This window comes from Mauremys reevesii, linkage group 3, assembly GCF_016161935.1.
Source record: "Mauremys reevesii isolate NIE-2019 linkage group 3, ASM1616193v1, whole genome shotgun sequence".
In the NCBI taxonomy this organism is placed as follows: Eukaryota; Metazoa; Chordata; order Testudines; family Geoemydidae; genus Mauremys; species Mauremys reevesii.
The window spans coordinates 170909244-171053422 of NC_052625.1; the positions used below are offsets into that span (position 1 = coordinate 170909244).

A 144179-nucleotide genomic window follows, 5' to 3' on the forward strand; every position below is an offset into this window, starting at 1 on the left:
AGAGAAGGATGCTTCAGGTCCATCGCGGGGTGGTTTGGGCTGTTATTATCTCATTCCTTTGGCTCCCTCCCAGGAACTTCTCACACTTCCTCTGAAAAATTGGTAGTAACATCACTGCTTCTTTCTAGTAACATCTCTTTCCCTGTGCAACTCTTATTTCACTTTGTAAACTCTTTTAGGATAAAGATTTTTTTTTAGAAAGGACCCTGTAGAATTATTTCTTTGACTCTCATGGAGCAGTTTAACTTTGCAGAGGGTGGAAGGTGAGAGTAGCATTTTTGCTGCACTGCTGATAGTGTGGGCCATTTAACTTTATGAAAATAGTATACGTACCATTCCTGGAGAATGAAGTAACCATTTAAACTGACTTTTCATAAAATCATAGAAATGTAGGGAGAGAAGGGACCTCAAGAAGTTATCAAGTCCAGGCCTCTGTGCTGAGGCAGGACCAAAACTAGACCATCCCTGACAGGTATTTGTTCAATTTGTTCTTAAAAATCTCCAATAATCAGGATTCCACAGCTTCTCTTGGAAGCCTATTCCAGAACATAACTACCCTTATAGTTAGAAAGTTTTTCCTATATCTAACCTAAATCTCCTTTACTGCAGATTAAGCTCATTAGTTCTTGTCCTACACTCATCAGACATAGTGAGCAATTGATCATTGTCTTCTTTATAACAATCCTTAACATATTTGAAGATTGTTATCACTCTTCTTTTCCCAAGACTAACCATACACAGTTGTCAAGGCTGCATCCCCACTCTGGCACTTTGAGTACAGAAGGTGGGGGCCCGCACGGATTCTAAAAATTAATACTTGTCACTCCAGGCTTGTATTAAACTCCCAAGGTTACAGCTTTCCTCTGATCTTAGCTTGGTAAATGCTGCCACCACCCAAATGCAAAAAACAAAACAAAACAAAAAAACCCTTGAACCCAGGAAGGAGCACTTGGGAATTCCTCCCTGTGGGGTACCCTGAAGCCCCTTCATCCCTCCCACCTCTCGGGAAGAGCTGAGAAAGAAAACAAAGGAAATTAGCGGTTGCCACCAACTAATTAAACAGCATATGCACAAACCTCTTAGGACACCAAATATCCAATCCTTTACCTTAAAAGGTAAATTTTATTAAAAACAAAAAGGAAGAAAATACATTTGGAACTTAGGCTTTTGCTAGATTTTAAAAGAGCAATTCCAAAAATTAAGCATCCAAAATAGCTTCTTGGGGTTCAGCTTAAAGCTTACAAGCAAACAAAAGCATCAGGGATTAGCACAGAGGAGATCCACAAGCCAAAATAAAGAAATAACCTAATCGCGTCTACCTAAACATTCCCTACCCCAATGAGTCCTGCTAGGTATGGAAAATAATTTTTTATACCTGGTTCAAACCTTACATAGCATTGCTGCTCCATGTCCCTGCAGCCCAGAGAGACCAAAAGACAAAGGGAAAGTTTATTTCCCTAGTTAATAAAGTTCTAGCCTTCCCATTGGCTCTTTTGGTCAGGTGTCTACTTTTTTTTCCTTTACCTGGGGGACTTTTTAACCTTTTACAGGTAAAGCAAGTGGAGAACAGCTACCAAGCAGGATTTTACAGCTCACTGGCTGGGTGGGTGTCTATCAAAGGGAACTACCCTCCTTTATTTATCATACCAGTTTTTTGACCTTTCCTCATAGGCCACGTTTCTTAAACCTTTGATCATTTTAGTTGCTTTCCTCTGGACTCGCTCCAATTTGTTCACATGTTTCCTAAAGTGTGGCTCCCAGAATTGGTCACAGTACTTCATCTCAGGCCTCACCAGTGCTGAGTAGAGTGGGACAATTACCTCCCATTTCTTCCAGTTAATGCACCTCAGAATGATAGACTTTTTTTGCAACTTCATCACATTGTTGACTCATATTCAATTTGCAATCCACTATAACCCCTGGATTGTTTTCAATAGTGCTACCTTCTAGCCAGTTATTCCCCATTTTGTATTTGTTCATTTGATTTTTCCTTCTTAAGTGTAGTACTTTGCACTTATCTTTATTGAATTTCATCTTGTTGATTTCAGACCAATTCTCCAATTTGCCAAGGTCATTTTGAATTCTAATCTTGTCCGCCAAAGTACTTACAAGCCCTCCCAACTTGGTGTCAACCACAAATTTAACTTTCCACTCCAAGACATTAATGAAAATATTGAATAGTACAAGACCCAGAACTGATTCCTACTGGACCTGTTTAGATACACCCTTCCAGTTTGACAGTGAACCACAGATAACTCCTCACTAAGTATGGTATTTCAACCAGTTGTGCACCCACCTGATAGTAATTTCACCTAGACCACATTTTCCAAGTTAGCTTATGAGAATGTCATGTGGGACTGTGTCAAAAACCTTACCAAACTCAAGATATATCATGTCTACTGCTTCCCCTTTATCTACTTGGCCAGTAGCCCTGTCAAAACAGGAAATGAGGTTGGGTTGGCATGACTTATTCTTTATAAATCCATGCTGTCTATTCCTTATAATTTTATTATCTTTTAGGTGCTTATAAATTGTCTGTTTAATAATTTGTTCCAGTATCTTTCCTGGCATTGAAGTTAGGCTAACAGGTCTGTAATTCCTTGGGTCCTCTTTGTTCCCCTTATGAAAGTTAGGTAATATGTTTGTCACATCCCCAGTCCCCTGGGACCTCATCCGTCCTCCATGAAGTCTCAAACATAATTGCTAATGATTTCAAGATTGGTTCAGCTAGCTCTTTAAGTATCCTAAACTGAATTTCATTACACCCTGCCGACTAACTTATCCAAATCTAACTTATCCAAATATTCTTTAACCTGTTCTTTCCCTATTTTGGCTTGCATTCCTTTCCCCTGGTTGATATAAATTGTGTTAAGCATCTGGCCACCATCAACCTTTTTAGTGAAGATTGTTGCAAAATAGGCATTAAACAACTCAGGTTTATTGATGTCATCAGCTATTAACTCTCCTTCCCTGCTAAGTAGAGGACCTACACTTTCCTTCATCTTGATTGGGAAAGCTACCAGACTTTTGGTAGGCCATATGTCCAACTTAAAAATGATTTTGACTATAAGCCACTTCATGGACCACATGTATCAGTAAGCAACTCTTTGGCTACTCCTGTGTTAAATCAATGATTGTTTCCTGCAGGGTCTTCTCTGTGTGCTGAAGACAGTTGTCCTAGTTTTAATCTTTCCATTTTTTAATTTATTTTTTGTTTTTTCACCTTAGAGTTGATGCACAATTGCTTGAAACATATTAAATGTACCATGTCCCTCCTTTCCAGAGGAACATATGGGGTTAAGTAAATGTGCAGATTACTTAGGTGCAGGGAATGCAAAAAAGGCCCACCAACTGTAGGGCTGAGATCGAGCACAGGGTTCTAGAACTCAAAACCTGGCCTGACCTGGTTATTACATTATTTAAATGAGCTGTTTTGCAAACCACTGCAAAGGAAGTAAAAAATTATCCTAAGAACTTTTTTTCTGTCCTTGTGCCATATCATATAAGAGAGTGCGGCAGTACTGGTAATATTTTATCTATATTATAGAATATAAATATGCTATCATTTTGGCATACCAATTTTAATGGTGTTTATTTAGGTATGCCATCTAGTCCTTTCTAGGAAGTAGCATAGATATAAATATGTTTCAACACTCAGCATAATTGTATTCATTTCTGATTTGCTTGAAGGAAAATGATGGCATTGATATGCGTGTCTGCTCTGTAATTAACTTGAGGAACCTCAAGTATGTACCTTAAATAAATCTCACTTTTTCATATAATTAGGACTGACCTCGTTGCAGGTTTGAATTATTCATAGGATGAAGCTGAATTATTCATTGGATGAAGCTAAATTATTTATGAGCTCAAGTTGAAATACCTTTGACCTATGACTATGCTCCAAATACTAAAGGGTATATAATCAGATAGCTTACATGAGTTGGTATTTAAACAAATGAAGCTTTGATATTCAAGACTTAAATTCTACCCTCAGACAAGTGCTTGTGCTTCGGAAGAGTATTATTAACCCGTCGGTAACCAGCACCAAGTGCAGAGAGGACAGCTGGAAGAAGAGGAAGGCAGTGAGAAGTCAAATTAGTTTTGATTTACACTGGGATCTGATTCTGGCCCTTAACTATGGTTCATAGACTTTCCCAAATGGAGTCTCTTCCATTGTCCCTCGTCTGCACATAGAGCAGGTGGTAACAGATCCTAATGTTTAGCTTGCACCTGGCACTTACATGCCTCATTTTGTAGTTCCCAGAATATCTGTATTAAGCAGATATTTCCCTTTTCTCTTTTTAGGGTCAGAAGGCTGAAGGAGTCTTACATGCTGATTGTGCCTGTTTTCAATTACACTTATGTAAATCAGGAGTCATTCCATTGAAACTAATGGAATTACACCAGTGTGAGTGAGATCAGAATTAGTCATGCATGTATGTGTGGGTATGTTTACCCTACAATTCGACACATGTGGCTGGCCCATACCAGCTGACTCAGGCTAAGCAGCTGTTTAATTGCAATGTAGACATTCTCAGCCCAAGCTCTGGGACCCTTGCACCTCTCAGGGTCCTAGAGCCCAGGCTCCAGCGTGAGCCCAAACCAATTACACAGCCCCTTCGCCCAAGTCCTGCAAACCCAAGTCAGTGGCACAGGCCAGCCACAGGTTTTTAATTGCAGTGCAGATATAACTTGTAAGAGCAGTTTGCTATTCTTGCACACTGATTCCCTACTTAGCCTCATCTCCGGCTGTAAGAGAGAATAGGTGTAGTATTTACCACATTACATTTATAAGAAAAGCAACTTTCACAAGGCAAAGTTTGCCAGTCTGTTTCAGTGCCTCCAGTAGCACTAAAGGCAAATTCTGAGTATTTACTACATTGTGAATAGCTCAGAAGAGATTAATAACTTTTACTAAAGTGAACAACAACAAACTTCTCTGTCTTCAAGGCAAAAAGGTAAATCCACTTTCTACTGATCAGGATATGTATGCAGTTTGCTTGGCTGATCCTATACACATAACACTATGCTAATCTTTAGTGCAACACACTATTAATCTCTAGACTATTATTTCTAGCATATTTGATAAGATACTGTCCACCCTGATTTACCTATTTATTTATTTGTCTTTTTGCAAGATACCAATTTCCCCCAGAGCCTCCTGAAATCCATTAACCACCACTGCCGGACTATTAGAACCAGACCTTTGCACTGACATGGGACAAAGGGCAACAATCTATCCATATACTCAGCAGTACTTATGCACAGTGCAGGCAATTCTACATTTGTTGATGCTACAGTTGGGTATTACTGTGGTTATTACTATTGTCTGTAAGAGAAGTCCAGAAATGGTGAAGCAGGTGCGAGTCCTGTGGAAGATTATGGGCCAAAATTCTTCACAGGTAAAAACGATGGTGTAGGTTACAAGTCAGGCGTCAGCTTGTCAGACAAGTAGGTGTAAGAAAAGGAGCATGATTTACCCTTCAGTGGGTATGCAAAATGTATTTTATTTACCTGGATTATATGTATTACAGTTTATGTGGGACAAAAGGGTGTAGAACAAGTTAAACATTTAACAGGAAAGTGTAATGTAATGTAAGCCATGCCTGCTTGATGGGGCATGTTGTCCCCCTCTAGTGGTGGCTAGGCCAGCTAGACGGGGACAAAGGGCTGCACCGAGCAGGCTTGGCTTACAGTAATACACCTCTACCTCGATATAACACGACCTGATGTAACACAAATTCGGATATAACGCGGTAAAGCAGTGCTCCGTGTGGACAGGGCTGTGCACTCCAGTGGATCAAAGCAAGTTCGATATAACACGGTTTCACCTATAACGCAGTAAGATTTTTTGGCTCCCGAGGACAGTGTTATATCAAGGTAGAGGTGTATTAAGCAACCCTCCCTGTCCTTATTGTACATCCTTTTATTAGTTAATTTCCTGGTACATCACCCCACTCCCTTGATATATAGATTGCTCTGATTTTGCATGCCCTCTGACTGACTGATTGGTGCCAATTATACTGTTGGACGACTTACACATGTTTTCTGATCACTGAACTCTAATATCATCCCCGAATCTGGCTCATTTTATTTAATGAGATTTATTTGGAATGCATCTGAGAGCTTGGGAGAAGAAGAAAAATGCTGATCTGGGCTCTTGCTCTGTGTTTATGTGGACGTTCTTCTAGTGATCTTTGTCTGCATTAAGGATGTCACCTCTAGCAATGGGCTTGATTTTGATCACGCTTACACCACAGTAAATCCGGAGTAGTTCCACTGAAGTCACGCTACGTAAAGCTGGTGTTAGTGAGATCAGAATCAGGCCCACAGTATCAACAATCTAGTTATTCTGCAAAGGAAACATAAGATGTATGCAAAGTGTATAAGCTGTGCATGGTGGATATAGACAGCTTCCCTTAGTGCAAAACGGTCTTAGGCACCTTAAGTGAGACTGCAGTTAATTGCGTGTGGTGATGATGATGATGTGTGGAATTATTAATTGCTGCCTTCTGGAATGAGAGAATACATGCACACTACTGCTTACGCACTCATGTGTTATGTGTTATGTGGTCCTGTATATACTCACAGTCACAATATGTGGCTTATTCAGAGATAAGAGATTTAGTCAGAAAAGTTCACTGATGCTAGAAGTCTGAAAGCCAAAAATCCCCTCCAAAGCCAGAGGTTTTCCACATTTTTGGTGTTGCTTAATTTTTCTTTGCATTGTTTTCTTCTTCTTCACTTAAAACCAAACTTTCTCCCATAGATACAGTATCAGTGTGAAAATTCCCATTGGCTTTAAGATTTCAGCTACACATGCACCACACCAAGCAAACATAATATTCCAGGGCTCGATTCAACACTGCACTACTCGGTGGAGTTACACAGTATAAAGCTGGTATAATGCAGAAGTGAATCAGGTCCCATAGGTTTATTCATTTCAGCTGCATGAAATCCTCCAGTCAGAGCCTCACATGGTAACTCTGAAAAGTGCCTTAAGGCAGGTCTATTGTGGGCTTCTACTATAACTGTATCAGACACATGAAACTAAACCAGAATGTCAGGACTTGTGCACATCCCTAAACTGAGGTAAAATGTCTAGTATGATAGAATTTATTTTATGTATGCTTTCCTTAAGGAAAAGGCCTGTTAATGTGCTGCCTTTATTAGCTTAAGCAAGGGCATTGCAGTATATGATGGTTGGTCTGCAGTACACAGAAGGGGCTTTTATTCTACATGAGGTCAGACTAGATCATCTATGGTCCCTTCTGGCCTTAAAAATCTCTGAATTTATTAATTTAATAACTTGATGCTAACTTTAATGCCACACTCAATTTTTGGTCTTTTTTGGTCTTCTGTCCAAACCTTCCTAGCAGACCACTGTCTGTGTTCTACTGCATCTCTGTTCCTACCTAACTGCTTTTTCGGAGACCCTCAAATCTCCACATTTCTGAAAGGCTGCAAAGCTCCCAAGACTGTAACTGCATCTCAGGAAGTCCCTGTGGACTCAGACCTGGCCACAAGAATCCATGCATTCCTGAGCTCCGCTCTTGATTATTGCATTGCATTCTAGGCTCAACCATTGTTTTGCCACAAACTCAGAGTAAGGGGAAGTGCAATGTTGTGCTGCCCCAAAAGCAGCCTGGGAGGGTGACTGTGACTCCCTGAATCACAAATTTCCCTCCTGGCCTCCTGACTGCTCTGGGGAGGAAGGTAACTGTGCCAGGTCTATACCTGGCATAGAGTCCCTCTGCCAACACGCTGGTACAGCTGCATTCCCTGGCATGCTGGCACAAGGATTGCAGAATTTGGCCCCGTTAGCAAAATAACATCCTTGCCTAGATGGCAGAAACAAAGCATTAAAACAAGACTTTAGCAGAGCAGAGTTTTAAAACAAGACTTTATGTACATGCACCATACTGTGAGCTTTTATTATCTGACTGTGTCTAATGGTTGAGCTGCCAAAACTAGCAGCTAGGCTAGAATAAGTTATGAACAGTTGAAGAATTCTCTGTTCCTTGTATGGCAACTCAAATTTTTCTGTCTATAAATGATGGTCCCAGGAGATAGCAATTGAAGATGAGGAACACAAAGATGATGAGAAAAAACAGCATGAAGTTCATGGCCTTTTGTTGGAATGATTTTTGTAGTCACAACAAAATAAAATCTGTAGTTTTTCAGATTACTGACCTACTCCAGACCAGATGGCTACATTGTGCATTAAATATCCATGGCACGCTATATATATATAAAACTAGTGCTATATATATAGAAACTAACATATCTGAGGACTATATATATATATATATATATATATGCTTGGTGTATGGCATGAGTCCTCAGATATGTTAGTTTCTACTTGTATGCAGCTTTACAGTGTATAATGTCCATAAGAGGTACTTCTTGTATCCAAATTGTGTAGAAACATTCTATTTCCAATACAGATCTTCTTGACTATAGATGTGAGATTTGCAAATACCTTCTTTTTTAAAAAACACAAAGGTACTGTACATCCACATAGAAGATTTCTATTATCGCCCAGAAAACGGTAGTTTTCTCAAGGTGGTTGAAATCAAGATAGGTTTGTTTGTTTTTTCAAAATCACTGTTTTTCCACACTGTTGTGTATACAGACTATTGGAAGTTTTAAAGCAAATGTTTCCTTACTGAAATTTGTTATCTTCCATCATGCACATGTGATACTGTTTAGTTTTTGTAGGTTGCTCTTGAGTACATCAATTGTGCAGGTTGCAACTATATTTTGGCAAAAGAGAGATAACTGAGTGAGTAGCAGAATAATCATCTTGAGAGATTTGTGCTGTTTAATTTTTCCTTAAACAAAAATAGCATTGGAGCATCTGCCACAGGCCTACCACAATAGACAAGTTTGTTTGTTATTGCTGTTTGTTAAGTAAAGGGTCCAGTCCTGCTCCCAGTGGCAAAACAACCTTTGACTTCAATGGGAGTGGGGGTTGGCCCTAAATTAGTACCTTGGGTTAAGTAAGAGTAGTAATAGGATGAAAGAATGAGAAATATAGTAGAGGAGCAGAGAAAGATGGAGACAGATAGAGCAGGTAGAAAAGAGGAAAATTGACAAAATAGAGAGAAGTAGAGACCTGATATAATTAGACCTTGGTAATTGAACGTTATGGGCTATGGTACCTTATAGAAGCTCGCAAGAGAAAAAGAATTGATCTAGCTGATCATTTTTGAGAAGTGGAATTTTGCCATGATAAGTGCTGAGGTCTCCTGTCCTCTTCAGTGTCCCTTTAGAAAATTTGTTAACTAAGGCCTGCTTCAGACACCTTCATGAACTCAGTCAAGCAATACATTTGTTTAATCACATATTGAAAACCACCACTTACAGTAAATCATGCCTGGCACCTGCCTTCATTGAGTAATGTAGAGTAGCCTATAGGCTACTTTAAATTATGGAGGCTGCAATGATTTCATAACAACTGCAGTGCCAGCCAAGGCTCAGGAAGAGGGCTGTGCACGCCTTCTGGGAAGGCCACCCTTGTCATGGCATATTCCCTGCCAGGGGGAGATCCTTGGATACTCCTTCTAAGCTGTTTTCTAGCCAATTTGTGCTGCTGAGGCAGCCAGATCAAGAGCCTAGGATTGGACTCATAGTAATGCCTTCAGTGACATTAGATGTCTGCTACTGCCAAAAAGGAAAACACCATTTTGGAATCATGAGCAGTAGCTGTGGCGTTTCCTTGGAACAACAACCAGGGGTGGCTCTAGGTATTTTGCCGCCCCAAGCATGGCAGGCAGGCTGCCTTCGGCGGCTTGCCTGCGGGAGGTCCCTGGTCCCGCGGATTCGGCGGCACGCCTGCGGGAGGTTCACTGAAGCCACGGGACCAGCACCTCGAGGCGACCAGCAGAGCGCCCCCCGTGGCTTGCCGCTCCAGGCACGCGCTTGGCGTGCTGGTGCGTGGAGCGGCCCCTGACAACAACCCAAGAAACTGCCTTCTTCCTGCAGAGGGTCCTTAATCAAGCATAATTTTACTGAAGTCAATGAAAGGTTTTTCTCCATAAGATTTGAATGAGGATTTGGTGCAAGGAGAATAGTCATCATGTTGTAACCTTACAGTGGCAGCTACAAGCAGAGACTTCATTAGTGTGCACCAGATAGTCCTACTTTATTGAATGCTTTTCTGTCATCCAACTGCCTAAATGTCTGAAAGAAATAACATTTGAAGGGGAAATACTTCGAAAGATTTCCAGAAATTCATGATTGCCCCTGCTTATCGAAGTGATGTACAGGCTTGGTGACAGATGACTCAGCCCTAGACCTGGATAGCTGGGTCGCAGAAGTAGACACAAATGCCTTTCTCTGTTTTGGAGTGGCAAGAAGATGGTGCCCACAGTCATTGTCACTTCAGGACTGGAATACTATGATGCACTCTACCTCTACTCTACTAAGGAGTTTACCAGCCTTGGAGGAGGACCAGTGCCCGGAGTTGCTCTCAGACGACACCTGAGTTTGTGTCTCAGCAGGTGAAAAGAGATACCATACCGTTGGCCTCTTACCCTCACCTTGATGAACTCCTGGAGGAGCAGCAATGGCCAGAGCCACTTTGCAAGACACGTAGGGATACCTTGGCTTTGCTAATATAAACACAAAGCATAGCGTACAAATACATCTCTACCTTGATATAACGCTGTCCTTGGGAGCCAAAAAATCATACCGTGCTATAGGTGAAACCGTGTTATATTGAACTTGCTTTGATCCACTGGAGTGCGCAGCCCTGCCCCCACGGAGCACTGCTTTATCGCGTTATATCCAAATTTGTGTTATATCGGGTGGCGTAATATCGAGATAGCAGTGTAGTTTCTTACAAGAACAGCAACACCACCAAAATAAAACACTACTTGATACTCACAATATTCCCCCTTGGGGAGAATGAGTTAAAGGAATGAACCATATGTGACAGAGGTTAGTCACATCACTTAATTCACTACAAGAAGGTGCTCAGATTACTAAAATCATGAGAGTGATATAAGAACCTGTATAGAATAGAATAGACCGTATGGCCCTCAGACACTGGTACTTTGAAGGTATATGTAAAAGCAGCAAGGAGTCTTGTGGCACCTTATAGACTAACAGATGTTTTGGAGCATGAGCTTTTGTGGGTGAATACCCACTTCGTCAGATGCATGTAGTGGAAATTTCCAGGGGCAGGTATATATAAGCAAGCAAGAAGCAGACTAGAGATAATGAGGTTAGTTCAATCAGGGAGGAGGTTGATAGATTTCCACTCCATACGGCTAAATGCAGTCTAAATGTTAGTCTATAAGGTGCCACAAGACTCTTTGCTGCTTTTACAGATCCAGACTAACACAGCTACCCCTCTGATACTTGAAGGTATATGCTGGTTTCTTTTAACTGTTTCACAGCCACAAGAGAGAATCCTGGGTGAAGGATGAGAGTGAAGGGGCACAGTTCAGGGCCCCAGGTTGGGCAAAGAGAGGAAGAAACAAAGGAGTAGAACTAAAGTTTTAAACCTGTTTTTGAGAAGGTTGAGAAGAGTTAGTAATTACACTCCCCCCTCCAAAAATAATTATGGAAGAATTAATAAAAAATAGAAAACAGGGAAGGGCAATGAAACACTCATGGAAATGGAACTTTAACACATTTAAGTACTTTTCTGAATAGGGGTGGACTTAGGTACCTACTTAGGCATATCCTTAGATCGTTAAAATCCTTACGGAATTATGGTCAGCAGCACTTATGTTAGCGGTCCTCTCAATGAGGCTACCTGTCTGAATAAGTACTACTGAATATGTGTTGCAGAATCAGACCCTAAGTAGTTATCAAAGCTACCAATTATTATTCAACATAAATATCCTATTAACTACGAATGCAAGGGTTACACTCCCTCATTTGTACACACTACATTTCTTAAAGTGTGTTTAGACTACTGAAAGGGGGAGCTTTTAAAAATAAATCACAGTTACATAAATAGGCAGTTTAGTGGCATGTCCTTTGCAGAGGCCCTGGGACTTTACTAACTTGACCTTCATGAGGTTTTATGTGGAATGAAAGCTTGCATTTTGTATATTTTTACGTTAAAATGGGGATTGTTCATTTTCTTCCAGCTGATTTGTATTAGAGTTTCACTCTTAAGAAATATAATGACCTGCATAAGCTGTTTTCTGAACAAGTGCACTGGATGTACAGTATTTCCTGGGTAAAGCAGGAACAGCTGGCAAATGTATACACCTCATGAGACCCATTCCTTGCTATCTTAGAGGCAGTCTGTTGCTTTTCCATAAATTATCTAGCAATAAAAGCTATAATGCATTGTTTTATTCTTTGTAAAGAAAAATGCCTTTTAGACTGGCTGGATTATCTTGATGTCCTTTGAAATTTGCCACAGTAATTTTCTTTGTGCTTTGGGAACTCACAGCAAGAATGAGCATAGTTAATGAACTGCTTTCAAAGAGTCTGAAACTTAGCTTAGCTATTTTCTGTAAAGTCTCTTCATGAATCCCTTAAATAATCAAGAGCATCAGTGGAAGAACAAGGTTGCACAGACAAAAGCCTATAGCTTGATTTAAATTTTACACTTTATACAAGTTAGGAAACTGACCCTTACATTTGATCTTTTAAGTAAAAGGATGGAGAAGAGTAGTTAGACTTACATTTTCTTTGTCTCTTGCCATTTCACCTGCGTACAAGAAAGAAGTGGTGGCCACTCTGCCAACATTTTATAAATGAGTGAAACTGACTTACATGTTTCTTTTTGTGCTGCCATTGCTGTGTCTAGTCTTTGGTTTGAAGCTTCTGTGATTTGGCCTAGAGGGCCTCTATGTCTATTTCTGTGCATAGCCCAGCGGATAGTCTCTCCACTTAATACTGAATGAGGAACATTATTGGCTCCATTCACAGAGGATTAAGCACCTATGTTTAATTGCTGTTAAGGGACTGCTCATCCGGTTCTATCTTCATGTGCTTGATTCTGCAAGGCACTGAGCCCCATTGATTTAAATAGAAATTGAGGATCTATGGTACTTCACAGGATCTAGACGTATAGGCCAATAACGATTACTTCTGAGATGAGCTTCAAAAATATACAAGGACTCTACTTAATGAGAAACAAGACTCTGGAGCAGGCTGTTGAATATGGATTTTCTTATGCACTGGACATGACTCTACTTTTTGTTGTTTGAGTTTTTTGGAGGGAGGACAGTGAGGTCCCTTCTCTCTGCACTGCTGCCTACAATACTACCAAAAATTGTCCATTCATTAGCTCACCTAAATTGTCCTTCCATTTTCCAGGCATTTTGAAAGGTAACTATAACAGTGCAGATTCTTTTACATGGATTGGTTAATTTCATGATGATCAACAAGGTTAATCACATGTATTTTTAGTAAAAGTCATGGACAGGTCACAGGTAATAAACAAAACTTCACGGCCTGTGACCTGTCCATGACTTTCACTATATATATATACACATATATATATATATCCCTGACTAAAACTTAGCAGCTCCTGGGGCACTGCTGCTCTGGGGGGCTCCAGGACATCACTGCTCTGGGGGGCCCTGGGGGCCAGCAGCTAGCCCCTGCACTGGCGGTGGGGCCTGAGTGCCCCCAGCCACCCGCTGATCGAAGGCCCCTGGGACCACTGCTGCTCCTGCAGCCCTGAGGCTGCTCCAGTGGCCCATGGAGAGCCGCCTGGGGCCGCTCCGGCAGTGACTGGTGTGGCTGGCCCTGGGGCAGCCCCCAGGACCATGGCTTAGGTGCTCCCCAGGGCCAGCTGCCCTGGGGCCACTGCTGGGGCACTTCCCGGGGCCAGCTGCTCTGGGACCGCCTGAGCAGTGGCTCATCTGCCTGCTCAGGCGCTCCCCACGGCTGCTTCAGGGACTGCTGCTTGGGCGCACCCCAGGCCCCCCCAAGCAGTGGCCGGTGTGGCTGGCTCCAGGGACTGCCTGAGCAGCTGGCTCTGGGGCCGCTCCAGCAATGGCCGGTGTAGCTGACTGCAGGGAGCCCGAGCAGCTGGTCCCAGAGCCAGCTGCTTGGACAGCCCTGGAGTCAGCTGCACTGGCCCCGCAGCTGAAAAAGTCCTGGAGGTTGCAGAAAGTCACGAAATCCATGACTTCTGTGACAGAATCGCAGCCTTACTGATAAAGCTAGATAGTAATCTAATTATTATACATAGCTGGAATCCAAGTAGGACTTTTGGTTTGCTTATGTCAGTTATCAGAATGCCCTTTTCCATTTGACAGCTATTTCATTACTGCTGGTCTCTGAGTTCCCTGAATTAAATGGAAGGTTTCAATTTCCCTGTAGGTGCACTGGGGGCCAGAACCTGAGAGATTTATCTTGATTTTAATGGGAAGCACAGCTGCTGAGCGTCTCTCCATATCAGGCCCTGTGTTTGCTTCTGTAGACGTGTATTACAAGCCAGAAATACAGAAGGGTTTCCACACTTTAGCCTGCAGACCATTGTTGTATTCAGTCACTTCCACAGACATTTGAAGAGCCCTTCTAAGTACCAAAAGCTGAAGGGATCAAATCTTTTTCTCTATGATATGCTGTATAGAATGGGAAATAATCTTATACCGTATTAGTGTCAAATATATTGCTCTTTTCATTGTTATGTAGGGATTCCGTGTAAAGGAATATATCTCCTTCATTGACCTTACTTTAGAAGATAATTGTTTTTTACCTGTCAATGAACCTTAGACAGTCCAAGTAACACGAAGCTATAGCTCTGATGAAACAGCAAACAAAAATGCCATTCCCATAGGCCGTCTCAGCTCTTTCTTCCCAAGGTAGGCTGGAGAGAAATGAAGTCAGCTTTTATTTGGTGCTGATTCATATAACTCACCAATTCTTCTCTCTCTTAGGATTCCCTAGTTAGTAGGGTTAACTTTGATTTTTTCAGTTCATAGATTGACATTTTATTCACAAATTCCATTTACAACTGATAGAAATATGACAAATACAACATACAAAATCAGGAGGAAACCCCCACATACCTTTATATTTGTAAATCCACAACTATTTATATGCAAAATATAGTGCCTAAAAACTAAACAATGGAGGTACTTAAGTACAGTGCTTCTCAAGTAGCAAGAAGACACCCTTACTGACAAATAGTTGAAGATGTATTTGAATGTCTTTTTTCAGCATTGGGACCATTCAGAACAGTCATTACTAAAGAACCAGTCTCCAACTTCAGTCAAAATATATCTTGTTTAGTACCTATTGCAAATTCTGGCAGGTTTGACAATTCAATATTTAAATTTAGTTACAGGTTTAATGTATCCCAAAATCCCAATTCCCAAACCATTTTAACACTCAACAGAATGGAAGTCTATAAATATTATCTGACAAGCTGTTTTGTCTGCATTTTCTTTTTCTTCCCTCCCCCTCCCCGACCTGAACCAAGCCTTGAGCGAAGGGCAGCCTGTCAGCCTTCACTCTGAAAGCTTATACTCAAATAAATTTGCTAGTATCTAAGGTGCCACAAGTACTCCTCGTTCTTTTTGCGGATACAGACTAACACGGCTGCCACTCTGAAACCTCCTTTTGTTGATTTCTGCCCCAGCCTCAGGGTTGTCCAAATAAATGGGATATTTTTGCCTTTTAATTTCCTTTCAAACAAACCCAATAAAGAAGGAAATACTCAATGAAAAGCTAGAAATATTTACTTGGAAAATGTAGACTGACCACAAATGGGTAAATATGTATTTAGATAGTTTGTTGTAACATAGATTGTGATATCTGAACCCCAGAAATCTACATTTTATATGTGTATAATATTTTTAAAAAAGAAAGTTAACTAGCCCCATATTGAGACCATACATGCCAACTCTCAGGGTAAAATTCTGTAGATCCCTGATGATGCGTTGGAGGGGTTTGAGCTGGGGACACAGGGATCTACAACCCATCCTGGACAATGATCCCACACTTTCACAGGCCTTGGGTGGCAGGCCAGTCCTCGCCCACAGACAACCTGCCAACCTGAAGCATATTCTCACCAGCAACTGCACACCGCACCATAGTAACTCTAGCTCAGGAACCAACCCATGCAACAAACCTCGATGCCAACTCTGCCCACATATCTACACCAGCAACACCATCACAGGACCTAACCAGATCAGCCACACCATCACCGGTTCATTCACCTGCACGTCCACCAATGTAATATATGCCATCATATGCCAGCAATGCCCCTCTGCTGTACATTAGACAGTCTCTAAGGAAAAGGATAAATGGACACAAATCAGACATTAGGAATGGCAATATACAAAAACCTGTAGGAGAACACTTCAACCTTCCTGGCCACACAATAGCAGATTTTAAGGTGGCCATCCTACAGCAAAAAAACTTTAGGACCAGACTTCAAAGAGAAACTGCTGAGCTCCAGTTCATCTGTAAATTTAACACCATCAGCTCAGGACTAAACAAAGACTGTGAATGGCTTGCCAATTACAAAACCAGTTTCTCCTCCCTTGGTTTTCACACCCCAGCTGCTGGAACAGGGCCTCATCCTCCCTGATTGATCTAACCTCGTTATTTCTAGCTTGCTTCTTGCTTGCTTATATATACACCTGCCCCTGGAAATTTCCACTGCTTGCATCCGAAGAAGTGGGTATTCACCCACGAAAGCTCATGCTGCAAAACGTCTGTTAGTCTATAAGGTGCCACAGGATTCTTTGCTGATCCTACATACCGAACTCCTCATCCCCAGAGTCTGCACCCTCAGCCAGATTCCTCACCCCCCTCCCACATCCCTGCCCCATCCCGGAGCTCCCTACCAAACTGCAAACTCCTTGGATCCACCCGCCAGACTGGAGCCACCTCCTGCACCCCAAACCCCTCATCCCTGGCCCCACCCCAGAGCCCACAACCCAACTCTGTGAAAATGAGCGAGTCAGTGAAGGTGGGGAGAGTGAGCGACAGAGGGAGTGGGGGACAGAGTGAGTGAGGTGGGCCTCAGGGAAGGGGCAGGACCTCAGAAGAGGGGTGGTGCAGGGCAAGGGTGTTCAGTTTTGTGAGAGAAGAAAGTTGGCAACCCTATCTGTCTCTCTCACATTCACACTCCCTCCCACTCTCTCTGATTCCACCCCCCCATGCTCCCTGTCACAGTCTCACTCCCACATACTTCAGTTGAAAAGCAGCTGCCAATCTAGCAGGATGCCCATGGAACAATGGTATTGAAAAACCTGCATCATGTGAAGCTGTACCTGTCCCATGAGGCATTGCAAAGCCTTCCCAAAGCACCCTGTGGCCAGTTTCACAATGGGTTAGCTACCAATAGTGCACTGCTTTCTGTGTCGATGCAAGAGCTGCTAGTGTGGATGCACTCTGCCGACATGTGGACATGCAACAGCGGTTTAATTAAAGTGCTTTAATTATAGCAACATAACTTTTGGTGACTGTCGCAGGGCAAGTGCACCCTGTCCCCTCTTGGGTGGGCTGAGGTAATTACTTCCATGAGGTCGCATCCTTATGATCAGCCTTTGTCTTGGGGTGGTGAAGACTAATAGTAAAAGTCAATATGGCTGCTCTCCTCTCAAGGTTGTGTGGCTCAATGGACAGAGTCAGTTACAGCAGCCCTTCAGTTCAGGTCAGTGTGGCCTAGCGTCCAGAGTCAATTTCAGCAGTCCTTGAGTTCAGAGTCAATAGCACAGCCTCCAGACCCAGGGCAATGCGGCCTAGCAGCCAGTACCCGGGGGCCACCTCCAGGTGGGGGCGGTGGCCTGGGTAGGGGCTTCCAGGCCCACCCAACTCCACCAGGCTCCAACCCAGAGCCCTACAGGGTCAGCAGGGAATCCCACAGAAACATGCTGACCTGACTCGGGTGGGAGTAGGGTGTGACCAGACAGCAAATGTGAAAAATTGGGACAGGGGTGGGAAGTAATAGGAGCCTAGATAAGAAAAAGACCCCAAAATTGGCACTGTGCCTATAAAATCGGGACATCTGGTCACCCTAGGTGGGAGATCCCATTCGCTTACCCTTCCTGGGTCACTTCCCACCATGTTTCCCAAAGACACAGTCCATGGGGTATCGGGATCTCTAGGTTCCTCAGTGCAGATGATTCCCTGGGACTCTGCTGGCCACAAGCCTCCAATCTGACTCTCAGGATCTCCAGCTCCCACAGGCAAGGGCTGTGACGGCTCTTCAGCTAGAGCCTTCGCCCAAGGTCCTTCCCCTCCAGCAGCCAGCCCTGAATGAGCTGAGCTGCTCTCATTTACACATAGTCTCCAGCTGGAGCATGCCCAGCTGGGCTGTCGGGGGTTGGCCCCCTCAGCCCAGAGAGTGGCATTAACCCTCGCAGTACCAGTGTGTAGCAAGTGCGACAAAACTCTGCAATGTAGACATAGTCTTAGTTTGTAACTTGAAGCAGCAGTTGTGAAAAAATATAAAGCCTTAACAAGGAGGAACGGCATTTCTGTGCTGTTTGGACTCTTGAGGGCAAGTTTTTCTAGGTATAAACAAAAGATCCTTAGTGTTTAGCCTGGGTTAGCCCTAAGGGACATAGAAAGCTTGCTCATTACAGAAGCTTTTGAAACTGAAGACTGTAACTCTTTTTTGTGTGTATATGTTTACCTGCTGTAACCTTGTAAATAACTCTCATTTCCCTTTCTTGTATAATACATCTCTTGATAGTTTATGATAGTATTGGCTGTAAGCATTGTCTTTGGTGTGAGATCTAAAGTGCAATTGGCCTGGAGAAAGTGACTGGTCTTTTGGGACTGGGAGTAACCTGAATATTGCAGTGATTTTTGGTGTAAGAGACCATTTACCCCAAAGGCAAGCTTGTCTAGGTGACAAGATAGATCAGAGAACCCAAGGGGACTGTCTGTAACTCCATGGTTAGGCAGTTATAGTGCCTGAGGAGTTTACACTTGATTGGTAAAATTGAAGTATAGAACTTACAGCCAACTGGGCCCTGCTTCTTAGCAGTCTGCCCTGAGATTGGTATTCATTCTCTTGAACCACTGCAAGACAGGTTGACACCTACACGCCTTATTTGTGTGAAGCCCATAGTCTTCCATTGGACTGCTCATGTGTAAGGGTTGCTCATGTATGCAAAGGCTGCAGAAATGTGGTCTGATGTTTCAAGTCATTTATACAAATGATCTAGCTTAGTGTACCATCTTCATTTTGCATTTAGGTATATTCGACAGATTAATAATCACTGGGTTTGTTGGGAGGGGTAGTGTAGCCTGATTTGGGGTGGGTTAGTAGGGTTGATGTAATTTATCCACTTAATTTAATTTTATTTGATTAATTATTTTAATTAATTAATAATATTAATAATTATTATTGGATATTAATTAGTATGGGTTTGGCTCGCCAATATGTTTGATCAGAAGATAAAGTTCATCCCAAATCAGGCTACAGCAGGTATCCCTACTAGTCACCAGGGTATAAATTGTTTCTGAGAACTCCTGTAATCTGTACATACCTAATATTTCTAGTGTTTCTGCATCAGTCTGGATACTTACCCATGCAATCTACAGTTTTGGGATTATTATTCAGAAAGGCAAAAGAATCAAAATGCTTAAAAGCAAGAAGGAACTGGCAAAGAAACGTCATCTTTTGACTTTAGCAAAGCTTTTGATATGGTCTCCCACAGTATTCTTGCCAGCAAGTTAATGAAGTATGGGCTGGATGAAATGACTATAAGGTGAATAGAAAGCTGGCTAGATTGTCGGGCTCAATGGCTCCATGTCTAGTTGGCAGCCAATATCAAGCAGAGTGCCCCAAGGGTTGGTCCTGGGGCCGGTTTTGTTCAATATCTTCATTAATGATCTGGAGGATGGTGTGGACTGAACCCTCAGCAAGTTTGCAGATGACACTAAACTGGGAGGTGTGGTAGGTACACTGGAGGGTAGGCATAGGATACAGAGGGACTAGACAAATTAGAGGATTGGGCCAAAAGAAATCTGATGAGGTTCAACGAGGACAAGTGCAGAGTCCTGCACTTAGGATGGAAGAATCCCATGCACTGCTACAGACTAGGGACCGAATGGTTAGGCAGCAGTTCTGCAGAAAAGGACCTAGGGGTTACAGTGGACAAGAAGCTGGATATGAGTCAACAGTGTGCCCTTGTTGCCAAGAAGGCTAACAGCATTTTGGGCTATATTAGGGGCATTGCCAGCAGATCGAGGGATGTGATCATTCCCCTCTATTCGACATTGGTGAGGCCTCATGTGGAGTACTGTGTCCAGTTTTGGGCCCCACACTACAAGAAGGATGTGGAAAAATTGGAAAGAGTCCAGCGGAGGGCAACAAAAATGATTAGGGGGCTGGAGCACATGACTTATGAGGAGAGGCTGAGGGAACTGGGATTGTTTAGTCTGCAGAAGAGAAGAATGAGGGAGGATTTGATAGCTGCTTTCAACTACCTGAAAGGGGGTTCCAAAGAGGATGGATCTAGATTGTTGTCAGTGGTACCTGATTACAGAACAAGGAGTAATGGTCTCAAGTTGCAGTGGGGGAGGTTTAGGTTGGATATTAGGAAAAACTTTTTCACTAGGAGGGTGGTGAAGCACTGGAATGGGTTACCTAGGGAGGTGTTGGAATTTCCTTCCTTAGAGGTTTTTAAGGTCAAGCTTGACAAAGTCCTGGCTGGGATGATTTAGCTGGGGATTGGTCCTGCTTTGAGCAGGGGTTTGGACTAGAGGACCTCCGGAGGTCCCTTCCATCCCTGATATTCTATGTTTCTATGATCTTCAAACTACAGGGCTGGGTCTTCCAGCCAATGCTATTAACAGCCCAAACAATCCTTTATCTCCTTAGAAATAATTAACACTAAGATTGACAAGCTAGTAAACACTGATCCTGGTAACCATACTTATGCAAGTGTTTCTTGAGATATATTGTGAGCTAATACACAAGATGGTACATCAAAGTAATGAACTGTATCATGACTAGCTTTCCTTTAAACAAACAGATTAAGGGTGAAATCCTGGCTCCACTGAAGTCAATGGCTAAACTCTCATTGAATTAAATAGAACCTAAATGTCACACTAAAAATTTCACTATTGAACAGGGCCTATGACCACTTACACCAGCTGAGGATCTGCTCCTGGGGCCTCAAGTCAGCTAAACGTTCAAGCATATGTTTAACTCACATAGACTTGAAAGGGACTTAGGCACATGCTTAAAGTTAGGGACCACTGACATGCTTTGCTGAAAATAGGCCTCATTCAATATTGTAGAAAGGTTGTTAGCATGTACCAATTATGTTAAAATGTTCTAGAAAGGTAATTTATTTGGCAGTAATATGTTGGTACTCAGCAACTTTAATTAAGCATTTCCACAATTTTAAACAATATATAAAGTGAAAGAGTTTTTAAACTTTTGAATGAGGAGAAGAAACATTTTTCTTAAGCTTGACTGTTGCTGATATATTTTTGGCTTTTATATTAGTGCTCTAGCTATCACATTATGAGTTTCTTTTGGATTAACATTTTAAACACCACAGTCTACCTGAAGCTGGTAAGCAAAGATAAAGTGAAGAGTACTGAAAAAATTAAAATACAGGCATGCACACACACGCACGCACACACACACAAACACAAAACAGTGAGGCACTTTGGTTTCTTAAGGCTTTAAAAAAGAATACAAACAACCTTTATTTATGGTTGTCTTTGAAAATGTTTTATCTACTTCTCCCACTTACCTATTATGGAAACAGATAGAAACAATTTAAAGGATTCCAATAAAAATGGTTTGGCTCTGATTTATTGCCCCATATTAGCCATTCAGTCTCCTGTGTCAAAACCTGCGTTCTCTAGAGCAACATAATAAAAAATTCTGTTGCAGTTTTTATTCTTGACTTCTCAACAGTCATATGATTCTTCAGGAGAAGCAGCAATTCTGAGAGAAAACATCAGCTCAGATGAGTTAGTTTCAATCACAGAGCCATGAAAAGGGATTGTATATGGCAGCCCATGTACCAGACCCTAACCAAAGCTATATGCAGTGTAATGGTGGTGCAGTTTGGAGGCTTTTATGAATGTATATGCTTTCAAGGCCTTTCCTTCTCTGAATCCCATGATTTTTTCTCCTCCATCACAAATCTTATATTTCTTTCTACTCCCAGGCAAATCCTCCCCCTTCTGCCACTTCTCCTGGGCCTCTTGCAGGTCCCCTACCATGCTGATATCCACAGGGGTCTGAGGATGTTTTTATCTATATACCCCCATCACTGTAGTGCGTGAGTGACTCACAGTCTTGGAGTTATTTATCCTCACAACACTTCTGTGAGATAAAGAACTACTATCCCCATTGTACAGATGAGGAAGTGAGGCACATAGAGACTCAGTGATTTGCCCAAAGTCACATACAACGTCTGTGGCAGAGCAGGGAATGTCCCAGGCTAGCGTGCTAGCCAGTGGGCCAAACTTCCTCTCTCTGTGAGCTAAAATCTGGCATTTTGTAAATCCTGGCCCAGAAATTTTGTGTGCTCTACCAAGTTTCTCCAGTTCTGAAAAACGCCAAAGGGCTTTCCTCCTAGTAGTGCTGGGGAAGCCCTGGAGCTTGCAAGATGTGATGACAGGATATGCTAGTGTAGCAAAAATTGCCAGCTCTGCAGAGATCCCAGAATGGATTTGAACACAGATAGGAGGGCTCCTGTGGTCCTTTTAACAGAGGTGAGGGAGAGGGTGTGACCTTTTAACCTTTTCAAATCTAGAAGACTTTCTGGTTCAGTTCCGTTTGAAATTTGAGCTAATCTATAAAATAAGGGTAATAAACACATCCTTTATCTGGCTTTTCTCTTTGGATTGTGAGAGCCACTTTTCTCATTTGAGCTTGCATGTGTAGGTTTCAGAATCCTGGGTGACTTCAGACCTGAAGTGAACAGTATTGTAAATTAAACATCGGTAATTCACTGTAAGATTTGTTAAGCCTCTGGGCATGCTGTAAGGCCCATATCCTCTGTCAGACACTTGAGGAGGAGGCAGGTTGATTTCCTGGGATTGTTTGTCATTGACATTGTTCTTTTGTGGCGGATGAACACACTCAAATGTTATTATGTTTATATTTTTTTGCAAGAGTGTAACTTCTAAGTACCTGAGCCTGGGATGGCCACTTATTAGTTGAATAATTCAGATCTTTACTAATCAAAATAAATATTATTTATTTATGTATTTATTATTAATTGTACTGTGGTTGTTTCTTGGAACCCCAGTCATAGGCCAGGGCCCTTTGTGCTAGGTGTTGTACAAACACAGAACCAAAAGGCAGTCCCTGCTCCAAGGAGCTGACAATCTTAAATACAAGACAAAGCAATGGATACAGACAAACGTACAGGAGAGAACACAGGAACAGTGCGACAACATTGGACATCCTGGTAGGCAAATAAATAGGATAATTAAATGGATGCAAATTGGCATAGTCTATATGCTGAAGGGGTGAAAGGGTTTAGTTGTAGTGGGAAAAGCAAACAATGGGAGGGTGTATGATATCAAAGAACAAGACAAAATGTGTCGGTAGGCAGCTTCATCTTATACTGTCAAGTATCAGAGGGGTAGCCGTGTTAGTCTGGATCTGTAAAAGCAGCAAAGAATCCTGTGGCACCTTATAGACTAACAGACGTTTTGCAGCATGAGCTTTCGTGGGTGAATACCCACTTCGTCGGATGCAAGACATATACTGTTTCTGATGGCCTGCTTTCTCTTACTCCTACTTACACATCTTTTTGATTCTGCTACCAGTCTTTCCATCCCATACACTGCCTTTTGCTTACAAAGCCAAATCCACAGTTGGTGTACTGCAGGGCACCTCCAGGGCTGAGCTGGAGCCGGTTCGCACCGTTTCCGCGAACCCGTTGTTAAATTTAGAAGCGGTTTTAGAACCGCTTGTTAACTAGCTTCCCTGCGAGGGAAGCTTTGATGGGCTCTGCCTGGGAAGCCTGTAATTCCTCCTCCCGGCCGCCGGGGGGCGCTGCGCTGTGCTGCGAGAGCCATGTGAGCTGCCTCCTGGCCCTGTTGCTGCTCCTGCTCTTTGGACCTCTGGCCTGGGACTCCTGCTGCATCCTGCTGCTCCCAGCCCCCCCGCCCCGTGTGAGTGTTTGCGCCCCTCCCCCGCCTTCCCTGCCACAGCCACCCCCCTGCGCACAGCTGCCCCCTGCCGCCCAATGCCCACCCCTGCCCCCAGCTACCCCCAGCCAGCCGCAGCCACCCCCAGCCAGCCCCTGCCCCACCCTCTGCCCGCAGCCACCCTCTGCCCCCAGCCAGCCCCTGCCCCAGCCGCCCCAGCCACCCTCTGCCCTCAGCCACCCCCAGCCACCCCCTGCCCGCAGCCACCCCAGCCAGCCCCTGCCCCACCTCTGCCCGCAGCCACCCTCTGCCCCAGCCAGCCCCTGCCCCCAGCCGCCCCAGCCAGCCTCTGCCCCAGCCACCCCAGCCACCCCTGCCCGCAGCCACCCCCAGCCAGCCCCTGCCCCACCCTCTGCCCGCAGCCACCCCCGGCCCCCAGCCACCCCCTGCCCCCAGCCCCCCACAGCCCGCCCCGGCCCCCAGCCACCCCAGCCACCCCCTGCCTCCAGCCCGCCCCTGCCCACAGCCGCCTCTGCCCCACCCCTGCCCACAGCCACCCGCAGCCAGTCCCTGCCCACAGCCGCCCTCTGCCCGCAGCCAGCCCTTGCCACAGCCGCCCGCAGCCAGCCTCTGCCCGCAGCCCCTGCCACAGCCACCCCCTGCCTGCAGCCACCCCCTGTCCATAGCCGCCCGCAGCCACCCCCTGCTCACAGCTGCCCGCAGCCCGCCCGTCTGCATCACCTGCCCACAGCCAGCCCGTGTCACTCCCTGCCTCCAGCTAGCCCTGACCCACACCCCTATCTGCAGCCAGCCCCACATCCACTGGTGCCCTGCAGTTCCCAGGGCAGAAACCCTGCACACCTGCTTCAATGAGGGGGCAGGAGCAGCTGGGACCCACACATGTGCACACCCTAGAGTGACCAGACAGCAAGTGTGAAAAATCGGGACGGGGGTGAGGGGTAATAGGAGCCTATATAAGAAAAAGACCCAAAAATTGAGACTGTCTCTGATCACCACCCACACATGTGAAACGGAGCTCATTTCTAGTTCAGCCCCATCTTTTTAAAAAAGAACTTTAGGTAGGGTTAAAATACATCTGTATTTTCCTGGACATGTCAGGCTTTTCGGTTCTTAATCACCTCCTGGGAAAATATGGACGTATGGTAACCCTATTGGTACAAAAAATACATGCTGTCGCACATCCCTTAAATCAGAACTTTTTATAGGGAACCTGTTGTTAAGATTTTGGCAGCTCATCACTGGGCACCTCCATTCACTTCTGTGGAGCTATGCACAGTTAGGCCAGATGAGGATCTGGCCAGCAGCGGTGGGTTAGTGATGTATTACTTACATCAATTAAACTTCTCTACAAGTCATCTCTGTGATTAACTTTTACCCTGCCTTGTTTTAAAAGATGATTTAAATACTCCCCTATTATTAATATGGCTGTTTACATAGGTAACATGTTTTATATGACCTGAACTCTTTTAGTTCTTATGTAGTTTTTTTTTAATTTAATTTAATTTAATTTTGGTATGTCAGTGAAATGTGTTGCATCAGATAAGTCTTACAGCTACTTCTGCAAAATCATCTGACTTAGTTGTCAGGTGCTGAAAGGGGATATTTAATTAAATAGCAACTTCACCTGGGTTATACCTTTACATTCATAGATTCTAAGGTCAGAAGGGACCATCATGATCACAGACCATTGAACTTCCCCAGAATAATTTCTAGATAGATCTTTTAGAAAAACATCCAGTCTTGATTTAAAAATTTTCAGTGATGGAAAATCCATCACAACCTTGGTAAATTGTTCCCGTGGTTAATTACCCTCACTGTTAAAAACATACCCCTTATTTCCAGACTGAATTTGTCTAGCTTCAATTTCCAGCCATTGGATCATGTTATACTTTCTATGCTAGATAGAAGAGCCCATTATTAAATGTTTGATCCCTGCGTAGATACTTGTAGACTGTAATTAAGTTACCCATTACCTTCTCTGTGTTAAGATAATTGATTGAGCTCTTTGGGTCTATCACTATAAGTCATGATCCTTTTTTTTAATATCAGGTTGGAAAGAACCTTAGGAGGTCATCTAGTCCAACCCATTGCTCAAAGCAGGACCAATTCCCAGACAGATTTTTGCCCCAGATCCCTAAATGGCCCCCTCAAGGATTGAACTCACATCCCTGGGTTTAGCAGGCCAATGCTCTCATGGCTTTGAATATACTTTAAAGTCATAAGGGACCAATATGATCATTTAGTCTGACCCCCTGCAGGCTGCAGAATCTCACCCACCCCCGCAACATACCTCTAACCTATGTCTGAGTCACTGAAGTCCTCAAATCATGATTTAAAGACTTCTTCTCTGAACCCTCTCCAATTTATCAATAGCCTTATGCAGCCCCAATTCTGCCCCCTGACTCAGGATTGTAAACAGGGAAGAGGCGATTTGGTCCCATTGATCTCAGGCCCTTAAGCAGCTGGTGCAGTTTAGAGCCACCTCTGAACTGCTCTAAGCTGTGTTGAGGGACCAGTCTGGCACTCAGCTATCACAGCTAGACCTGCCGTGCAAGAATCTGGGGACCAAAGGTTTCTTAAAGTCCATTTTTGTTCTAAAAAAAAAACAGGAAAAGGTTTCAGACAGGATAGGGAGTGGTACTTTTTGTTATCAAAATGATTACAGCCCTTTAATGTTTTAGAGCACCTTTTTATCTAGATTTTAAGTTTTGCTGCTTAAGAAAGTTATTTAACAAAAGATACTAAATCAGCGGTTCTCAACTGTGGGTTAGGACCCCAAAGTGGGTCACGACTCTGTTTTAATGGGGTCATCACGGTCCAAGCCCAAACCCCACCTCCCAGGGCTGAAGCCTGAGGTTATAGGCCCCCCGCCCGGGGCTAAAGCCCTTGGGTTTCGGCTTTGGCCCACCAGCATGGGGCGGTGGGACTTAGGCTTTGGCCTCCCCCTGCCCTCCCCTGCTTGGGGCAGTTGGTCTTGGGCAGGCTCAGGCTTCAGTCCCCACTCCTGGGGCCATGTAATCATTTTTGTTGTCAGAAGGGGGTAGGTAACAGTGCAATGAAGTTTCAGAACCACTAAATCATCCAGAAACATTGCAAAAGTGATATGGGATATCGCAGGTTTCTCACTTTTCAAAACTTTATCTCTCAAATGAGAAACTAGCAGTGAGTAGCTTTCTTTACATTTCATTTAGTTTTTGTCAAGTGAGTATAGCTGTGATATGCTCTATGGTAGCTTTCTGGGCACATAACCTGTATTAAACATGGAAACAGGGCAGTCCTTAGGCATACGTGGCTGCGTAGGGCACCGCTACATTTGGGGTACCACCGCTGGGACGGGACAACAAGCAGATAAGAGTGGGGTCGGGTTATAGAGCCAAACGAGCAGGTGCAGCGCATTCTGAGGGAGGGGACTGCTAGGGTCTCTGGGAAGGGGCAGGGGAACTCACCTGTGTGACTCTCTACCCGCCACCGTGAGGTGAGGCGGGTTGGGCAGCACCGGCTCTGGTGGTATCCTTTTGCTGCCTGCGTAATGCATTCTTCTTCTCCCCTCCCCAAGCGCTGAGCACAGCCCCCCAGTGGAGCGGCCAGCCCCCTCAGCAGGGCTGGGTGGGGTACAAATGCTCAGGCCGGCTGGCTGCGTGCCGAGGAAGTGACTCACTTCCTCGGCAGCCAGCCCGAGTGCCTCCACTCCAAGTGACCACATAGGCTGGAGTGCACACAGCTGGCTGGGCTGGGCAGCGTGTCTATCACCCAGTGGGCGCGGCACCCTCGCAGTGATCCATCTGATCCAGGGCGAGCCACGTGGGGCAGGAGGAGCTTCCCTGGCCCCCCGGGTCCCCCAGCCCTGAGATGCTGCACTTCACCGTGGTGCCAGCAGCAGTTCCCAGTGGTGTGACCTGACCTGGGGGTTTGCTGCTCCTGTTGCCACTCTGCACCCCAAGAGGTGGATTTTGGGGCCCTGCAACTTTCCACCTATCTCCTCTACTGCAGCTGTTGGACCAGTAGGCCGGGGGTAACCCAAGCATGAAAGCAGCACTGTGTTGCCATTGATCAGCTTTGAGCATGAACATGTTGTTAGCAATAGAATGTTATTATCAGACCAGAGCTATTTTTTAAAAAAAATATTTATTACTGATTATTTTTGTGTTGCTAAGAGCAAGTTGGGTATAGGGGCTTCAGTTTAAGAATATTGCATAGGGCACCGTAAATCCTAAGGATGGCCCTGCATGGAAAGACAGATTCTACCATTTACATTGATGTGATATAATGTGCTTGTGAAAACAAGGTAAAATTTTACCATCCTGTTGAAATGCTCTTTGTGGGCTTGATGTTGCTCTCACTGCATTCAATGAGAGCACAGTTGGAATCTGAGCCACTGAAGTATTAAAGGCTTACTCAAATGTTTCCTCAGCCAGTCTATACACATCACTGGTTCAAAATTACACTCTCAGTTATGCTGCTCTACAAATTAAATAACTCCACTGAAGTCAATGGAGTTACGCTGGGTTTATACCAGTGTAATAGCAGCATCCAACATCTGGAAAAACAATTGCTGAGGCTAAAAAGTAGAGGGCTCTATTATTTTGTCTAAGTAATAACTTGTTATCACATTGTTATCTGAAAATTGCTGCAAAACTTGCTATTTCTTGACTCTACCACAGCACCTGCAGGGCTGACATATGTGCAGTGGGTGAGACATCTGGTTTGGAACAAAGCCATCTTTCAGCCAGGAATAAACTTCACTTGTTCTTCAACCACAAATAACAGACTGAGGGTAGGGATGAAAGCTAAGAAAATGTTTAATAATGCAATATCAAACTGATTACAATGGTAATAGCTTACAGGGCATATGGTTTCATTACTTCTCCAGAACACATTGAGTTTGACAGCTTTTAATTTTTGTAGCCACCGGGTTGTGGTTAACTAGGCATGATTTACTATCTTGGGACCAGATTGTGGCCTCTTACAAACCTATACAGGATAGTAAGGGGGCATAAAGTACCTCCTTATTCCCCTGTACCACCTACCTGCATTAGGTTAGTATGAAGCAACCTCCACAGAGCCGCTTCTCACCCTCCTATGCAAATGGGCAGGGAATGGGTGGTGCATGGACTCTGTCACCATAATGTGCACTAGAGTGCTGGGGGATGTACACTGTGGCAGGTGTAGGGTTCAGGGTAAGTTCCCTCCACCCCCTTCCGAGTAGGGGGGACCCAGAAGACAGAACTCTGATTTTCTGGTTGGGGCTGCCCTGGGGGCAGTGCAGTCAATGCACTGTCCCCATACATTAGACTTGTGCGAAAGCCAGGATTGAGCCCTGAGCCTGCCAGATGCCTTCATGTCCCTTGAACAGTGTGATGGGCTTTGACAGTGTCAAAATAGGTGATTGGTCCAACTGGTTGAAATATTTTTGGATACTTAGAAAATTAGAGATGTTTGGGAGACTACTCATCAGTAAATATGTGGTTGCTGCCATTGTGAATTATATCTTTTCTGATAGTACATTTGAGAAATATTATATATCCTGGATGAGTGGTGTTAAAATAATTTGTTTTTGGAGTTTGGCAACGTGGCCACCCGTAAGATGGGTATTTGGGGTGTGTAACAGTATACTGACCCTTTAAGACTGAGCAAGGAAGACTCCATGGCCACACTACTCTGCTCCAGGAGTTATGTCTCAGAGGCCTTTAGACTCCTAACTTCCAGTGGTTTAAATAGAAGTTAGGAGCCTAAATACCTTTGAGGATCTGGGCCAAAGAAAATAATAATTGAGAAAGAAGAATTGGTCCTGGGGTGACGATTTATGGGTTGGAAGAGAAGGCAGGCTTCTGACTCTGTCCAGAGCTTGGGATGAGAACCTTGAAGTGTGGTGGGGGAAGGGACCTCTCTTTCTCAGCCAAAAGGACTTTTGGGAAATGTAGTCCCAGGGGCTGCTGGGATTTGCAGACTTCCACAACAAATCATGCTGGGAAAGAAGAGCAGGATATAAGCAGCTTCCTTGCTGACAGCAGGAGAGAATGAAAAGAGAGGGGGTTGGCAGTTGTTCTGAGAACCAAGGTGCAAGCTGTAGGTTTATGGTTTTCCTGTTGCAGGTAGAACTCTGAGGAGAGAAACAGGAAGACTGGCAGGATTACTTGGGAGGGAAAAGCCCTGGAGTAGAGTGGTTTTTGTTTTGTTCCTTAAACTTTATTACAAGGCTCTTCAGTTTGTTTGTGTGTACTTCAGGATCAGTGCCTTGAGTCTGGGTTCTTCAGAGGAGGAAAGCCCCAGGGAGCAGCTGCATAGTTTGTTCTAAAAGAGTTCAGTGGGTGTAGCCTTTGGGGTGTGTTGGCCTGCAACAGGAGGCATTTGTGAGCAGCCAGGTAGGGCTGATAATACTGTTTAATCTGATCTCCAGTAAAAGTGTATTTGACTGTCTTCTGGTATTCTGAAGTTGAGTACAAAAGCCGACCTTTCCATTATACTAGCCCACGTGCTCTCAACTGTACAATTCAGAGGCTGTTGCTCACCTGCATCATGTGACTTACAAAGCAAAATGATAAAATGAAGACAGGTGTCACAAAATAGCCTCTTTTGGCTTAGCCTTTCCCACTGCCTATTTGACCTATTTTGTTTTTGGTGTATGAAGGTATATGACCTTCACTAACTGTAAAAGGACACTCTTAAATGGTGTAGTCACCAGCAATTTTCACTTATAATACCTTAATTGGGGCAAAGCTGCTCTCTTTCAGCAGTGCAAGTAGAATCTGAAAGTGCTTGTGGTTGTTTACTGAACAAAAAAAAGTTACTTTTAACTTCTGTATTCCACACCACTATTTATTTATCAATTGTATTATTGTAGCACCGAGGAGCTCTCACTCTCAATTTTTCTTGCTGAAACTCAGAGACGTTAAGGTCAGAAGGGACCACCGTGATCAGCTAGTGCCAATGGTTCTCAAGCAGGAATACACGTATCCCTAGGGGTACACTGAGGTCTTCCAGGGGGTACATGAACTCATCTATGTATTTGCTTAGTTTTACAACAGGCTATATAAAAAGCACTAGCGCAGTCAGTACAAACTAAAATTTCATACAGCCAGTGACTTGTTTATACTGCTCTAGATACTATACACCAAAATATAAGTACAATATTTATATTCCAATTGATTTATTTTATAATTATATGGTAAGAATGAGAAAATAAGCCATTTTTCAGTAATAATGTGCTGTGAGAGTTTTGTATTTTTATGTCTGGTTTTGTAAGCAAGTAGTTTTTAAGTTAGGTGAAACTTAGGGTGTGCAAGATAAATCAGATGCCTGAAAGGGGACCAGTAGTCTGGAAAGCTTGAGAGCCACTGATCTAGTCTGACTTTCTGCAGATGGCAGGCCACAGAAACCCATTCACTCTCTGTTTTATTCTGGGTAAATAAAGAGTCATGGCCGGGGGATGGAAAACAAAAGTAAGAATGGTTCAATAGCCTGGTGGCTAGAGCACTCACCCAGTATGTAGTTAACCCAAGATCTAGTCCCACTGTTGTAATGACTCTTTAATTATTTATCCAAAGTGGAAAAATTTCCACAGACAAGATTGAGGCAGCCCGACATCAGAATATCCCAGAACCTAGTAGATAAGGAACTGAGGTGGGGGGGGTCCCTGTTCAAATCCCTGCCCATCCCTTCATCACAACTGAGTATCTTAACCATTGAGCTAAATGTTAAAAGGAGTTAGGCATACTCTGAGCACATCTATTGGATCAGGCTGTGCAGCCAGGCAAACAAAATCACATCTTCCCCTGCTTTGTGAATTCCTTGGGGGCTTTGACAGCCAAATGCCTAGAGGGAGGCCCCACTGTGCATGCTCAGAGGCAGAAACATAGAGAAATAGGGAACTTTTACATATGTTTTTGTAGTAAGATTTGGCACCTAGAGGGCTCAATGGCAGCTGAACGGAGGTTTTGTGAATAGCTGTGGTACCTAAAACTAAAATGCAGCTAGGCACCTGTTAAGGCTGAATCCCCACTCTGTCACTCCGAGTGCAGAAGGTAGGGGCCTGCAAGGATTCTAAAAATTAATACTTGCCACTCCCAAGGTTACAGCTTTTCTTTGACCTTGGCTTGGTAAGTGCTGCCACCAGGGGCGGCTCCAGGCCCCAGCATGCCAAGCGCATGCTTGGGGCGGCATGCCGCGGGGGGCACTCTGTCGGTTGCCAGGAGGGCGGCAGGAGGCTCCGATGGACCTCCCGCAGACATGCCTGTGGAGGGTCCGCTGGTCCCGCGGCTTTGGGAGCATCTGCAGGCACGCCTGCGGGAGGTCCACCAGAGTCGCGGGACTGGCGACCGGCAGAGCGCCCCCCCGCGGCGTGCTGCCGTGCTTGGGGCGGCGAAATTACTAGAGCCGCCCCTGGCTGCCACCACCCAAATGCAAAAAAACAAACAAACAAACAAACAAAAAAAACCCCACACCCTTGGACCCAGGAAGGAACACTTGGGAATTCCTCCCTGTGGGGTACCCTCAAGCCCTTTCACACACATCCCTCAGGGGAAGAGCTGAGAAAGAAAACAAAGGAAATTAGCTGTGGCTATCAGCTAATCAAACAACATACACAAACCTCTTAGGACACCAACAATCCAATCCTGTTCTTAAAAAAGGTAAATTTTATTAAAAACAAAAAGAAAGAAAATACATCTGGAATTTAGGCTTTTGCTAGATTTTAAAAGAGCAATTCCAAAAATTAAGCACCCAAACTAGCTTTCTTGGGGGTTCAGCTTAAAGGTTACAAGCAAACAAAAGCATCATGGGTTAGCACAGAGGAGATTCACAAGCCAAAATAAGAAACAAACCTGACAGGGTGCTTACTCTGGCAAACCATGTGCCAAAGGTTGTCGATCCCTGCCATACAGTTTAAAATAATCAAATTTTGGTGTAGACCCATTTATAAGCCGATCCCCGCTCTTTGATGCGTCACTTTTTTACCAAAAATCTTTGGCTTATGAACGAGTACATATGGTAGATATTTTAATCCCCAAAGTGGCTACTCTGCAGCAGTAGGCAATATAAATCCTATATAATAGGGTGATTCCTGTGTGGCAGAGTTTGTACAAAATCAGCAAGGTTAATTGTGTTGGATTCATTCGGATAAAAGGTGCAGCAAAAACTTATTTAAAATGCAACCAACCATCTACTCGCTACTATAAATCTTCTTAATACTATGACATCTCTACGTTTTTCTCTTGAATGAAAATTAAATTGTTTAAAATTCAGTTTAAATATGGTTACAACTAGAATGGCCTAAACATGATCAAACTGGGCATGTTCATGTTTGTAAGGAGATTTGGCCCTGTTAGTAGTGGCCAACTAAATGTGTTGGAACACTTTTATTTGGAACTGTATTTAAACCTCAGATAAAACAAACTGGGTTTTCCAGACATACTTGCTGACAGGCAGTTTGAAATAAATTACCATGAAACTGACATGACTATATTGTATTTTAACAAATAAAATTTGCAGAATTTTAAAATATTGGGCACAGAATTTTTAATTTTTTGGTGCAGAATTCCCCCAGGAGTAACTGTAATAGTATCCTATTGAGTCAGTTGCAGAGTGGTTATTGCATAAACCTTGTTATCCCTTGAAGATCTCCCTACCAAAACAGAGTCTATTAGATTCCTTGGCTGGACTGGGAAAACAGACTTGTAGCCCTGAGAGAAGAAGTGATTTCATCTTAGAAGAGGGGATGACCTGATATGACAAAAAGTGTTAAATTCACACCTCTGGTATCCAGTCCAATCCCAAATATCAGATGTGAAGGGGGTCCCCCAGTATCAGATGACTCTGAAACCACCTGGGATAATTCCCTGGCTGCAGGGGCATGTGCAAGGGGAAGCAACAAGGGGAGAGCTAGAGAGCTCCTCTCCTCCCAGGGCTGCGGTGGGGAGAGTTCTGCTCTGCCCGCCACAGCCCTGGGGGAGAGCAGCTCTCTTGCTCTCCCTGCTACAGCCTCGGGGCAGAAGGAGTTCTGCATCCCCCATCAGGGCCCTGGTGCAGGGGGAGCTCACTCTCCTCGCTGCAGCCTGGGGGTAGGAGGAGATCTCTCCCCACCCCCTTTTTTTCTACTATGGTATTTCCTCCTCATATACAGTGTGCAAACTCAGTGAAATCATACACATATCCCCATAACGTGAGGTGGATGCATGTGTACCTACGTGGTTTGCACATGTTTCCCCCATAACATTAAGGAGCCCATATTCGAGGTGGATTAAAGGTACAGTTTGTGGAAATGGTGAATATCCTGATGTTTATGTCTTTGCATATGATGTATGTGCATGTGTTGATATGGTTTAATGTGTATAATATGTGTGTTTAATGTGCTCCCGCCCCCAAGTGGTAAAATTTAAATTCCTGCCCATGCCCCTGCCTGGTTGTTCTGAAGGCCATGAGATCCAGAGACTATGCAAAAGCTAAGTAATAAGAAGGAATTACAAACAAAGTAAACACAAACTCCTTAAACCAGACTGTTATCTAAAGGTGTAGTAGACAGTCACGGTCCTGTAGTGGTGACCCTGTGTCACAGTAGGTCACGTGATGTTTATGTTTAGACGTGTATCTAAAAGTGGGTAGCTGTTGTTCTTTTGAGGGTGAACAAGAAAAGCCCACCTTGGACAGCTGCATATCTTCTTTCATAATATTTTGGGCAGCATGATATGGATCTTGATAATCTTCTGCGGTCCCCATGGTCAAAGGAAACTCTAGGCGCTGTGCAGTGGCATAGGCTATGTCTACACCATCACTTTATTGGTAAAACTTTCGTTGGTCGGGGTGTGAAAACCCCCTCCCCTCCTCGACTGACAAAAGTTTCACCGACAAAAGCACCAGTGCAGAGAGCGCAATGTCGGTGGAAGACACTCTCCTGTTGACATAGCTACCACCGTTCATTTCGGGGTGGTTTAATTATGTGGGCAGGAGAGCTCTCTCCTGCTCGCATAGAGCGGCTACATAGGAGACCTTACAGGGGCACAGCTGCAGCAGTACAGCTGTGTCCCTGTAAAGTCTGTAGTGTAGACATAGCCATAGTGAACGTAACAGACTTATCTGGAGTGGTGTTAGTCTACTAGTCAGATTTGATTCTGGGAGCAGCACTTGACGTATTTTTTACCTGAGGTCCCAGGCAGGGACACAACAGTCAATGCAGACTGTGTCCTTGGTAAACACGCATAACCTGTAAAGTTACCATTAGCATTGTTACACTGAGTAAAACATTTCATCTTCCTTTCCTTTATTTTCCAGGCACCTGACAGGAAGAGTTCCTGAGGCTAAGAAGTGAGTCATGCGGAAGCCAGTTTAACTATAGTAAATAAAGGCCTTATAATAGGTCCATTGAACTGTGATGACAGCTGCTGCTGGGAGGCAGTAAAACGTGTGGTAAGTGCTGTGCGATGGAACAGGAAGAAAACAAGAAAAAACATGTTTAAGTTTGCAGGGAGTCAAGTCAGGTGAGGACTCCAACATTACAGGAAAGAAATGAGGCAGAGGAGAAGGTATGTCACAATGTATGGCATAACGTAGATGGTTTCTGCGGCCTAGATGTACATGTAGAACCACTCTACATGTAAAGAAGGTTTGAAGCAGAAGCAGTAGCTGAATCCCTACTATATTCAACTGGCAAATTTAAGGTGTAGCACTACACTGGCACGCAAAGCTGTGGGTTTAAGAACTGAATATTCCAGCATCTGAATCAGCTTGTTTGTTTTTGTAGTTCTCGTTTCAGCATTTAGAAAGAATGCTTCAGCCATTGGCAGGATGTGACAGCGCAGCCATATCTGAAATGGGTGAGCTAGATAAATGCTCAAATCAAACAAGTGACAATTAAAGTCAAATGGTTTGCCTCTGTGCCAGAGTGGTTAGATTGTTAGTTGGGTTGGATTAGACTCACTGAGATTTTGGGCCAGAGCCTGTGGCTGAAGACAGTGGAGCTACACTGACTTGCACTAGCTGAGGGTCTGGCCCTTTATTTTGATTTCAAGTCAGTGCATAGTATTGTATGACACTTCAATGCCTATTGATAGATGCCTTACAAGCATATTCAGTAGTTGTAAAAAAAATAAACATGTAAGATCCTGATTTACTTATTATTTCTTTCTTTCAGCAATTATGAACAGTTTAATGAAAACATTTCATACATACAGTGCTCATTACTGAAATATTTGAGAACCACACAGAGCAACAGAGAAGGCTTTTAAAAAGTGGAAACGGACAGGCTTGATTTTTTTTTTTGAAGACAAAGGCAGTGTTAAAAACAATTAAAAACAGGTGGCAAAACCAGGAATCATGCAGCATTTTAAAATAAAGCTAGAAAAAAGCAACAGAGAGTAAACAATTTTGAGAATTTTGAAAATGTAAAAAAATGCCCTCCCCCAAATTTTAAAAATTTGATCAGCTCTGCAGCTGGTTGTAAAAAACAGTAACAATTTCATCACCTTTTGAAATTCTTACTAAATTTTTACTAACTTAAATTCTTAATTTAAAACATTCAATTTTTTTCATTAAAACATTTCAACAGCTGGAGTTAAAAACTAAATTAAAAATTTAGTTCTGAGTTTAAAAAAGAACTGGGAAAATCTGGAGTTCATAGATTAATAGGTTTTTGGTTTGGTTTGGTTTGGTTTCTGGGCCAGAAGGGACTGTAAAATCATCCAATCTGGGTTCTTTTTTGCTTTTTGCTTGGTTCTCATTTTTTAAGCTTTTCTCCACCATCATGAGGGCATGTGTGTGCATGCCTGTAATATATGTGATTTCTTTCAGCTAAGTCTTCTACATAATCACTTGACTCCAGAATCTGGGGCTTAAGAAAAACACCAAATATCATAAGAGTGGTGATTAAAATCACAATAGCTAGCAACACCAGATCCTTTGGCAGAATTCAATTTTATTTTTTTGTAATTTCTACAATTAATATTGATTTTGGTTTTTAAGCATATTTATTTGTAACTATGTTAATTTTCACAGTTGTGGGAAATTAAGGGGGGTTATAATTGGGATTAATGTTAGTGTTATGGCAATGCTGACAGTGGGGCTGCAGGGGGATTCCAGTGCAGCTGAGGGATTCGAGACACCGCAGCACAAGATGAGAGGGAGGCTGAGGTCCTGGCCTGACGCAGTGAAGATGCCAGGCCAGAGCCATGAGGAGGTGGCAGAGTCCCCAGCTGTGGATGAGACCTCCCTGCTGAACAGTTCTGGGACATCCATCCTCTATATTCCTGGCTAGTGAGTCAGTGGGACTGTGACAGCAGGGCTGCAGAGGGCTCCCGTCACAGCTGTGAGGGCACTGTGGGGAAGGTAGCAGTCCTGGCAGGGCAGAACAAAGACCCTCAGTCAGGGCTGCAAGGAGGAGGAGGCTGCTGAACGGGTCCTGCCCGGGGATGACCGTTCCTCCTGGCCGTTAGCAAGCAGGGCCGTGACAGCAGGGCTGCAGAGGGCTCCCTGCCTGGCCATGGGGCCGGTGACATCACCCCTGTGGGCACTAGGTTTGGGGGAGGCTGTGGTTGCTGATGGATTGTTTTTTGTTGATTTTTGGGTCAGATGAAATAGACGTTTCCAGGTGACTAATGATTTAAATTGAATCCTGCTTAGTCTACTTATGAGGCCTGACAGCCAGCAGTAACTTATGGCTACTAGCGTATGCTGTAGAATGGGAAGCTCAGTGACCTCTGCAACTAAGGTGCTTAACTAGAAAAGAAGGAAATTAATTTTAAAAAAAGAGCTGTAAAGCAATTCTCCTTTTCCCAGAGTGTCCTGCCCAAAGCATATCGGTATCGTAACAGGAAAGACAAACCCATTGACTGGATGGTTTTATCTCATTTAGAAAAGCCCTTTAGACTTGAAGAGAGAGTTAGGGTAATAGCTTTTTCCAAACAGGAAAAGCTGCCAAATTAATTGGCCTGGTTTGTTTGGCTTCAGGAAATACAATTCCCCTCTTATGCTGGTGCAACAGCTAAGTGACTTAGATAATAAGCTGTTTTTCATTCACTTCCTATCAGTCCAACACTCCTGTGAGAGAAAACAGAGCCAACCTCCTCTCTGGAAATTCCTAAAGAACTGGGGGGACAATTCTATGAGGGGTCTGGCATGGTACCTACTATCTGCCAGATCCCAGTTACCACTTGATAAATCCTGCCTTTACTAATAGAGGAATTAATGCAGCTTACACAAGGGTATTTCGTTTACAGTGCTGACAAATAAAAAAGGATTAGTTGAAAAAACATTGTGCTTAGTGGCGTCTGATTAACCTTCTGACCTAGCATACTGCAGATGTCGCCATTCCCATCTGTGTGATGGAGAGGGGTACAGTTTTACCTTGAAGATGTGGCTTTTACTAGTCCTAGTAAAAGCCACAATAGTCATTATTCGTGGGGTATCATAACGGTGAATATCAGGATTTTTAACTCCACACTTGAGCTATTTCTTCCTCTCAATTGATCTGAATCCAGGGTGCTCATCTCAGAACAGCGGAAGAATCACTTCTTCTTCAAACGGTCATGCAGAAAAGGGTTAAAAATGGCACAAACTTACTACAAAAGTTAGAATGATAAGTTAAGAAATGTTTAATATAAAATATTATCAAGTGGTTATTCTAATCAATAAAATGCAGAACTTCAGCTGGTTGGCACCTGAGGTAAGGGAGCACATCTGCTTTTATATTTAAGAAAGTCGACCTTATGGAGGATTATGATTAAACAGAAATAACCTTCAAGAGGATCAGTTGTCATAAGTATAAAAATGGAAGTGTACTGTATAGGTTGAACACACCGTGCAGGGCAAGGAATGTTATTGTGTGTCTGTGTCTTTGTGTTAAATGACTAGTTTTTACAACTAGAAGTACCACATCATTGTTACTGGGCCATACACAATACTTTACTCAAATGTGAAAGTGCTTTTGGACATTATGTGAATATATTAAATGTGGCACCTATAGCCATGGCACCTTGCTCCCTTCCAACAGTTAAAACAAAATTCATGCTAATATAGTCTGTCAGAGGTGACTGGATTGAATGAATAAACTAGACTTTGTGATGGTAAAGACAAGGTTAATATAAACCACTATGTCTTTTTATGCTCTGAAGCTAGCCAAACTCAGGTTCAGTCTGGAGGACTGCCAGAAAGTAAGTTGTGTAGTGGGGGGATCTCTACTTAGAATATTCTGCCATTGCCCTGGAAAATTAAACTACAAGAACCAATAGCAAGAGCAGGAAAATAAATCTTAATTGCCATTGAGTCTTGGACCATTCAATTCTTTAAAGATCACAATCAACAAATCCCAGATGAGATGACTCAAAGGGGACCATGATATGTCACAGACTTTGACTAATCAGTTTCCAGAGGCTGGCAGAACAGAGCATATGATAGACTATTCTATAGTACAGTACACGATAGAAATTAATGAATAAATGGCACTTTTCACCTTAATGGTGACTACATTAGACTACTCCTGCAGAGGAACAATGTTTTATCTGTGGCTAAACCTGTGGTCTGGATTCATGAAAAGAATGAGTGCATGCCTTTCATCTGGAGTGAAATTTGCTCCTGTGTAGAGGGCCATCAAAAAGTCTAAGCACCATTTAAGTTATCCTTGAGCCATGTTTTGAGGATTTAAGTAGGATGGAGATGGCTGGCATGCCTCTTGCAGTGCTTCTGCATAGGGGTGAATTTCATCTTTCCAGAGCTTTAGCAAATAATATAATCCTTGTTTAATATTTAGCCACTTTCCAAAGTGTTGCTGCAATTATTTCTGATGTGCTATTTTGTATAAAGAATGGATGCACCATAGACTTTGGGTTATTGATGGGTACACTTTCAGTATTCTGCGTGGGGATTTTGCTATACAACTTCCATTAATTTTAAGTGTCCCCCGTCGTACTGAACACTTACAACATGTGTAGTCTTTAAGTATGATATTTGTTGTTTGTATATCGTGCCAGAGACCAGTATATAGAGTAAATAAGGGACCTGGTCCCCAGTCTCAAAGCATTTGCTTGCAATTATATCTTGAATATAATCTTATATGACACAGGCTGAGATGCCGTTTACAAAGTGGGAGGGAAGGAGACATGCCCAAGCCATTTATGAGGTTGTTTGTTTCATACTGGGGAGGAGGGATAGCTCTGTGGTTTGAGCATTGGCCTACTAAATTTAGGGTTGTGAGTTCAATCCTTGAGGGGACCATTTAGGGAACAGGGGTGTAAAAAAAATTGTCTGGGGATTTGTCTTGCTTTGAGCAGCGGGTTGGACTAGATGATCTCCTGAGGTCCCTTCCAACCCTGCTATTTTATGCTAGCACCACTCTTTTTATGATTGATTTATATTTTATTTCACTGATATGGGCCTATTGATCAACATAAAGAGATTGTCCCGAGAAGTGTGTTCTGAGGAAGGTCCTGAAAGAGAAGCAAGGTTTCAGGATCAGAAAGAACAAAATGAAAGTTATTGTTTGAGCTCTGTGTCTGAATTCTGAGTGAGTGATATGGCAAACAGGAATGTCCCTGCTGTAAACCAACCACTGACTGACAGCTCCCAAATTATTCATAGTTTATTCTGATCACATTAAATCCTGGTCCCACTGAAATCAACGAGTGATTTGCGATTAACTTCAGTGAGGCCAAGATTTGACCTTACACCCATCTGAAGGAGTGTTACATTTCAGTTCCATCCTTCCGATGAGATATTGGAGCCACAGTATATTTAGGGTTGCCAACTTCCTAATTGCACAAAACCAAACACCCCTGCCCTGAGCCTTCCCTGAGGCCTGCCTCACTCACTCCAGACCCTCGTCCCTCCGTCACTCACTCTCCCACAGCCTCACTTTCACTGGGCTGGGGCAGGGGCTTGGGATGTGGGAGAGGGTGCAGGCTCCGGCTGAGGGTGTGAGCTCTGGGGTGGGGCTGCAGGGGTGTGGGAGGAGGTTCTGACCTGGGGAAGGGGATTCAGGGTGCAGGCTCCAGCCGGCTGGCGCTTACCTCAGGTGGCTCCTGGTCGGTGGAGCAGCGGGGCTAAGGCAGGCTCCCTGCCTGCCCTGGCTCTGTGCTGCTCCCAGAAGCGGCTAGGAAGAGGCACACTCGCTCTCACAGCGCCCATTGGCCGCTGTTCCTGCCCAATGGGAGCTGCAGAGCTGGGGGCGGGGGCAGCACCCAGAACTTTCCTGATTGCCCCTCCTAGGGGCTGGACATGCCGGCCGCTTCCAGGGAGCTGCGCGAAGCCAGGGCAGGGAGCCTACCTTAGCCCCGCTGCACTGCCAACCGGACTCTGACTGGAGCCACCAGAGTCCCTTTTTGACTGGGTGCCTGGCAACCCTAAGTATATTCCTAGTGACTGCCTATCTAGATAGAAATGAAAAATCCCAAATACTTTCTAAAAGGGAAGACAGTTTAGGGCAAAATCCTCCACTTCCTTACTCTGTCCTGTTTGCAGAAGTCTTTGCCTGACTGTGCACTGAATAAGGACTGAGTCATCCTGCCTAACTGAGTTTTAAAAAAAAATCTTAATGTTCAAGGCTGTGTGAGCTAGTTGAGTATTGCATGGCAGTTTCATTTGTCCATGCAGTCATTACAACATGACCATCTAACTCGTTTTTGTAAAATGCTTTTGAGATACCATTGACCTGAAAAGTGTCATAAAAATGCTAATGTCTAGCCTAGTCAGTTATTCAGAACTGAGATCCTCAAAGTCAAGACAACTGTCATTGAAACCAGGTAGAGGTGGTTAGGAATTTTTCACAAAATTTTAATTTTCTGTCAGGAAAATTGAAATCATAGCACTCTAGCTGCCAAGTTGGAAGGGTCTTATTAATTTCACATTCTACTGAGCGGGCGGGGGCGGGAAGGTGTGGCAGGAAAGTGAAAGTGACAAGAGCTTATAGGCAGGCAGTTGGCAAGCCAATAAATTCCATTACACTTCTCCCAAAGCAGAATTTTTCTGCCTCCCTGCCCTTCCCACAAAAAAAAAATTGTATTTTTTACTTTGTCCCAATTCAGGATGGAAAAACTTTCAGAAATGCAAACTGCCTCATAAGAATGGCTTTTCATTTTCTGGCTGGCTCTAAAGAGAGACAGTGTTGCCTAGTGAACAGAGCACTAGACTGGAACTCAGGGAATCTGGCTCAGTCACTGGCCTGCTGCATGAACTTGGACAAGTCACATCACTGCTCTGTGTCTCAGTTTCCCCCATCTTAAAATGGGGATGATGATACCAAGCTCTTTTGTTAAATGCTTTGAGATCTACTGGTAAGTGCTATATAAGAACTAGGTGGTATTATTAATGCTAAGACGTTTTGACATAGTGAGCATCCAATGAAGAAAATCAAATGTAATCTGTTATTAGAAACAAAGTCCAGAAAAGAGTTGCTACATTAAAGAAAACTTCTGCTGAACGCCAGGCCTGAGCTTTTCATTAAAACAGCTGGAATGTGTCAGTTATTTATACTTACAAACACCAGAGATTTGTTGGAATAGTGCTTTTTTTTTAAAATTAATTTCTGGCTAATTATTTTAAAGCTAAATATATTAGTTTCAGCTCATTTTCCATAGCTGAGTATAACAGGGATGGGAAGAGAGCACAAAGGACAAGTGGTTGGGTGGAAAAAAGGAAAACAATTAAAAATTTGGTACAGCAATAGAAATTTGGCATGTACAGTGCTGTCAGCTACCAGAAGGAAATTAAAAACTTTGTCCCTTCTGCCCCCTCCCACTCCCTTCTGGAAAAAACAAATCAGATGGAGCCATCAAGAAGATGTGTGTGTATATGTAAGACTCCTGCAAAGACCTTGTGGAACTTGCAGGAAAGTATCCCTGTTTCAGACAGCATTTAAGTACTTGCTTAAGTCCCACTGAAACCTGAATAGGGATGGAATTAAGCATGAGCATAAATGCTTTGCTAAACTGAGTCCGCCCTGTGGTGAATTAATCACATACATAAGTCTTTGCAGGACTGGGACCTTACTGACATCTGGGTGTTATTATTGTAAGTCTTGTTTTTCCTCTTTTTCGCTGTGTGAGACCCTCACTTGTTGCTCCATGGCTGAATTTAGGCTGTCAGCTATTTGAAAGCTACCCTCCTCAGCACCAGCCTGATATCTGGTTGTCAGGGGAATTTTACCCCAAGGGAGGTGGCACTACCATTGCATCCCCCTGGAGCTTTCATCCAGCAAGGCATCATTAAGGCCATGTCTCCACTACAAAATTATGTCGCCTTAACTTACGTTGGTATACAGCCACTGCAGTTATTAAATCACTTGTGTGTGCACACACTTGGCTCCTTGTGTCCGCGGTGCACATTCTCACCAGGAGCGCTTGTATTGATTCTATTGTCTGCTTGGGGCATTGTGCAATGGCTCCTGAAAGCTAGTAACAGTCAACGTAAGCAACACAGTGTCTACAGTGACACTGTGTCAACCTAATTAGGTCAATCGTGACTCTACGCTGGTCAGGGAGGTGGTGTTATAAATCGGCATAGAGAGGCACTTATGTTGGCGGGAGCCAAATTTAAGTGAAGACATTTCCACAGCTAAGTCAACATATAGTAGCTTACGTCAACCTAACCCTATAGTATAGACCAGGCCTGAGTTACAGTCAGACCTCTGCCAAGATTTATGATGGTGGAAATTGATCTAGACTCTGGGCTGTCTGAGATTCTGTGTTATCACTCTGTAAAAAGGAGACATAAATATTTGCTAATCTACCACCTGGAGTGTTGTAAATGTTATTTAGCTAGTGTTTGCATGGCAATTGGAAAATATTAAGCACTATATGTGCTGAGCATTAATGTTGTTTTGCTATGAAGTCCATACTACTATTCTAAAGGGGTGAGATAGCTCAGAACATTTCTTGGACAGTTCCCAGTTAGCAAATTAAACAATCAACATTAAAAACAAGCCCTCTTTTCCATTTGTTTTGGCATGCGTTGGCAAACAAAGGACTAAGCAGCACCCAGCAATAAAAAGTTGTCACAATAATCTTTTTCTGTTTGTTTGCTGTAAAGCAGTGTGAGACAAGGTCTAACCCACACAGAAATATCTGAAAGGAACTGTTATTATTTACATTTCATTAAGGGCGGCCAGGATATTATACATGGTAGCTTTTACATTAAGTGTTATAATGCTACTATTTGCTGTGTGGCTGCTTTTGATCTTGGACCAGTGCAGGCTGGAATGAGTGCTGAAAACACTGTAGAAGTGATGCCACAGATCTGCCAATGCAGCCAACCTACTCAGAGCTCAGATCATGGGACTGGGGTGCAAAGGTAGCATAAAGCTCACCTTTAAGCCTTCTTGATCCTGTGCAGAATGCCTTATGAAGCAATAGCTATGAGAGATCTAAAGCAGATCCTTGTACTCTGGGCTATGGACTGTGGAAAGAATTTAGCCCTCTGTGCATTTGATTTATGTGAGATTCATGTAAGTGCACCACAATGTGTAATATAAATGCAGTTATTTCCATATGTAGGAGTTCCAGACACACACACACACACACAGCTGGAGTGCCACACCTTGGTTCATTGTTAAAAATGTAATAGTAAACCACATTTCCTCAGACAAGCCACGGGCACATGTCCTGATCTGTGGTCTTAAAAGTAGGTCATGAATGAGTTATACAGTCTTAAAAAACAAACTCCAAAACAACCCCTCCCCTTTTATTCACACCCTGGGAAATGGCTAATTGACAGCAATCAATGTCTTCCCCACACAACCACCTTTAAGCTCAGAACAAACATAAGAAATTTCAGCTCTTTTAAAAAAGCTGATAAAAAAGTGCTTACTTTCAGAAATTGTTATCTCAAACATCACTACATCATCAATGCGACACAGCTGTACTGTTCAAAATAGACTCTGGTGAGGGCCTGAATACTTCCTTGAGAAGGGTGTGCTAGCTTTAGCCCCCTTTTCTATTGTATAGCATGGTACAGAGAATGGGAGGTGTAGGTTACCCTAGTGAGTACAGTAAACAAAGTAAATAAGCCCAGTTCCACATACTTAGACTAGGACTTCAGTAAATGAGATATTCTTCATAGTTGTGGATAGTATATGTGCTTTGAAGCCTAGAACACCCATGGCTCAGGGAGACTGTATGTCCTTCCTAGATTTATACAAGCAACCTGTGAATCAATAGCACCTTCAGCTTTCATCCAAACCTAAAATAATTTCCTAGTAGTCTGGGAAATGTACTTTTTTCTTAATCACATGCATGTATTACAGGTATAGAGATAGATTTCAGTAGTCATGGGCCAAACTCCACTCTCACAAATTGATATAAATCTGGAATGACTCCACTATGAAGGAAGTTATTTTGCATTTACATCTGTATAAGTGGGACCAGAATTTGGCACTATGTGGTAAGGTTTACCTAGAGTAAATAGATCAAAATTGAGATTTTTTTATATGAGAAAAAAGTATGTTCCATTTTTTGTTCACCTTTTCATTAAATGCAAAGGGAAATGACCCAGATATTTGAGTTTTATTAAGAGGTTTTTAGTTGTGTAGCTGACCACCTCCCCGCACTCTGTAATTGGCTCCATTTTAGTGGTGATTCCTGTATGTATAGGGAGCCTCCTAGGTAGGACTCTACCAAATTCACGGTCCATTTTGGCCAATTTCAGTCATAGGTTTTTTTAAATCATAAATTTCATTATTTCAGCTATTTAAATCTGAAATTTCACAGTGTTGTAATTTTAGGGGTCCTGACCCATAAAGAAGTTGTGTGGGGGTTGCAAGATTATTGTGGGTGGGGAGTTGCTGTACTGCTACCCTTACTTCTGGGCAGCTGGAGAGTGGTGGCTGCTGGCTGGGAGCCCAGCTCTGAAGGCAAAGCTGCCACCAGCAGCAGTACAGAAGTAAGGATGGCATGGTATGGTATTGCCACCCTTACTTCTGCACAGCTGCCTGCAGGACTGGCCCTCAGTCAGCAGCTGCCACTCTCCAGCCACCCAGCTCTGAAGGCAGCAGCGCAGAAGTAAGGGTGGCACAGTATGGTATTGCCACTCTTCTGTGCTGCTGCTGGTGGGGCGCTGCCTTCAGAGCTGGGTGCCCAGCTAACAGCCTCTGTTCTCCAGACGGCCAGATGTGAAGGCAGCACAGAAGTAAAGGTGGCAATACTGCGACCCCCTCCCCCAAATAACCTTGTGACCCCCCCGCCCACAACTGCCTTTTGGGTCAGGGCCCTCAATTTGCAAAATGCTGGTCTCCCCTGTGAAATCTGTATAGTACAGGGTAAAAGCACAAAAAGACCAATTTTCCGAGAGGGAGATCAGATTTCACAGTCCAGGATGTGTTTTTCATGGCTGTAAATTTGGTAGGGCTCTACTCATAGGATTCTTGTTGCTGTCAGCAGGGGTTCTGTGAATGGGCTGAGAGAAGAATATGCCCAATAAGTTGTAAGGCACTTTGGAGGTGAAAGGTACTCACAGTTCCAATCTGGCAAAGCACTTATGTGCATGCTTAACTTTAGTGCTCCCTTAATTTTAAGCAAGCGAATAGCCCCAGTGACTTTGGTGGGAAAACTCATATGCTGAAAGTTAAGTTTGAGGGTAAGTGCTTTGCTGGATCAGGGCCTGAAGATAAGATAATAATTAATAGTTTTTATCTATTGTAAAGCCTGTAGGCATGAAGAAAAGGGAAGCCCATTCAGCCTTCTACCCCTAACATGACTGCTACTTAACTTGTTTGGGGGAAACAGGTCATTACTGTTCAAGATAGAAAATTACCCTCTGTTGTCAGTAAAAGCATGTTCCCCTGTTTTGTTTTCCTCACTCACTTTAGGACATTCTATGCTACTGTTTTGTATTTGTCTTACCTACCTTCAGGGCTCTCCCATTTGTTTTTATTCTCTTGTCGCGCCGTTCTGGGAGTTGGAGTTGAAAGGAAAGCAGAAGCTCTTTGAGGTCACAGCAAGTTGCATTAGTGGGACATGCAGCTCCCCTCCCCACCCCTTTCTGAGATGAGTGATAACATCAACAGGGCCCTTGTTCCTTGATGTGTTCCATGTGTTCTCTCATCTTCTCTCTGCCTGTCACTAGTTTAATTCCACATGCACCAGTGAACAGCAGCCACTGATGCTTGATCTAACCACTACACAAAAATAAAGGCTGTAACTTGAGCTTCCTGCAAACACGCATTTTAAACTTTCCAGCTAGTCCAGCACACCTCCTCACATTTCCCATTATCAGTGAGCTGTGTGAGGTACTGAACCTAGCAGGGTGTTTGCTCTAATCTTTGTGCAGCCTGCTGCCCTGTGTTATCAATAGCAAAGGTTTATATTGGAAGTTACTGCCCAGTAACTAAACATGAGGTACTGGCACCTTGTGTAAGAAATATCATGTCTGTATGAGGTATTCAGTGTTAATATGGGCTTGTATGAGCTCTCCTGTGCACAAATGTGCAGACAAGACCCAGTTAATGGAAGAACTCCAACCTCTATCGGATCCTGCAGTCCACAGCTCTCCCTCTGCTCAGGGCAAATCTACACTACAGTACTACATGGGTGCAGCTGCATGGTTGTAGCGCATCTGGGAAAGATGTGCTATGCCGATAGGAGAGCGCTCTCCCATCAGCATAATTACTCCAGCTCAGTGAGAAGCTAAAGCTATGCTGGCAGGAAAGGGTCTCTGGACAACATAGCGCTGGTGTGGACAGCGCAAAACTTGTGTCACTTGGGGTGGGAGGATGGCTTTTTCATACCCCTCAGTGACGTAAATTATAGTGACTTAGGCTATAGTGTAGATTTGTCCTACTTGAGCAACACTGCTGGATGGGGGCTAGCAGGGACAGAGCCAGAGAAAGGAGACAGGTTTCAGAGTGGTAGCCATGTTAGTCTGTATCAGCAAAAACAACTAGGAGTCCTTGTGGCACCTGAGAGACTAACACATTTAGCTGGGCATAAGCTTTTGTGAGCTAGAACCCACTTCATCAGATGCATAAAGTGGAAAATACAGGAGCAGGTATAAATACATGAAAGGTTGGGGGTTGCCTTACCAAGTGTGAGGTCAGTCTAACGAGATAAATCAATTAAGAGCAGGATACCAAGGGAGGAAAAATAACGTTTGAAGTGGTAAGAGAGTAGGGTGACCAGATGAGAGGAAGAAAATATCGGGACACATGGGGGGTGGGGTCGCTGGCGGAGCAAAAAATAAAAAGGAGTACTGCGAAATATCGGGACAAATTGCGTCACGACCAAAGATTGGTCAGGACGTGGGACAAAAGCCTAAATATCAGGATGGTCCCAATTTTATTGGGACGTTTGGTCACCCTATAAGAGAGTGGCCTATTACAGACAGTTGACAAGAAGATGTGAGTAACAGTAGGGAGAAATTAGTATTGGGGAAATTAAGTTTAGGTTTTGTAATGACCCAGCCACAGAGAGCCAGGATGCTCAGCTTCCCAGAGGGACTTCCTTGCCTAGTCACACTCTGTTACAGCCTACACCATAGTAGCAAGGTATGGCTGGTAGCCAGGATGCCCTGGAGTGGTAACTGCCTCATTGCCCAGTGTTGTGCTTTTCTGTGGAAAGGAGTCAGATTACTCAGCAGGAGTTAACACCTGCCTCGTTAACTCCCCCCCCACCCCCACACTATCCAGAGAGGGGGAGGAAAGAAGAAACACTATGAAAAGGAAGGTAGGAGGAGAAGGAAGGAAAATACACACACACACACACACAGAAGGAAAGAAAACACACAAGCTGCACTGGGGAGGCTGTGAGAATTCTGTTCTTTTGGATACATGCTCAATATTGTCTTTAATAGCCTAACACGGAGACCCCATGGTGCCAAGTACCTTAAAGCTAAGATAGACAGACTCTGCATATTGGAGGCGGCACATGCCCATTACAGTGGCACTTTCCATACTCTTTGCCCTGTCCATTTTTTCCATGTAGTCCCTGGACTACCTGGATATTTGGTGAAGGGACAGAAGTGGCTTTGTGAATGGGCAACATCACATATTTCCCCTCGTCAGGGCCTTACCATGGTTTTCTCATCCAGTTTCCCCCGCCCCCCCCTCTGCACTGCACAGCTAAGAGGGAAAATGTGGACCTGTATGTAAAAGTGATCATATTATACAAAGTGACTGAATATGTTGCAGTCTGACAAAATGCACTGGCTTCTGTGCAAGCTGAAATGGAACTGTGAATATTCCTATTGGAAGATTCAGCTGCCTTATCAATTTCCTCATTCCAAGAGCCTTAGTCAGATGCCTCAGGTAAGGCAATGGCCTATTTAAAATACCACATTAAAAATGGATGAATTTCATCTCTCTCCGACTTTTGAAAGAAAAAAAATGTCACAAGCAAAATGCAAATTTCATAAAGGGTTGATCCAGCTTCTGCAGAAGGGGCTTTGGCAAAGGACTGAGAAATCAGTCCTTATTTTAAACAAATAAGGGCACCCAGAGCAGGACTTTGATGTTTGATCTTCAGCATATATAGAAACCCACTTAACTGGAAGGTAAAAGTTTTACAATTTAGTTCTTGGGACAAAACTCTATTTAATTAGGCCACCTGGGGGATCCCTTAGGGTTTCCTTCAAATATTCTCCTTACCAGCAGGGATTCTGAAACCAGTGGGGCTCAGTTTCCCCATCTTCCCAGCAGAGGAGCACTACCTCCTGAAACGCTTGCTGCCTTTTTCATGCGAAGTGGCACAGACAATCAGTCATCCTGTGCGGTGATGAAATTGTTGGCAGCATTGCTTATAACGGGAGGGCCTGAGGTACTAATGACTGACTTTATGTGGATGTCCACTATTGTCATTGCACAGAGAACTAAGGAATCCAAAGCCCAACGAAGGACCCTAAACACAAAATTCATCTTTATGACTCCCTCTTAAGCTTTTTCTTTCTTATGTACACACACATAGACACACACAAAATAGCCCCCTAAACAAACAACAAACTCTCATAAATAAATCACGCTATTCTTCCTGTTGGCTGAAAGGGAAGGAAGAAAGAGAAAACAGTATTATTTCTGTTTTTTAACTACTTGTGAGGCAATCAGGCCCAGCTGCTTATAGGGTAATTAGGTTCCAAGCTCTCACTGATTTCAATGGGAGTTCATCTGCCTAAACAACTTTAAGGAACTGGGCCTCAGAGGCTATGGTGATTCTGGCCATATAAGAACCTAGCTAGATGGTGAGATAAATAATTTCTTTGTACCTATGCACTGTGCCCACATGTACTGGAATAGATCGAGCATCTTCTAGCTATATCCAATACTGCTAGCACTCAGCTAGCACTTTTATCGTGTAAAAGCAGCAAAGAGTCCTGGGGCATCTATAGACTAACAGACATATTGGAGCATGAGCTTTCGTGGGTGAATACCCACTTCGTTGGATGCATGTCTTTTATCTTGAAAGCAGATGAAGCCATTCAGACTCTACCAGGATGCAGAGATCTGTCCATGCAGAACTGTTTGTAGGATCATAAGAGCATAAAAATGGCAATATGGGGTCAGACCAAAGGTCCATCTAACCCAGTATCCTGTCTTCTGACAGAGGCCAATGCACAATGCTTCAGAGGAAATGAACAGAACAGGTAATTATCAAGTGATCCATCCCCTGTCTCCCATTCCTAGCTTCTGGCAAACAGAAGCTAGGGATACTTCAGCATGGTTTTGCATCCCAGCCCATCCTGGCTAATAGCCATTGATGGACCTATCCTCCATGAACTTATCTAGTTCCTTTTTGAATACTGTAAAAGCAACAAAGAATCCTGTGGCACCTTATAGACTAACAGACGTTTTGCATCTGAAGAGAAGGGTATTCACACCATCTCATGCTGCAAAAACATCTCTTGCCTATAAGTGCCACAGTGCTTTTTTGTTGCTACAGATCCAACCTACCCCTCTGATTTTTGAATACTGTTATAGACTTGGCCTTCACAACATCCTGTGACAAGGAGTTCCACAGGTTGACTGTGTGTTGTGTGAAGAAATACAATCGGGCAGCAAGGTATATATTTGTATTATGATGATGGCCCATAGATCCCTTATTCCCAAGACCCCAGCAGGTTCCAGAGGAAGAGATGTGATTGTTCATCGACGTTGCTACCAAGATAGGGAAAAATACTGGGAGCAATGAAGGAGAAACGCTGATGATTTTCAGGCAAGTAATAAAAATCATCCAAGATCTGGCAAGAGGAAAATGCACCAAAGAGATGAACCACCAAGACAATAGAACAGAGTTTAGAGGAGAAGTAATGATCCAGATACAGAAGAACATGATTAGAGTATAGTTAGGGCATTATATTTTGTAGGGTTATAATAATAAAAGATTATAGTTAAATAGAAACAGTGAGGGGAAACTGAACAACAGGATTTTCAATATAAATTTAGTAAACTGAATTTTTTTTTACCTCAAAGATTTAGATCAGGGGTTCTCAAACTGGGGGTCGCGAGGTTATTATATGGGGGGTCGTGAGCTGTCAGCCTCCACTCCAAACTCTGCTTTGCCTCCAGTATTTATAGTGGTGTGAAATATATTTTAAAAGTGTTTTTTAATTTATAAGGGGGAGAGGTCACATTCAGAGGCTTGCTCCATGAAAGGGGTCACCAGTACAAAAGTTTGAGAACCACTGATTTAGCTCAACATAAAAATATCAGAATGACACTTCAGATATGGAATTTGATACAGAAAATGAGTCTAGAAACATTATTTAAGGGAAAGGCCTGATCTCCTCATGGTATAATCAATTGTTACTGATGAATCTAGAAGATAAGACTACTTTTATGCAAAAAGAGAAAAAGCTCTAAAAGGAGAAGACATTTTGGAAGAATGGGAAAATATCTGGAGGAAGACCAAAACCCTATCTATATGTGTAATCAGTAAGGAAAATTATTGCAAAATCCTGTATCAATGTACCTTGCTCTGATTAAACAAAGAAAAATATATAAAAAGGAAGCTATATATTCTAGAATGGATGGTGGGATTGCCCTAAGATAATCATATTTTGGAGGAAAACAGCAAACAGAATTTTCAAGATAACTAAAGACAGGCTACTCAGAGAAAATATTGGTTCTATTAGATTACAGTTCAAAGGAGGTTGCTGACTCAGGGAAAAACCCCACTGATAACACAGTTACTACCAGCAGCCAGATGCATGATAGCTCATTTTTAGAAAAGGACAAATCTAGAATGGATACTGTTATAAATAGCAAAAATATTTACAATTACTAAAGAGCAACATCTTTCCCTTTCTGTAACTCACCATTTTTGTTTGTCATTTCCCTTTAAGCTACAATTTTGCTCCATATTTTCTAGCTTTTCTTCAAAGGGCTCAGCATAGAACTTCTATTCCAGGGGAAGGAGATTCTAAGGTGGTTTTAAGCCATTTTTGCGCCCTCCATATCTGGGGCTGCTATAGCACACCCAGCATAACTTAGCCATGGGGGCTTGGCTAAATTTTGGTAGCCTCCCAGAACTACGCCTTGAGCTGCAGCACTGCCCAGAATCTCTGTAGCAGTGTGTACTGCAGCCTAGCCCCTAGCATACCCTTTCCCCAACCCGACCTTTGGTATATGGCCAGTGCAAAGACTTGTGAGAGGGTCCTTAGGAGGCAGCCTTATGGCAGCGTGCACAGTGTCCCCAACCCCACCCCAGAGCCTGCACCCCAGCTGGAGCTGGAGGCTCCCTGCACCCCAATCTCCTGCCCCAGCCCGGAGGCCACTCCTGAACCCCAAACCCCTCATCCCTGGCCCCACCCCAGAGCTCATACACCCAGCCAGAGCCCTTACCCCCTCCTGCATCCCAAAGCCCTCATCTCTGACCCCTCCCCAGAGCCCACCTCCCCAGCCGGAGCCCACCCACCCTCCCACACCCCAACCCCCTGCACCAGCCCAGCACCACCTCTTGCACCCTGAACCTCTCATTTCTGGCCCCACCCCAGAGTCCTTACCCCCTCCCGTACCCTAACCCCCTGCCCCAGCCTGGTGAAAATGAGTGAGTGAGGGTGAGGGAGAGCGAGCAACAGAGGGAGGGGGGATGGAGTGATTGGGGGCAGGGCCTTGGAGAAGGGGTGGGTATAGGCGGGGCCTCAGGGAAGGGGTGGAGCAAGGGTGTTCCGTTTTCTGCGATTAGGAAGTTGGCAACCCTAAGTGGAGGTGAGGATCTCACTCACCCTCTATATTTTGGTGTTTTAATGTTGGTTTATTCTTCATTTGTACCTTAACTATAGTGCTGAAGTGGCATTTTGAAGACAGCTTTTGGATTGGCTTTCAGCAGCTATAGCTTTGTGTCAGGAATCCCTAGTAGATATATGGGTATAATTTTTGTACCTTTATGTCTATTTTACATCAGAAATAAGAGATGCTTGGCCATGCATTTCCCAGGTATTACTGCACTTCACAGGTGGTTTAAGGCATTCAGTCTTTGGTCCCTTACAGTGCAATGCACCCAGGACATTCAGTAATTCCCTTGTAATGCCTTGCCAAGGGGGTTTGATTGCTTAATTATTTTACATGCCACCCATTAATTAGATGAATCTAGTCTGTACATGCTATAGCACTGTTTGCAATGGAATCTGCAAATGCCTGAGTATTTTAGCTCATGATTAAAGATAAGTTCTTCTTAAATGCTAATTGTGCATGTAGAAAGTTTGAGACAGAGGTAGACAGGTGACCAAAATTGCCTTGTGGTTGGTGGCTGCTGGGAATAATTAACTAAACGTTAGCATTTCTAAATCACCTTTTCTCTTGGGTAGAAGTGAGTTAAAGCCGAGTCTTGCCAATTCATACAGAATCTAACTTTGCTTCAGGGTGTGGCAATCTGTGCATTTGCTGTTTCCCACAGGAGAGTAATAAACGGCCCCTCCTTCATCTGAGCTGAGTTTGAAATAATAATAAATGGATTGGGCAACTTCCTCATGCTCAGGCAGGTGAGAACACTCATTAGTTGAGTCTGAGTTTGGATTCTGCCATGGGAAGTTTTCTCAACCTAGCTGCATATTAAAGACTTCATAGTAGCTGCTACTACCCATACTTGGTACATCCCGGGAGAATGTACCAGTTGTGCTGCTCATTGTGTTTGGTATGTTCTCTGGGTGGGATTTTCAAAAGTGCCTAAGAGAGTTAGGTGCCTAAGTCCCACTGAATGTCAATAGGATTTAGGGTCTCAGGAGTCCCCAACATATTTAAAAAATTTCTAGCCAGCTTTCCTGCAAAATCCTACTGAATCAGAATGGCAGCAATTTACACCCCCTCAACTCTCGCTTGTCCCCGATTGACATGACTGCACAGTGTGCAAAGCAGTGGAGAAAGAGGCCCAATATATTATTTATTAATATTATCAGACACTTGTTTGTGAAATTTTAAGAATTATCGGTACAAAGTTGCTGCCTACCTGCGGCAGGATGTCTCCATGCTATTCACCATCACAAACTAGGGTGGCTCACCAACAATTTAGAGTGACAGAAAGTCTGTGTAGCTGAGAAACCTTCCTGTTAATTTTTCCATGATATTTATGAACAGTGAAAATAAGCTAAGAATGGACAATGCACATGAGGACATTCATAGTCGGATGGCCCTGTGATGTCTGCTTCCTATTTCCACCAGCAACACAGACAAGACGGGTGAGGTAATGTCTTTTACTGGACCAACTTCTGAGATGGTGAGTCCTCTGGTGGTGATGTATGTTTTGTTTCTTGGGGTATGTCTACACTACGAAATTAATTTGATTTAATAGAAGTTGATTTTTAGCATTAAGACGGTGGTGTGTGTCCACAGTACTGAGGCTAGCTTCGACTTCCGGAGTGTTGCACTGTGGTAGCTATCCCACAATTCCCGCAGTCTCAGCCCACCGCATTGGAATTCTGGGTTGAGATCCCAATGCCTGATGGGGCAAAAACATTGTTGTGGGTGGTTCTGGGTACATGTTGTCAGGCCCCCTGCCTCCCTCCATGAAAGGAACGGGAAAAAATCGTTTCTCACCTTTTTTCCTGGGTTACCCGTGCAGACGACATACCATGGCAAGCATGGAGGCCATTCAGCTCACTGTCACCATACGTCTCCTGGGTGCTGCTGACAGACGTGGTACTGCAGTGCTACACAGCAGCAGCTCCTTGCCTTTGCAAGTTGGCAAAGATGGTTACTAGTCATACTGTACCATCTGCTGCTTTGCAAGTTGGCAAAGACAGTTACCAGTCATAATGTACCACCTGCTGCTGTCATGGGTGCTCCAGGCCAGCCTTGGTGAGGTCGGTCAGGGGCACCTGGACAAAAATGGGAATGACTCCCCAGGTCACTCTCTTCTTTAAGTTTTGTCTAATGCTGCTTGCTGTGTGCTCCACAATCTCTGTGAGAGTAAGGGGGAGACGTTTTTGGTGGGGTGGGAGGTTGAGGCAAATCGCCTGGCCACTGATTACGCACAGCCAGACACCAAGGCGGTTAGAAGAGCACATCAGGAAGCGCTGCACATCAGAGAAGCTTTGAAAACCAGTTTCATGAATGGCCAGGGTACCGTGTGACAGTTCTATTTGTTTCTCCTTGATGAAAACCCTCCCCCTTGGTTGACTCTAATTCCCTGTAAGCCAACTGCCCTCCCGCCTTCGATCACAGCTTGGAAATAAAGTTACTATCATTTAAAAACCATGTATTCTTTATTAATTGATTATAAAAATAGGGAGACAACTGACAAGGTATCCCGTGTGGGAGAAGGGGAGGAGGGAAGGAAAAGGCCACTTCAATACTTGTTGAATGACAGCCTTCTATCCACTGGGGTGGAGTGGTTGGGTGCCCCGAGGGGTCTCTCCCCGCGTTCTTGGGTGTCTGGGTGAGGAGGTGGCTATGGAACTGTGGTTAAACAGGGGCTGCAGCAACAGTCTCTCCAGCTGATGTTCCTGAACCTCCACCAGACGCCGGATCATGTCCGTTTGTTCCTGCAGTAGCCCCAGCGTTGCATCCTGCCTCCTCTGATCTTCCTGCCGTCACGTCTCCTCACATTCACTGCCTGCTTTCCTGTCCTGTGCTATTGTGTCCCTCCATACTTTCTGCTGAGCTCTTTCAGTGCAGGACTCCTGCATGAGCTCAGAGAACATTTCATCGCATGTGCGTCTTTTTTGCCGCCTTATCTGAGATAGCTTTTGAAACATTTGCAGCTGCAGGAGATAAAAAGGGAGAAAAGTATTTAAAAAGATACATTTTACAGAACAATGGGTATACTCGGTCCATGCCGGGCAACAGAATTCCGCCTGCAGGTGGCCAGGGTAAGCCATAGTCCTTCGGCTTCTGCACCCTTCATAACAGCAGCACCCTCCTTTCCCACACCAAGCAAAGCCCGTTGAGTTGTCCATTTAGGGCTTCGGGTTTCATGTTAACGTGCATCAGCAGAAACCAAACTACCCCCCCTCATCCTTTTCTCTGGGATGATCGCTTTAACCCTCCCCCCACCGCACCGTGTGGCTGATATCAGGGGAGATCCCTGCTAGCCAAACGCGAACAGCTCAGTGCCAATGCCCCCCGCCCCACTTGGCTAACTGTGGGGAGGATTTCTTTTCAGCCACGGGCAAACAGCCCAGTAGGAATGGCTACTTATGAATGTCCCCTTAATTAAATTCCCTTATTTCAACCAGGTTACCATGAACGATATCACTCTCCTGAGGAGATAAAGAACAGATGTTGCTTGAATGCCAGCATTGGGACCATATGCTGCCAGGCTTTATCATGCAATGATACCAGATTACTTGCTACTAGCATGGTGTGGTCAAGTGTCCTACCATGGAGGACGGAATAAGGCTGCTCTCCCCAGAAACCTTCTGCAAAGGCTTTTGGAGTACCTCCAGGAGAGCTTCATGGAGATGTCCCTGGAGGATTTCCGCTCCATCCCCAGACACGTTAACAGACTTTTCCAGTAGCTGTACTGACCACGAATGCATCCCAAGTCTGCAGGGAAAATTAATCATTAAAAATGCTTGTTTTTAAACTATGTTTTATAATTACAAAGATGCACTCACCAGAGGTCCCTTCTATGGCTTCATGATCCGGGATACGGCCTTGGGAGGGTTGGGAGGGTATTTCAGTCAGGGTGAGAAAAAGATCCTGGCTGTCAGGGAGAACAGTGTGCGGTGTGCTCTCCTCAACCTCCTCCTCCTCCTCATCTTCCCCGTCCGCAAAATCCTCAGGCATGGTGACTGAGAGTACCCCATCATCGGAGTCCACGGACAGGGCTGGGGTAGCGGTGGTGGCCCCCCCTAGAATTGCCTGCAGCTCAGCATAGAAGTGGCATGTCTGCAGCTCTGTCCTGGAGCGTCTGTTTGATTCTTTGGCTTTCTGGTACTCTTGTCTCAGCTCCTTAAGTTTCATGCGACACTGTGTTGAGTCCCTGTTGTGGCCTCTGTCCATCATGGCCTTGGAGATTTTTTCAAATGTTTTGGCATTCTGGGTTTTGGAACGGAGTTCTGATAGCACAGATTTGTCTCCCCATACAGCGATCAGATCCAGTACCTCCCATACGGTCCATGCTGGAGCTCTTTTTCGATTCTGGGACAGCATGGTCACCTGTGCTGATGTGCTCTGCATGGTCACCTGTGATGATCAGCTCTCCACGCTGGGCAAACAGGAAATGAAATTCAAAAGTTCGTGGGGCTTTTCCTGTCTACCTGGCCAGTGCATCCAAGTTCAGATTGCTGTCCAGAGTGGTCACAATGGTGCACTGTGGGATAAGTCCCGGACGCCAATACTGTCAAATTGCATCCACACTAACCCTAATTTGAACCGGCAATGTCGATTTCAGTGCTACTCCCCTCGTTGGGGAGGAGTACAGAAATCAATTTTAAGAGCCTTTTATGTCGACAAAAATGGCTTCATTGTGTGGATGGGTGCAGGGTTAATTCGATTTAACGCTGCTAAATTCAACCTAAACTCATAGTGTAGGCCAGGCCTTGTATTTCCTCAGGAAGTAGAAGTTCTGTTAAGTTTTGCTTTCTTTTCCTTCATGTTGTGGAGTTTCCATTTCAGATGGCAACATTTGATATCTTCCATAGTTGTTTGCAGTGTGGTAGCCTCGTGGACCAGAGGATATTAGAAAGGCAAGGTCAGATGATGACTTGTGCAGCGGGGACCAACATGGATACAAAAACACTGCATTCACCCACGAGAGTAACATTGGAACAGGAAAATAGGCCACGCAGAATGGAGCCAAGTTGAGTGGCTTATTTATTTGCCCTGTGATCGTTTTTAATTAAGATGAATACATCCACCATTAGTGTATCAAGCCACCCTTTCTCTTGGCTTGCTGCCTAATTAGGAACATGTATTTCTGAATATCATCCACATCAGTGAGTTTTGGTATTGCTGTTATGTAAAAACCTACATCGAAGTGACTACACAGATCCCAGTGATTAATGAACTCATTAGATACCTGAGAGCTCCAGAACTGGCTGTATTTGCAATATTCATTTTAGTTAGAAAATGTTAATGCGGGGAAAACCCATGATAATGTAACAGGCTTGTGGACCTATGGCAGCTTACCTTGCTAGTGAAATCCACTCATGAATGTCACCAAAGAGCTCTGAGGGGAAATTGCTCACATCTGTGCTAAACAAATAACTGACTGGCTGAGAAAACTGTCATGTGTCTCTTTGGTGCTGCTAAGCACTGGAATAAATTGTTCAGGGAGGTTGTGGAATCTCCATCATTGGAGGTTTTTAAGAGCAGGTTAGACAAATACTTATCAGGAATGGGCTAAAAAATATTTAGTCCTGCCATGAGTGCAGGGATTGGACTAGATGACCTCTCGAGGTCCCTTCCAGTCCTATGATTCTATTCATACTCTACTTTTGGAACTACAGCAGACAGGATCTGCTTGGACCTTGAGGACTGGGAATCAACAATACAGATTCCATCTGCAAAGAGATGTGATCTCTGCCCCTTTATGGGAGGACACTAGTACAGTGTATGATTTCCAGGAGTCCCCAACATATTTCACAGAGTGCTACATAATATTGGTAATGTTGCACTGCACAGTGAGTGTAGAGAATTGTTGTGTGTGTGTGTGTGTGTGTGTATGAAAGAGAGAGAGAAAATTAACTCTGCAATTTAAGAGCAAAGAATGAATGGATTATTAATCCTTTTTGTAATTGTAATACGGGGAGGAATTTCGGAAATGTCAGCAAAAGACATCATTTACCATCAAGGCTTATCCTTATGACCTGATATATGGCATAATTTAAATCCACCAAAGCTACCTTGGGGTCATCCTCTGTTCTCCCTTCCCTTTTAAAACTGTTTTTATGTACTTAGTTCCATTATTTTTTGCGGCATTTGTTCTTCAGTCCAGCCTTTCTTTATTTAACAAAATTCTATCTATCTGTCTATCTATCTATCTATCTATCTGTCTATCTATCTCAATCACTGAGGTATCTCAGCTAATAGTTGCTTTTCCCCTTACGCATTAATATGCGATATCTTCTTTTTAAACTGGCTATATGAAAAATAATTTTAAAAAATCTCTTTGCCTGAGTTTCCCCTTCTGGAAAATAAGGATAGTAATGTTTACTTACCTCAGAAGGCTGTGGTGAGGCTTAATCCATTAATATTTGCAAGGTGCTTTGAGATCCTTGCATGGCAAATTACTATAGAAGTACAGAATATTATTATTATAAAGATATTTTTACTGATAACAGCAGTTACTACACATTAAATCTGTTGGGAAAAGGTATAAACTACAGCTAATTCACCTTGCCTCTACCTCACTGTTTGCTGATAACTGTGTATTTAACATGAGTTACCACTGCATGTACAAACCTCAAGACCTTGCTTTGCTGTTGCCAACCATAGGAGAGGCGGATCAGCCTCAAACAAACCCAGATTCGTGTTCCAAAGTGTATTCCGTTTAGTTATATATTAACAACCACAGTAGTTGTACATTCACATATTCAGTCACCATCTGGCTTTTAAGTTAATATGAAAACTGAGGGGGTTTTCTGCTGTGAATTTCGATACAAATATATTTATTTTTATTGAAATATTTTTATCAAAAATATAGATTTTTCACCAAAATATTAAACTGAAAAATTTTCAGTGGAAACTGTCAGGTGAAAAAACAAACAAACAAACAAAAAAAACCCCAAAACCAAACCAAAACAAATGATTTGGAAGTGCTTCATGGGAGCTGTAATTCAATTGCCTCATGTCCTCATTGTCATCTATGGGCAGGGTTCTCTGGCCAGATTACATCTTCTGTGATGCACCATCATCTTCTTTCTTGCTGAGCCACTGCAGTGCATCATGGGAGTTCCTGACTATGGGGCTTTATGAGAAAAATCTTTTTGGTTTGGGTTTTAAAAAAAAAGTTAAAAATTTCCATCGAATACATTTTTTATGAAAAATTCTGTTGAGTCAAAAACTCAGTTTTCCATCGTAAAATAATTTTAATTGAAAATAATTGACCACCCCTAGTGTTAAAGTGGCTAGATTTATGCACAATAATTCCTCATGTATCCTATTAATTGCTGATTTTCAACACCTCTGCTAATGCATCTCAGCAATTTCTTTCCCCCTTTCAGTCTGATAAAGGCAAAGGAATCTTTCTTGCTTGCTTTCTTTCATTAACATTTGCTTCATTTTTGGTCTCCAAACCAGTTCTTTTTGCTTTCCAATATTTCATTTCTTTACCCTGCAGATTTGTCTTTTGTGTTGTGCTCTGTCAAAGAGATATAATAAGTATCAGTATGTCTCAGTTAATACTGCACTGAATAATGGACCCAGAGTTTAAAATAACCTCAAAAAAGTCACTGCACATATCAGATAATGAAGAGCTTGTCTGAGCAGCTGGCCTCTCCGGAGTTAGATTAATATTCCATAGGTCTGTTTATTTTTATCAACATGTGTATTCCTAAAAGTCAATGCACATTTTATAACCGTCACTGCACATTTGTGTGTCACTGTCACTGCACATTTTTTAAGCCCCGTCTGCCCCACATGTCTTAGGGTTCCAATCCCGCCTCTCCTCAAACCCTTGACAATGCTGATATTACAGTGCTCTTTTAGGTGTATGTTCACTTTAGAGTTGGCATACTCCATACAGAGCTGCCATATTTCACACCCAACTGAAGCTTCTTCTACTCATCTCAGCTAGCTTTTTAGCTGAGACCTTTCAGAAACAGTAGACGTCCTGGTCAAAATACTTCACCTCAATAAGGGCCTGAGCGAAGGCACATTGAAAGTCATTGGGAGTTAGGTGCCTAAATCATGTAGATGCTTTTGAAAATCCCACTAGGTACCGTACCTATCTGCATCTTTAGGTGTCTAAATGCCTTTGTAAACCTGGCCCTAACTCATTTTTGAAAATGGAGTTTAGACTCCTAAGCCATATAGGTGCTTTTGAAAATGTTACCCTGAAGCTATGTATGAGTGTCTTAGAACTGCTCCTTTTGTCTTCACAATCACACAGCTCCTTTAATATAAGAACATAAGAAAGGCCATACTGGGTCAGACCAATGGTCCGTCTACCCCAGTATCCTGTCTTCTGACAGTGGCCAATGCCAGGTGCCCCAGAGGGAATGAACAGAACAGGTGATCATCAAGTGATCCATCCTGTCTTGCCCATTCCCAGACTCTGACAAAGAGGCTAGACACTTCAGAGCATGGTTTTGCATCCCTGCACATCCTGGCTAATAGCCATCGAGGGACCTATCCTCCATGAACTTATCTAGCTCTTTTTTGAACCCTGTTATAGTCTTGGCTTTCACAACATCTTTTGGCAAAGAGTTCCACAGGTTGACTATACCCTGTGTGAAGAAATACTTCCTTTTGTTTGTTTTAAACTTGCTGACTATTAATTTCATTTGATGACCCATAGTTCTTGTGTAAAGAGAAGGATAAATAACACTTCCTTATTTACTTTCTCCACATGAGTCAGGATTTTATACACATCTATCATATGCCCCCTTAGTTATTTCTTTTTCAAGCTGAAAAGTCCCAGTCTTATTAATCTCTCCTCATAATCCAAAAGTATTTCCTTTATCGTTACTTGGTAGAGCACTTTGAGAGAGCTTGCACTACATAATATAAACCCAATTTCCATGCTCTGTGATTACATTCATACTTTCCCCAAGAACTCTGTTTTATTTCAAAAACTTGTCAAATTTGTAAAGCATAGTAAATCCATGCTGAGGCCCTAGCAGCCCAGGTGACCTCTCAATTTATCCCTGATGAATTTTTCTTATATCTTCCACACAGTTGAAAATCTTATCACTATGTTTATACACATTGTTTTTTTCACAGTCTGGGAACTCTCTGTTTCATCTCTGTCTCCTGTTTTTTTGTTCTAATGGATCCTTCTTGAACTTTTGATTACATTTGTGACTTCCTTGTTAATCTACACTGGCTTTGTTTTCTCTCCTTGTGGCACACCTTACCCATGGGATACACTCGTTTATCTTTGAACACTTTCTATTTCCACTCTGTCTTCTTGCTTTCCATTGCATTGTCTCATTTGATTTCATTTAAAACTGTCTGGTTTACATCCTAATTTCAGTGTCTTTATTTGTCCTCTAGATGCTGTCACTGTTAGTCATAGCTCAAGGATAACTAATTTAAACATGGTCATTTATTGTTCAGAAATTCTTTGTCTTTAACTATGTCCTCTGTGTTACTCAGAACAAACCCTGAAATTTTGGAATGGCTGTTGAACTTGCTTCAAAAAGTAAACAATTTGGGAACCTCTCTCAGACTTTATAAACAAACAAACAAACCAATAAATAAAATATTAAATTTGTTGTAGTTCAGTAGCACCTGGGAACCCCAGTAATAGACCAGGACCCTTTTGTGCTAGCTGCTGCACAAACATAGAACAAAAAGACAGTCCCTGCCCCCCAAAGAACTCATTATCTACTCAAGACTCATCTTCTGACAACAAAACCCTCAAAAATTGGACATGGCTTAGCCCAAAGCCCTGAATGGGAACACCCTGAATCAAAGTCCAACCTTTATGACAGGTTCTTCCTCTGTGGTGCCAAAATCTGAGATCTGCACTTTCCTGAGTTTGGCTGGTTTAGATCTGGATCAGAAATTTGCAGCTAGAGCTCATCCATACCTTAACCAACATCCAGCGAAAACTCTTCTTGGAAAGATCAAAGGTGGGGTTTTGTCAACAGATGCATAGGTGGGGCTCTCAATGAAAGCAGTGAGGGACACACGCACACACAGGGATCCAAGTGTGACTTTAAGTGAGGGGAAGGATTAAATAAGCAAATTTAAGTTGCCCACCTAGTTAACTATTTTTTTTTTCAGTCAGTACACAAGGGTAAACACAGGGCTATTTGAAACAACAGACTGTTCACTTGCACAAAAAGGAATCCCAGTTCTAGCTCCACCACTGATATCTCCTTTTAACTTACTCAGTGGCATGTGTGTTTTTTATTAAAGAATAGGGCAAGGCACAAACTGACCCTAAAACTGCTGAGGGAGAATTATGCCAGTGTAAGGGGATGAGCAAGTAGTTTAGTGCTGTCACAGCAGCTCCGACAAACCATCCTTCCTTTCTGTTAGGGTAGGGGGCATGGTGAAAGGAAAGATGCATAGCTCTAAGTCCTTATCTACACACAAGATTGTGCCATTTTACTTAAACAGGTGCAAACCCTTGAGTAGACACTCTTATTTCAGGTTGAAAGTGGTTTATTTTTGTTCAGCTTAACCTTGTCAACTGACTGAGCAAAACCAAAATAAGCCACTCTTCAGCTGCAGTCAGAGCATGCACATGGGGGTTTGCACTGGTTTAACTAAACTGGTTTAAATTCAGACCCTTAGTTAAACCGGTATAACTGTGTGCATACAAACCTTAAGTGGGGCTTTCTTTATGCAGTGGGAGGGGACCATTCTTTTGCAACTTGCTCCCCCAGATCCTGCCAGATCCCAGAAAGAAAGAAAGAAAGATTGTTGGGCTCAACAGGTAGTGATCAACAGCTCGATGTCTAGTTGTCAGCCGGTATCAAGTGGAGTGCCCCAGGGATCGGTCCTGGGGCCAGTTTTGTTCAACATCTTTATATGGATGACAGGATGGATTGCACCCTCAGCAAGTTCGCAGATGACACTAAGCTGGGGGGAGAGGTAGATACTCTGAAGGGTAGGGATAGGGTCCAGAGTGACCTAGGCAAATTGGAGGATTGGGCCAAAAGAAATCTGATGAGGTTCAACAAGGACAAGTGCAGAGTCCTGCACTTAGGACAAAAGAATCCCATGCACTGCTGCAGGCTGGGGACCGACTGGCTAAGCAGCAGTTCTGTAGAAAAGGACCTGGGGATTACAGTGGATGAGAAGCTGGATATGAGTCAGGAGTGTTCCCTTGTTGCCAAGAAGGCTAATGGCATATTGGGCTGCATTAGTAGGAGCATTGCCAGCAGATCGAGGGAAGTGATTATTTTTGTCTATTCGGCACTGGTGAGGCCACATCTGGAATATTGCATCCAGTTTTGGGCCCTCCCCTACAGAAAGGATGTGGACAAATTGGAGAGAGTCCAGCGGAGGGCAACGAAAATGATTACGGGGCTGGGGCATATGACTTATGAGGAGAGGCTGAGGGAACTGGGCTTGTTTAGTCTGCAGAAGAGAAGAGGGAGAGGGGATTTGATAGCAGACTTCAACTACTTGAAGGGAGGTTCCAAAAAGGATGGCGCTTGGCTGTTCTCAGTGGTGGCAGATGACAGAACAAGGAGCAATGGTTTCAAGTTGCTGTGGGGGAGGTCTAGGTTGGATATTAGGAAACACTATTTCACTAGGGAGGTGGTGGAATCTCCATCCTTAGAGGTTTTTAAGGCCCACCTTGACAAAGCCCTGGCTGGGATCATTTAGTCCTGGTCTACACTACAAGTTTAGGTCGAATTTAGCAGTGTTACATCGATTTAACCCTGCACCTGTCCACACGACAAATCCATTTTTTTTTACTTAAATGGCTCTTAAAATCGATTTCTGTACTCCTCCCCAATGAGGGGATTAGCGCTGAAATTGACCTTGCCGGGTTGAATTTGGGGTAGTGTGGGGTAGTGTGGTCGCAATTTGATGGTATTGGGATCTCAACCCAGAATTCCAATGGGCGGCAGAGACTGTGGGAACTGTGGGATAGCTGCCACAGTGCAACGCTCCGGAAGTCGACGCTAGCCTCGGTACTGTGGATGCACTCCGCCAAGTTAATGGTCTTAAGTGGGGACACACACAATTGACTGTATAAAATCAATTTCTAAAAATCAGCTTCTATAAATTTGACCTAATTTTGTAGTGTAGACATACCCTTAGTTGGCGTTGGTCCTGCTTTGAGAATGGTGTTGGACTGGATGACCTCCTGAGGTCTCTTCTAATCCTAATATTCTATGATTCAAAGAAAGAAAGAAAGAAAGAAAGAAAGAAAGAAAGAAAAGAAAAGGTTAAAATTCTATGGAAATGAATTAGCGTTCTAGGGCAATTAATCGAAAAACCTATAGAATGCAATAGAGATGATCCTGTTCCTTTATGTTTCTGTGAATTCCATAGGAGAAATACAATTCCCTATTAAATTCTATAAGGCAATCTGCCAGCTTCATAGCCAGGTTTTCCTATAAATTGTGCACTATCCCGATTATTTTTGGGGCTATAATAATGACAGTTCTTTGAATTGGCTTAGGCGTGAGCAGCTTTGGCCACTACCAAGTAAACCAAAAAATTTCACAACATGATGATGATACACTTTGGCTTATATTGATGAGTGTGGCACACTACAGGGCAGCCTAAATCCTGACAGGCTGATTTTAGTGACTTATTATGGAAAAGACAAGAATTTTAATCCCCCAAAATTACTTTTCTTCTTTGGAAATTATATTTAAAAATCTCAGAAATCACAAGTATCTTTCTGGTGTGAGAAAGCCAAATCTAGAGCTGGGATAAGTGGGTGAAATTCCTATTGACTTCAGTGAAAATTGCACCACTTCAGTGAAATTTGCAACTCTTTGCAATTATGAGACTCCAACAGAGTTTGGCAGAGGTCAGGTGGAAACCCTCTCCCAGAGCAGGAAAGAGAGAATGGGTGCCTGTTCACACTGCAGAGACTCTAGTGGAACCTCGCCAAAGGGGAATGGGAAGGGGTGTGGCAGGGATGATTTCCCCACTCAGATCCTAACTGGATTATAAGGAGAGTGCCACTGCTTGCATCCGAAGAAGTGGGTATTCACCCACGAAAGCTCATGCTGCAAAACATCTGTTAGTCTATAAGGTGCCACAGGATTCTTTGCTGCTTCTACAGAACCAGACTAACACGGCTACCCCTCTGAAGGAGAGTGTTGGGGCCATATACTTGATCTGAGAGCTCGAAAGGAGCGAGAACAAATGGTCCCTGGAGACAAATGGAGAAGAATAGGAAGACTTAAAAAGTCAGATGGAGTTGACCCCTCGTTGGCTAAGAAGCACTACTGCTTCATGGGAGAGTTGTTAACTGACAACCCCACCTTTCTGAGAACTCTTTGGCTGGAGAAAATTACTTTATTTTGCATTTGCAGGGCGACACACTGCATTATTGTTTCTCTCATGTTAAACTCGGGCAGTGAGACGTGTTGGCTTTGAATATGATTCTGAACACAAGAGGCCTTACTTTGCTGAAGAAGCTGGTTGCTGAGCAGGGGTCAGTCCCCAAGGAGTAAGAGAGGCAGGCTATTCACTTCCAACAAATTTATGAAAAATTATGATACACTGGACCTGATCCGCAATACCCCAGGACTCTTCCCCCTCCATGCTATGCAAGGCTTGTATTTTAGTACACAGGCAACACATTGTTATTTTCACTGGCCAGCCATTCACTCTTACACTTCTGTGTTGCAACCTTCTTAAATCCTTTGGAAGATATTTCAGCTTTAAACGATTTTTGTGATTTATTATTTATTTAGCTCCCAAGGTGCCCATGGCCTTTCCAGATACATAAAGTGACAGGCCCCAGACCCAGGGAACTTACTATCTAGACTAACTACAACCTAACAAGGGATAACATGAAACAAAGGGAGGGACGGTGGCAGGAAAATCGCTGAAATAGTGAAAGTTCATGTGATACACTTTTGATTAACTATGCAACTTGCAGCTCCTGGGCTCTTTGCTTGTTTTGTTTTCATATAGTTGAGGCAGTGTCTAGAGCAGTGATGAGCAACCTGCAGCCTGCGGGCTGCACGCAGCCTGTGAGGGGAATCTGCTGGTGGGCTGCCAGACAGTTTGTTTACATTTGCACAGCTCCCAGTTGCCGTTCCCGGCCAATGGGAGCTGCGGGAAGTGGCAGCCAGCACGTCCCTGTGGCCCACGCCACTTTCTGCAGTTCCCATTGGCTGTTAACGGTGAATTGAGGCCACTGGGAGCAGTGGACGGCCGTGCAAATATAAACAAACTGTCTGGCGGCCTGCCAGCGGATTACCCGGATGGGCTGCATGTGGCCCATGGGCTGCATGTGGCCCACCACTGCTCTAGAGTTAAGGCAGGGAAGGAGGATTTTTTGTCTCTCTGGAAAATGTCATTCACAAGAAAATAACATGCAACACTTACCATACGATAGTACCTCAGGTTGTGTATTCACTGTCTGGATGAATTTGCTTGAAATGTAAACACAAAATGGGACTGTCCCAGCCAGCATAAGCTGAGCAGTTAAAGCTCACAGATAACTCCGGAACAGTGAAGGGGAAATGGTTAGACTTTCAATGATCTAGGTTTCCAGTGAAAAAGTAATCAAAGAGGCTAAGTTAACAGGAAGAAATGAGCAACACCAGCTAAGCCCTGTCAATATCCTTGCATTTGTTTTTACAGTTTAACTCGTTAGTGGAGGAAGATCTGTTCAGCACTGATTTACAGTCATCACAGTTATGTGACAAACAATCAGATGTTTTAGTGGTTTAGTGTCAGTAATTACTATACCCATCTTTTTGCTACAGGTGATCCTCCCAAAAGGTGGTTGATTTTTGAAGCATTCCCCAAAATCCACACAGGGATCTTAGCGCCCTTAATCACACTCCTCGCTAAAACAACCCAATGCTTCTCAAATTGTCCAGACTAGTTTTACAAGTTTTCATGTCCTTTCTTGCTGAACTACTGGATGGGAATAGGGATGTCTGAAATCATTGAAACTCATTTTGGTGTTGGTGATGCTGTGGCCTTTTGTCTTTTTTCTTGTTTATTTTTGGCAAAGTTTTGACAGGTGTAAATGGGCAAAACCCCACTGAAGTCAATTAACTTGGCCCACAATATGTTTGGTAATAAATAGCAAATCAAAACACATGCAGCAGAGTCCAATAACAGAGCTAATCAATGGTGCAATTATATGCTTAACTTAAACATCACCCAAATGTATAAAAGTCAGTGTCCATGAGTGGCACACACAAAACTCCTGATACATGCACATAAGTCAGTGTTATGTGTGAACAAAGGTATTTACACATAATAATCCCCAGTTTGCACATATGTACTGAGGATCTGATCCTCACTTGGTGTATAACAGAGAAGTTCCATTAACTTCAGTAAAGTTCTGTTAATTTATACCAGTTGAGGCTCTGGCCAATAGTGTTTTGCATGTAAAATCTAGCCCATGCAAATGAGTGGCCTTAACTGTGGGTGCAGACTTGTAACCCAATTTGTAACCATTTGGACCCATGCATGTAATGCATACACAGTGTTCGTGACCCAGTTTGGTGTATGTGATTGAAAATAAGTCGTGTTTCCCAACTGAGATCTCAATAAGAAAAATTGGTGACAACTGAATAGTATTTCCTCTACATGCAACAGCAGGGAAAAGCACAATAGAGTGACCAAAGAGAAACAGAAATTGTGACTTTGCTCATCTGCCAGTGCTGCCTGAAAAGCACCACTGCCTAATTGTGTGTAGTGTAGGAGATGGTATGAACTAAGGATAAGTGAACCTCTAGGAGGGGGAGCTTTTTCAAATCTATTTTTTGGGGCTGCAAAATTAGTTTGAAGTAGCCAAGCTTTAATAACCTTGTAATTTAAAAATGTATTCATTTTCTTTCAAGGATGAGCTTTAATGAAACTAAGAAGAAGGATGGTCCAGTGGTTGCAGCACTCGTCCAGGGCTTTGGGGACCTGCATCCAAGTCCATGCTGTGCCACAGACTTCCTGTATGACCTTGGGCAAGCTACTTAGTCTCAGTGCCTCAGTTCCCATCTGTAAAATGGGAACAATAGCAATTCCCTACCTCAGGGCAGGGAATGGTGGTTGTGAGGATAACTGTATTAAAGAATGTGCTCAAATACTAAAGTAAGGAGGGGAACATAAATGTACCTTATTGCACCATTTTTTAAACAAGAGAAAAACTGTGTTAGGAGGCTTGTCTTTGCAGGGTTGTGTAAGTCACTTATGTGGTAGGGCGTCTGTCAGTGGCAATTGCACAGAGCTACAGAGAATGCTTTGTGAAAAGCCCTTCAAGATATTATACACTCTGATGTTCAGTAGACACCAGTCTGTGTAAAGCTGCGGCAAAGGGTCTTGTTCTCAGCTGTAAAATCACCACAGGCTCTCTTTTCAACAGCTGTGCTTGGTAAGCTGTTCACAGATGAGCAGAAAGAAGATGAGTAATTTGTGAAATTTAAATGGACTGTTTATTCACACTGGGCAATCTGTGAACCTGAGCCTGCAAATCCTTATTTGTTGAGAGTAGTCTAGCTGACTTCACAGGTGTGCATGAGGAAGGCCTACTTAGGTGGAAAAGGACTGCAGGGTTGGGTTCTAATATAATAAAGATGTACTTAACTGCTTTGCTGGACTGGGACCTCAGGAAGTACAGCGACTGCTGTTTCAGCCCTGAGACTAGAATACCAGCTGCAGACTGCTAAGGCGGCTTGTCCTACCCATAAATTAAAAGCATGAATTCCGTACCCTGCCCAGGATTTGTGAAAGGGGTTGCATTTCAATGATCTCAAAATTGCTCTCTGAACCCTAGAGTATATATCCTACACTGCTCTCTGTATGCCCAAACAATGCCTCCCATGTCTACACTTCTGTTTCTAGCAGTGTAGTGTCCTGCTGCTTCCCTGCTGCTGGAGTCTTTCCTTGCCTCAGTAAAAGACTCCAGCTGCAGAGAAAGGCTCTGGTAGGGGAGGCAGCAGGGGAAGGCCCTGGCAGGTTCCTGCTGCTTCACCTTGCCAGAGCCTTTCACTGTTGCATGTAACCACACGTACGGTACACCCTGTCACAAGTGTAGGCCAGGTCTAAGAAGTTTAGACTATAGAATCATAGACTCATGGGACTGGAAGGGACCTCGAGAGGTCATCTAGTCTAGTCCCCTGCACTCATGGCTGGACTAAGCATTATCTAGACCATCCCTGACAGGTGTTTGTCTAATAGTTTGAAGGGCAGATGATGTTGAGGCCCTAGGTTGAGTGTGTATCAGTTTCAGCAAAAACTCCCTTTACAAACCATTATTTCACTTCTTCCCACAAAACACACATTTAATAAAGCTAGTTTGTCTCTCTGAATCCATTAAAACAAAATTATCTCAGTAAGATTCCTCAGACAGAGCTTTTTCTGATGGACCCAAACACACAATGTTCTGGCCAGTAGTTGGGTGTGAGGGTAATGGCTGTAAAATATTGCCTGAGGAACATCATTGTTTTTGAGACTGAACAAAACCAAATGTAGAAAAATGAGGGTTGCCAGATGTCCAGTTTTCAACTGAACACCTGGTCGAAAAAGGACCCTCCCCAGCCCTGTGAAAATGAGCGAGCGAGTGAGGGTGGGGAGAGCATGCAACGGGGGAAAGGGGGGAAGATGGAGTGTGTGAGGAGGGGCCTCAGAGAAGAGGCGGGGCAAAGGTATTTGGTTTTGTTCGGTCAGAAAGTTGGCAACCCTAATTAGTTTGAAAAACTTTTGATTGCTTTTAAAAATAAATGTTACGCCACTTGAACCATTTTACACCACTTGAACCATTGCCCTGAAATGGGAATGCTAAAATTATTATGAGAAAGATTAGCTTTGTAGATATCAAACTTACTAATACCAGAACCCACTAGCCATTTTATGAGAGAGATCTTCTTAAGAGATTTCCTGCCTGGTTCTTTACGCAGGGATTGGGATATGTTTCAGAGAATCAGCTGCACCTTTGAATGTTTATTCAAACCAAAGCTTTGCTCACCACCACAAGAAGCTGGTGTCCCAGAGCAATTAAACATGTAACAAGGAGTCTGAGTTTTTAAAAAAAACTATAGTAACAGTAAACAGCAAACCAAATAAAACTACAAACTGCCAAGAATGAATTACAAACTTTCAGTCATGTATTTTTTTTTATTTGTATGCAATGAAATAAAACACAGGTTTGTTTTTATTAAGAATATAAACATAGGAACCTAGGAAATTCCATACTAGGTCAGTATCCAGGACCAGATGCTCCAGACAAAGGTGCAAGAAACCCCATAACAGACGATGGTGGAATAACCATCAATTAGTGGTTGATTTATGCCCTGAAGCATGAAGATTTATTTATATATAAAAAACAATCTGCACTCTTGTTACATAGATTCCTGTACATGGCTATGTACAATATACTGAAGGGATCATAGTCTACACCTGATATCTTAATTGTAAACACCAGGCTGTAGCCATAAAAGCAGACTTTGTACCTTTTTTCCTGTTAAATTAAAACTATGGACATTGTCCCTTTTCACAGTGATAATATTAGCTTTAAAAACCTGGTTATGAAGAGCACTGGACCATTAAAATTAAGCTGTACAATAGGGTTGCATCCAGTGTGGCTGTCTTGGTTTGCATGGTTCCAGTCAAACAAAACTAGTGGTTTAATTTGTGACCTTCTCCCCTCAATCCTAGTTTTACGTTTGCATGAAAATAAAGGGTAAGCTCTGGCCCCACTAAAGACAATGGAAAAATCCAATTGACTTCAGTGGGGCTGGGATTTCACCCAAAAGCGCTAAACAAAACTTGAGCAACCTCTTACAAAACACACCAGTTTCGTAATGAAATAGATGAGTTTCCCAGTGCATCCCTTCCTTATTTTAAGGGGTTTTGTTGAAGGATAAGGAGAGTCAATGGCCAACAGTAGGCATTGGGTTTCCTATCATCATGGGGCAGGTCAGCACCAGAATGCGGCAAAAGGCTTTATAAGTAACAGCAGCATTAGAACCTGAGCAGAATGTGCTAATCCCCACTGTTCAGAATGAGCATGGTAAGATGTCCACTCCCAAGAGATGTGGGGATAAAGGGACTGTCAGCTGTCCTCTTTCCTGGTAAGGTGGAAAAGGGTAGATCACTGATCTTCCCAGAAGACACTTAGAGGTAAGGGGAATTCATAGCTTATTAGGTGTAAGGAAAGGTCTTGGGCAAATCTTCTTTGAGGTTTATGGTACCTTGGAGAGTTTGGTTCTCACATGCAAAGTTTGAACAAAGCCAGGTGCATTTGTTCTGGTGTTGGTGTGAAAGGTCAGCACAACTCCATTAAGCAGCTCAAAAAGGCCAAAGGTGGGATTTTCAAAAATGCTCAGTGTTGGAATAATTGATCCCACTGACATCTATGGTAAAACTCCCATTGACTTCAATAGGGACAGAATCAAATGATTCTCTGTGCTTTTGAGAATCCCACCTAAGTCCTTTATATATCTCTTTCTATTATTTAAAGTCCATGGACAATTTATCTCACTACCATCTCTGATACAGACCCAATGGAAACTTGAAAGTGAAACCAGAAACCTTTGTAAAAACCTGCTCTCCCCCAACCTCCATTGTGTTGTTGCACTGGTTTGTAGCTGTGGGATTTCTCATGAGTTCTGAGCTGCCTACAGTGGTTCATCCATATTTCCAAGAAAAAGTATTCAACAGCTTTTGACAAAACATGTAAATAATTCCATGTACAGTAATTTGCAAACTGAGCATAAGACTATAGTGGGTCACATTTCTGACTTATCAGTCTTTACAGTCTCCCTTTAAACAACTGCGCATCAGTGGATAACTCTTACCAGATTAGCACTGATGGTGTAGTCCATGGTGAATCAAAATGGAAACTTAGCTTATTTGTTTTGAAGGTGTTAATCTCTAAGTACACAGTAGCTCACTGGTGCCCCTTGATCCTTCCCATTCTCTGCCTGTGGCACATAATAGTCTATTTTCAGTAAAATTTTGGTTTTTGGGTTTGGTGTATGGGTGCTGGGAGGTGTTGGTGGCTTGTGATAAAAAAGTGGTCAGAGTTGATGATCTGGTGGTCTCTTCTAACCTTAAACTCTGTGTCTCACTAATACAAACATTTCAGTTTCCCCTGTGTAGAGCAGCTTCAATAAATACTTTATTTGGAAATGTTATTATATATATATATATAGAGAGAGAGAGAGAGAGAGAGAGAGAGAGAGAGAGAGAGAGAACTTAAGATATGTGTATGTGAAGTAACACTAAACCAATATAGACAAATGCCCTGCATTCTCAAATGGCTACTGGGGGTGAGAAATAGAGACAAGTATGTTTTTCTTAATTAAATAAGGTTAACCTGACTCATAAGTCTATTGTGAATTTAAAGTCAACTAAAAACTATTAAATAGCATTTAAAGTGAAGTGTTTTGGCTCACAATGTTCGAATAAATTAAAAGAGGAAATATTTGATTTTTATGGTTAGAGTGAATGCTCTGTAAAAATGCCATCACTCAGTCCTTCTCCTCTCTCTCTCATAGTTATGTTACAAGACTAAGTCTTTTATAAGGTGTAAAAAGTGCTGATTAGGTGCTCATTCCATCTTCTCCCTTATGTCTGTGTCTGGTTCACTTTGTTGGGTGGGGGCATGGCAGGTAATCGTTGAAAGGGGCTGATTGACTGCTTACCGTGTATAACCCTAATGGAATGTTGAGAATGGAATCTGATTTTCCTGTACTTGTTACAGTACAGGTCTGACAGTCCAGTGCTGTAAACAGAACATTATAGCCATGGTAACCTGTGGTTCAACTTTTAACCTTTCAGCACACCGAAATATAGGGCCAGATTCTGATCTCTTTTTATCAGTTCAGTTATTCCAGATTGACACTGCTATAGCTAAGATGAGAATCTGTTCCCTACTTCATTTTTTCCCCGTCTTTGTGATTTATGGTATCAGGAATAAATAACTCAGGGAAAGACATTTTCTGATAACTAATGACTGACTGGGCTAAGGATCTGAGGCATAGCCAAGGGCCATAAATTCACATCTACATTCACAATCAAACTGAGTGACACAAATTATTTTTAAACAGTGTTTAACCACAGTTTAAATAAAGTTTGCTTGGCCAGTGCAAAGTAGGTGGAGTTGTTATAACAATTATTATGAGCCTGGTGCTGTCTATACTACAAGTCGAATAATCTCAGCACATTTGTCTGGTATGTTGCAGTTGTGTCCTAACATGCCTTCTTGTTTACAGTGCAGATAGGACAATGCTATTATACATTCATGCTAATCAGCCATAACATTACATATGCTGTGACACTATTCCCTAACATGAGTCAATAAACATGTTGCCCATCCTCAGTACAAAAATAAATGTGTTAGATTACAGACAACAATGTGCTGGCAGGGTCTGAGATGTAGTATAAAAAGAGTCTAAGGGCCTACCTAGACTACACATTTTACTATGCTGGAGCACTGTTATAGCAAAGAAGAGTCCTGTCTAATATGGAACGTGGATTTACTTTCCCTGTGTCATACTAGGCTTTGGGACTATGCCCAAGACCATATGTGAAACATGAGTTTAGCCTTCCATCCCCACTGGCTTATCAGCCTGGTCTAGTTGGAGAACATGGTTCTCTAGTTTGCCTTAAACCTCAATCTAGACAACCCTAAGAAGGAATCTGGTGTACTGCTAGCTTCAAATACTGTTTATAAAACTGTCATGTTTGGTCCACTGTCACCAGCCAGGCAGAGTGTGCTGAAATCACGTCAGTGTGAGCCAGGTTTAAAGTCCTGTTAACACACTTTCTTTGGAAGTGTAGGTGGAGCCTCCCTGCCAAGAAATGCCTGACCTAGAGGTCATTGCCACTTAGTTCCCACTTTCTTCTTCCCTGGTCTTGCTGATAGATTCACCATCAGTCAGAGCCAGACATGCCACACCAACCTTCCCTCACATTTAGGATGACATCCTAGTGCACTGACCTCTTTCTGGTTTTACCAGATATTTTAGCACCTAAACCTGCCTCTGCTCTTCTAGAAGCTTTAATTTCCCTCCGTCTCAGTTTGTAACTGCCTCTTGCTGTTGTACTTCTGTACACACATGTGCTTGTGACAAAGAGTGAGCCTTCAGACGGGTCGGAGGGCAACAGGAAGTTGATAAATTTGCACAGATTTGTCATAAGCCAGATGATAGAAGAGTTTGCTGTGGGTCTATCTGTCTGTGTCCTGTTTAGTGAGCCGCCATCTCAGGGAATGTTTTCATTCTAAGGGGGGGAAAAAAGTGCTACTTAAAACACTTAATGCATCATACTGGTACAGAGTAAGCTTTAAAACTTCATTCCAACTGCTTACAACTACTACCAACATAATCAATTCATTTCCTGAGAAACCCACACTAAAAATGAGCATTTTTTAAAAACGCTTTTGAAGCCCAGGTCTGATATGAACTGCGTAATGTTGATTACAATCAGAGACAAGGATGTTCAATTCACCCCCTTTTTAAAGCCATATCCATCATTAAAGTAATGAGGAGCAAAACTCCCTGAAAGCCAATAGAGTTGTGCTCCTCCTAACGCCATTGGTGAATTTGGCCTTTAAGACTTTGTAACTTTATAATGCTGCTTATCTAGGCAAAATCTAGTCAATTACCTTTGGGTTTTTTGAGGCTAACTATAGATAACATGGCATCTTAATTATCATCCTGCTAAAATAAATGTGTTAGTTCACTTCATGTCTCGAGTAGCTGTTTTATTTATGCAATGTTTTACCAGTCATAACAGAATTCATGAAAAATTAAGCTAGGAACATGAAATATTAATAGGAGCATCTGACCCATTAAAAACCTGCAGTTTAAAAAACCTGTTCTACTCAGAATGAACATTAGAATCTAGGACACATGAACAGAGGGTTTTGTTGGTTTTTGTCTTTTTTAAAATATGGTGCAACAATTTCAATATGCCAGGCCATGCCAGGTGCTTTAAGGAATATGTCCAAAAGTTCCAAACAGCAGGCTGTTGAAAGGCAAAGAAAGCACATAGTTTTCATGCAGCAGGTTTGCTGGGTCTAGTCCATCAGCCTCCGTGTGCCCACAGCTGATAAATTCTGAGCACTTCGTCTACACAAAGGCTGAAGGGCTAGCTTCTATTTTTAGCTTGTCTGTCTGATCTCTGTGTGGTGTGATCCTCCCCCCCTCGGGTTCCCAGAATTTGAGGTGCAGTCCAAGCTCGAATGCCCTCCCCCCCACAATTTTACAGCCCCACAGCCTGACCCCACGAGTCCAAGTCACTTGCGGATGTTTAATTGCAGTGTAAAAATATCCTGTGAGCACTGCATTTTTTGCAACAAACATGATGGCCTCTGGTCAAGATAACTGTAGCACTGAAAAGAAGCTAGCTTGTGGATTTGTAGGAAACACAAGTCTCAGAACCAGTGAGTCAACTCCACCGATTGTCTGGTGATAACTATTTAATTCAGCCTTATTTATTATTAAATATTTATATTATGGTCGCTCCAAAAGGCCCGAATCCTCGTTGTGCTGGGCGCTGTACATTGATTTTTGTAGGTAAGTTTTCAAACAGTTAATGGGTTTGTTAAAAGTAGTGGCCTAAAATCAGCATTGTTGGGTTTTCCTTGATTTTTCATTAATTGTGGGTCAGCTCCTCTGCTGGTGGAAATCAGCATAGCTCCATTACTGATATACACCAGCTGAAAATCTGTCCCTACATATTTAAAGTCAGGTTTACAGTACAAACCTGATAGACTAGAGTTTCCTAAACTGCACAAACAGAGTGTACCAAAATATTTGCCTGGGATGGAAAACATAATGGAGTGTGCCCCTCTGAATATCATTTCAAATTAAACTCAAGATGGCATCATTTCTGGGAAAACAGCTGAGGGAAACGCTACTCTCAGCCACATGGTCCCTAGATTGTTAGAGTTAGAATGGCCATACCTAGCCTATGAATTTAGTTTTTAACCAATAGATACCCGAGATACCCAGTTCATACAGGTCTTTCTCCTACTCTGTTAAACCATGGGCTGTAAATGGCATCAGTTTTGAACTGTTTATTTGCCACATTCATTGGGTAATTAAATACAATTAAATGACATGTGACTGAGCAGATGTCAGGCTCAGCAGTTAAAATCTCTTTCTACTCCCTGTCTAAAAATAAGCAAATTTTATGACTGGAGTTGCACACACACTCACACACTCTATACTCAAGTAATCTGTTACCAATTCTAGGTTTGTACTATACGTCTCTGCATATTATTTCCAAGAAAGTTAGAGTACTCGTGTCCCAGTCACACTCATTCCCATGCGAATTAGTTTTGCCTTTGTAAAATTCAAGGGATCAGTAATTCTTGTAATGAATGTCTCTGTATGCTTTGTGGATCACATCCAATATTTGCAGAAAGCCAGGATGCATTGCTTCACTTCAGGAAGTTCCCTGCATTGCTTCACAGGGCCTAGGCTTAAGGCTTAGTAGGTGAGTGGGTAATTTGTCTCTCTGCTGGCTCATCTTCTGATTAACCAATTATGTAAACACATGATGAGTTATAAGCAGAGATTTTGTGGTTTAAATTAATACAGAAGATCATCCTACTAAGGGTTTCTTTTGTACAGAAACCTTAGTACCCCCCCCCAAAAAAAGAGCCAGTTCTTAAATATTAATGAAAGTGTTAAGGGTTTATATGTATTCTTGGGGACCAGTGAACCAATCTTATTTCCTGTCAGTCATGGAAGGGCTTGACACTGTAGATGACATTTGCTAGCACGAATGTTCACATGGTACCCACATATTTCAGCATCCTCTGAACTGCTAGTTGGAACAGAAAGCAATACCAATAAGCATTTCAAATGTGTCTTCCATCCACTCTAAAAACATGATTAAAATCTCACAATGCCCTAGGGAGGTAGGGAAGTATTGTTTCTCCGGGACATAAGCCAGGCTCAAAGAGGTTAAACCACTTGCCCAAGATCAGACAATAGGTCAGTGACAGAGTCAATAACAAAAGCCCTATCTCCTAAATTCCTGTCCTGTCCCAATACAAAGCTCTGTTTTGAAAACACACAAAAAGACATGTACAATTATGTTTAAGCAACATTAAAATTGTGACACAAACTCAAAGATAAAGCAATTAAGGAATTTTAAATGTGTTTGACACCATGTCCCCAAAAAAACAAAACAAAACAAAAAACAACCCTGTGCCTACATGGATAAGAGAAAATATGTTATACAAAAATATGTTATCAAAGGCACAATGGGGTGTCAGTCAATACTTTGAATGTCTTTGTCTTTACTATTAATGATATTACTTCAAAATTTCTAGCGTATGCTTCCTATGTATTCCCTCTTCCCCAGACCATTATCAAAAGACATTAAGGAAACAAAGTTTAAAGGTAAATCTTCCATCTTAAAATGAGAAAAATTGTGGGCTACAATTTTTAAAGACAGAAGCATGAAAACATTTTGCACACATGTATGGGTCTATATTTATGTGAAGTTGCCCTAGCTGTCATGGGCGGCTCTAAACATTTCGCCGCCCCAAGCAGGGCGGCATGCCGCGGGGGGCGCTCTACCTGTCGCCGGGAGGGCGGCAGGCAGCTCCAGTGGACCTCCTGCAGGCGTGCCTGCGGAGGGTCCGCTGGTCCTGCAGTCCGCTGGTCCCGCGGCTTTGGTGGTCCACCGGAGCCGCGGGACCAGCGGACCCTCCGCAGGCACGCCTGCGGGAGGTCCACCGGAGACACCTGCCGCCCTCCCGGTGACCGGCAGAGCGCCCCCCCGCGGCATGCCACCCCAAGCACGCGCTTGGCGTGGTGGGGCCTGGAGCCGCCCCTGCTAGCTGTATGTGCAAATTGGGCCATTGCATGTGCAAATGGCTATTTAGGTAGCTACCTGCCCAATTCTCCTTTTGTACAAACCAGGTCTATGCAAGTTTAATGCCATTAACTTAATAAAATTAGCACTGATTTACACTGTTGTAAATGAGAAAAAAAATCAAGCTGAAAAAGTCCACCTGGGCATGCAACTACACCATCTGCAAAAGCAATTGAGATAATTATGTTAACAAATGTAGGCACAGAAATGCACTCACATGTTTGGGCAAGGTCCTTTAAAGATCTGACCCTGGAAAGCTTGAAAATAAATTAGTATGCCATTGTAAAATCAGAATATTATTTTTTTTAAATCCATCTTAAATCTGCTATGCTACATTTTAGAACCCAGTACTTTCATGTACATAAAAAACTACTGTCTTTGAAAAACCTCTCACAGCTTTGGCCCTGCGTCTGTCTGTCCTTTGCGTGCCCCTTTAAAATGCAACAGAAGTATAAATTATCTAAAGTCCTGCTCTGTGGATTATTAACATGACAAATATTAAGGGTCCAGTCAAGAAGAAAGTCTCTTTGGCTGCAAAAGCACCTAAGGCCTCAGATGCTGACTGCGTGATGGGTCAGTCAAAGGGCAGAAAGAGAAAAAGGCAACACCTGACTCTGCACCAGGGAGTTGCAGAGCTTCTGCGAAGGTGGGGAGCACATGTGAATGAACTTCCTGCTTTCCGTACTTTACAGCACCCTTTGGCAGACATCTTTCTATGATGTGTGCCTAGCTGCTTTGTAGGCTCTTTGGAGTAGGGACCATCTGTCTCCTGTGTAATCTGCAACACTGAACACACTGTTAGCATGCAACAAATAAATAATAAGAGGCCCAACAGCCTTCTCCCATTTGACAAGGTCCACATGGCCCAGGAGAATTACCACAGTTCTAGTAGGAGAGCAACCTCACAGCTGGCCCCAAGAGCAGTGGCAAAGAGATGCTAGAGCCAGACGTCTCTTGTTTCCCTTTATACAGTTGCTTTTGTTTCCAGACTCCTGCACCCAGTAGCAGGAAGTGGGCAAAGGCCCCCACCTCCATAATTGTGTAAGGCTCACAGCTGCAGAAACTTTTACGAGCCCCCACATCCACCATCTGTTTTATGTGCCTCCCTCTCCCATCAGCTCTGGAGGGTGAGGGAGGGGAATTCTTCAGCTCAATGAAACCCTCTCATCTCTGTGACTGAATTCAGGCATGGAGCTCTCACTCAGTGACATACCTGTGGGTTGACAGCATTACACATTCTGGAGGCACACGCTAGAGCTGGTCAAAAATATTGTGGAAATTATTTTGACAAAAAATCTAATTTTTTGAGTTTTCAATATTTCAATGAAAAAACGAATTCTATGAAAAATATAAATGAAAATGCATTTTTTTATTTTTCTTAAAAAAATTTACAACCAGAATTTTTTTTTATCCACCTCTAAAAAAGGCCCTATTTTTCAAACAGAATCTGTATCAAGTTTCCATCTTGTGCCTTCTAGAATGCTGTCTCAGCCCAATATATTTCAATGGTGTTAAACGGTATATTCCTCGTTAGGAACTGTCAGAAGTTAGTAGGTACTGTATGCTGCATCTTTAAGGCTCTTTACTGCCCTACATTGTCAGACAACCAAGTTAGAATCCACCACCCTGTTAGCATGTCAGGAGATGCAGTGAGTATGTTTAATGCATATCCCAACATCTTCATAACCCTGAGCCCCCAGGCAACTGGGTAGGATGGAGTCACAGGGCCTTACTCACTTCCTACATACACTACTGTAATTTGGGATTAATTTCTTTGAAGACAGTGGATTTATACCACTGTAAAATTGGTGCACCACAAGAAATCTTGATCCATTCTTGATCCACTAGGAAATTGACTCAGGCATTATATATCCATGTTCTTTTGGATAAGGCATGGACTCATTTCAAACAACTGTGCCAAGGGCTAATTAGTGTCCTCTTAATACACAGATTCTGAACATGATACATTCACAAAGGGCACATGTAGTCTATCAGTTACCAGGATCAGTTAGCACAATTCAAAATAATACCATGTAAGAGGTCCCAGGCCTAAGGGATGTATGTGCTTGGGTCAGTACAATTTTCATATAATGGATACTTTGGGCAATTTGCATGTAATGAATCACTACTAAAATCCTAGGAAAATGGTTCTTGCCAATAGACAAGACTCACCCCAGGCATGGGTGCAGCTCTTATTAAAAGTCAATAGGAAGTGTGCCCACTTACACTAGGGCTGCATTTGGCCCATTTCTCTATGTGATGTAATAGTTTTCAAAGCCTCTCACGTTTTTATTTATTGTTTTAGTTTTTAAATATTGGAGCAGTCCCACTCACCAAACAAACCACACCACTGACTTCCAAAATCTGCTGCTTGAATTGCAGTAGCACAGTCATGTGGGCAAAGCCATCAAAGTTCTCCATTGTCAAAAGAACCAAACTGATTACAATCAACATAAGTAGAAAGAGCAGTCCCATGTCCCAGCAGAGCTCATGAAAAGCCAGGCGTGAGCTGGAGCAAACTCCTATTGCCAAGGCAGAAAGCTCTGTGAGAATGGGATCTCTAGAAGAAGCATGGATATAACCTTATTTTACTGGCTGCTTACATGTACTTAAGTGCAGGCAAGGGAGTGGGAAAGAGAGATACAGAAAGAGAGCGGGGGAGGGGAAAATTGTACTACTACAGAGTAAATACAGACTACCCCTAAACATTGAGTGGTTCAGTTCAGTTTGTTTGATCTTACCTGCTACAGTTAAGGGCTGAATAATTTTTCTGGGGTTTGTCTTGAGTTTAAACATAGCAGAAACTGGTGAAAACAAGTCATTTACAAAGCAGGAGACTGCAAAGGGCAGACATTCCTTGTAAACCCTGACTGTTTACTATCATTCAGGGGTCTGATCCAACCTTGCAAATTACAGTATGTTTCTGTCTCTTTTTTTGTTGTAATACCCCAGACTCCTGTTTTACAAGAACTCCATTCCCCCAAACTAGGCTCATAGGTGCTACTGTAATACAAATAATAAATAATAATAATAACAATGTTACGTGCAGAAAGCAGCTTGTTCCTGCCATTCATAGAACAGACATAAACTCAGATAAATCAACAGTGTTTTAATAAAAAGATAAATATAAATGGGCATGGCTGGGCTTTGCACACACCTTGAGTTTACCAGGCTGTAATGCATGCTGAAAGGAGAAGCCTTCACGCAAGCTCTCGTAGCATGTTGTTAGTCTCCTTGGCTTTCTTACAAGTATACAGCCATTTGATTATCCGAGCATTGCGCTCAATCACTGAAGTGGTGCTGGGGACCTGCTCAGTCAGTTCTTCCTCCAACAGCCCATCGTCCCCACTGTGCCTTGTGAAGTCACTCTCGGATGTTGCCACGCTGATGCTGCGGATCCTGAAGGAGACGTTGTCAGAAATCACAGAGAAGTTCTCTCTGCCCAGATCCTCAACGACCTCGGGTTCAAGGCCACAGTAATTAAAGAAAGTGTCAAACTCAGAGAAAGACTTGGAATAGCGAGAGCTGATATCAGACTGGGAGCGATGCAGCCCTTTCCTCCTGATGTCCTTGACCTCATCAGGTGCAACAGTCAGTTGTGAGGAGTCCTCACGCTCAGGAATAGCTGGCGCTTCTGTGTTTGCAGGGGCAGCATGCTCACCTACACGGCTGTTTGGCCCATTGGCGGCATGTTTGGTGGATACTGTCTCTTCACTTTCTGGTGTGAGGCCCTCCCCAATTATGCTGGACATCTCAGGGGAAGTCGACAGCTTCTCCTTCATGGACCCCTGGAACAGCCGCCTCACCAGGCCTCCTCGTGACCTCTCATTGCTTTGACCTTTCACAAGCTCACATTTCTGGCGGTAGATCACTAGGGAGTCTGGCCGTACCTGCCTCTTGGAGCTGCTACGCCTCGCTATGGGTGGATCAGGTTCCAGGGGAGCACTGCACGAATACATTGCTTTAGTTGGTTCCAAGTTTTTTGTGCCTTTCCCTCCACCAAAGTCCCTGTTGATTTTTTTGTTTTCCACTGAACAGCTCTCACTGCTGCTCTCTGAGGCTGAGCTGAGCACGATGACGGGTTCCTGCTTAGTGCTGATTACATGCTGACTTTTTACATACTTGGCCTTATCAGCTGCCAGTCTTTCCACAGCACTTTTCCTGCCTGGGGTGCCTGCCTCCATCTGTCTGCGAAGGTACTCTGGCCCCTTGCTGAGGAGTCGCACTGTCAAAGGGAAGTCCGAGATGGCATGCATTCTTACGGCATGAGAGATTTCAGTTGGCATATCAGTTTCAGGTACACTTATTCCACTTACGGTTCTGGAAAGAAAAAAAAGCCACTCTATGGAATCTGCAGCTTGCACTCTTCCTGCATAAGTGCCCAGTGAGCCTTTCCAAATTCCAAAGTCTGCTGCTGGTTTGTTTATTTACCTAGGAGAGATTAAAACAACCCCTCAGCCTCAGTAAAGCCCCACTGTCTGACTGTGTCTGCTGCTAACACTCTCTGACTACACACCTCCACACAGCTGCTTCCTTGCATATTCACCTTACAGCTAAGCCGGCCCCTGCAATCCAAACATAGCCAATCAGGTCTGAGTGCAGAAGGCCTGGCTGACATCACCAGTGAGCTGGTTCATTGACGTTAGAGGAGTGGCTCAGACCATCAACACTCCATTGCCTCCAGCAAGGACAAGCACTAATTAAAATATTGTTTATGAGCATATGCTTTCAGTAGTCTCCTCCTCCAGCAATCTGACTGAGTCAAAACACTAGAGGAGTCTTCCTAAGACGAATGTGGCCACTACAGACATTTGGATTTTATGGGGGCAAAGCTTCAGAGATGTTTCTTCCAGGAAGGCATCTCTAGGACTATGTGGAGCCTGTTCTGTACATGCACCTAGAACTATAAGCTCCAAACCCTTGTTTTTCAAAATATTTCCCTTAGCTACCTCAGGCATTTTCTTTGGTGCTTGCTCTCTGAGATAAGCAAGAAGATACAGGGCCTGATCCTGCAAAGTGTAGCATGTCCCTGAGAAGAACTGAGGACCCTCAGCTCCTCACTCAACACCTCTGATGGGATACTCGGTGCCTTGCACAATCAAGCCTTTAAACCTGGACTTTCTGGGTCCCATATTAAAGGTTGGGTTTTTTTGTTTGTTGGGGTTTTTTTTAGTAAAGAGCGCATTTGGCTTCAAAAATGCAGAAATTTAATTCAGCATCTTGCTGTTTGAGATTTCAACCGAAAGGCTTGTAAAAGTCACGTAGTAAACTCTGCAGGCACATGCAGGTAAATGCACTTGCTGCATTGCTGAATGTACCAGGAACATCCCAACATTCCATTGATATCAATAAGATGCTTGTTCGTGGATGGCACTAGCAGATTGGAGGGTGGGTGGTGAAATGGTTTGAGATACTATGGAATTACATCAGCTCTAATTTCATCTTACATCATTTTTCTGCCATTAAATGTGGGCCAGATTTTCAAAGGAGCTGAACTCTAAAGTGGAGCCAGAAGTACTAGTCCAGGAATTTTAGAGAAGTAGCTCCCTAATTTGGAAGCACAAGCCATTTGCCCCTACAGATCTGCCTGTTGTCTAAAATCAAATAGTGCCTACAAAAAGTATATACACCTGTTTCTAACAAGGTTCTTTCTGTGAATCATTTCATTGGGGATTAGAGTGCAGAAATGTTTTTGGAAAGACTGACTCAGACCATCATTTTTGCCATCACTAGAAGTGTGATGGATACACCATCAGTTACAAAAAAGGGAGAAGGTAGATGGTTGCTCTCTGCCCCAAACTTTAGAAATTGCAACATTACTTTTAGAGGCAATCCTGTCCTAGCCTGTGTGTAGAGGGTCCCCAGGCACTTGTGCCAGTACAGTTTGCTACACAAAGAATGTTTGTTGGGGAGTCAGAATATGGGGCACACTGTGCAGCATGAAGATGAGCTCTTTGGAGGCTCCTTGCATGCATTGGGCAGGCTGGAGCCACAGGTTCTGTCCATTGCTACAGGAATCCCTGCCAAAAGGATGTGTTAGAACTGCATGAGCAGCCCTGCAGCTGCTGTACGGATTGAACTGGAGGATATTTTCTCTCCCTTCCCCTCAGCCCTCACCCAAGCTGCTCAGCATGAACAATGGCCTGAGGATTTTCCTCTTAGGGTACATCTTCTCCACAGAGTTAGCCCAGCTGATCAGCACCTGGGTTAGCCTATCCCAGGTGTGAGCAGCCACACTGCAAAGCCAGACCTGAGTTATTCTGTCCACACTGATGCTGTGTTCCCCTGTATATGTCACTAGGACTCCTAGGGTATGTCCACAGTGTAATATCAAACACCTGGTTGGCTGTGTCAGCTTATTCAGGCTTGCAGGGCTTGGGCTGCAGGGCTATATAATTGCAGTGTAGTCGTTTGGGCTTGGGCTGGAGCCTGGGCTCTGAGACCCTGTAAAGGGGGAGGGTCCCAGAACCCAGGCTCCAGCCTGAGCCCAAATTTCTACACTGCAATTTTATAGCCCCACAGCCTGAGCCCTACAGGCCCGAGTCAGCTGACACTGCTACCCATAGGTGTTTTATTGCAGTGTAGACATGCCCCTAGTGTCATATCCCATGGTTCTTAGTGCTGCAGTAAGCTGAGCAGAGCCACTCTGTTTTCCCCAGTGAATTGTGAGAGAACTTGTCTGTCCTTCCAAGCGCAGGGGGGAAATTGTGGGAAAGCACTGGAGGATTATTGGAACTGGAGTGGTTTAGCCTGCATCTTCACTGCAAAGTGGGTGGGTTACCAACTCAAGTGAAAGCCTGACTTGGTCTTTAGCCTATGACCTCAGAAAAGCCAGCTAGCCCAGGTTGGAGAAGGCATTGGAGGTAACAGTCGGGAAGAGCTCGGGCTAACTCTGCAGTGAAGACATATTCTTAGCAGCAAAAGACTCAAACATAGTGACATCAAGCAGACATGTTCTCCTGACACAGTTATGCACTGTCTTTTCCCACACTAAAGGTGGCTACACATATAGGTCCTGACTCAAGAAAACACTTAAACACATGCTTAAGTCCATCTCTATTCAGCAAAGCATTTAAGCAGCTTAACTATAAGCAAATGCTGAAGTGCTTTTCTGAAAAGGATGCTTTTCTGAACAGGGGCCATGGATTGTAAGGTGCTTTGAGATACTTTCCACCAAAGTCTTTGCAAATATGTAAGTCATTTTTTTTTACAAAGACATTCTTTTCTAGAAACATAGATATAGCTGACTCCTATAACTGCTAGGCTAAAAAAAGAATGCCCTCACAAATAAAAAACCATGGCCATAAAAACATAAACACCATTAGTGACCATGTAAGTCGGATTATTAAAGCTCTTTATCTACAAAAGTATCACTGTCCAGTTACAATGATTATTCAGCTGCGCCATGGAAGGTTAGACTTATAGGGAAGGTTAATTTCTTCTCACAATTAAGCTTGACAATAAACCACTTAGATTTGCTGAACTAATACTGATGAGATCCAGGTTTCATTCTGGCCCATACATTGACTTAGATTTTTATTTCCTTGATAGTTTGAGGCTCTAGGACACTGTGAAACAGACACATTTTAACAACAAAGACAAAATTCATATATACTGATGTTAAGATGAGTGAGGTGATTAAGCAATTCCTGACAGAGCAATTATAAAGTTTTAGAGACTCTCTTCTCCCCTTGCTTTATGCAAGAACTACTAGTAGAAATAACCATTATGTTGCAGATCCTCAGTGCCTAGCTCCCATGGATTTCAAATACCTTTGAATGAGTAGAGAATACATGTAAATCTATAGAGTTAATAAAAAAAATTAAAACTTTTTTAGGTTAAAAAGATGGTTGATATTTTCTGGGATTTGATAAAAATACTGAAAGGATGCCCCAGGCATTTTTACTGAAAATGGAACATTTTTTCAGTTAAATTTTTAGCCAAAAACATTGTTTTCAAAATCCAAAAATGTCTCATGTTTCAATTTTTCACTGAGAAACTGAAAATTTGTCCTGGAAAATGTCCCTTGAAAATCAATTGTAATTTTTCAACCAGCCCTGCTGATGTGTCAGATTCTGCTCCCAATTACACTGCTGTAAATACCGCTGATGAAAATGGATAGCATCACATGAGCCAACTGTCACACTGTCTGGTAAGGGACACAGCTAAGAGTGCCAATCTCAGGTCAGACTACCAGAATACAGGGCATATAGCCCAGACTGGTGGTATACTCTATCATAAGACTCAGAGGCGGATTAGGAGTTTGTGAGGCCCTGGGCCTCCAACCCCTCCTGACCTCTTCTGCCTGCAGTACCCTCCCCTCTGCTGCGCTCCTGCCACGGAAATGGGGTTGGTGCATGGGGACTTGCCCCACTCGGCCCCTCCCCTCCTCGCCCAGCATTTCTTCCAGGGAGATGGGTCGAGGTGCAGGGGGCTTCCTGTACCTGCCTGGGAAGTGGGGTCGGGGCATGGGGGCTTCCCCCTCTGCCCCGCAGGAGTGCTGGGCAGGCGGGCGGAGTGGGTTGGAGTGCGGGGCCACCCATTTTTCCAGGGGCCCCCAATTGGCCAAGGCCCCTGGGCATGGGCCCGTTGGCCCAGTGGCTAATCTGCCACTGATAAGATTTCACCAAACCAGTAACAAATGTGTGCTCCCAAAATACTGTACTAATTATTATGGAGCCACGACCGCCCCCGTCACACCCTCTAGCCTCTCATGCACCACGCAGACAAACCAGACTTCTGTGATAAATGATTATTAAAACCAGAAATGACATCTATTAGGTTCCTTCAGTTTCAAAGAACCAGACACCCTCCCCCTGCCCCAGATCAATATGTACTTCTGGATCTCACGCAAAAACCACACTGGTAGCCAGTCCTTTTGTAACTCAAACTAAAGATTATAAGAAGAGAGTTATTAAACAGGTAAAGTGAATCATATACATTACAGCTGATTTCAGAGTTTGTTAGAAATCTCTGTTAGAAGTTTTCCCATTGACATAGCACTGTGCGCATGAACGCTTATGTCAGTGTAATTTATGTTGCACATGGAGGTGGAATATTCACACCTCCGAGTGACATAAATTTTGCCGACATAGGCTGCAGAGTAGACAGAGCCTTTGAGACCTCACAGGATCACCACACAAGGTAATATTGGCATAGTCAGGAAATCAAGATGTGGGGAATGATCACATATTCAGACAATTACTCCTACCTTTTTTCTTGTTTGCATAATGCCTGCAGCCCATGAATGGGAATGGGAGTCCTCATTTCTTTGCAGTCAGTGAGGCTGTATGATTTATGGCCAGAGCTTCGATCTTTATTTCACTCCCATTTTGCAATGATGACCAGAACTTTATATTTTAAACAAAAAATGTAACCACATCTGTACCCTTGGAGTGAGACCATGGGGACTGAGGGGCCCAAGCACCTTGCCCACCAACTGATCATGTGGGACTGAGTCCTCTGCTTTCCTGGGAGTGGTCTAGAAAAGGCCCCACGTAGGAGAGTAGAAAGAAGCTGGACAGTAGAAAGGAACTGGACAACAGCAGGGGGTGACCCTTTCAGCGTCTCCTGAGTCCCACTGATGTCACCTACATTAACTATATCCTTTTTGTTAGGGGGACCTGGCTGGCTGTGGGGTAGATGGCATGACACACAACAAATAACATATAGTCATAGTGCTCAATTCATAGGTAACCCGGAAGCTCTCCTTCGTTCTACCATAGTATTTGACCAACAGTTAAAAGGGAGGTGGTCAAAAAATGGGAACAACTTTTCCAGAAGAAGTTTTGAAAAAAAAATTCTGAAAAAAAAAATATTCAAAATTTCAGAACTGTTTGGCCAGGTACAAATCACAAACAAATCTTGGGGAAATCGTGATTGGCTTATAAATAACTCATGCATGTAAAAGAAGGGATAAATAAAATAAATTGAATACATTGTGGTTAGTGAACAAGCTCACCCAGCCACCCAGCATGGTCCTCAGGCTAAACCAGAGGGGAATGTGGAGCTACATTCCATCAGCTCCATATCCAGCAGCTATTTTGTAACAACGATGTTTACAAATATCAAATGCAGAGCACAATGCTTAATAAAGCTGAAATGTGTGAAGCCCTTTCACTCATGACTAAGTTTTCCAGAGCTTCCTGTAACAATAACAATTTGGATGAAATCACAAAACATTAATTAATTAGCCTTTGTAAAGATCTGTAGGGATTGACTAATGCTTAATTCAGCTTTATTTTCAAGCCATTCCTAGCATGTGTTAAAAATGTGTAACACCTCTCACTATCTTTACAGTGTTTTCATTTCATGGCTAGCATATAGTTATTTCTTTGTCTAATCTATAAAGATTGAATTGAAACTGACCTTCTTATGTTTTTCATGTAAATTAAGATGGCTTTGCAAAATAGCTTACAAACTCTGTATTATCACTTGAAAATGCCTTCTTGATGAACATTTTTACCTACTGTTGCCACAAGTAACACTTAACATTATTAGAAGTGAGAGAATTTTGAGAAAAAGGAGTATATATTTTTTCAGTGTTTATTTTGTGCCTCTAACTGCATTTTGTACTGTTGTCTCTGTGCAGTCAGTTCCTTTGTCAGTTTCCCTTGCTGTGTGTTGGGGTCATTCACATAGCAGCAGCTGAGAGAAAATATTTTTTTTAAATAAGAAAATGTGATTGTTTAACCCAGAAATTGGAAGGGGGACTCAGCGACAGGCATAAATGATCTGAAATGAATATTGGACAAAGTAGGCATGGTAATATCTTTAATCGGACCAACTTCTGTTCCATTGGTGAAAGAGAGAAGCTTTCACAGAGCTCTTCCTCATATCCTGAACTCTACTCAAGATACCTAGTGGAGCAGGCCATGATCTTATGCTAATAATAACTCCGGGTCTGACTCAAAGCCCAATGAAGTCCAGACGTTAGATCAGTTTGGGAACACACTTAAGTTCCTGCTTACACACTTCTACCCCGGTATAACATGAATTCAGATATAACGCGGTAAGACAGCGGGGGGCAGGGCCACACGCTCCGGCGGATCAAAGCAAGTTCGATATAACGCAGTTTCACCTATAATGCGGTAAGACAGCATTATATCGGGGTAGAGGTGTACTACAAAGTGGAGCATGCTTTAACCACGTCAGGGCTGGGCACAACTGTGTTATACCTGGATGCCTTGACATAGAGTGCTATGTAGTATAAATAGACCCTGTCTAACAAAACTAGTTAAAGCCCTTCCCTCCCAACTTGTGAGTGCTTTGAAAATGGACCCCAACGTCCCCTCAACTTTGTGGAGCTGGAGAAGAAATGACTTGAAAAGACCTGTTTTCTATTGCCTCCAGAAGGACAGTCTATTTTTCTTCCTCCATTATAAGAATTCATCTGGCAAATGATAACAGACTTCCCCTAATCAGATTGACTCGGAAGATTAAATAATGTTTTGGATAACAAGTGTAAAATGGCTCATCTCTTCTATTATATAATGATATAAATTCCAAAGTAATACAAAACAAATAAGCTTAAGCCTGAGTATTCAAGCCTCGTTAGGTTTATGTTGCAACCATTACACTAAACAAAAGCACAGATGTAGGCAGATCTTATCCTACTGGTGTAACAGCAACTGCTCTGGATAGGATCAAAAAGCTGTTCCATATTAGGAGTTGTCAAGTTTCTCAGAGGCATTGTGGTCCAGATTTGTTTTAAAGAAATAGACCCCTATCCTGCAATCACTTATGCAGGAGGTATCTGTTAAGATGTTTTGCCTTTACCTCACTTGAGATAGGTACAATTCAAGCATCTGACAAAATAATAGGAGCGCAACCTTCCAAGTTAGTAAGGTAAACATCTGACTAGTACAACCTAGGATCCCTCTATTGTGCTGCTCTGCTAGAAAGAATGAGAAAAGATTAAAGTTCACAGAAAGTACAACTCCAAGGTGCTCCGAGCTGCCCAGCCAATCCTTGAATGTTACATTGTAAGAATTCACATGCAAATCCCATTTGCTTGATTGCAAAAGAGGAGGCCATCAGTGGGAGAGCTCTGGGAGCTCTAAAGATATTAATAGTTCACGTCCGTTCCAGTATTCAGTATCAAATCAGGGCTTTACCTGTCGGCAAACAACCACCACACCTACTTATTTCTCAGCATTGTGCATGTTGTGGCTAGATGGTGATCCTGAGTCACTTGTTACCTTACACAAGAGAAACCTACATTTTAAAGAATTATTTTGAGTGGGACAATAAAACAGGAGTAACAAACTTTCTGCTTTTCTGAGGTAATAGCCCCAAAGTTCTTTACTATTTAACAGAGAGCCTGAGCTGAATGCTGGAACAGGAGGCAATATGATGTTGAAGGGCTTCTGTGGAGGAAGAGGAAGAAGTGGCTCTTGGAGCCTCTGGGCCTGATCTAAAACCCATTGAAATCAGTGGGAATTTTTCCACTGACTTCAAGGTCTGGGAATTGGTCCTTCTTTGAGCAGGGGGTTGGACTAGATGACCTCCTGAGGTCCCTTCCAACCCTGATATTCTATGATTCTATGAAGGTGGATCAAGGCCTCTGATAACAAGAGTAACTTTTGTAAACTTCTCATTTCTGGGCAATGAAAATACATACTGAAATAAGGACATGATTGCTGGGGATGGAAGAGATACAGAGATATCAGAGGATGAGAGGCTTACAGACACCCTGGGTTGGGGATCTGGGCTAAGGGTGGTTGGTGGTGAAGTAAAATAGGGAATACGTGTAAACGAGCTTTTAAGCTAAGAAGTGGCGGCTTAGTAGGTTTTAACACATGCAGTAGTTTAAAACAACACACAAGGGTGTATGGATTGTTTGTAAGGGGTCTGTTTAGTAATGAAACAGAAAATCACTTCAAGTTTAGAAAATGTGGGAACAGTTTAGATACGAACAGGAAAGGGAATATAAAAAAACTATAGATTTTGCATCGGGAGGGCACATGGGATGAACCCCAGCAGCCAGATCGGGTGGGGAGTGGAAGGGCGGGACCAGAGCCAGAGCGGATGGGGTGGGACCAGAGCCTCTTCCAGCCGCTAGGACGCTGCCCGCTGCAGCACAGCAGCTGCCTGGGAGAGCGCCTGGCTGTGGCAATGGGCTACCCTCCCCCACCCCCGCTGCCTCCCAGGCTCGACTTCCAGGGACATCGGCTGAAAGAGCTGGAGCCCCTCCTTTCCCCCCCCCCCCCAGCATGCTTGGCCCCTGTTCACGGAAGCTGAGCCCGGGCAGGGAGCGAGCTGTCGCCCCTTCCCAGCCAGGCTCTCTCCCAGGCAGCTGGCTACGTTGCACAGAGCAGCCACCGGGAATGGCTCCATCCTGCTCCCTGCCAGGGCCTGGCTGTCAGGGAGAGCAGCCGAATGTGCCAAGGGGAGTGGGGATTTGGTGCAGTGGGAGAACGGAGCCCCTCCCTGCAGGTAATGTGGGGCAGGGAGGTGGTGGGAATAGTGAGGAGGCCCCAGGCTGGGGCTGGGATGGGGAGGAGACACGTGAGGCGGTCACGTGTCATGTCCTCCCCTTTAGCTGGTATGAGAAGGCACCAGTTGACATTGCCATGAAACGCCACAAGATTCTGAACTGGTCATTCTAGTGCCTATACTTTGTGCACCTTTAGCAAGTGTTTTTTCCAGAAGACCTGGACTTTAAGGAGCAATTTCGATAGCTTCACTATCAGCAGGGTGGTGCCATCATTTCCAGATGGAAATATGACACTCTGCTGAAGGAAGCTGGAAAGGCAGTGGATAAATGAACACAATGTGCCTGATATGTCAATATGCTGAGAATCCTCCATCTCTCTTGCTGTCGGTGGGAGTTAAAGGCAGTCAGCTCCTTGCATGGTCAGGTCCTTTGTCGTTATTGGTGCAGAGATGCAGGTAGCTATTGTTTTTAATACCAGTCCCTCTCTAATTCTTCACCATGCTAATCCCAAAGGCTAAGGCCCTGCAAGGCTCAAGAAGCGCACAGTAAATCATTACAAATGTTTCCCTTCAACTGCTTGAAGCTGCTCTCTCATCTGGTTCAACAATGCCGGCATTTGCTGAGCCATTTGTGACTCATCTGACACTTGCACAGACTTGTTAAACAGCAGAGTAACCTGAAAGACCAAAATGATCTACAGCGGTTTTTTCCATCCTATCCCTTCTGGTTCACTAAATTAATCTATATGAGCATGCCAGGGGTGAGAAGAGAGGGGATAGTGGGTGAAATTGCAGTGTGTTCTCTTCCTAGCTTTTCATCTGAGAATTAAACTCTGCTGTGTGATCTATGGCTCAATGCTGGAAGGTGATAAGTACCTTCCATCTCACTGGCTTCCATGGGAGATGAGGGCACTCAGCACCACACAAGTTTGGTCATTTAATAGATATATCCAGTTCAAAACAGAAAACAAAACCCATCAGTGATCTAGCTATGCTGTGGGTGGGAATATGCAAGCAGTCAAGCAATACAAACACATTGGTGCATTGTGGTGCCTTTTACAAAGACACTTAGCAGGTATTTAATAATTTAAATAGATTTCTAATTAACTTTTCCTTTAAATAACCCCTTACATACTTAAAACTGTCCGTCCCCACAGTGTGTACAAACTAGTCTATCATGGGATTGCCTGGGAGTGCTTTTTGTCTGGAAAATACTGTATTATTTAAACATTTCTATTTTTGACTTTGCAAACAGCTACATTAAACCAAAGAGGTGTGTTCCATTTCTGACTTACTAATGTCAGCTGTGTTCCTTCTATAGTGTTCTTTTGACAGGCTGAGATTGCATGTGCTGTAATATGTTGCTCTTATATCTTTTTAATGCATTGCGTGATTGAATTAGGGCTATCAATGCTATTGAACGATTGTTAAAATCAACTTTTAATTTTTCACACAGTAGCATATGGCAAATAAGAATTTTATCTCTTCTTCCCCAGATGAAACACAGCAGGGAGCAGATAACATTATTTTATGAACATTTACATCATCTTATATTTAATTTCCCCTGAAATTGGTAAAATGGCCTCCCCCTCTCCCATGATCCATATGGTATAGTGGCAGCTGCTAAGCTTGTGATCAGTTTTTGTCCTCCTATTTCTGGTAGCAACGGATTTCACTGTGTAGGTGAAATTCACCCCTGTGGCAAGGACTAGGACAAGGTCTATGAATCACATAAATCTCATTTATCTTTCCAAATGGGGTTTAAGTGGTACCTAAGCCCGTGCAAGCCTCTCATTTTCTCTTAAACCAGGTGCCATTTTAATCTTTATAATCAAACCAAATTTCTTTCCTGATGACTGGTATTGATGATCTAATTGAAATATGTGCTAGAAGCTGATTCCTAATCTGGCGTGCACGGTATGTTTTCGGAATCTGCCACATGACCACTGTTTATCATTGCAATTTTTTTGTCATTCAGCATAGAAAAAGGAGGCAAATTAAACCAAGTGGGAAGGGAGAATGGGCCCGCTAGCATTGTGGCTGACACCACTTTCTTCCCACACTGCAAGACATGTATATTATTCCTATTTTCATACTTGTGTGTGTTGAGGTAATAATCTCCAGGACACCTGTAGTTTGATTCCAGTGGGGAAATTGGGTAATTGCCAATGAAACCATGCGACAGCACCAAGGGGGAGACAATGAGGGCGTGTCTACATGGGGAAATTGACCAGTATAGTTACAGCGGAATATACAGGGAAATAAACTATTCTGCTGTAGCTCTATCAGAATAACTCTCTATGTGGAAACTCTATTCTGGAACGAAGATGACTTTAAGTCAGGAGAGTAACTTATTCCGCTGTACTATGCTGGTCAGTTTTCTCATGTAGACAAGCCCTGAGATTGTAGGATCTGTGATGATTTCATCAGCACCCAGTGATTTTATCCCAGGGCTGGTCTACACTAAGGGGAAAAATCGATATAATATAAACTTCAGCTCGTGAAATACGTACGGCTGAAGTCGGTATCTTATATATCGAATTACCGATCCTCACGGGGCGGATCGGATGTCCGGGCTCTCCATGCGACGCCGCGCCACGCGCGTTCGGCGGTGGAGTTCGAGAATCGAAAGAAGCGCGGATCGATATATATATATCGATAGATGAGAATATCTCCTATCGATCCCTGAAAAATCGCGCGCACCCGGGGGTAGTGTAGACGTAGTGCCAGTCAGATCACATTCCTTCATTGTCCTTCTTTTCCATTCACTTCCTTTTTCTGCCTCCTACCTCTCACACTCAACTATTATTTCCCCTCTTATTCAGCTGTCTCTCTCCCTTGTTTCTTTTGACAGGACCTTAATGGAATGAAAAGACGCACCCTCCCCTATCCCACCTATGCTAATCGTGGCCTGATGAGAGCCATTTGTCAGCTCCTTTCCACTCTCCTGCCACCCCAGGCCTCCCAGCTGGGATTCTGTCAGTGCTTTTTGTGCCTCTCAGCTGTTTTCAGCAGGGCAACAGATGTCACTTCTGCTCACCCACTGAGAACAGCTGGCAGCTGCCACTGCACTGTAATGCAGTCACTTGTGTTCTGTGCCACCCCGCCTGGCCACCACCTCTGAGTCTCAACTCCAGGACTGTGGACAGTTCTCTTTCTCCTTGGAGAGTCTTGTGCTCTAGTAGAAAATATTATTTTCTGTTGAAGCTAGAACAGGGATGGGCAAATTACGGCCCACAGGCTGGATCCAGCCCCTCAGGGCTTTGGGCAAGGGCAGCCCACAGGCAAGGGCAGCATGTGGAGCCCTCTGCCCCCCTTTCCCCAGGGGCTGCAGGGACGTGGTGCCAGCCGCTTCCTATAGCGGCGCAGGGCCAGGGCCGGGGCAGGGGGCAGGCAGGAAGCCTGCCTGGCCCCGGTGCACGCTGATGCCACCCTAGAGCTGCTCCAGGTAAGCGTTGCTGGGCTGGAGCCTGCACCCTGAACCCCTCCTGCACCCAGCACCCCAACTCCCTGCCCTGAGCCCCCTGCTGCACCTTGCACCCTCCTACACCCAACCCCCCTACCCTGAGCCCCCCTGCACTCTGCACCCCTCCCTGCACCACTGCCCAGAGCTCCCTTCCACACTGTGCACCCCCTCCTGCACCCCAACCCCCTTCCCTGAGCCCCCTCACCCTTCCTCTGCCCCAACCCCTTGCCCTGAGCCCCTTCCTGCACACCGCACCCCCTCCCACACCCCACGCTCCCTCCCACACCCCAACCCCCTGCCCTGGCCCTGCATACAATTTCCCCACCCAGAGGTGGCCCTCAGGCCAAAAAGTTTGCCTGCTCCATAGCTAGAATATCCAGTTTTACCTCCAGTGAGATTTCAGACTTTAATGACAGCTAAAAGCAGACACTCTAAATATAATTCCTAATAATTGTGCTGCTGAAGATCTACCTGCCACATAACAGAGATCCAAGATTTGGGCTAAAACTGACTTTTTTTTCATTTTGTAATAAGCACAACCAATAGTACGGATTCTGAAGAAAAATGTGTATATATCATTTGGGCAAGACTGTGACTGGGGAAGACAGGCACAGAAAACTTCCCCTTCCCGTCGTACTCCCTAAAGAGAGGCCTCTTAAATGACAATCTTTGCACTGCAAGGAGCAAGAACTGCTTCTGATCAGCACTGCTGTTGGCTCAAACCTCCTAGAGATGACAGGGAGGAACTGGAGGGATAGGACCAGGGCTCCAATCTCAAATTCCATGGTGTGTGTGTGTGTGTGTGTGTGTGTGTGTGTGTGTGTGTGTGTGTGTGTGTGTGTGTGTGTGTGTGTGTGTGTGTGTGTGTGTGTGTGTGTGTGTGTGTGTGTGTGTGTGTGTGTGTGTACAATGGAGGCCCTGGAACAGCCTTCCGGTGGGTGGTGGTGTGGGAAGGTGGGGTGGAATGGGAGGGTGGGACAATCTAACTGGATTTAAGATGGATCTTGTTGAGTTTATGAATGGGATTATGTGACAGGGTTGCTTGCAATGGGAGGGGACTGGACTTCATGACCCAGGAGTTCATCCAGTCTGATGTGTGCTACTGCACGTATCTCAAGGGTAGCATAGCAGCTGTGCTATATCTCTGTTCCTAGAAGGACAAAGCCTTCAGGAGCTTCTGCTGGGGCAATACACCTGCAATATCCTTTATCCATATACCCGTTTGTTTGTATTTTTAGCACTATTTTGTAATGTCCTTCGATTATCCACTCCTGAGGACATATCTAGTTTAAATACTTATGATTTTGGAAAGCTAATCTTAACTGTAGGAAGGCTCAAATATTTCCTTGCAATATTGTGAGGTTTAAAATCCAGCATCTTCAGCCTTTCTCCTGCTTGTCAAGCAGACTGTGGCCATAGGATCTATGATCAATAAACACAAGTACATCAGGCTCTATGGCACCCATGGGGCCAATAGTGTCATCAACTCAACTTCCCACCAAATCTAAAGAAGTGACAAGCTTCTGTCAAGAAGAATTAGGCTTTCCAGGGATGCAATTTGGAAGGAGATCAGGGTGAAAGGGAGAAAACCCGGATATAGTTCAGTTTCAAATGTAAAATATATCACCCAGGTTTAATTGGTTAATAGCTGAACTATATTAAAGCAATACACTTTAGCAGAACATGCTGACCACAAGTTTCAAACAATGCTTGCTTTGAGTTAATCCTGCAGCGCTTACTGGAACACAACCAGTAAAAATAATATCTCATGGATTTGTACAATGGCCACTTAAGGATATTATGATGTCAAGCACAAAGCCTAAACTACATCTTTCTTAATAGGGGCTGTGCACTTAATCTTAAATCTCCCAAACCTGGCATTTAAACCAAAAGGAGAAAATGTTAGGTTTGTGCCTCAGTCACAGGTCTGTAACGTACACCAAAGAGCTTTAAAGTAGCATGGTTTGAACCCCTTTGATAAATGCATCTTAAGTGGTCAGTTATTTATTTATTTATTTATTTATACACATTGACTTAATGTGACCTTGTCTTTATCATAAAGGGATTATGAAAACTAAAGAGATATATCCAGCTGTAATTAGTGCCAGATTGTGTCCTGCCTGTGCACCTGCTCAGGGAATACTCCATTACCACTCTGCACACCCATTACTGCAGATAGCTGTGCAAAAGGGGAGTACATGGCCCCTGTGGAGGTTGTTCATGTGGACTGGGACTGTGCAGGAAAGGATAAGAAGTAGGTGTAGCCTTGGTGGGACATTGCTGGCACAGGGGTACATTCCCTTTCAGAAGGGGAAACCAGGAAGGAGATTTTGTCTCTATCATTTTATGCTCCCCAGTCTTTGCCTGGGGCAGTGTAACTACCCAATGGCCCATGGCTAGGGCTTGTGGCAAGCTCACAATCTATCCCATAATGACCTTACCATCAGCTAGGAAAAAGTGTGGTGGAGAAATTGCTGGCATGTCTATAGAATGTCAAGCAGCTATGAATGTCTATAGAACATCACTAAACACCACAAAAGTCAACTCAACCACTGCCTAGGTTCTTCCAAGGTAGCCCAGTTCTGAAGCCTGCTCCCTTCTCTTTCACTCCATCTAGGTAAAAGTTCTCCAGTCTTGGTATTGCTGGTAGGTGTTGCAGAACGGATCCTGATTCAGTACGTGTCCAGGACTATTAACTCCTTCCTAACCTGCTGCAAAAGTTGTCCATCCCATCATACCCACCAAGCAGTAGATAATATAATAATTTTTATTGGACTACCTAGGAAAAAAAGTGAGGTGGAGAAGCTTTTAAGGATCTCACACTTTTCACAAGACTATTGGATAACTACGGCCATTTGAAGAGACCCTGGTAGCTTGGAGAAAAGAGCATGATTCTTGAAAGGTCAGCTCCTATTTTATTATCTTTGTGATGATGATGTGCTATGTTGTCCCACGAATAAAGAACAGCACTCTCAGTCTGAATGCCCTGTACTGTATTTTAGATTAAGAGAAGAACAACAAAAGACAACAATCATCTCTATGAGAAAACAGAGTATGTGTGGGTGTCTCTTTTGACAGTCTTCACTGAACTCCGAGAACCCACCGAACATCTGTTGTTTCAGATAACAGAGTCCTTAGAGGTTCCCAGTGGAATTATTCAGAGAAGACCACATCTTCATTCTTTGTCAGTTTCAAGCAAAAATGTGTGCGCACACACACGCACACACACTAGGGGCCTGATCACTGAAATCAATGGGGCTATTCATAAGAGTAAGGGCTTGACTGGTTGGGCCATTGATTTGCATGCTAGACACCACACCAATAGCAGACACTACACCTGAGCAATTTGTTTTGTAGTTACTTGGTTTGCAGCTGCATAGGTATGACAATCAGTGTTTTATTGCTAGTTATATTTTTTTATCCTTACATTCACACTATTGACATTAAATATAACAGTCTCTTCCCTCTGACAATTCTGTCTCCATCAGTCATCGCGAACGCTGCACCTCTTCCTCCCTGCTTGCAGAAAGGCCTTTTCCCCAGCTATTTATTAGCCACCTCATGAGATAAATTCAAGAGGGGGAACACCTGTAATCCAGCTGGCCTTGGGGCCTTAGTTCACTCTCAGAAATTAATGCTTGGAATGCCACAGTATCTGGCCTTCCCCTTCCCTGCTGCAGCCAGAGAGTGAAGAATAGTTTTCTTGGATGTCAGTTTGTATGTGGTGCTTATATCCGTATAGTTTATTTCTGTCCATATTTCTGGTTATTTCTATCCATATTTCTTTCAATTCAGTATAGCTGTGTTCACACTTGGGCATTGTAGTGCTTTAATTATATCTGTTTTTAAACCCATATATTTAAAGTTGTATAAAACATGTGAGTATAGAAGCCCTGAGAGTCAAGGGACTATGGTTCTTGACAGTGCCATGAACTAGTTGTGTGAGCATGAGATGTTCTACATTTCGAGGTGCACAGTTTCACAAGCTGGGCTCCCAAAGTTGAGGCACTCAAAATGAGTGGATGCTTTTGAAAATTTTGGCCTGAATATCTCTGAGCCTCAGTTTCTGCATCTGTCTAATGAAGATAACAACTCTTACCATGATTGTAAAGTGCTTTGAGATCTATGATAGAAAACACTATGGGACAGATTCCAATAGCCTTCCTAAATGAATAGTACCTTACTCCACCAGTAGCCCCACTGAAGTCAATAGAAGTATTCATGGAATAATGTGCTGCTGAACCAGAATAAGAGCATTAGAATCAATGAAAAGTCTTATTGTTGTAGCTATTTAGCTAATGTAGAAATGTGTTAAATAATCTTGTTTCATCAGTATTTTTCTTTTCGACTTACTATTTTAGACTTATTCCTCACACATCTGTTTAAGAGGATTCTGCACTTTAATGCACTGCATGTTAGTCTGATACAGTGAATATAAATCAATGTAGTTATCCATGCAGTCTATTTTCTATTGCATTTTACCCTTAGCTCAATGACAGCCTTTTCCTTTAACAAATTTAGAGTCTGATCTGGATTGCATGCATACCCAAAATTATCATTTAGGTGATCATATAGACTATATAATTTATACTATATTATATAACAGAGATATAGTCTATAGTATATATTGTTCTAGCTGGTATTTAAAATGGTTTCACAATACTTATGTGTATAGTTTGGGTTCTCTTAGAAAATGTACTCTTTAAAAACACTACTAATCCTTTTAGTATAGCTATTGGTTTAGCTGGCCTTTGTGGTGAAGTGTTAATGGTATTAGAGCAGTGCTGTCAGTTTGCTGTTCTTTTTTCACATGCCAATCAATTTTCAGCTCTTTATAATTCTTTGAACTTAGATCGACTAAATGAGAAAATCCGATCACAAACAAAAGATCCTTGGGTGGTGCAGCTACAGGAAATTATAATCTTTAAGGATATTTGGAGTAAGTAAATACTGCAACAAACACAAATAGGCAGAGTGGTAAGAATTGTCAAACGTTTCCTAATCCTGGCTTTGTTTGGTCAGTTTCTTAAAACCTTTGTAGTAGATAGTTTCATTGACATTCACTTGGTAATTACTTGTCTCCAGTTGAGATTTAAAGTGAAGATAAGACCAGACAGGGCTTTGCACAGCCATGGGCAATGCACAGTTCGAAATCAGGTACAATATTAGATAAATAGTTACATAATGCCATAACTTGCCATCAGATATTTAAGTAGAACTCCCCACTGAAACAAAATCAATGAGGAATTCTGCCTAAATTTGACGGTATAATACAGCCTGTAGAGAAGTAAGATGAGAAAGAGCTTTTCCCAGCCAAATTCAGAAGTGACATAAATGATGATGTAAGTCGGGGAATCTCAACCTTTTTCTTTCGGAGTCCCCCCCCCCATGGTATAAAACCTCCGTGGCCTGCCTGTGCCACAACAACTGTTTTTCTGCATATCCAGTAGATTAAAAGCCAGGGCTGGAGTTATGGGGAGGCCGCAGGGGGCCCCACGAGGCTAAGTTGTTTGGGATTTGGCTTCAGCCCCATGCGGCTTCAGCTTCAGCCCCCACAGTGGGGCTTGGGGTCTAGCTTTCTTTCTTGGGCTCCAGCCTTGCCCCCACTCCCCTGAGGACTCCAGAAGCGGTCGGGTCTGCACTCACTGGTAAGTAGAGCGACCTGGCCCCAGCCTGCTCTGCTCCCCTGGCTCCCAGCCACACCGCTGGCGATTGCTGGGGGGCAGTTCTCCCCTCCCCCCAAACCTGGGAGCCAGGGGAGCAGAGCAGGCTGGGGCCGGGTCACTCCACTTCCCACCGGAAGTGGTCAGCCCCCCCTCCACCCTGTTCCCCGTGGAGGCCTGGGGCCAGCCCCCGGGAACCCCCCGCCCGTGTAGGGCACCAAAATAGCTAGGGATTGCCCTACCTGGGCCCCAGTGACTCTTAATGCTGGCCCTGCTCTCTAGTTTATTTTGGCGGCCCCCTGAATCTTGCTTGTGGCCCCCCAGGGGGCCTCGGACCCTGGTTGAGAACCTTTGGTGTAAATTATGCATCCAGGATCAGGTATGGGAACCATTGAAGTTTACATACTGTGAAGACAGGATTGTAACAGCAAATGTAGCCAACCAATGGGTGTAACAAGATGTAACTGCTTTCTGTTCAGTGCTTTTCCTGATATAACCTCATCCATACACGCCTTTGGCATGTCAATTATACTTGTTGTCACACCCACTTATGATGATTTACTGATGTGTAGCTTGCACAATGATACCCCTGAATTTAGTCATCCCTTGCTGACCACTCAGCCATCTCTAGCATACATAATGAACCTCCCCCCCCTTTTTTTTTAAATTAAACTTTTAAAAACTCTTTGGAACTTTATCACTTTGTGCAGAGAAGGGAACTCCCATATGTAAAACCAAACGTATAACTGTAGGAAAAAAATCACTATCAACAAAATATTAAGGAGAGTTTTTAGAGAGAGTCTTTATCTACTGCCATCTAGATAACATGGAGGAATGGTATTCAATAGATGAATGTTGACTGTAGCATGGCAGTGTTTTGACATTCTTAACAAATTCAACCATAATTTGGCACTTACGACACAAACTAGTACCTTTGAATTTTAATGAACCAGCTACTGATTCAGTATCAAATTCATATAGCAAGAGTAAAGGCAGAATAGCTCATCTTGCCTGCAGTTTTGTTTACTGACAGATGTCTGCTGCTAATGCCTTCTGTGTTATAGTAATGCTTACACAGCTCAGTGCTAACTATTTTCTGGAATGGGGTTATGAATTTGACAGGGTTTTCACTAAGTTTAAAATCCTATCATATGAAAGGATCAACACAAGAAAACTGACAGAAAAAGGACCATCTAACTGCTGTTTATTTCATACAACTAGAAATGACACACAATAGAAAATATCGGTCTCTTGCTTTAACACTGACAGTGGGGTCATAACACTTGTGATAGATATAAAACTGGAAATGATTTTGTAGATGGTAAATGGAGCATTAACATTACCTGGCAGATAGGCCGTCATTCTTTTAGAATCAGTTTGAAAAATGCCCACAATATTATATTTCTGCATCCTTTAGCTGAAGAACCAAAACAGATTCCCCAACAAACTCTGTTTACATGCATATAAAACATATGGGCAAATGTGTGTTAGTGAAAATCCCCTGTGTTTGCCTACTCCAACATAGTTCTCATGCAGATTCATAGGCCCAGATTTGTAAAGGTATTTAGATATTGCTGCGCTCAGCATTACAACACCTAACTGATTTAGGAACCTAAATCTCATTTTCAACTGGAAATGGAACTCAGGTGTCCTGCTGCTCCATCCACTGTCCCCTGAACTACAAGAAGATGTTTCCCTCCTACTTGTCTTGCACAGGTGATGGGTACAATTGCAGTCTATGCACTTGTCTGAGCATAGAGAATGATCCCTGCTTGCACCTTGTGGGGTGGAGACAGTGGAGGAAGGGCTGTGACCAGCTTCCTGGGCCTTTCTTTGGAGTGGGATGGCTCTGCACTACTGCCAGTGTGGACCTTTGCCTTAATAGTGCAATCAGAGCCACAGAGATGTTGAAAATATACCCTACAAAAGGCATCATGTGCCTATCTTGGCACACCAAGCACATTGCTACAAAGTACAAATGGATTTTTCTCTCTCATCATGCTCTGAATGAGAATGTACATTCAAACTTAGACCCTGATCCCGCAAAGATACACGTGCTTAAAATTATTGTATGTGCATTTAAAATTAAGCACTCAATTTAATAAAATCACCATAAATAACACAACTTGGGGAGTGTAAAGAGACTTACTCTGCAATATGATGACACCTGTTAAATAGAGAGATCTGACGGTTATACCCAGGGGTGAAAGTAGGAACAGGGACTTAGCGGTATGGGGTTGGGTTTGGGCTGGCTCTGGCCCCTGGAAGGGGCGGGGCCTCAGGTGGAAGGGGTGGGGATGGGGGGTCAGAGCCAGCCCCGGCCCGCCCTGTACTGGTAAGTGGCCTCCCACTCCCCTGCCAGGGTAGCAGTGGCAGCTGGGGGCTCTGGCAGCAGTTTAAAGGGCCCAGGGCTCGGCTGCTGCTACCACCCTGGGCCCTTTAAACCGCTGCTGGAGCCTCCAGCTGCTGCTGCTACCTCGGGGCTCCAGTAGCGGGGTTCCGGGGGCTATTTAAAGGGCTAGGGCCACAGAGTCAGTGGGAGCCCCGCCGCTACTCCAGGGCTCTGGGGGCTATTTAAAGGGCCGGGGCCATAGAGTCAGCGGGAGCTCCGCCGCTACTCCAGGGCTCTGGGGGCTATTTAAAGGGCCCAGGACTCCCCTGCTGCTACCTCCCCAGCCCTTTAAATAGCCCACGGAGCCCTGGGATAGCGGCGGCAGGGCTACGGCGGCTATTTAAAGGGCCCAGGGCAGTAGAGGCAGCGGGACCCCTGGACCTTTAAATAACCCCCGGAGCCCCGCCGCTCCAGGTCTCCAGCAGCAGGGCTCTGGCTGCAATTTAGAGGGCCTGGAGCTCCGGCTGCTGGTGGGAGCCCCAGGCCCTTTAAATTGCTGCCTGGGGAAGCCGGGCCACCCCAGTACGGCGCACTGGCTCTTGCCGGTGGGACGTACCGGCTTACTTTCACCTCTGGTTATATCACTGTATGTTTTTCTAAACAAAAGTTCAGTGTTGTAATGATCAGCATTTTGTCTCTGATATTTACATGGAAATTATTTGTAAACTTGTTAAAACTTCCTAAATACATACATAGATTTTTTTTTTAAATTAAGACATGTGGAAGAGTTTGCAGAATTGGGTCCTTAGTCTCCAGCTGTCCTATGTACCTAGTATCTCCACAATTGAACTCACTCAGCTACTTTATACAAAAATAAAATCTTTAGAATTCAAATAAAATGATTTTATTGAAGAAAACAATGTTGCTGTAAATTAAGAGTAATATGAAAGGAAACAAAACTGCAGAGACTTCACTCAATTTACTAAAGTCATCAGAAACACTTTGTACTATAACACCCTGTTAGATCCAGCTGACGTTTATATTACTGTATGTTTCTCTAAACAAAATCTCATTGCTGTAATGATTGTTTTGTCTCTGCTATTTACATGGCAGCGATTTGCAAACTTGTTAAAACTTTCTAAATAAATAAATTGTTTAAAAAGAAAACATTTATCCCTACAGATGCTGGAAAATATACAGGTGCTCATGTGAAATCCAGTCATGTAAATTTCCTTTGTCATGATGCTCTATTTGTGAATCAAAGGTATTGCAGACCTTTATTTATACCCCCGTTCATTGGTACGATACATGCCACACTGCTGCGAGCTGCTACAAGGCTACTGCTATTTCTCGTGCACCCTTCTTTGCTAAAGATTTTTGAGATTGACTCTGCTCTCTCATCTCTGGAAGAATGACAAATACTTTACCTTCCTCTACCCTTTGGATTGTGTATCCCTTGGGTGCATAGCAGTGGCAAAGTGAACTCAACAAACTAAAACAAACAAACAAACAAACCTCAGAAAACCTGATGCTGGCACAGAGCTCATTTCTGACCTAAAATAGAGCAGCCTCAGGCCAACTCTGCTTTGCCCGGGCTGGCAATTGCCCCCATAGGTTGTGCTAGTAGCAGAGGATTGCTGCTGCACAGGGGGTCTTAACACTCTCTCCCAGACACATCCTGTGCATCATGGGTCTGGAGGAGGGCTGGCACAAGATCTGCAATGTGATGGTTCTACACCACTTGGAGATTCCCCAGGCATGGGGAGTACTCAGGGATCAGTGCCACCAGCTTTCTGGCAACTTTGCACCAACAACAGGATCTGGTGCAGTGGAATTACACTGGTGTAAAAGAGAAGAGACGTAGGAGAAAAGATTTAGCTGAAATTACACATACAGCTGTTGCCAGTCAGCACACCTTTAGCTCTTGCACAGAGTTTTTACTGGATGCCTATGAGGATCAGTAAAATGAAAAAAACATCTTCAGATCAGAACTGGAAACGCAGGGCTATCAGAGGTACTTGGGTTCATATACAGTGGGAAGTATGTGCCCCAAATTATGCATGTTCTAGGATGGGTCAAGGACATAATTCATTCTGTTCATTGATCAGAAGTTTTATCACATGAACATTAGGCTTCATTTTCTAACTCACAGACACCTCAAAGATAATCATCACCAGCAATGCAATGTGCAGCCATCCCCAAGCCAACTCAGTGGAACAACTGGTGGGCTATTACATGTGTGGGGCCAGTTTGTTTGGCCATTTGTTCTAACTATAATGGTAAACTCAAGGCCTATGTAAACCTCTGCAAATGACGCAAAGGAAAGAAGCCAAGTTATTATTGTGAAAGTTGTTTCAGCAAAACCCTTTGATCTTAAGAGTGTAAAGGAAAAAGAATTAAGTGGACTTGCAATAGCTGTAAAATATGTCAATCAAATCCACTACCTCTAGTTCTGTGTTTCTCTATGCTGATGTTTGCAACTCTCTTTCTGTGCATCTAAAATAATACCCTGAAACTGGTACTATCAGATAATGTGTTAAAATGGGGAACTATGTTATCCAAAGGAAAAGAATAAATTAGAGTTAGCATTTCGAACAGTGTACAAAATAAAGTGTAGCAATGGTTATGAACAAGACCCAGGGTTAGGGAATGAAACTTCTCAATACATCCCTTTGAAAGTTTATCCCTCGGAATCTCCAGCAGTGTAAAAACTTCTGCAGAGAAGTGTTGGAAGTGGTAGGGGGGAGAGAAGAATTGTTCTTCACTCTATCCACTTCCTCAGATATTGCCTTATGGGAAAAACAGAGCTGTCTTATAATAGTGACCAGAGAACTCAAGTCAAAATAGTAAATTCTATTTACTGAGACACATTCTGGATCTTAATGTTACCCATTTGATTCTGTGTTAACTCGTAGAGTTTGTAAAGGGGAGGAGGAAAACTCATAGAAAAACAAATTTGTGATTGGCAATATGTATCTTCTTTTAAAGGGAGAAAATGGCGGGTGGGAGGAAGAAACCAGCTAACAGCAGAGGTGTTAAGTACTGAAGAAGGGGAATTGCACCTTCTAGTAATAAACATATCCTGACTTCTACAATCACCTCCATTTATCTCTGTTGTAGATTAGGATTTGGAGATTATATCCTCTTCCTTTCATGAAACATGACTTAGAAAAAATGCACTTTAAAATACTGATTGTGTTAAACAGTGAAAAAAGTAATTATATATAAAGCCTATTATAAAGGTTCCATTTAGGTAACTAAATTTCTCACTCGGGATCAGCACCACCATGTTGCGCAACAGATACTTGACAAAATTACCGTACTTAGTGACGGACATGGGCGGGGGGAGGGGTCATGTCATTCAGTCATTCAATTTTTTTGAAAAATTACCACAGACCTCAAAATTGTTACCACAGACACATTGCTGATCCCTGTTCTCAACATGTATTGTCCACAGTTCATCAAAGAAAACCCTTTTTGCCATTAGTAAATAATAATTCAGTACCAAGTATTACATGTAGCTCAAGAGTGTCCCTTGAACAGAAGAAAAAGAAACATAATAGTTAAAATACAATACACTTAGAAATAACACAGTGAGTGCATCTGCTTCAGTGCTACTTTGCTTAAAGACAACAGTGTTGGGGTTAGTCAGGTAAGAGAGTCTTCAGAAATATTTTCTTATTCTGTGGCTATTTCATAGCTATATACATATTTACCATTATTATTTTTAAATTTGTGAATGTGGTGATGATGAAAGAGTACCAGGTTGGCAGACTGGGGTGGTAGTCACCTCTATTTATACAGAAAAGGGGATACTACATGAGAAACAGCAGTGTAAACCTTCTCTCACTGTTCCATCAACATACCTCAGTCAGCGAGAGCACATTTTAGGATGAGGCTTCTTCACTCTTGTAGGTTATTCAGAGCTTGGCCTCACTGCTGAGCCTGCTACCCTCAGAGTTTGTGATTCTGGGAGCTGGATGCAGCCAGGTCTTACCAACTTGCAGTCACTATTGACCGGGCCTAGATTGGAAATGAAAACCTTGAAGTGGAAGGTTCCATATTTTGTTCTGGCCTCCAGACTGCTGTTAATTGATAACAACAGAACAGTAAATCATACCTTTAGCCCAACTGTACAGGATGCAGAGCCTGAAGAAAGGACTGCCCTATTTAGCATAAGGGCTAACGAGCGTTAAGACTGCTAAACCACTGCTTTGTAATTGGCCCTGTGCTGAAGAACTGTGATTATCACTAATAAAAGGTCTGGAGATAAGAAAACAGCCTTTGCTTTTTGAGTGTGAAGGGGGAAATGACGAAAGCAGCAGATGTCTACGACTGTTAACATGTGAGCTCTCAAAGTGTTGTGGTACAGGAGGCCTAATGTTAATTGCTCTCTTATGACAGATACCCTTTAATATGGGGAACTGATCACACTATTATGTGTACAGTACAACCAGATTTATGTGAATAGGTGACATGCATGTTTTCTTATTTTTACGATTCCCTTAGGGAAGACTATCGGAAAGACTTTCTTTTAAAATTACCACTATTTGTGTTAAGGTGTTGCCTAGAGGCACCAGCTGATACTATTGGCCCCATTTTGTTAGGTACTGTAGAAACACATGGTAATAGACCATCTGAAGAGTTTACAGCCTAAATAGATAAGGCAGAGAAGGGGCTGATTTACTCCAGGTGACACAGGTCAGTAGCAGAGCCGGGAATAGAATTCACGTCTCTTGTGTTCCTGTCCAGTGTCCAATCTATTAGAGCCTGCTGCCTCCTGAAGAGCTGGACTCACTAATTAATGCATGGATGGGCTATTCAGGGACCAAGGTACTAGTAAAATGGACAGTTCCAGCCAAAACAACAATATTTGGGGCACGGCTGCAGCTTTCAGGTTCACGTTCTTTTGACTGATTCAAACTTGGCAATAATTTACATCACCCAGCAGCTTCACCTTTCATCTGGGAAATGAAAGACTGTCTTCAAGTTATGCATATAAAACTCTCCTCCCTCCCTTTATATGTTGTCTTAGCTTGAAATTTTTCAGGGTAAGGATCATGTTATATGTGTTTGTATAGCATTTAGCACAATCAGGCCTTGATTCTGAGTGGGGTTTTTGAATGCTTTATATTAAATAAAAATAATAAGGTAGAACTAAATACAAATTCTTGCTCATTTGCCTAGTCCAAAATAAGGGGCTTGTTCAGGAAAAAAACAACAACAGTTAATATCTTGTTTAATCTACTTCAAGTTCTGTTTATAAATTATGTTTATAAATAATGCAATACAACCTTCTATCTATGCTGTTTTGGATAAAAGTATTGACTCTATAAATGTAGATGAATAGAACTAAGCTTAAATTAATTAATTAATGGGTCATCCTCAGAACTATTTGACTCTAGGTAGAAAGGAAAAAGTAGAATTGAAGTACTGAATGCATGTTAGAACCCTAAGAAGGCAGGGAAGTCTTTTTATTTATTTATTTATTTGTAGTATTGCCTTTACAATAAAAAAGTTCTGAGAAGGATTAAAAGAGTAAATGTTGTTTGAAACAGTGATATCCCTAGAGACTCAAAGACCTTTGAACCACATAACCCTTGATCTTTGTCAGAGGTCTGCATACTTCTCACAAACAGCTTTTGTTGTGACCCATTCCCATCTTAATGTAAGCCTTTCCCCCCTCCAGGGGAATTAATCAAAAAACAAGTTTACAGCTCAATAGGAACATGTGTTATGCAAACAGTTCTTTTTGTTTGAAAGAAATTCCTGCCTTGCTTTTAGGGCAATACAGTAAACACACATTCAGCAACCTGGGAGTCATGGTTTGCTAGGATCAAACCAAGCTCAAAGGTTCAAGACCAGTTCTAAATCTAAAATCTAGCACTTTTGAATCAACTCCAGATTGGTGAAACAGATTATTACCTCATTGTGACTGAGCAGTTTTGCAGGTGCCAGGTGGCTCATGGTAAATTGCAAATCTGAAGATCACAGAATGATCCAAAGGTATGAGTCACTTAGCATATCTGTTCAATGACATATTACAAGAAAACACACTGAATATGCACAACATAATTACTGTAATAATGATTCAGTTTTATATATCTAGTAGTTTTTATTTTGTAATTTTTTTCTCATTTCATTACTTCTTGATTTTTATGTATATTGCTTTTTTGCTCTATTTGCTTCAGGGATGATGCTGCTCTGAGCCTTCCAAAAGCAAACTGATCCAGGATTGTCTTTCAGAATCAGCAAAGAGTGTTAGACACTAGCTCCAAAAGATGTGAACTTCCCCATTCATTGAAGTGGAGTGTTGCCTGTGAAACCTGATGATAAATGCTTAAATGTCAACATCATTAACTTTTTCCTGTAGTGATCATTCTAGCAGAAATGTCCATCCAATTGTGAGCTGCTCAGGGTGGGAACCGTCTCTTTGTATATGTTGGTATAATAATAGTACAATGGGGCCTTGATTCTGGATGGGAACATGGGAATGGAGAGCCGTATAAATCTTAACTCTGTCCTGTAGTGACACCAAGAGGAGAAAAACATGAAAAATGAATGTCTGTAAAAATGAGATCACAAGCAAGCTGTAGCCCACGAAAGCTTATGCTCAAATAAATTTGTTAGTCTCTAAGGTGCCAAAAGTACTCCTGTTCTTTTTGCGGATACAGACTAACACGGCTGCTACTCTGAAGCACTTTATTGTACTGATTGCATAGTATCACTGCAGGGCAGAGTTAAGGTTGCTTGTGTGCCTTAACGGTGCATTTCTGCCCCTGATCATGTCTAGATTTCTTTTAAGTATAACCTTAACTCTGAATTTCCTGGGTTTGTAATGCATGAATCTGGGATAATTAGAGCATCCAGGCAAGATGTTTTACCCTCAATTACTGATATGTACTGTTCTCTGTACCGTAACTCCATGTTCAGCTAGTTTTTTGTTTGGAAGTAAACAAAGCTTGTGATTATCCACTCTTGTTGGCTGCAGTGGCAGATATTGCAGGAGTGAGGATATAGAGCAAATAAGGAGCAGTCCACTCCCTTCATTTGAGTTCCCTGCCTCCTACCCAGAAGGGGGTATAGGTAGGGAAAGAAAGATTCCCCCCCCCCCCCGTGGTTTGGCCCTTCAGTCAGTACGGATACTATCATGAGCATCAGCTACCTCTTGTTCTTTCACACTGCTTCCCCTCTTGTTGTTGGCTTCCGTACTCAATGTATGGTGCAGTGAGGGGATGTAGATGACAGAGAAGGGAGTCAGAAGAGAAGTTCAAACAAAGGCCAGGGAAATGGGAAATAAGAACCTGAAGAGGGGAGGTTCTGCAGCAGCAACTCTTTCTCCCATTTCCTTGGGCCGGTGGATAATTCTAACTATTATAGTCAGCCTAACTTCAACACTGGAAAGATACTGGAGCAAAGTATTAAACAATCTATTTGTAAGCACCCTGAGGATACCGAGACAATAAGTAATAGCCAACATGGATTTGTCAAGAACAAGTCACGCCATACCAGTCTAGCTTCCTTGTTTGACAGGGTACTTGGCTTAATGGATGGGAGGAAGCAATAGATATGATAGATAGGGACTTTAGTAAGGCACGATACAGTCCCACATGACATTCTTATTAGCAAACTAGGGAAATGTGATCTAGATGGAATTACTATAAGGTGAGTGCCCAGCTGGTTGAAAGACCGCACCCAATGAATACATGCATCCGACGAAGTGGGTATTCACCCACGAAAGCTCATGCTCCAAAACGTCTGTTAGTCTATAAGGTGCCACAAGACTCTTTGCTGCTTTTACAGATCCAGACTAACACGGCTACCCCTCTGATACTTGACCCAATGAATAGTTATCAATGGTTCACTGTTGATCTGGGAGGACATATCAAGTGGGGTCCTCCATGGGGCTATCTTGGGTACAATACTATTCAATATTTTCATTTAAGACTCAGATGATGGAGTGGAGACTTTGCTTGTAAAATTTGCACTTGAAACCTGGCTGGGAGGGGTTGCAAGCACTTTGGAGGACAAGATTAGAACTCAAAATGGTCTTGTTATTCTGGAGAATAAGTCTGAAATCAACAAAGTTTTTCAGTTGTCTCATAATCAGCTGTGATACATTTGAATCTGTAAGTAACATACTTATCACACACACACAAAAGCAGAGGGTAAAAGGAGAGAAGATAGGAGGACTCGTTTAGAACAAAATCAAGATGTTGAGAACAAAATTAATAAAGGAATCAAAGGCCATGAAGAGAAGAAATTCTTTAATCACCTACACACCAATATTAGGAGCCTAGGGGCTAGTCTACACTGAACACTTACATCAGCACAGTTATGTCTCTCAGGGGAGTGAAAAATCTACCCCCCTGAGAGATGTAGTTAAACTGACCTAATTCCCAGTGTAGACAGTGCTATGTCAACAGAAGAATTCTTCCATCAGCCTAGCTACTGACACTTGGGGAGGTTTAATACAAGCAAGAAGTAGTACTTTTTCCACACAGTAAACAATTATCCTGTGGAACTCATTGCCATGGGATGTTATGATGGCCTGAAGTATAATTGAACTATATAAAGAACTATATAAGTTCATAGAGGATAGGTCCATCAATAGCTATTAGCCAAAATGCTCAGGGTTACAACCCCAAGCTCAAGGCAACCTTAAACTTCTGAAGACAGGTGGATCACTTCATAACTGCTCTTTTCTGTACACTTCCCCTGAAGCTCTGGTACTGACCACTGTCTGAGATAGGATACTGGATTAGATGGTCTGACCCAGTGTGGCAGGTCTTATGTTCCAATGATTAATTGAATAGAAAACATGCCTTGTAGTGATAGACTCAAGGAGTTCAATCTATTTAGCTTAACAAAGATTAGGTGGGAGAGAGGGGGACGTGATATCAGTCTGTAAAAACCTACATGGGAAGCAAATATTTGATAATGAACCCTTCAGTCTAACAGAAGAGGGCATAACACAATCCAGTGTCTGGAAGTTGAACCTAGACAAATTCAGATTGGAACTAAGGCATACATTAATTAACCATTGGAACAATTTACCAAGTTTTGGGATGGATTCTCTATCACTGGCAATTTTTACATCAGGATTGGATGTTTTTCTAAAAGATCCCTCTAGGATTTTTTTGTGGGGGGGCAGTAGTGCAAGTAGGGTGATACTCTCCAGTACACAGTACCAGCAAGAGATTTTTAGGGGGTACGGGGTACCGGAAAGACTTGGGGCCAACCCCTCCATGAGTGGGGGTGGGGGTGGGGCTCCTTAAAAGAACAGAACATGGCTAGGGAGGCCATTCTTTCTTTATATGGCTTTAACAGCACAATGCATATGCTAACAAACTTAAAGGCTTAATTTAAGATTGTTAGCATATGTGCTGTTAAATTGGTTAGGAGTCCTTGGGGGAGGCAGGTGGCAGAAGGTGTTTAAACAGTGTTTTTGATTCTGTTTCTCCCAACTGATCTGAATTATCCATGACATTCATACTGCATCACATCAAGTCCAAATCATTAGAGGAATGCCTCTGCTTGCATTGACCAGAGGATGTTTGGATTCTGATATCAGCCCAGTTCTGCAGCCTGACAGGTATCAGGTGTTGTCCCCAATGTACAGCGAATTTTTCTTTGCAGCCAAACTAGTCTAACATGCATTTTGCTAACTGGAACTGGAGCAGCAAAACAAAGAAAACAAATGCCTCATTTTCCAGATTTGTGGGTGAGAGGACTATAAGTGAAGATTATAATGCCGAACACTGATGACCTTAAACCAGCTGCCTCAGGAATCTGCCAAGAACTTTGCTGAAAATATGTTCCTCATCTTAGTAACGGAGCTAAGACTTATCACACAACTGCCCACTTTTATTTGAATGACGCTCCTTCTGATCTGACAGCTCAGGCATTGTCAGTTTCATCTAGAACAATTTACAAACTTGGAACCTAATCCTGTAAACCCTTTATCATTCAATCACTCCCACTGAAGACAATAGGACTACTTGCATGTCTATGGACCGCTTTTGTGGTAAGAGTTTCAGGAGTTTCCTGGGTGCTGGCTGGTGAGTCTTGCCCACATGCTCAGGGTTTAACTGATCGCCATATTTGGGGTCAGGAAGGAATTTTCCTCCAGGGCAGATTGGCAGAGGCCCTGAGGTTTTTCGCCTTCCTTTGCAGCATGGGGCACGGGTCACTTGCTGGAGGATTCTCTGCAGCTTGAGGTCTTCAAATCACAATTTGAGGACTTCAGTAATTCAGACATAGGTTAGGGGTTTGATACAGGAGTGGGTGGGTGAGATTCTGTGGCCTGCATTGTGCAGGAGGTCAGACTAGATGATCATAATGGTCCCTTCTGACCTTAAAGTCTATGAGTCTATGAGTCTGTTCTGTTGAATCTCCCAATGAAACTGCAATATTTGGGTAGAATACCATAATGCAGTTTAGGATAAAGTTCTACTTAAAATTTGTCTTTTAATAAGTCATACATATGCTGAAATGGCTCCTCACCCAACTCCCATATTCCATATAAACAGACTGAAATACTTCATATTTGGGGGGGAGTGAGTAGTTAAGCATGTTGATGTTTGTATATACAAACACCCATTTCATCACTGTACTTGAAAATACAGCTGATCTTAATTTTCTATGGAATTTGAAGACAGTTTAACAGCCCCAATTGTTTTCTGTGTTAATCAGTGTGAACCTGAAAAAATTACATGCCTTCTAAGAGAAAAAAATCAGTCCACACTTACTGAAAAAAAAAATCCTTCCAACTGGTGTTCAGAAGAGTGCTACAAGAGACATACATAACCTCATGTTTAACAGATGCAGTTGTAAAATTTTAGACAGGTAAGGGGGGTGTCAGAGAGGATGGGGAGAGCGTGGGGGTCCTGGGCTGGAGGCGGGGAGGAGTCACATGGAGGGTCATGTGGGGAGGTCACGTGCCCTCGCTTGTGTCCCTCCCATGAGTGCAGTACTGGCAAGACATGATTTCTACTTGCACCACTTCGGGGGATGGGGGAGGGGGTGTCTTTGGCCTACCTTGCACAGGAGGTTGGACTAGATGATCACAGTGGTCTCTTATGGCCTTGGAATCTATACCATATTTTCCCCACATATATCCTTTCCTAGATTCTAAAACAGAAGGGGACATCTCTGATAATAATAGGAAGAAACTTCTCCTAGTGGCTAGTTTTTCCATAGGATTTCTCTGGGATTTCTTGCTCCCTCCTCTGGATCATATGGCACTGATCCTTATTAGAGACAAAATACTGAACCACATGAGCATCTGGTCTGAGCATGAGCATCTAGTATCACACCTCCAAAAATGAAAATATTTCAGATTTGGCCTCAGACCCATGTATGCATTTGGCTCACTCCTGACTATAACTAGTTCACATAACCTTTTCCTCAAATTATTCTTTTAGATTCTAAGGGAAAATACAGTGGCAAAAGTAAAAAGAAATTTTAATGCTTTGTACAAATTCTTCAATCTGGTGTTTTATTTCTTCAAAATCTAGGTTTCAGAATAACACTAGCAATGCTAAAAGTCAAGGAACATTGTTAAACCTCTTTGGCGGCAAAAAAAGTATATTTGCATATGCCGACATGTTAGAGGCCTCATTTAAAAGTTAGCGTGTTGAACCACCTGTCTGCAATTTCTTGGGAAAAAACAACAACTTTCTTGTGCCCTCCAATTGAATTGACCATATGACATTTTTAAATGCATTTTGTTTTCTTTCCCTTTGATAAGAAAATGTCCATGGAAGGATAAGATAAACTTTTCAAGGTGAAGGTTATGTATGAACAGACAAAGCAGTGATATCAGCAGAAGTAAATTTTGTACACTGACAGAAGAGTTGGCAGTTCTTTACTGTTAGTAAAAAATATATACGTTTTTATATAAATTGTGCGAGTGTGTGCCAGATAGCATGCATGTCTGTATGTGCCTGTGTGTATGTTACAATTGTATTATAGATATAAAATATGTATAATATGCATATGGGAAAATAATGACATACAGTAAGATCTCTCAAGCTCAAAAATTCAGGGTGAAGTCTACAACTCTAGTCTTAATTCTTCCTGTTGTCATGCTTAGTTTTTCACCTAATATGATTATGTGACCGACATGGTGGAATTATACAACTTAAATATTATGATTTTAATTTTCAGGGGTTTTGAAAATCCCTGGCACAGGTTGACTTTGTTGTGGGTTCTCTGCACCAATGAAAATTAGGCCCACAATCTGTAAAAAGTAGGAATAGCTAAGAGTTCAAAAGACTGTAGACAGTTCCAACTAAAATAAAGAGAGCTGGCTTGTTATAAACTAACTACAACAAAAGCTACTTGGAGGTGGTATATTTTCATTATCCTGTATTTCTGAAATAGTTGTCTGACAACCCAGCCTCTCAGCAGAGATGGAGTGATAGATAAATAAACTTATTATTATTATATTCATCACATCGCTGGCTTTAAAGAGAACAGGTCATTGACATTTAAATCCAAGTGGAGTTCCATTTGTATTGTGGAGGGACCATAGAAAAGGAGGCACCAGGCAAGTATGAAGTAAGCAACTTTCATAATCATAGAAATGTAATTTGCTTATGAGAATGTTCTCTGAGCTAAAATATCTCCCTTAACAACAAGGGAAATTAGGGCTCTTTTAGGGGCAGGTTTCACAACACAAACTTTTTGGAAACTGAAAAAGGTGTTACATATAGACTGGAGTTGAACTGCATTAAGACAGGGGATCTGTTCCTGCTCTCATTAAAATCAATGGCAAAACTGCTCCAGCAAAGAAATAACAGTGATCTCTAAAACACTCTGGCTCTAGTTTGAGCCAGTGCTATGCTATTTTTGATGTTAAACATCCACCTATGGTTAACATTCTGTGTTCAGCATAAATGAAGTAGACCAGTGTATACAATCCTGTGTCTGTAGCCTCTCCTTTCTCTGGCAGAAGAGAAATAACTCACTGCTGTAGTATAAAGCTTCCTACTGTACCTGGTCAGAAGTTGTGATAATGTTCAGAGGAGTCCTGGCAGAGGCAAATTTAAGCACCATAGATTAAGAGAAGCTGTGGATGGACTGGGAGTTTTATATTTATATTTTTTGCTTGATTCGGCTCAACATTTGACATACTGTATCCCAAAGCTATGTGTTGTCAATGCAACATGTGGTAAATGCCAGTGCAGCAACCAACACCATTAGCAACACAGGCTGCTGTAAGCAGAGCACTCAGGTGCCTCCACATTCTTCTCAAGTCACTTCTTTTGCCAGTCCTAGGCCTTTCTTCTGGCTTTCAAGGTCATTTGTGAATCCAGGTCCAACTGCACTAGCAACTAGATCTCTATACATGCCAAGAAATCTGTGCTCCTCTGGGGAATGCCAGTAACAAAATGAAGCACCAGGCAGCTATAGACAATGCTTTCTTGATGGTTCTAGTATGAACCACTGGATGAGATCAGACTAACCCAAAGTCTAGCCAGCCAACTGCAGATCATTCTGCAAGACCCTCTTTTTAACAAAGCATTTCCACCCTAGCAGGAAGTTGTATATTGTAATTGCACAGTCTTTCATGCACTTAGCAGAAAATTCTGATCTTTGCACTTCCTAGGTGTACTGGGAAGCTACGCAGATTGAATTGACCTGGAAACAGTTTCTGAAGAGAAAGCTGCTAGAGAAATGACTCTTTTAGAGAGTCATTTCGGGAAGGAGGGAAAGAGAGAGAGACAGAGATGAATGAAAAATGCCTTTATTCACATAAAACCATGTTACAAACTGTTAAATATGGTATAAAATTACAATATATGCACAAAAAGACCTGGATAAAATAAAGCAAGACACATCTTAAATGAACATTAAACACAAATTACTAAAGCATCATCACCAAGTTCACTCAAAATATTGTTAACACACCAAGTCAACTGAAAAGTGTCCAAGTTGCAAGTCAATTTATAAAAACTGAAATCAATCCACATCCAGTCAGTGTGCGGACCAGCCCGTGTGCATCACACCACTCTACCCGGGCCATTCTGGTCTGCTGAGATTTCAAACTGGCTAGGTTTTCCTGACCCACCAAAATGTTAGCCCGGCAGGAATCCAGCCGAATGCAAGGGCCATATCTCACTTTAACAGCAAACAGGGGCTTGGAGCAAACTAGTCATAAACCACTGAAAAGCTGCTACCAAAAACAAACAAAAAAAATCAAAAGGAGGAAATTTAGCAAAAAAATGAAACACCATGTCTGAAGTCAAAGAAAAAGGGCACAGTGCAGACACCTCAGGGGTAATATGGGGTACAAACCAACTGGTTGCTATGATGTTATCCGGGACCCTCCACTGCAAGTCACAGGAGGTTTGTACAGTGTCATCTAAGCCAGGGACAGAGTCGCCCAGGGACAGAGACATCCTCCAGGCTGTATCAGGGAGCTCAAGGAGGATGGCATAATGCCATGCCTTGACACACCCCATAGAGCTGCTTTTTGGTCCTGGTTGCAAAATGAACATTCACCAAAACCTTGCAGGACAACAGTCTGCCTGGTTGCACAAGGATCTCATTCACAGAAGGGGACACAGCTAGAAGAACAATCCCTGCAAAAACTTTCTGCAAAGACTGAGCATCCCGCTGAGGGAGTGCTGCCTGGAATTCAGAGAGGACCTTGTCCAAAAAAAGGACAGACTGGATTCTGGTCTGAACAGCATCACCGACTTCCAGCTTGACCAGCTAGAAACAATCAGGGAGACAGCTTGGTCCATTCAGCCTGGAGAGAAAGCATCAGTGTGAAAAAGGTGGGTTAAAACCCAGAAGCTCTTCCAAGAACCATAAATTGCAAAACGCTGTGTCCGGTCATGCACTTTGCAGAGGTTGCCAGATGCTATAAAGACCATTGTAGAATGGAGACAAATCTAGACTCTTTAATCAATCAGGTGCAACAAAAATAGGTGAGAATCAAAACCTTCCTGCCCAGCATGCCACAGGAGAGAGAAGGGAAGGGAAGGAACTTCCAAGCCAGCAGGGAGTCAGAGTTACAGCAACTGCTGACCAGACTGGAAGCGAAAGGCTGCCACTCTGCTGATTAAATCAATGAGCCCCTGGACCCCTTCATCTAATGGCAGGAACCGCAAAGCAGAGCACAACCAGTGGTAACTATTCCAAAACAGTGGCCTGTGAATACGCCTGTGAATCAGCTCCAAAACACCCAGGAGAGGTTCCAGACATACTAGCTGGTGCAACAACATCAAGGCCACAAGGTTATTGGCAATCAAAACCCGTCCCTGAAAAGAGAGTCCAGGAAGGAGCCAGCGCCGCTTCTGCAGGTGGCCTTGCACCTTCTCCTCAGCCCCCTCCCAGTTCTGCAACATTTGTTGATCAGGTCCAAAAATGACCTCAATACATTAATCCTAGAAGTGCCCCATTGCAATTGTTGGGGCAACAAAGGCGGGTCCACTACACTGCAAGGAGCCCAGTAAGACTGAATTGCGCTGAGCCCAGTTAATGCAGGCAGAAGATGTTTGTTTGTACACCTGTAAACAAGCACAAAGTGCCTGCACAGCATGGTCACGTGATAAAAATGGAGATGTCAGCACAGGTCGACAAGCAAACCGGGAAAGCATCTGGCACCCGGCACCTAGCAGGCTCATCCTCACTCCCACAATCCTGAGCGAGCGAGAGCGCGAGCACACACACACACACATGAGAACGGTTCTATAACCAGGTGGTTGGAGCACTCCCTCTGGAGCTGGAAAATCAAGGCCCCAGTCTCTCTGCTCCAATGACTCTTTCATTAGTTATCCAGAGTGCAACAGCTTTAACAGCAGAGCCTGAGGAGCATTCTACATCAGAGTATCCCATAGCCCAAAGGTTAGAGCACTGACCTGAGAAGTAGTAGATTCCTGTTCAACTCCCTTCTCCCCTTCAGGCAGAGGAGGGATTTGAAATGGAGGTCTCACCTATCCCTGGTGAGTAGCCTAATCCCTGGCTCCCAGCTGAGACTCACTGGCAGAGATCGCCATCTATCTGCAGCATGGACTTGGGCGCTATCTCTGTGAGAGGTGTGGAACTTGGCACCCCTCACTCTGGTTAGCATCTCCCAAGTGGCTTCCCACTGAGCATGCTGGTTTTATGATTTGCAGTCTAAAACACCTCTCTCCCCATTCATTGTATAGGAGCCTAGGTGCTTAACTCAGGCTTCATGAATCTCAGTTTTCAGAGTAGCAGCCGTGTTAGTCTGTATCCGCAAAAAAAAAAAAAAAAACAGGAGTACTTGTGGCACCTTAAAGACTAACAAATTTATTTTAGCATGAGAATTTGTTAGTCTTTAAGGTGCCACAAGTACTCCTGTTTTTTTTTTATGAATCTCAGTGACTTTCTAAGTGCCTGACTCTGCCTAACTCCTTTTTTGCATCCAGGCCTAAGCCCTTTGAGACAGGGAGAAGGTCATCTTCTATGCTGCTAAAGTTCGAAGCATACGATTGGCACTGAAATAATAATAATTTTGCTAGTTACAACACAGCAGAAAATCCTGTCAAAATAATTCCTATTTTATAGAATTCCTTTTGACTGTAAATAACACACCATTTTTAAAGCTATATCAGTCAATATCTTGGTACTGCTCTGTAACCCATTTCTCTCATGCTACAAGACTATCTGGTTCTGTTTTACATTTTGACATTTAAGTTGAGGCTCACTGGGGCATAAAGAACAATTGCATATAATAGCAACTTACTATTGTTTGAAGAAGGCTCTCAAAGGCAATTCTTCTTTTTGAAGTCAGTTACTTCTGAGGTAACTTAACCACTCAGATGCCAAAGTACCAGCTGAAGTGCAACTGATGTCAGGCACAATCCTCAGCTTCTGTAAAACAGTGTAGTTCCATGGATTTACACAAGCTGTGGATCTGGCTCGCAGGCACATGTTTAATGAGTCACTGTTCATTAAATGGAAAATCAGGTTACACTGCTCATGGCAGGGCCAATGAGAACAGATACAGTAAATCTGACCGAATGGTAGAAACTTAAACAAAACAAGATGCCACCTACAAGCAACCCGTTCTAATTGAAAGGGGAGGAGGTGAGAGCTGTCCCATGCTGTCACTTGCCTGCACCCCCCTGCTCTGATGTCCATAATCTTTGCAATCAAACTGTCCCAGGCCCAGGGGCGGCTCTAGGCACCAGCGGCGCCCGCGCCCGGCTGGGCGGCATCTTGGGGGAGCGCTATTTGCTCCGTGGAGCTCCCCCCGCCGCCATGGGCGTAGCCGAGCCTGAGGGAGCCGACGGAGCGCCGTGAGTCATGCCTGCGCGCGGTCCCCGCCCCGCCGGCCCGCCTCGCTCGAGGCCCGCCGCCGCGCGGCCGGGTCGCTGGCCCCCGCCCCGGGCCGGCCGGCAGCGGGCCGCGGGCGCCCGAGCTCAAAAGAGCTCCGCCGCCCCCCGGATGCGGGAGAAGAGGAAGCGGACCCGCCGCCGCTGGGGGGGGCGGCGCGCGGCGCAGCGCTGCGCCCAGGCCTATCCCTCTTGCTTGAACCAAGAGTCTCTTGAGCCATTGCAATTCCAGGCTCTGCATCCCCTTTGCAAGTTCCCATCTAGTGGCACCGAGACCGAAATAAAATGAATCTGCTCTACAGCCTTAGCTAAGAGCCACTTGGCTTTTAGCTTATGCTGTAGAGGCTTATGCACTAAGCTCCAGAGGTCCCTGGTTCGATCCTGCCCGCTGAGGACAGAGTTACACCAGGGCTAACCAGCATAGGTGCCCCTGCCTTGATCTTACTGAACTGTGCAGTATGGGGTCTCCTTCTTCAGCAAACTCAGTAACCAGTTCTCAGTACACAGCAGTAGGTCCAGGTTCCCACTTCTGAGAGGTGCACATTGTCTGGACAAAGTAATGTCCTTGTCCTTTAACATCTGACCCTACCAGAATAAGCACAACTCATTGTCCTGTGAATGTCCTTCCATGTCCAATCCAGCATTGATCACAGAGAGCTGATGGCGTCATTCTGCTGAACATACATTTTAAGTACAAGTGACATTGAAGAGGCTAATTATATCAACCTACTTTTCCTGTCACAGTGGTCAAGCATCTGCCAGGGAAACAGTATTGTTTCCTGCTAGTTGCAGCCCAGCTCAGGGCTTTTCTAGAATGTCCAGTAGCTTTATGGCCCAAAGCTGAACAAAGTGCACAAAAAAACAAAAACCAGCTGCTTCTTGCCTGTGTCATCTGTCAAAATGACAGACAACACCAACATGGAGGAAGATAATTAACCCACAAGAGGACAGAAGTAAGTTACAAAGCAACCTAGAAAGTTTAGAGCAGTGTGGGGCTCCAGAAAAGGAAGGCAGATTTTATACATTCAAACCACTACTCTTGGAGAGGAAATTAACAGCACTGTTAGAAAAAGGTGTGTGAATGTAGCCAAGCAACTGCACTCCTCTCCTTAAAGCAAGTTCATTTTCATCTTGTCTCCTTAATATTGTCCTAATATTACCTTTCAAGTAACCAAGCTCTCTATATAGTTTTTGACTAAGGAGAAAGAACAAGCCTGCTCATGCAAAGTTAACATGTTACTTTGCTCTCAGCTGAATAAAATTATTAGGCCCAATTGTGAACCCTTTGATTTCAATAGACGTACCCAAGTGCTCAAAGTTGTGCATGTAAAATGCCTTGCTGGACTGAGGCCACGGAGAACACAGAATAGGTAACACACTGCTTTCTAACCCCACTTTGGTGCTTATGGTAGCAGCTTCGTGCTCACCATTCTCTTGCTCTCTTTTCTACTGGTTAAGATGGATCATGTTCATTTTTTTTTCCGGTTTACTGCGTGTTCAGACAGGATAATTTGGTCCTCCAGCTTTTGCTCTAATGTTTAAACCAGGCTGGGAGAGTTCTTGGAAAGGAAAATTGCTCTCAAAACAGAGATTTTCTGGCACCTATCTCTGTATTGTTCCTATTCTCACCAGACTGTGAGAGCTGAATCAAATTAAATGGGTATTTCTATCAAGTCCACCCAGCAGGAAAACATTCCACCCAACACAGTGTGGGAGAGGGTAAAGATGAAATCAAAGGAAAACTGCAATGGAAGTTGAACAAGACTTCCACTTGCTGATGGGCATAGTGAATGCATTTATAACACTATGACAAAACTAAGCTTGCGAAACTGTGCAGACAATGGTTACTAATGCCAACGAGAAGAGCCAGAGCCCAGAAGACATGTCTAGTCTTAAGAAATCTGATGTGATTGCACAACCTGGATGTTCAATTTTGCATTTCCTCTGCTCTCAGAACTGAAAGAGTGCGGTGCAGAGAATAGTGAAGTGAAAGTGACTGTGGTTTCTGCATAATAAGAGGATGAAGGAAAGATGAAAGGTGAAGCCTGTTGTTCAGTGGGCATTATCGCCCTACTTCTGCTTTACATTTTTATCTTTGGCTGGGGGAAATAACCAATTCAATGCAATATGAACTTTGCATCAAATTAGTCTGCTCTTTTTCTCATGGACCTTCCATATCCCATCTGAGATCATGCCTTAAACATACTGTGTCACCCATGATTAGGATTCACACCAACACCACTTCTTTTAACAATCCAGGACCTGAGTTTCCAGGGCTTTGACTGCTGGTTGCTGCCCAGAACACTCCTTCCAGCACGGAGGGGATCTATGCAGATATTAATACTGATTCCTTATAACCTTCTCTGTAGATTCCCCACAGCTTGCTCCCTTTCCTGTGCAGATCAGCCCCACAGTGGAGCATCCATGGGTCTGCAGACAATAGCTATGATATTGTAGAGGCAGCATTTCACCCTTGCATGCCTCTGGGCAAGGATCCATGGGGCTTTCTTCTGTCCTACCCAGGGAGGCTCAGGTGACATCTTAAGTTACTCACCAGTTTATGGATAGCCCACAATTTTTAAGATTACTTCACTTTGATTTGCCTTCATGCATTTTAAATAGTATTATACATGGATAGTATTCCCCTGTCGAAAACTACCCTCAATATCAAGATCCCTGTAATCTGATTCAAGAATAACATACAGTGAGAAGGGCCTCATGAGAGGAACACAAACACATATGTTTATACTGAAGAGGGGCTGGAATCTTAAGGAAGATTATGGGGTTATTGAAGTAGCAGGGAAAGAAAGAGGGCCTCCTTTATGGGGACTCTGCCTCTTGGTAAGGGCACCATATTCTATATAGAAGTCCCCAGGCTTTGATCAGGGGGCATGGGTTTACTGGAACCTGTGAGGTATCTTCAGTAGGATAAAACCATTCCAGATTAAAAAGAATTCACAGTGCTTTCACCTGCTGAAATAGTCTGACCACACAAAAAAAATGCTGATGTCAGTGTCGCAGTTGCAAGGCTGGCTGCACCTCAGTTCTCTTCCAGGTCTCTCCAAGTCCCTCAGAATCAAAAATCAAGCCATGTGCCTTTACCTCTCCTGGGGTGGAATCCCAAAATTCTCATACCTTAGGCCAGGTCCTGGGCATTAGCTCCTTGTGTATCAATCATGCTTACGCAGCCGGTTGGCCTGAGTTTGGCACCTGTGGTGCTTCCTTTCAGGAGTCTGTGACCAGTGGTGCATATAGTGACCTGACAGCCTTTTGAAACCAAACGTCGTCTGATTTTACCAAAAGGAATAAAGTACTTAGAGAAAAAGCATTTTAAAACAACAGTCTTCATGCATGCTTATCTTTCCCAAAAGCTTACCATCCCCAGAGGGTAGACTAAACAGGCCTAACTTCTTCAGACACCCCAGCAGATCCTGAGTGTCAGTCTGTTTCCCCCAGACAGCTCCCCAACAATTGCCTCTCCTCTCTTCATGGATTGTCCCTTTTTAAACTACTATACTCCATTTGACCTCTGGTTCCCACACCTTTTCCAGCCCTGAAAGTTGTCTCAGAACATCCTTCAAGTGTTTACTGAGGAGTGGCTTATCTTGGGCCATTCTTTTCCTTTCCTGTTTTATTTTCCTTACAGCCTGCTATTAAACTAAACCAATATATTTGTATAGTAAACATCTCAATAACCAAGTCCACAAACAGAACTCATAAATTATTGCAGATCAACTCTAGGTCTGTCACAGCTAGCAAGCTAGGGAAGCTGTGTTATGTCAGAAAGACATAATGTTAAACTCCTGGGGCCTTATCCTGTAGGGTCCTGAGCACTTCCTGTGAAATCCTGAGCTCCCTCAACACTCACAGAAATATCTGTGACATAGTCAATAGGAGCAGAGGATGCTCAGCAGGACGCAGGACCATGCATATAACTAGTATATATTTACAACAGCATCTCTGCTGTTATGGCTAGGTAGATTTGCAGATAGACGTTACAATGTGAGCAGTATTTGAATGTTTTACTTTTACATCATTCTATCTGGGCAGTGGATTTTTTTTAATTCTGTTAAATCCAGGACTCATTATTCCTAGTAATTTCTGTTAAAATTAAAATTTAACAGCAGCAAATAGCTTCAAGATTGTGGATTCCTATGCAAGTTGAGTGTGAAGTGGCTATTTATCAGTTCCCTACTATATACACATGTTGTTTTAATTTTTTGTAAGCCTCTATGTTGAGTTCTCCATATTAAAAGCCGTGTATGTGTAAGCATAACTGATAAAATATTTAAAGTTTTGCTCTGTTTAGTTATTCTTATATTTATGTATATGGCAATATTTTATAAGGACTTTTACATTTGAGAACGCTTCGTCAGAGCTATTAAACAATGGGATGTTCCTGGTTTTAATACTGGACTTCTGGGTGAACGTTATTCACACTACGCTACATTGATGACATCTTCATCATCTGGACCCATGGGAAGGAGACTCTGGGAGAATTCCACCACAATTTCAACAGCTTCCACCCCACCATCAACCTCAGCCTGGACCAATCTACATGGGAGGTCCACTTCCTTGATACCACAGTACAAATAAGTAACGGTCACATTAACACCACCCTATACCGAAAACACAACCACTATGCCTACCTTCATGCCTCCAGCTTCCATCCCGGACACACCACATGATCCATCATCTACAGCCAAGCGCTGAGGTACAACTGCATTTGCTCCAACCCCTCAGACAGAGACCAATACCTACAAGATCTTCACCAAACATTCTCAAAACTACGATACCCGCACGAGGAAATAAGGAAACAAATCAACAGAGCCAGACGTGTACCCAGAAGCTTCCTGCTGCAAGACAAGCCCAAGAAAGAAACCAACTGAACTCCACTGGCCATCACCTACAGTCCTCAGCTAAAACCTCTCCAATGCATCATCAGTGATCTACAACCCATCCTGGACAACGATTCCTCACTTTCACAGGCCTTGGGAGGCAGGCCAGTCCTAGACCACAGACAACCCACCAACCTTAAGCATATTCCCACCAGCAACCACACACTGCACCATAGTCACTCTAACTCAGGAACCAATCCATGCAACAAACCTCGATGCCAAGTCTGCCCACATATCTACACCAGCAACACCATCACAGGACCAAGCCAGATCAGCTACAACATCACTGGTTCATTTACCTGCATGTCCACCAATGTTATATACGCTATCATGTGCCAGCAATGCCCCTCTGCTATGTACATTGGCCAAACTGGACAGTCTCTACGTAAAAGGATAAATGGACACAAGTCAGATATTAGGAATGGCAATATACAAAAACCTGTAGGAGAACTCTTCAACCTCCCTGGACACACAATAGCAGATTTAAAGGTAGCCATCCTGCAGCAAAAAAACAGGACCAGACTTCAAAGAGAAACTGCTGAGCTTCAGTTCATTTGCAAATTTGACACCATCAGCTCAGGATTAAACAAAGACTGTGAATAGCTAGCCAACTACAAAAACAGTTTCTCCTCCCTTGGTGTTCAACTAACCTCGTTATCTCTAGACTGATTCTTGCCTGCGTATTTATACCTGCCTCTGGAAATTTCCACTACATGCATCTGACGAAGTGGGCATTCACCCATGAAAGCTTATGCTCCAATATATCTGTTAGTCTCTAAGGTGCCACGGGACTCTTTGTCACGTTATTCACACTGCTTCTGAGAATTTTCTGCATTCTCACTTAATTCGTTCTAGAGAAATTAGGTGACACAGTACTGAGGTGGTGGCCTCTGTTGGACACCACTGGGAAGGGATGTAGAGTCTACAGTACTTATTTATGAAGTTAAATTGTGTCTGTAAAAATAATCAAGCTATGTTTCATCTGTACAACGTGGCACCAAAATATAAATATACTTTTAGCACCATCTGTTAATCTGTTAGTGGACATTCTGGGTCAGATCCTCAGCCAGTGTATTACATCAGTTGATCTAACCTCCTATGTTCAATAGATGTCCATAGACTTTTCACTTCCCACAATTAAAATGCTTACACGGAGTCCACAAAGCTGTATAACCTGTTTTCCCCTGCATATTGTTTATGATCCTTCTTGGTAAATTAGCCTGTTTGCTAGGATGAAACTGTCCTAGCTGGGAAAGATTATGTTTGGTTGGACAGGACGAGAGAAATGAAAACAGTTTGCTTTTGTGCTTAATTCAGCTTGACGCACGATCTTGTTGTTTACACTCAGGTTCCGATAGTTCTACTTTATCCACTAGCACACACAGACATGTTGATAGATAATGCATTTCTGCTTATTGATTGCAAGCCGAGGCCTCACTCCTTACCAAGGCTGAACAACACTGATGGCTGGATTTTCATATGAAAGAGAATTATGTGCATGGTTTATTTAGACTTGCTTCCAGTCCTTCTGCTTGTGGAGCAAGATAAATATTTCTTTCTCCATTGAGACGTATTATACTCCTGAAATGTTTTCAAGCCCTTACCATGGGAAAGGTGCTGAAAGGCCTTGGGCCAGGTTTTGCTTTAAACTGATCACTCTAAAATGATTCTATATTATCCAGGTTTATAGTTGTAGGAAATTCAAGATTTTATACCAGAGTAAAATCAATGCCAAATGAAAAGCACATTGCTATGTATTCAAGTTTTATTAATGGCTTATTTGCATGGTGTAGTGGTTTCAGCACATAAATTGGCACCAGGATCATCTGAGTTCTAATCCCAGCTCTGAGAATACTTCATTCTGTGTCCTCCTCAAGGGATTTTGAGCTTGATTTTCAACTCAAGTTGAGGTTAATTGAAGTTGTGGGTGCTCAGCACTTCTGAAATTAGGCCCTTAACTAATCTTCGCAATACCCTTGTGAAAGAGTTGACTTGGAGTTTGCAAAGTGCTTTCAAATGTAAAAGACCAGGTCCACTGGAAAATATAAAAGGTCTGATTTTTAAATATTTTAGGCATACAGTTCCAGAGTGAGCTGTGGTAATTGTTCACACAAATTAGTCTTTCTTTGCTTCAAATGGGAATACCTCCATCTACTAATACTTACTTCTTATATAAGGTTTATCATCCATAGAGCTCAAAGCACTTTACAAAGTAGGTAAAATATCGATATCTCCATTTTACAAATGTAGAAACTCAGATATAGGTGGGTGAAGTGATTTGCTCAAGGTCACACAGCAAGTCACTGGCAGAGTGGGAAATAGATCCCAGGTGTCTCAGTTCCCATGCCAGTGCCCTCTCTATTGGACGATGTTGTCTCCTATCATCAATCTCAGTGTCTGCACATATGGGTGCCTGAACGTGGGCATTAATCCAAGACCTCAGTAAACAGCCTATGTCCTCAGCTGCTGAGCACCCACAGCTCCCAATGAAGGCATGTCCCTATGCTCAGTACTTTTGAAATCAGGCCTGTTAGTTGACACTTTTCACTGTTTGAGATGGGCCTTTGAGGGAAGCTCAGGCTCCATCTTTCATCTGCTCTGTTTCCATCCCCATCATGTAGCTATAGTCTACAGCAGGGGCTGCTATAAAAGAGGATGAAGGACTTGTTTGTGAAGTATTTATTATACTTAATTTTTTTGTTTCCCCCACAAGAGGAAACAATTTTGGCCCTCTAGCCAAATCAAAAAGAACCTGCCAGACAAAGAGAAGGAGACTGCAGTTAGTGGGGAAACTGAGGAAGTGCTGTGGTCAGATGGTGGATGAGGTAAACTGCACCCTAAATATGGTTTTAGGTGCCTGTCTTTAGTCACTCAAGTTAAAAAGAGTTCACACAGCAGATTTAAAAAAAAATCTAAGGAAATGTCTAGCCAAAAATGTAGTTGAAAGAACCTTCTTTAAAAAAGTTACTAAAGAAATGTTTACATTGATTAAATAATTAAGTCCTGGCGGGATAGAGGGAAGAGACAGCAAGCAAGTGAGCATGAGTGATTTTGTAGCCTGGTGTTAGGGCACTCACCCATAGGTGATGCAGGGTGTAGACTTCCTGCTCCAGTTTCTCTTTATTTATCCAGAATGTAACAGCTTCAACAGCAGAGATTGAGGGGGAACCTACACCAGACTCTCCCATAGCCCAATGGTTAGGGCATTAGAGGAGTGGCAAATCCCTGTTTAAATCCCTTCTCTTCATCCAGTGAAGCAGGGACTTGAACGGGGAGGTCTTCCACATCCCAGGTGAGCACCCTAACCACTGGGCTAAAAGTTATAAGGAAGGGCCTCCCTGCAAACTGTTTTGTGTGATCTTTCTTGACTGAGCTGCCCAATCTGGTACATGTGCTCTGAGCATGCCTCCCGGATTGGGTCCCGCGTGTGAGTTAGATGGCTGAATGCCTACCTTTGCTGGTTTTTTAAATTGCTCTGGGGGCATGGACGGCGGGTGAAGCTTCCCCTTGGGGAGGCTATCCCCGACCCACCTCTTCCCGCTGAGGCCCTGCCTCCTCTGGCTGAGGCCCTGCCCCCACTCTCTCCTCTCTGGGGCAGTGGGGGGCTGAGAGTTCGGCCCCGGCTGAGGTCCAGCTCTCAGCCTTGGCTGGGATCGCAGCGGAGCTCTCTGCCCTGGCTGGAGCACCGAGCCTGATGCCCTTCCCCCATTCTGTCCCTTACCGTGTGGGCCCACCCCATTCCACCCACAGCCCTGCCCCCATTCTGCCCCCAGTCCACCTCTTCCTCCTGAAGCTCTGCTCCCTACCCACTCCTCCTCTTCCCCACACTGCCCCAAGATCAGGAAAGATCTGTGCCCCAGGGTCATGGAGGGGAGCGCAAGCTCCTCCAACCCTGGGGAAGTGGCAGGGGAGGAGATTTTACAGGGGACCCTAAATCCACCACTTTCCCCTGCCCCTGGCAGTGCGAGCTTTGGGGAGGCTTAGCCTCCCCGGTCTCCATTATGTTCCATCTATGCTCTAGGGCTTGGATGGGAGAGGCAACCAGATGCCTAAGGGTGGCCAGAGGCAGAAGCGTAGGTGCTGAATGAATTTAGGCATCTACAGGGTTCAGCGGGAGTTTTGTGAATTGCACTGGAACCTGAAACTGAGATTTAGGCACATAAATCTCTGCAGCAACATCAGGGCATGCCACCTGTACAAAGTCCAGTTCTGGCTGATTATGATAGAAGTAGAAAAATCAAACATTCTGCCTAATGTGAGTGTTTGTATGTATATCTGCATGTCGGTGCTTTTCTCTCTCTGTCCCATAACACACTGCAGCTTCTTTATGGCTCAGAGGAGGATCCATTAGAGAGAGAAACATTAACTAAAAAGCATTTTATCAGACAACGGTGCCCAGCAAGAAAAGATAATAAGGCTCCAAAGCATCTCAATTTACAGCAGCTGGATCCTAGCACTGTGTCTTTCCTGTTGGCAAAGGCAGGGGACTGGCTCCTGGGAGTCTCTTGTGGGGGAGCACTGCAGGCTTGCTCAGTTATGGGGGCAGAGGTGGGGGAAGCAGGATTCTTCCTGGGGGCGGAGGGTAGCGGCACAGGAAATCAGAAGCCTGTATGAGCATTGGAATGGCACTCCCAGGGCATCGCCATTCTGTTGGAGAAGATTTTAAGAAGTCGGAGCTGTGGGAGCAGGGATGTAGCCTGGTTCATGTGCATGTAGTGGAATCCAAGATCCTACTGGAAAAGGCGTAGGGTGCCAGGAGCCAGCTGGATGGGGGAGTTGTGATGGCTCTGGGTATCCAGGAGTCATCTGAAGTGGTGTTACGGGAAGGGAGCATCATGGGGAGTGTGCCAAGGGAGAGATGTGACGTCCAGGGCCTGCTGATGCAGGGGAGCTGCAGTGCTGTTAGGGAGGATGAAGAAAGGGAAGGGAAATTTTGGAGTGGAGTAACATGCTTATTTCTTTAGGATGATGCAAATCAAACAGACACGGAACTTTCCGACGTAGTCTGAAGGAGGCATTTTAATCCTTTTAGTCAAATGACTCAGATGAGCATTCTAATCATTCCTTCTCTTAGTTCCTTAGCTTTTGATTTCCTAATATTGTTCCTCGTCTATCTGCACAGTGCACTGCCTAAATCTCAGCAAATGGGATAAAAGTGTCACGAGTCATCGTAAATCAGGACCAATATGTACCTCTGGGCACATATTTTAATGAATATTGTATTTTAATATTTAATGGTTCACATCTATGCTCTGCCTTTATTAGCACAATGAGCCAAGCCAACTGAATCTTTAGTGCTACTTGTAAGTGGAAATTAGCATATGATTGAGGCCTATTTTATTTCTTAGGAATGTTAAGAAAAGCTTTGTTTCCTCTTGCAAAGGAATGGAGACAGTAAACTAAAAATCTTTATATTTAAAATTCAATCCAAGTTTCAGCTCTGCTGCTGGCTCCCTGCCAACCTGATAAGGATTAAGATTTTGAGATATCATTTCTCTGAGTTTATTGGAAAGGAAGTCATGAAACATTCATGTGAGTACATTGCAGCTCCACACCCAATTAATCATAAAGCTGGTCAATACTTTGAAATCTTGGGGATAACTTAATTATTGAATAAGGAGTAAAAATGTATGAAAATGAGAACTGTACATTTCACCTCCATGGTTTAGGTAAATTACTACCGTGCTCATTAATAATTGTTTGTCCAGTGATTTCAGGGGCAGCACTGAAAGAGAAGCAGAAACCCTGAGTACTTCAAGAGGGTTAGGCCTTTATAACATAGCAAAGCCAGAGAATGCAACAGACCAAAGACCAGAAAAAAGACCTTAGGCTCAGATCGTCAGATCTGATCAGCCCTACTTGGGCTTTTAACTTCCACTGAAATCAATGAGAGTCAGGTGCCCAAGCACCTTTGAGGATTTGGGTCTTAGATGAAACAAGCGGGGTTCTTAGGTGAACCTTCCAGGTGTGTGTGTGGGTCTTATTAAAAACAGCTGAGGTGAGTATGAAGAACTGCATGCCCCACTGTCAGGCTTCACAATGGGTTTGAGTCCTACACCAAGACCTACTGATTGAAATAAAAGGTTGAGTGAAACAATAGGACTAAGAAACACCCTGGGCACTTTGAATGAACAGAATAAGAAGAGAAGAGAAGGGAAAGTTTATATAATCTCCCAAACAAAACTTCCAATAGCCAGGGAAGGGGGAAAAAAGCAGAGGATTCCATGAAATCTCTGAGGAACCTCACAACGAAGTGGGAAGCACTCAGATACACAGTGATGGGCAATATAGAAAATCCTTACACAGACGGAGGTTTAATTCCTAAACATTATTCCCTATAACCTTTAAATTGTCTTTAGTTAAATACAGATAAGCACTAAAATACATAGGGGCTCAATTCTGAACTGCATTATGCTCACATTTAGCACAGCAGGCAAAGGTGGCGCTAAGCCATTTTTATGCTTCCCTTTATCCTCAGCTTAAATAGTGACCAAAATGGTCCTGGCATGACTTAGAGCAGCTTATGGTTTGCTGTAAATTGCACCACATCCAGTAGTCCCCTAAGGACTGCTCTTCACTGCCCAGGTTCTCACTGTTGATGTTTTCTGCTAGGGCTGGCCCATAGAGTGCATATAGAAATTGGGGAATATGTTTTTGAATAAGGTTTGGTTGCACTAGAACAGTTGGCATAGTAATGTCATTTAGAAGGGATGGTCTTTTTAACAACATTTTTTTTACCAGCAAATACCCTGCTGTTTACTACTTCTCATAACACAAGAACTAGGGGTAACTAAATGAAATTAATAGGCAGCTGGTTAAAAACAAATAAAAGGCAGTATTTCTTCACACAACACACAATCAACCTGTGGAACTCCTTGCCAGATGATGTGGTGAAGGCCAAGACCATAACAGGGTTCAAAAAAGAGGTAGATAAATTCATGGAGGCGAGGTCCCTCAATGGCTATTAGCCAAGATGGGCAGGAATGGTGTCCCTAGCCTCTGTTTGCCAGAAGCTGGGAATAAGCAACAGGGGATGGATCACTTGATAATTACCTGTTCTGTTCATTCCCTCTGGGGCATCTGGCACTGGCCACTGTCGGAAGACAGGATACTGGGCTAGATGGACCTTTGGTCTGACCCAGTATGGCCATTCTTATGTTCTTATGCTATAGATACAGTTATTCTGGCAAAAAAAAGCGCTTTTGATGCTATAGCTTGTTGTATAGGGAACTGGCATAAGGATACCAGCAATAGCACTTCATTGTATAATTTAAGTCAACACAAGGAAGGCTTACTGGGACAATGATACAGGTATAGATATGCCAGCAAACATTTTCTAGTGTAGAAAAGGCCTGCCTAGCAAATTCACTCTGCTATTGGGAATACAGAATTATATTCTCCATCATTTCCCAATAATGGTCAGTGCACTATTTGTTATTCATCAGTAAATACCTACCTGTTTAAGAGGCTTCCACTCAGAGGCCTTGGCTACACTTGAGAGTTATAGCACTGTTGGTGGCTTTATAGCACTGTAACTCACTCCCCGTCCACACTAGCAAGGCACATACAACGCTGTATCTCCGTGGCTACAGCGCTTCTTGTACTCCACCTCCACGAGAGGAATAAAGAGTATAGCGCTGCCACTGCAGCGCTGCGCTGCCAGTGTAAACAGGGAATAATCTTAGTATGCTGTAACTGACCTCCGGAAGCTTCCCATAATCCTTTTAAGTGAAGATTACTCTCTTTGTTTTGTTGTGAACTCTGGGCTCCAGAGCTGCTTATCAAAAAAACAAACACAGCTACTGTTTGCTGTGACTGAGCAGAGGCAGCCAGGGGGGCTCTCTTTGGAACGCCCACAGCTAGTGTTTGCTTGAGGAGAGAAGCAGCATGGCGGGCGGGAGGGAGGAGGGGGTCCATTTCGGCAAGGCTGCTTATCTGGTCTGTGAGGAAAAAAAGCTGTTTGCTTTCAGTGAGTGAGACGAGGTGGCGGGGGGGGGGGGGTCAGAACTTGCAAGGCAGGGTGCTGACACAGTGTTGGCTCCAAAAATCCACTCTCTCTCTCCCCCATGCTCCCTGTCACACTCCACCCCGCCCCCCCTTTTGAAAAGCATGTTGCAGCCACTTGAACGCTGGGATAGCTGCCCATAATGCACCACTCCCAATGCCGCTGCAGATACTGCAAATGTGGCCACGACAGTGTGCTGGTAGCTATCAGTGTGGACAGACTGCAGCGCTTTCCCTACTCAGCTGTATGAAGACAGGTTTAACTCCCAGCGCTGTACAGCTGCAAGTGTAGCCAAACCCAGAGAGTAAAAACAATTCCATGTAACTTAGGTGGCTAATCAGAGTAAACAGTTCACAAACTATTCACTGATGGACGTTTGTTTGCATAAGTTTATTTGGCAGATACATACAAACAACAAATAGATGGGTAGAAATTAGGTATGGTTTGAGAACACCTCCCATACAGAAAAGCAGATTAATTTGTCAAATACTATATTCACAATGAATAACTTGACAGTTTTTAACCCAGAACTGTAATCTTGAACACCACGCTGGGTCAGTGAGTACAGGGAGTATTTTGCAAATCAGTTTACAATGCTGCCAACTAGGCAGTCTACTCTTGCAAAATTACTGATCCATTGAAGTCATTCCTCTACTACTGCCTTTCAATGTCAGCACGTCAGGGAATGATAAGAAAAGAAAAATGATGAGCTGGTCAATTGCGTGCCTGGTGTTTGGCAGGTCATTTGTAGGACACCTACAGGCAACGTCACCTCAGGTGAGGGCAGGCCTATATTGGCCCATATACACTGGTTAAAGTAGATTGAAACAGGAGGGGGCTCTCTCACTGCATCAGCCATCAAGGAAGAGTGTGAAGGAATTTTGCTCCCCCTAAGTCAAAGAGAGGAGGGGAAACTTGCCTCTGTTTTTAACCCCTATACATGCAATATATTTCTTCTCCCTTTGAACCGCTGCTTACAGGCATACACTTCTGTTACTTATACTTTATATACAATGGCAGCCATTCTGCTAAAACACTTGGAAGCAAAATTATGTCCAAGAAAGCAAACGTGCCCCACCATGGACATAGTGAAACCATCCCAACACTATCAGCTGTTACACTGTTTGCACTTCAGGTTTTCTGTAATGCAAATGTTTTTTATCCCATGCTTAAAAAGAGACCACTGGATAAATCGTAGACCAATCCATATTTGGCACTTAGGACATTTTGAAGTTTAACTCTCATATGCTGTGCACCCAGCTAAGCCCCTCTGTAAAAGATAGTGGAGAGGAAGCATCAGTGATGAAGAGAAGAAGCAGATCAAACTTGGATTCAGTGAGAAGGATTTCGGGGATCAAGAGTGGATGTGGGAAGGTATGTTAGGGATTGGAGGAAACAGAGGGGGGCACAGAGGAGTGGATGGGAAAGGAAGGAGCAGTGTGAGGGGTTAGATGGAGTGCGAACCTTAGAGCTCAGATAAGGGTCAGATAATCACCAAGACTTTTCTAGGCTTGTCTGAACCAAACATGTAAGCTTTTGAAATTTTCCCTTCGCACTCTGTTCTAGAATGCCGGGTCTCTCAATCAATTCAGCCGTAACATCAGATACAAGCAAGACACCACTGAAAAATGCATGGCACAGCTGAGTTTAGCTACATTGCCTAAATAAAATCTAAAGAAAGAAGAAAGTCTTAACTAGCTTCTTATGTCTCCTGCTGAGTGCAGTATATTCTGGCAGCCTCTGTGCCTCTTCTCCCCAGAGGGGTTAGCATTGTGTTTACATGTGACTTTTCAGGTTAGGCAAGCTCCTAATATTGCTAAAGTGTATGTGAGTTTTTGATGGCATTTCATAATAAAAGCTTTCCCTAACCTGCCTTTAGTGTGACATTTTAGGCTTTACACAAATCTGTTTCCTTACATTATTTAAATTTGGATTATTGTAAATGAAGTTACAGTGTAGGAGGGCTGCTTTCAACTACAATTTGTTCAACTGGAGACTGATTCAGGTGATTTCTTTCCACAAAAAGAAAACAGGGATGGACTCATGGTGCTATTTGTTTCAGAGAGGCATAAATGTGAATGCCTTTCCATTAGTCCATGGAATGAATGAGAGAACAGTGATAGCTGGAGGGGTGGGAAGTGGGGTGACACAACATTTCCCCTTAACCTGAAATTCTTCTTGAATCAGCTGGTTATTAAAATGTTCTTGTTTATTGCTTGTATAATAGGGTAGCATCTAGAGGTCCCAATCATGGTTGTGGACCCATTGTGCTAGGCACTGTGTAACCACATAGTAAGGCATGGTCCCTGCCCTGAAAAGCTTAGAATCAAAGACTTTATGGACCGAAATTAGGAGGGTATTCCATGCATAAGGAGGCATCACTGTTGTTGGATCAAATGTGCACTACAGTTTGACACTGTAGTGCACGTTTGATCCAACAACAGTGATCAAATAAAGCAGGGTCAAATAAAGCATAGCAGGATACAACAAGGGGCTCAGTCAGTTTCACTATTGCATATAACCACTGGAGAAGTTTCAGCATTTCTTGCATAGTTTCCCTTCCTTTTTCACATCTGTCTTCATGCCATATTCTTGGCTCCTTATGCTTAGAATATCCTCCCTAAATTAGTCCATAGCACCCTTCAGCTCTCTCCAAAAAAACCATTTATTTCTTCCATGATACCAACAAGAACCTTGCTAATGGATAGTGTCTAGGGCAGCGGTCCCCAACCTTTTTGGCACCAGGGACCAGTTTCATAGAAAAAAAATTTCCGCAGACCTGTGGGATGGTTTTGGGATGATTCAAGCGCATTACATTTATTTTTGTACTTTTATTTCTATTATTATTGTAATATATAATGAAATAGTTATACAACTGACCATACTGCAGAATTAGTGGGAGCCCTGAGCTTGTTTTCCTGCTACTAGACGGTCCCATCTGGGGGTGATGGGAGACAGTGACACCCGAAGTGTGTTGCTTATGTCCAGTCTACTCCGTAATCTCGTTTTGGTTGCTGTCACTGCAGAAAACCCTGCTTCACAAAGATAGGGATGTTGAAAATGGAAGTAAGCTTTTCAGTGCTTTTGTGGAAATCTCAGGATATTCCGCCTTGACTTTAATCCAGAACGTATGGAGATTTGAAGTGGTCTCAAACATACTTTTAAGGCCACCGTCATTTGTGATCTCAAGCAGTTGATCCTCTTCTAGCATGGATAAAGTCGATTCACCTGGCTTATTCACACATGGGTCACGGATCCATTCCTTCCCAGTTTGGGGGTCTTTTGTGGTTGGGAAGTAATGCTCAAACTCTTTTGAAAGCTGAGATAGGTGATCATGCACCAGCTGGGAAAAAGAAGGCCCTGGCTCAGTCTCTTTCAAAATCTCTGCTAATGTTTGAAACATGTCAAAAATCCCAATGTTCACTCGTCGCCCCCATAATTCTAGTTTGGCTTTGAATGCAGCCACTTTATCTGCCGACTTGAACACAGTTGTTGTTCTCCCCTGAAGTGACAGATTGAGTTCGTTGAGCAGGTTAAATATGTCACACAAGTAAGCAAGTTTTATGACCCATTCTGTGTCACTGAAATGTGCTGCCTGTGGTGACTGTTTTTCTAAAAGAAATCTCTGGAGCGGCTCTCGTAACTCAAAAACTCTGGCCAGTGATCTACCTTTAGAAAGCCATCTCACTTCTGTGTATAAGAGAAGACGTGTGTGCTCTGCGTTCATCTCCTCACAGAGCTGCGTGAACAGACGTGAGTTAAGGGCATGTACTTTAGTGTGGTTGATAATTTTAATCACATCCTGCAAAACTTTGTTAAGTTCAGATGACATTTTTCGGCTAGCTAGCATTTCTCTATGGATGACACAGTGCATAGACTCACATTCAGAAGCGACCTCCTTGACCCGAGTAGTGAAACCAGAAAGCCGTCCAGTCATGGCAGCTGCTCCGTCCATGCATATAGAGACACAAAATGACCAATTCAGTTTTCCTGACATGTAATCATTCAAAGACTTGAATAGTTCTGCAGCTGTGGTGTTGGTTGGCAACAAAAGTGCACATAACATATCCTCATGCACATCCTCCTGAAAAATATATCGCACAAAAACAAGCATTGTTGCCTTGTTGTCAACATCGGTAGACTCGTCAACCTGGATTGCGTACCACGGTGACTCATTCACCCTCTCTAACAATTGTGCCTCAATATCCTCTGCTATTTCATCAATTTGTCTAGTTATGGTGCTAGCCGAAAGAGGAACACGTGCCACCTTTTGAACTACAGCCTCTCCTAAAAGTTCACAACAAATGTCCTTAGCAGCAGGCAGGATCAACTCTTCACCAACAGTAAAGGGCTTCTTAGCTTTAGCAATGCGGTTAGCCACTAAGAATGATGCTTTCAGTGCAGACACATTTGATGAAGTGGTGGCCTTCAGTAATTGCTTCCGTTCTTCGTGTTCACGTTTTTTTCTTTTGAAAAACTCCAAAGGCTTATCTTTTAATGCAGGGTGCTTGGTCTCCATGTGGCGAAGCAGTTTTGAAGGTTTCATGGCTTCGTTGGATAGCCGGTCGCCACATATTATACAAAGCGGGCATGGAGAATGTGAGTCACCTGTTGCAATGAACCCATAATTTAAGTAGGACTCTTGGTATTTTCTTTTAAATGCAGCTTTCTTTTTGTTGGCCATCTTAGAGTCTTCTGCTGTCTCATCATTGGGTCTTTCCCCCTTTTCAAAGAAGCTTTGCAGCAACGTTTGTTTTTTACTCATTTTGGCCAGGGTTAACTTGTGGGCTTACCAAAACTGTGCAGGAAAGAGGCACGGACAGAAGTGGTAAATAAAATAATGGGCGGACCATGTGCGGACTAATATAAGTGTCGGATTCTGACTTAAAGCCTGCCACCAGATGCAGCTGTACAATTGAAGTACATCAACTCACTTGCCACTATAAAGCCTGCCACCAGATGCAGCTTAATTGTCACTTGCCACTCACAGATAGGGTTCTGATATTAGTCTGCAAGCGATTGATTTATTATGGTCTCTGTGCAGTGAAACCTCTGCTAATGTAATCTGTTTTTGCAGCCGCTCCCCAGCGCTAGCATCATGGCCTCAGCTCCACCTCCGATCATCAGGCATTAGATTCTCATAAGGAGTGCAAAACTCCCTCCATCGCATGCGCAGTTTACAGTAGGGTTCGCGTTCCTATGAGAATCTAACATCTGACAGAAGGCGGAGCTCAGGTAGTAATGCGAGCGACGGGGAGCAGGGCCGCCCAGAGAATTCAGGGGGCCTCGGGCAAAGAAATTTTGGGGGCCCCTTCTATAAAAAAATTGCAATACTATATTCTCCTGGGGGCCCTTGCGGGGCCCACGGCAAATTGACCCACTTGCTCCCCTCCACAGGCGCCCCTGGCACAAACCCAGTTTTGAGAAAACTTCTTTACAAGGTATCACTGGTTCTCAGCATCAGCTAGTGCTAAAAGGCACTAAAGCTCATTAAAAGGGTTGGACAAATATTTTCCATCAAAACTTTTTCTGGATCGAAAACTAGGGGGTTTTAAAAAGCAGAAAAAAATCACGGACAATGTCTGCTTTCCTTCAAAATTTGTTGTGGGTTTTTTAATTGAAAAGCTGAAATTAGTCTGCCAAAACCTGAATATGGTTTGAGATTTCAGAAGTGTGTGGCCAAATATTTGCAGCTTGCTGTATTTGATTGTTTCTTTAAACAATAAAAAAATTCTGCTTAAAAAAAAATCCAAAACTTTTGAACCACCTCAGCTTGTAACCAAACACCTGAGCCCATCCAGGCAGAGATTTTTCCAGGTTTCTGATACTCTGCTGGCTTCCTTGACTCATATCTGTCTCCATAACTTTGGGTTCATTTAGGTTAGAACATAAGAACAGCCATACTGGGTCAAACCAAAGACCATTCTGCCCAGTATCCTGTCTACTGACAGTGGCCAATGCCAGGTGCCCCAGAGGGAGTGAACCTATTAGGTAATGATCAAGTGATCTCGCTCCTGCCATCCATCTCCACTCTCTGAGAAACAGAGGCTAGGGACACCATTCCTTACCCATCCTGGCTAATAGCCATTAATGGACTTAATCGTCATGCATTTATCTGTTTCCTAGAGACTGGCTCCATGTGGTCCCTCACAAACTGGAGACGGTTACTGTGGGTTTTTCTTTACTATAGCTTATGTACATACTCCACAAACTGAGCATTTGAGCTTGTTCCAGAATCTGGGATGAGCCTATGTTGTCAAAACTGAAATGCTCAAAATAGCACATGCATGTGAATGGACACAGGGTGCTAAAATTAAATTAATCCAGGGGTTCTCAAACTGGAGGTCAGGACCCCTCAGGGGGTCACGAGGTTATTACTGGGGGTCGTGAGCTGTCAGCCTCCACCTCAAACCCCGCTTTGCCTCCAGCATTTATAATAGTGTTAAATATATAAAAAAGAGTTTTCAATTTATAAAGGGGGGGGGGGTCGCATCAGAGGTTTGATATGTGAAAGGGTCACCAGGACAAAAGTTTGAGAACCACTGAATTAACCCCTCTGAAGCCTCAGGGAATGCAGGGGAGTGGGGGGGGGGTCTCCCTTGGTAGGGTTGGGAAGGATATTGCTCTTCTCATGTGATCCTTCCCCCCAGTGGCTAATTTTAAATGAAGCTCCCCTCCCCTGACATGAATCTCCCTATTGCACTGAAATTACATATAGACTATAATTTGGCATTTGAGAAGTGAAAGGGATGGTAGCCCTAATGGAAAAGCTAACAGCTTGGCTCTCCTGCAAGCCTCAAACTGCTGAATGAGCTTTAGGGTAGGGAAGGCTGTGCCTCCCAAACAGCCTGGCCCTACCCCCTATCTGACCCCCACCCACTTCCTGCCCCCCGACTGCCCCCCTCAGAATCCCTGACCCATCCTGCTCCTTGTCCCCTCACCATCCCCCACCACCACCCTGGGACCCCACCCCTGCTCCCTGTCTGCCCCAACCCCTATCCACCCCCACTGAACGCCCACAATCCAACCCCCCCATTCCCTGCCCCTGACCGCCCCCCAACCTCTGCCCCCAATCTGTGCCCTGACTGTCCCCAGGACACCCTGCCCCTTAGCCAACCCCGCTGGCCCCAGCCTCTTACCACCGGCTCCCTCCTCACCTGGAGCCTCAGCACCTCGCTGAACAGCTGCAGCGTGTCTCTGGCGGGGCCTGAGCTCTGTCCCGCTCAGAGCCGCGTGGTGAGGGGGCGGGGCTGGGAGCTCCACGCCGAGCGGAGGCAGCTGAGCTCAGCCCGGAGCTCGCAGCCCCGCCCCCTCACCACGCGGCTCTGAGGGGGCGGGGCTCAGGGTCCCCGTCGGAGACACGCCGCTTGATGTGCTAAGGCTCGGTTCGCGGCCTGGTTCCTAACAGGCCATGGACCGGTACCGGTCTGCGGGCCGGGGGTTGGGGACCCCTGGTCTAGGGAGAGGGGCAACTTTGTACGTTTTATCACTCTCCTTTTCCCTTTGTCTTTTGCTTTGTTTCTTCAGGGAAGAGACTATGTCATCTTATGTTTATGGCCAGCCCCTAGCACTTGTGGGCACTACCTGACTTCAGATAACTAATTTCAATATCTGATGTAGGTTATTTTTCATACACTATTGTTTATAAAATTAAGGCAGCTAATAAGCCCTGTTCTGTGGGAATATGCTGGATGCCTGTGAAACACCGACAAGACCCTAGTCAGCGGTGGCTGGGATCAAACTTGGGTCCTCTGGACTTTAATGCATGAAGTGAAAGCAAGGGCTTTAGCAGCTCATCAATCTCTAGCTGGTCTAGGTGCCACTAGAGGGGGACAGAGTGCCACAAACAGGCATGGGTTACGTACTTCTCCTAGATGAGGACGCACGTCCCGAGACTTCCCAGTTGATATGCCAGACAAGTCCTCGCTTGGCTGCCAATCTGGTAGACATGCTCATTTTCCTTTGCTTTCTGATGCTTCCTGAGATAGTGAGCAACTGAACCCACTACAGAAATCACTTTAATGTTCCTTACTCCTTTTTCCTGATTAGGTCTTTTGAGCAAGAGGTAATGTTTAAGGCCCATATTCAAATGTGTCTGTAACTTTTGTTGACTCAGATCTTGGCCTGAATTCCAGCAGTGCTGAGTGTTCAACTCCAATTTCACTCAGCAGGAGCAGCTGGTGATCTGTGCTTCTGAAAAGCAGATGCTAAGTTTCTCAGAATGCATACCCCGAAATGGAGGGCCCCCCAAACTAGTGAACTCTTGGAAAAAAAATCTGTCCCTGCTCATTTCCCATTTCACCAAGAGGTTACCAGCCCCATTAAGACCTAACAATCAACACCAGTACAGAAAAGTAAAATACTAGAAAAATCCTCAGCTGCCACATTCAGTAAACTGTGCTGTCATTTAAATAAATACAACATAGAAAACCTTGAGCTAAACTGTTCCTTATTGCAATTGGCATAGTTTTTGTTTTAAATGGCACTGCTTATCAAGATCTTATTTTGGCTAGGCATGATAGGTGTAACTTTACCACTCCAGCACAGAAATCAGCATTTCAATTTATCAATGCTCTAAGGAATACATGTCCTGATAAACTCAACCTACCCAAAATAGCAATATTAGCAGCACTGATGGATCCTCAAATAGAACGGGCCACCTCTCTGCAGTGCTAAATGAAGTAACACCTGAAATTCATTCCATGCTTGGCCACCCCTCCCCTCCATGCACTGGAACCACACTTCCCATGGGTCTACTGCAGGCACTAAAAGGCCTAGTGACGAATCTAAGAATAGAAAGGCTGGAATACGTTCCCTCTTCATGACAGCTGCAGGTCCCTGCAAGCCTGTCAGATCTAATAAAATCAGGACCAGGATTACATTTCACATTAAAAATGCAGGTTTAGATGTTTCTAAATTTGTTGCCCACTGCAGCGCAGCAAGGGCTACTGCATCTGCTGCTTCAAAAGATGCCACAGCTCCTTCCACAGACTCTTGGTCAGGAGACAGAATCTTCATCAACTGTTAATAGGGCCCAGTCAGCAGTCATCACCTCCAGCCACCCAGCTCTGAAGGCAGTTCAACCGCCAGCAACAGCGCAGTAAGGTATTGGTATTGCCACCCTTACTTTAGCGCTGCTCCTGGTGGGGCGCTGCCTTCAGAGCTGGGTACCTGGCCAGGAGCCACTGCTCTCTGGACACCCAGCTCTGAAGGCAGCACAGAAGTAAGGGTGGCAACACTGCAACACCCCTCCCCCCCTCCGCAGTCCCTTTTTGGGTTCAGACCCCAATTTGTGAAACGCTGATCTCCCCTGTGAAAATCTGTATAGTATAGGATAAAGTTACACAAAAGACGAGATTTCACAGGGGAGACCAGATTTCATGGTCTGTGATGTGTTTTTCATGGCCATGAATTTGATAGGGCCCTAAATATTAATGGAGATAAGTACAGCTTGTATGTAGCCATGTTGGACCCAGGATGTTAGAGATACAAGGAGGTGGGGGAGAGGTAATATCTTATTGGATCAACTTCTGTTGGTGAGCGAGACAAGCTTTCAAGTTTACACAGAGCTCTCCTGAAGAACCTTCTTCCTTCTGAAGGAAATTCTTTCCATGTGTGCATTGAGATTTGCTAAGTGGAAGGTGGGAGCCCACCAGTAATTTTTCTATTGGCCTTGGCAGAACCCACTGGAGCTGCATCTCTTCCATCTTGGGACTAGCAAGCTCAGAAGAGTTCATGTTTTGGTCACATCATTTTCTTCCACCTTGATACTAGCTTAGGAGAGGTTGATTCAGGTGAAATATTTTTTCCAGCGTTTGGGTAAAAGTAGCTTTCTCACATGTGAATCCTTTAAGGCTCTCCTTAAAGGATTCACATGTGGATATATGTACTTTCATTTATATACTGCACCTGCAAATGCAAGGATCCCAAGGCAAATATTAACACTCAACATTGTATGGATTTGGGACAAGGAGGATTTAATAAATGGCAGTTTGCTATAGGTATAATCTGGTTCTTCTGTGTTTCATTCTACTTAATGGGAAACTTCACTAATCCCCTCAGAACTACACTG

At 43.5% G+C, this 144179-nt stretch overlaps 1 protein-coding gene and 1 long non-coding RNA gene across 2 annotated transcripts; one reads left to right on the forward strand and one right to left on the reverse strand.

Moving 5' to 3' along the window:
• Positions 1–23995: 23995 nt before the first annotated feature.
• LOC120402272 lies at positions 23996–105132 on the forward strand. The gene is made up of 7 exons (XR_005597096.1): positions 23996–24048; positions 28707–28819; positions 35308–35442; positions 98509–98566; positions 98675–98793; positions 100744–100830; positions 105069–105132. It is a non-coding gene; the product is annotated as an uncharacterized LOC120402272 (long non-coding RNA).
• Positions 73314–83473, reverse strand: FAM110C (family with sequence similarity 110 member C). Its single transcript, XM_039532748.1, has 2 exons — positions 82146–83473; positions 73314–75373 (listed from the first exon to the last, which is right to left on the reverse strand). The coding sequence occupies exon 1, from the start codon at positions 83272–83274 to the stop codon at positions 82189–82191; it is 1086 nt and encodes a 361-aa protein (XP_039388682.1). The 5' UTR covers positions 83275–83473; the 3' UTR covers positions 73314–75373; positions 82146–82188.
• Positions 105133–144179: the final 39047 nt, after the last annotated feature.

What these genes read in the sequence shown, in the direction of transcription:
- FAM110C (XM_039532748.1), bottom strand. Translation starts at nt 83,274, where the DNA reads ATGCCAACTGAAATCTCTCATGCCGTAAGAATGCATGCCATCTCGGAC.